Here is a 144,179-nt window from a genome sequence, read left to right on the forward strand (position 1 = left end):
GGAACTCAATATTTTTTCTCCAAACTGTTTGCTCTTTTTAATTTTTTTTATTACTATTGAGGGTACCATCATCCATCCAGTCACATCACCAACTTGTGTTCCCTTCTCTCTTCCGATACTGGTGCAAGCCCTTATTGCATCATGTCTAAATTATTGCAGAAGTCTGCTGGTTTGTCTGCCTACCCCAAGTCTCTCTCTCTCCAATCCAGTACAAACAGAATCCTGTGTTTGGTATTCAAAGCCCTTCATAATGTGACTTCTCATGTTTTAGTCTTCTTATACTTTATGTCTCCATCCCACCACATACTCTGTGATCCATTGACACTGACTGCCTTGTTACAAGCTCAAAACACTCCATCTCCCAGATCCATACGTTTTCACTGACTGTCCTTTATTCATTGAAAGATCTCCCTCCTCTGCCTCCTGGTTTCCTTCCTTAAATTCCCAGCTAAAATTTTACCTTCTAGAGGAAACCTTTTTTGATCCCCCTTAATCCATTAATTTATTGATTATTTCAAATTTATTGGGTATTTAGCTTGTTATATAGTTGCTTGCATATTATTTCCCCGTTAGACTCTAACCTTCTTGCACACTCATGAGACACTCTACCTCTAATTACTTCATAAATTCTTTGTTTTTACTTTCTGTGTGCACATGTGAATATTGTATCTCCTAGTATAAGATCCTTGAGGGCAGGGTTTATTTTGCATTAATCTTTATATTCCAATAACTACCAGGCCATAGGAGACATATTAGTAGCATAATATAATTTTTTTTTAAGTGAGGCAATTGGGGTTAAGTGACTTGCCCAGGGTCACACAGCTAGTAAGTCTTAAGTGTCTGAGGCGGGATTTGAACTCATGTACTCCTGACTCCAGGGCCGGTGCTCTATCCACTGTGCCACCTAGCTGCCCCAGCCTAATATAATTTTAATCCAAGTCTATTTATTGAACTGTCATATGGCTTCCCCGGGGGCGGAGCCAAGATGGTGGAGGAAAGACATTCAAGGCACAAAGCTCCTGATACAATTATTCCAAAAACAGCAATAAAAGAACCCCTGGAGCAATAAAACACACAAAAATATAGACTGAGATTATTCTCTAGCTACAGATAGATTACAGGGGGCCATGAGTAAAGTCCAACCCCAGAATCACACATTCAGAGGAATTTACCCCAGAGCCTCTGAATCAGCTACAGCACCAGTGTCTTCTAGAACTGAATGTGCAGTCAGGTGAGAGGTCTGAATGGCTGGCCAGAGGGAAAGTGCCGGGGTACCAGTGGGCCATAGGGAGGAATTCAGCTGTCCCACCCCAGCAGGGAACCAGGAAGAAATCCTGAGCGGCAGAGGCCCAGGTGGGTGAAGGGCACAGGCTCCTTGAACCACACTACAGAAAGCTTTGCTGGTTGTTTGTTTAGTAAGTAGACTTGAGGCTGTCTTCCTACCAGAGAACAGGCCAGGCAAGAGTAAAACCTGCCCTCCCTAAAAGCAAAACACCTGGGACCCTTTGAATCTGGGAAAAGTAGTAGAACCGAAAAACAGGGCCCCCTAGTGAAGAGTTTAAAATCAAGTAAAAGATGAGCAAGCAAAGAAAGTTCAGAATTATAGAAAGCTTCTTCAGCAACAAGGAAGATCAAGGGGCACCATCAGGTGAGGAGGCATTTGTGATAAAAAGACCTAAACTGAATAGAAAATTTGACTTTTAAATACAAGACCCTGGAGAATCATAAAAAGCTAAACAGGGAAAAGAAATAGGGACATTAAAAGGTTAAACTGTTTACAGTCATACATGAGAAAATAATACTTGCTTTTACATGTAAATTGTTTTTTTGTTTTTTTAAGTGAGGCAATTGGGGTTAAGTGACTTGCCCAGCCACACAGCTAGTAAGTGTTAAGTGTCTGAGGCCGGATTTGAACTCAGGTACTCCTGACTCCAGGGCCAGTGCTCTATCCACTGCACCACCTAGCTGTCCCTTACATGTAATTTGGAAAATTAAAGTTTAATTAAAAACTAAATTTTAAAAAATTGTCATATGGAGAAACTGACAATATCCATAAGATCATAAGTTTACATCTGGAAGGGGACTAAAATCATATCTTGTCTAACCCCCTTATTTTAGAGTTAAGGAAGGTGAAATCCTGGGAATGCCTTGGTCAAGGTTACATGGCCAGTCAGCTTTTCACAGAGGGGTTTGCATCCACTTTTTCTTACTCTAGTCAATGCTCTTTCCATTTTATGGCCCTATTTACCTGCCATTCCTAGTGCTGAGATTCGATTTTACCTGCCCAATTTCCATAAGCCACTTGCATCCAGAACACACACATTTACATATGTATTGATCCTCTAGAAATTACTTTTATTTTTATTGTCATTTGGGAAAATTGTGTCCTTGAGTTTTACTCTTTCATTTACATAGCCACTAGCATCTCAATTCTTGTCCAGGGACAGCAAACACAGGTTCTGAATACACATTCTAAGAACAAAGTTATTCAACCCCCACCCCCAGCAAAAGTTAAAAATCCCTTGTTTGGAAGAATTAGTACCATGGGATAGAAACCCAGTCTCTTTAATTATAATCTCAAAATGATGAGAAAAAAATAATAATGATAATGATCTTTATATAGTGCTTTAAGTTTTTCAAAGTGCTTTTTACACATCATTCTATTTGATCCATACAACAACACTGTGGAGTTGGCAAATGTTCCTTTTATAGATGAGGAAGGGGAGATTCAACAATCTTCAGTAGCTCACCCATGCTCACACAGCATGTGTTAGGTAGCAGTTTTAGATCTAAATCTTCTTGCCTGACTTTATGGTAAGCCTAGCAAACGTTGTGTAAGATATTTACTGATTCCCTGCAAGTTCCCCACCTTCCCTACCCCAGTAACTCTCAAAACAGTCAGGAGGCCAATTTCCTCAGTCTCAAATTGCTTATGCAGGCAACTCAGCTGGGATATAAGGAAGATCTCACTGTTTCCTTGCTCCTTACTTGGACCATTAATGAAGCCTTATCACGGCATAGTCTTCCTTAATCATAAATGTCCTTGCCCCCTCCTCTCAGAGGAATCATCAATGTTCTCTACAGGATAACAGTTAATATGATGAAAGATAATATGTAACAATGGAAGAAAGTTGGGAAATAACCATGGTCTTCTGATTACCCAGTCTGTAACAATGGAAGGAGACTGGGAAAACACTCATGACTTTTCTTTATTGTCTTGAACTTCTAGGAATATTAATCTTAACCTGCAGATAGATTATCTCCTTATCATCTTATTCATTGGTAACTAGAATGGTGGGACTTTTAGGCCAGATTGTAGAATTCATAATTTGGCAAATCATGGCTAAATATGTTTCTCAGGCGCATGATTCGAGTTTCAAGAGAACAAGAGATTCCAGTTGAGAAATAATGGGTGCAAATCCTACCTCTTCTATTAATAACCTTTCTGAACCCTAGCAAGCAGTATTGCCTCTGATTCTCTGTTTTCCTCTCTATATATGTAAAGTGTTTAAACTTGGTGATTTCTAGGACCTCTAAAAACCAGTGTGTCTGTGTCTGTCTGTCTTTCTGGCTGTATGCATGTATCTAAGTATGTATTTCTTTAAAATCAATCAGCCTACAAAAACAAATTAAATTTTTCCTAGGAGTAGACACTGTTAATTTCTGGGAATAAAAACACAAAAGTGAAACGGTCCCTACTCTCAAAGAAATTACATTCTAATATTTGGAAAGGCCACATGTTGCCCTGCAATCCACAAGATATTAAAGGATCCATAGGACGGCCTCTGGCACATTGGAGAGGGAGCTCACTTATGGAAAAGAATAGGCAAGAATCAAGAATTACAAATATTCAGAAGGGGAGTGCAGGTATTGGTTGGTGTCATTGTTCTAAGAACCCTCATTGGAGAGATTGCAGCCATTAAAATAATGAAGTAAATGTAGAAGGCTCAGGCTTTAACAACTTTTAAAATATTCATTATTGCTGGCATGATAATTAATTGCTTGTTCTATTTTTTCAAAAACACCAGGACATTTTTTTTGAGGGGGGTGGTGTTACCATTTTGACTAGTTAACATTAAATAAATGATCATATACATTAACCAGATAAAGGTAGAATGATATTGCAAAAAGCATGGTACATTTGGAGTAAAAATCACATATCTGCTACTTTACAATCCCTGAGAACTTGAGTAAATATCTTTTCTTCTCTCGGCTTCAGTTTCTCCCACTGTAAAATGAGGCATTGTCCTAAATGATCTTTAAGGTGCCCTTCATCTCTCATCCCGTTGAAAAGGGATACTCGAAAATCAAGACCTTACATTTAGAGAGTTAATATAAAGTTGGATATGATTGTATAGGCCTACAGTCTTTACTGCTGGTGAAGCAGAGATTGTGTATAGTTGGTGGTCTGGAGTTCTAAGCCTAAATTCGATTGAAAAGCTACACTAAGTCCACCAACAATATAATGAGCCCATGGATATTGGGGGAGGGCAACTGACTGTGTGAGGAGGGGAAAAGCATCCAGATAAAAATAAAAACAGAGCAATTCAAAGTTTCTGTGCCAATCAACAGTAGGATACCGTTAAACCCTGGAGAGAGCACTATTCTTCCATCCTAGGCAAGATAGAAAGGTGCAGTCTTAAAAAGAATTATTTTTTAAAAGTTCTCATAAGGGGCAGCTAGATGGTGCAGTAGATAGAGCACCGGCCCTGGAGTCAGGAGTACCTGAGTTCAAATCTGGCCTCAGACACTCAATACTTAGTAGCTGTGTGATCCTGGGCAAGTCACTTACCCCCAATTACCTCACTAAAAAAAATATAATAATAAAATAAAATAAAATCAGTGCTTTTCAGTATAGTGGAAAATTTATGTCAAAATTTATGCTTAAAATGCTTCTGGGTAGAGGAATTTTAAATAGCCAAAGGTTGAAATTTGCCCATAAATTCATGGTCAAACTCTAATATGTGCATTTTAGTTTGGCCTGTCAAATGGATTGTTTCCTGAAATGAAAGGTAAAATACAAAGAGAAAATGTGAGGAATCAATATCGTCCTCTTGGCATTTGGATTCAGCTATAGAACAGCTTCCTTTGGAGGCTCTCAAGTGAGCTACCAGCCCATTTGCCTTGATCCACAGGAGCAGGAACATTCCTGAAAGGCCATGCCTATTAATTAGGGACCTGGACAGCTCTCTTTCCTGCTTGTGTAATCATTAAATTGATTTCTCCAGTCCATCATATAGCTGTTCCAGCGACGGAAACTTGCTTTCCATTCACGCTCAGCTTCATCAATATTTCCTGTAAAACATGAAATGGGTTGGATTAATCTACATTTGAATTGAGAGTTACACTAATTGAAAAAATAATTTGGATTACAGATGCTATTTTCTCTAGGTACACTGCAGGACAGGTTTTTGTTTTGTTTACTTAGGGTAATTTATTTCTTCTTCCTTTTAAGTTGTCAGTAATTCAACTTTTAAGATGAGCTTTTTGCCTGAGAGCTTCTTTCAAAAGAAATGATCATCTTCAATAAGACAAGTTTTACCTTTTAAAAAATTTAAAGGAAACAAAAAGGGTTGGGTTGGGTTTTTTTTTTGCATTTTTGCTTTAAAAATTAAAGATAGTGTTTAGAAATCAATCTTTCTTTTTTTAAAAAAAGAAATGGCATTATTCCCTTCCCTACTACCTACTCTTTCATTATATTTGGATGCTTTAGGAAAAAAATACATAAATATTGCAACTCTCTTCATTGGGGCAGGTATATAATTATATTCCTATATGATCAATGTACAGATAAAGTTAAAAGGAACAAAACATTTTCAAGGATGGCCCCTTTTCTTATTGGGAGTGCATATTTATATGTCCAGAACCTGAAGTCTAATTAAAATTTTTTATATTGGAACATTGTTAACCATCCAAAGAGATTCCCTGTTAATTGGCCCATGCACATATAAAGATCCATATCAAGTTGATCTTTATATTCTTTCCTCCAGTTCCTCTAGCAAGCATTTAATTACTACCTACTAGGTACAGGACACTATTCTATATGCTGGGGATACAAGGACAAAAGAAAACAGTCCTGGTCCTCAAACCATTTATGGTTTATATTAATGACATTCTATGTTGGGTTTTTGTTCTGTCTCAAGTGATCCAAAATTTATAAAACAAAACTGTGGTTCTGTTTAATGACTCAATCAAGTAAGACGCCATAATAAATCCAGTACCTATAATGCATGCTATTTCTGGTTTTATTCTTATAAATGATTTTATAAATATATTGTTATTAGACATCTGAAACAATTCTTATTTATTGAGTCACTGAAGATATTTGAAGATATTGAAGAATTTGCTGAATTATAGAAGGCTTTGAAGAATTCACATTTCTGGAACCCTGAGTCTGAACGTAATGCATATGTTCATTAACAGTTAGGGTTCCAGAAATGTGAATTCTTCAGTCTTCGATAATTCAACAAATACTTCAATATCTTCAAGTATCTTCAATGAGATTTTAAATATCTCTAACAATATTTCAAATATATTCAATGATATATTTGTAAACACATACCATACACACATACATGCATGTATGCAAGTATTCAAGATGCTCTCTGCTCTCATCCAGGAAGTCTTTCCTTTTGTTTCCCCTACTTTTGTTCATCCATCATTTTATCTATCCAAATATCTATCAAGAGAACCCTTTTTGAAAGCTGATGAAGCCTATGTACCATTTATCATAAGGATGCTTATAGACGGCAAAATAAATTTTGTAGGATTATAATGGAAATCAATTATATTGTAATACAGTGAGCAAAATATTACCAAAATAATTCACAGACCCCAAGTGAAGAACTGTTGCTCTATTCCAATTCTTCCTTAGATGAGGAAACTCCTATCTAGTGAATTTCAATGGCTTGGCAAAAGGCACAAATGTCATAGAAAGTATTCAAGTCCAGGATCTCAGATTCCCTTTCTGGCTAATTTTTTTTTTTTTCCCCTTTGTGATGCTGTAGTATCTAACTTGTTTTTTCATTCATCCTTGAAGATATTGTCCTTACAAAAGATTGTTTAGAGCATCATGATGATGCTTTTGATTCATTTCAAAAGGCATTTTAAAGCACCTACTATGCACCAGGCCCTGTGCTTTATGCTAGTGATAGAAAATGTAGGGGATTCAGGAACAACAACCAACCAGCACAAAAACACCTCATGCAAAAGGTGGCTCTTAATCCAAACCTTAAAGGAAACTTCGGTTTCTGATATATATATATATGTGTGTGTGTGTGTGTGTGTGTGTGTGTGTGTGTGTGTGTGTGTGTGTGTGTGTGTGTGTATATATGTGTGTATATGAATATGAATGTGAATATGTATATGTATATGCATATATGTATATATGTATGGGGAGAGAGAGAGAGAGAGAGAGAGAGAGATATGGATGGTATCAAGTTATCAAGGACCAAACTTGGCAAAATCATCAAGCCAAGAAATGTAATATCATATATAGAAAATGTCAGGCTGTACTATAAAGTATGTGAGCAGAAGTCACGTGAAATCTGTCTGGGAAGACAGGCTTCAGAGAGATAATAAATGCTGTTAAATGCCCAAAGGGTCAGGATTGAATCTCACAGTGAACCATAAAAGCTTCAGGAAGAAGAGAATGACCTTGTCTATCCTATGCTTTAAGAATATGAATTTGGCACCTATTCTGAGAGGAAATTAAAGAGAATAAACTTAGAGTTAGGGAAACCAATTAGCAGGCCATCATAATTGTGCTTGTTACTGTTGTTTGTCCTTCAGTCTTGAAGAGGACCATGACACTGATGTGATGCCGTGACTGGCTGTGAATTGGATTTAAATATAAGGTCACAAACCTCACTCTCTCTTCCAGAGCTATGGGTACAGTGGTAAAATGTAGATCAGATAACTGGACATGGCCCCGGATATTTATTGGGGCTATATTGGGCTTAAGTGAGTTGCCCAGGGTCACACAGCTACTAAGTTTCTGAGGTGAGACTTGAATACAAGCCCTCTCAACTTCAGGGCTATTGCTCTATCCACTGTGCTGCCTAGCAGCCCCAACATAATGGTAAAGATAATAGATGATTGGGGGCAGCTAGGTGGCACAGTGCATAAAGCACGAGCCCTGGATTCAGGAGGACCTGAATTCAAAGCTGGTCTTAGATACTTGACACTTATCAATTTTTTTTTTTTTTTTTAGTGAGGCAATTGGGGTTAAGTGACTTGCCCAGGGTCACACAGCTAGTAAGTGTTAAGTGTCTGAGGCCGGATTTGAACTCAGGTACTCCTGACTCCAAGGCCGGTGCTCTATCCACTGCGCCACCTAGCTGCCCTGATACTTGACACTTATTAGCTGTGTAACCCTGGGCAAGTCATTTAAGCCTCATTGCCCTGGAAAGAAAAAAAACCCAAAACAAAACCAACAAAAATTTAATAGATGATGAGGTCCTTAAATTTCCAAATAAAACCCCATCTCTCAGAACTTTTTCCCAATCCCAATGAATTCTGCTTTCCTTCTTTTAATAATTTCTTATCTAACTAGTATATAGCTTTTTTGTACATAATTGTTGGCTTTGTTTCCCCCTATTTGCTTGTGAGCACCTTGAGGACAAGGACTATGTTTTGCCTCTTTTTGTGCATACTTATGTGTGTGTGTGTGTGCATGTGTGTGTATACAGATGTATGTATTGTAGATATATGCACATATACATGCATATTCATGTACATCTATACAGTATATGAGAGGCAATGTGGTGTAATAGAGAGGCAACTTCAGAAACAGGAAAACTTGGGACACATACTTATTTCGTGATCCTGGGTGAGTCACTTTTAGTATTCTACTCAAATTTGAGACTGCATATTAATGGAATTCAGTAAAGGATTTTTTTTTCTTTTCTAGGAGGAACCTATACCAATACTAATGGAGTTAAAGGTCAAGGCCTTATCAACTTGCCATCTATCTATCTGTCTGTCTAACTATCTAGCTATCTGTCTGTCTCTGTCTATCCATCCATCCATCCATCCACCTATAGATAGAAACTTTCTTGGTTGGTTTGTTGTCCTACATTTTCAAAGAGGACTAAAATGACTTCATTATGTTAGAGTCAAATTACAGTGTGTCTGACTATGACAGAGAAAAATAGATCCAGATATTGATGCTAAGGTTCCTTTTTTTTTTCTTTTTTGGTGAGGCAATTGGGGTTAAGTGTCTTGCTTAGGGTCACACAGCTAGTAATTGTTAAGTGTCTGAGGCCGCATTTGAACTCAGGTCCACCTGACTCCAGGGCTGGTGCTCTATCCACTGGGCCACCTAGCTGCCCCCTAAGGTCACCTTTTTAAAGTGGTCTCTATATAAGATTTATAGGTAGGAAGAGAGAAACACAGACAGAAACACAGAGAGATAGAGACATAGAAACAGAAACAGAGGGACATTGACAGAGATAGAGAGAGCAATATACTAATGTATTAAAATTTCAAATAAATCTTAGCTTATTAAGCACCTAATTGAAATGTGATTGGGCATGAATGAATGTATAAAAGAAATTTTTTTTTAAATCTTCAGTATGTACTATGTATTGTGCTAAGCACTGGGGATACAAATCAGTATCCAAAGTGAGACAGTTACTGTCTTCCAGCACATTACATTCTAGTAGAGGGAAGTAACATATTAAGAGCAGAAGAGATGGGAACTTTGGTTTGGGGAGTCACAGTGATGCTGAAGTTTAAAAATGTGTATAGAAGATAAATGTCACGACTACTGGGAATTCTAAATAACATTCCTGGCACAGTTCTTCATATAGTTATTAATGATCAGTTAGATGTAGCTGGTTATCTCTGTGTCATAAGTATTGAAGTCCCTGAATTACATATCCTAATACTTACTCACTCCGTCCAGTGGGGGAAAAACAAAACAAAACAAAACGTCCTTTTGGACATGGACTGTTTTTAGGGGGAGGGAGGGAAAGGGGAGAAAAATGGAATAAGCAGTTATGTAGTACCTACTATGTGCAAGTCAATATGCTAAATGTTTTAAAAACATTGTCTGATTTGATCCTCACAACATCCCTGTGAGGCATGTTCTGTTATTATCCCTATTTTTCAGTTGAGAAAACCGAGGCAAGCAGAGGATAATTGAATTGCCCAAGGTTTTTCAGCTAGGGTTTGAGGTCACATTTGAACTCAGGTCATCCTGACTACAGACCAAGAGCTCTATTCACTGTGCTATATAGCTACATCTAGCTTTGTCTTTGTATCTCCAGCACTAAGCACAACGTCTTGTTTGTAGTAAGCGCTTAATAAAAAGTGATTTGATTATGTTGAGTGGAATGGAAATGCTCATGAAAAGTATGGACACTTCTAAACATTTTTGCAGGCCTAGACATTCCCCTTCCTCTGCCATCAAATTATAAGGCTAGATTAGAATTACTAAATTTTATATATATGTATATATATATACATATACATATATATATACATACATATACATACACATACATATATATGTATATGTATATGTATATATATATATATACATATATATATATATATATATATATGTATATATATTCCTGCCATATTTGCATACTCCTGAGATTAGTAGTTAAGGATTTTCTTCAAATGTCATTCTTTGGAAAATCTTTTTGATGAATCAGAAATGTCAGAGGGATTTATTTGTTGGTTTGACTGTAATTAAACTATACTCAAATTAGAATAGATTGTTTTAAAGCTGGTATGGTTTAAATTAGAAATCATTTTTATATTTAATAAGGCTTCGATTTTTAGGGTTTTTTTTTTAAACAGAAGTATTCAGTGTTTGTCGAACTGTGTATAAATATTTGAAGGTGTTATATGACAAAGACTTTCAAAAGAAGAAATTAGTTTGTATTTTATTAGGTATTCTGTTCTTTTGGAATGATAAAAAAAAAAGTATATGTTCATCCAGAATGAATAAACATCTGGCTTCCCGTTGCACTTTGACTATCTTACTTGTGATACTTGAGTTTTAAATATCCCTTTAAGCAAAGTCTGAAATTAAAGCCTTGAAGAGAATAAAGTCACTCGCCTCTGTCAAATGAGAGACAATTCAAGGGTTTGGACCATAACTACTATTATTTAGAGAGAAGACACCTGGTTATGAATTATTTTCCTTGACTTGATTATAGTTTAGCAATCCCAGTTGCTAATGCAATGATGCCTGATTAGCAGTTCAGGCAAGTGTTACATTTCCTCCTGGATGGCTCATATTCAGATGTTTATGAGTTCTAGTGCTGTGAAAGTAGGTCTGCCCAAATGTTTTATCAACCTGAGTTCTTCCTTTATCTACAAACCTCCACTCAAGAAGCCATTGATCCTGTACAATGAATTATAAAGCATTGAAATGCTAGCCAATAAAGAAGCCAAAGGAAGAAAACATGCAAGAGGACAATCAGAAGTTTCAAAGTCATAATAAATGACAACAGAAAAATAAGGGAGTGAGTATTGAGGAGTGAATTTCTATTCATCTAAATATAATATAATGTATCACAATAAAACATATTGTATGGATGTGTATATGTGTATATGCTAATATATGTGCTATATATTATATATATGCTCTCTCTGCACATATATAAATATATATGTGACATAACATATACACATATTTACATACACATATCTATCTCTCTATTGATCTTTCTATCTAAACATATCAAGTGATTCAAAGGAGGTGTGGGGTAATAGATAGAGAAACAGGAAAAAAATCTCAATTCCAGTCCTGCTTCTGATATATACAATCAGGATATATACTATATTACTATATACTATCAGGAGTCCCATGCCATGACCACCCCTCTTATTTACTCCTTTTTTTACTCTAAGGAGACTGCCAGATTTCCAGAGCAAAGTCCCAGCAAGCGAGCTGTGTCCTGAGCTTGGTGTAACAACAATCTTTTGAGCTCATCCTCGGGATGAACTCAGTCACAGCAAAATCCCCAAACTGTTTCACAGATACACCAGGTGGTCTCAGCTCAGACAAGTACCTGCAGTACCTATGTTCTGATCATGAAGTCCTGTTAACAATCAAACTTTACTCATAGTTGCTGTTGCCCCTTATTGTCAGGGCTCCAGCTCACTGTATATGTATTGAGTATGTTGAATACATTGAGATTTGCCAAGACTAAAACAGGTCCTAATAGAGGGGGCTCCAGCACACGTAGCTAGTTTCCCTCCTCCAGTGGAATAAAGAAAGATGTTTACTTATGAGCAGTTATTTCTTTGGTGTTTATATATATATATATATATATATATATATATATATATATATATAGAGAGAGAGAGAGAGAGAGAGAGAGAGAGAGAGAGAGACAGTGAGAAAAATTTTATTTTTCAGAATTAACTATGGTTGTGGTTACCTGTGTGAGCTCTTTGGTATTTTTAGCTTTAACCATAGTTTCAAAACTTTTGTGATTCTGGTCATTTGCTTTTAGGGTTGACAATGCTTAACGATGTAACTCTAAGTTACTTAAAATGTATTGCTATAAGGCAACATTCTAAGACCAAACATTGCAGAAAAGAAGAGAATTTGCTTTGGTAGAGGTAGTTTCATTTTGTTTTGTCCAAAAATACCTTAAAGATATATCTCATGAAATATGTCAGAGGTGTAAAGCACGTGGCCCAATGGCCTGCAAAATCCCTGAGTGGCCCAGAACTAGATTAAAATGAAATTAGGAAATATTTAAATAAAAAAATAAAATCTGATACAACATAGATTGTATTAACATGTAGTTTTCCAATCTAATATGAGGGTGGAGGTTATTACCTCAAATTAGTAACTCAGGTTCTATTTGAGTTTGACACCACTAATCTAGGGCAGATATGTTTAACTTTTTCCTTAGAAGCAGTTTTTGATTGAAGAAAGTGTAGAGAGATTATTCAGTTATTGCAGTCCTAAGAGAGGTTAAAGGGGTGGTTCCAGTAGAGACAGAGGATGATAATCATATGCTTTGCCTCATAGTTTTGCCCTCACTGGCTGTGACCATTACAATGAATTCCCCTTGGATTTTTCAATGTTTTCTTTTTTTTTTTTTTTTTTTTGGTGGGGCAATGAGGGTTAAGTGACTTGCACAGAGTCACACAGCTAGTAAGTGTCAAGTGTTTGAGGCCAGATTTGAACTCAGGTCCTCCTGGATCCAGGGCCTTTGCTCTATCCATTGGGCCACCTAGCTACTGCCAGATCTTTCCTATTTTTAAGAAGGTTTGGGGATAGGGGTATGGGGAAGTGATAACTGTATTATTTAGAAATGTTTGTTTTAATGTCCTCGTATGAGTTGTTAATGTTATATAATAATAATGTTAAAAATTGCTAATGTTGAAAATGCTAAACCATAGGTGTACTTTCCCCATATAAGAATTACAACAGATCATAATTCAGGCCAATTGACTCAGAAATGTGAATCCCCAGAAGTATTTATCACATTCTTTCAAAGAACTCAACATCTTGCTTGAAGAGTCACAGAAAAGAGGAGTATTACTCCAGCCCATTAACCATATTCTCTGGTAGGAGGCATGGCATGAATGCTGTGCACAGATAATTGTTACTTTGCATTGGCAAAAATGTAATCATAGCGCCATGTCTTCTGGTCACTGGAACAATTTCCCAAGCATACATACCGGAAGGAATTGAAATCATCAGCTGAAAGAGGCTTAAAATTGAATATTGGGAAGATTTGCCTTTTTTTCTGATATTTCTTCATCTTCTATTACCTGGTCCTATTTGATCAGGTTAGTTGCCATCCTGAAAAGGTCCCCATCTTATAAGTAAATCAGTTTCAGCACCTAACTCATGGCTGTTAAGAAGATTCAAGGAGATGAAATGAGATAATATCTCTGAAGTACTTTGCTCCATGTCTGGTATGTAGTTTGTGCTGTATAAATGCTTATTTTTACCCACCCTACTTCCCCTTCCTTTATTGCATGCAAAGTCATCTGGAGAAATTGAAATTCCAACTATTTTTCTGATCTTTCTTTTCTGTACTCTAAGAGATGTTAAAGGATCAGGACCTTTTTATTTTTACCACTTCACTGTCTTTTATGCTAAACACTCCATAGGAAAAGCTCTCTAAAGATCATTGCTGATTTCTCAATTGGCAGATCCAACTATCTTTTTTTCAGGCTCCATCTCTCATAGCTCTAATGATTCCCTGTCTTTATCTTTAACCCAAACCTCTGTTCCTGATTCCAATCCCATGTCCTCTCTTCAGTCCCTCACTTCAGATACTTTCCTCTACACAAAAACATCAGAGAATACAAACTACTCAGTATATCCCAAACCATATACATTGGTTTCCCCCCGAAAAAAAAGTCCCTGCTGCCACTCTATACCTCCCTAATTTTTTTGATCTCTATCAATTGTTTGGGATCAAAATTTATATTCATTCTTGGATGAAGTACTTGAATAAAGAAGTAGAACTAGAGTCAGGGAGATGGGTTGGAATCCTATCTTCTACACAAATTTAGCAGTGGGACCCTGGGCTAGTCACCGAACTATTCTGCGTTTCAATTTCCTCATTTCTAAAATGGTGATGATAATGACTGTGGTACCTGCTTTACAGAACTCTAATAAGAATAAGGCTAAATTGAAGTAACATCTATAAAGCACTTTGCTAGCCAGAAAATTCTTTATAAAATACTAGACATATCTGCTGATGCTTGCCTCATTGCTAGGAAAGGGGATAAAAGGGGAAGTAATGGGCATATAATGAGTGCTACATATCCACTAGCCCGTTGATCAAAAGTAAAAACAAAGGTCAGAGAGCAGTTATGGCATATAAGAAGGAGAGGAAAATATTAGATGAGAATCCTGAGAGTGTTCCTAAAGGACTCAGATTTTTATATTTGGAATCAGATTCCCACAGTGTGAATCAAATTCCTTTACTGGAAATCAACCAATGATCAGGATTTGGGAATAAAGGCTTTGGTGGATAATGATTAGAAAATGATTCTGTCAATGAATATGATTCCATTATATCAAAAAAATAATAGTTTAAAAATGTGTTTTTTATCAAGTGTCAAATACTTCAACTATTTACAAAAATTATAAACATACACACCAGACAATTTATACATAATAGTCATTTAATTAATTTTTTTTTACATTAACATCTCTTTCAGGAAGAAAAAAAATTGGGTAAACTTTTTTGAATGGATTGGTGATCAAAAAATATATTAAGGTTGAATTAAGTGAAGTTTAAATAATATAAGCTTATCTAATCAAAACAAATTCTGTCATCCCTTGACAGCTGGATGCATATAATTGAGTTTTAAACTGCAGAAATATCTCAGATGGATGAATAAATCACTTCCTGACTCTAAAGTTTCTTAAACATTGAAAGGAGATTCTATTTCAGAATAGATTGGATAGTTGAGAAAGTTGAGACACATAGTACCTTTAACCATTTGGCTTGTAGATCATCTTTCTTTCCTTTGACAGATGTGAATCTAAGAGTATTAATATCTATTTACAGCTGACTCAATTATCCAACAGTAGATTTATTGGCTTTCTAGATTATCTCTGGTGATTTGGAGCTTCTAGCTTGCCATTTTACTAGGACCAGTGGAACCAGCAACATAAGCTTTGAAAGGGGGTCATTGGGGGCAGCTAGGTGGCACAGTGTATAAAGCACTGGCCCTAGATTCAGGAGGACCTGAGTTCAAATCTGACCTCAGAGACTCGACATTGATTAGCTGTGTGACCCTAGACAAGTCACTTAACCTTCACTGCCCCACCAAAAAAAAAAAAAAAAGACAGCAACAAAATAGGGGTCATTTAGGCCAAAGAGGTGTCAAATTTATATTTGACTATTGTAAAGGGCTAAAATTCTAGCTATACTGTCTGAAATATCTAATGAGTGGTCACCAATAAATTATAAGCTTTAACAAGAGTTAGACTTTTAAGTATTTATTAAGGAGAATAAGAATTTGGTAGAGAGAAAGGCCTAGATTTATCTATCTGTTAAAGGGAGAGAACATTGCTAGCTCTGCTCTCCGCCAGAGTCCACATGAAAGAGAGTGAGTCAGCGCGCCAGCCTCCCCTTTCCTCCTCCCACAAGCCTATGTCACTTCCTGACACCAAAGCAAGCTGCATGGTCCTGCCCTCAGAGGCCCTCTCCTCATGGCCGAGCTTTTCTAGAGTAAGTCTCCAGCAGGTGGCGTCATTCCAATTGTTACATTATCTTATTGAGATAATTTTATATTCCTACTGTGTGATCATAGATAAAGATATGGAAGGGACCTGAAAAGTCCACTACTTCCACCCCCTCATCCTTTAGCTTAGGAACCTGAATCCTAGAGAGCTAAAGTGATATGGCCAAGTCAGGGTCAGGCATTGAATCCAATATCCTCTGGTTTCCAAACACACCTTCCTCTCCTGTTATGCTATGCATTACCCAACCAAACCACAATTTATACCACTGATACGTAAGAGCAATTGATGCCAATTCACACGGGGCTAGGCAGATGGAGGGCTCATGAGTTATAGGGCCTAAAGTGTTTGAGAATGAAGTAAAGGATAAGTGCAGAGATAGAAGAGACATGAAAGTCTCCAGAAAATCCTGAATTTATCTATTTCAGATAAATCACCACTCTTTCAACCCTCAAATCCTCTTCCCTCTAGAAGTAATAAAAATTTAGAATTGGAAGAAAAAATAGAAGGTCCCTAATCCTTTCCATCAAATTCACAAAAACCTTTTACAAAATTCTCAGAGTCACAGAATCTCAAAACCACAGGGTTTGAAGGGAACTCAGAGGCCATATAAACCTGACCAAAACTCTATTGTACAAATAAATACACATGCACACTCATGCACATATGCATGTACCTTTTTTATTAAAATAATTTTCTCATACTGTGGGAGAGGTGGTAGTAACCTACTTGTTTACCTGCTATAAACCTCTTGTTTACTGTTCAGTTGTTGTAACTTTTACAGGATAAAGATTAAATTAAAAAAATATGGTATAAATGTCTGTGTATCTCTGAGACTCCATATATTTTGAAGACATAGTATACAAATGCACCTTTACTTTTCAACTTTACTACCTTTTTGTGACAGCTGAAAGACATGGCCCTTGACAGAAATGTTTTATACTAAATTAGATGAATTGCATTATTTTTTGTTTCCTAACTATCCCAAGTAAGTGAAGAAAAATCAATATTTTTATTATATAAAGGCATATATTTACTAAGATTTCATAAAAGATAATTATATATCTAAGAAAGGGGAGTATTTTTATGTTATAATTAACTACCTGGCATTCATTTACATTTATTCTCTCTATATTTGTTTAAAGATATACATGAACTCATTATCATCTCCTGATGGATTGTAAGCACCTTAGGAGTAAAGACTTTTTTCATTCATTGTATTTGTGTTTCCAGCATGTAGCACAATGTCTGGAACATAGTAGGCATTTAATAAAATACTTGTTGATTGATTGATATATTTCTGTCTACATATCTGTCTGTACATATCATCTATTAATCACTATCTCTCTATCACGTGTCTATCTTTGCATCTTTCTAATAGAAAGTTTGATTCAGAATAAGTGGTTAGTGATGCAATAAATGTCTCTACATCTCTTGGCAAGTCCAATGCGTTGTCTCATTGTCATTCACGCCCAGAGGACACACCAGGCAGGCGTGTTCTGCCAAGAGATGCGGCAGCCCGTCTATTGATATCTATTATGTCACAGAACATTTGGTAACACTCAGTACACTTGTATATCAGAGACATTGCCCCAACAGATGGAGTACACAAATATAATTTTCATGAGTAATGCATGATGATCAAAAAGCATATTAAACAATAGCAGGTTGTTCTGAAATGTCCACATTTTGCCTGAGACTGACCCAAATTTATTTATTTTTTTAAAAATAATCTGCGACGTTTGTGAAATCATCCACAGAGTCAGGACGTGACAATAGATCGTGAGAAAAAGGATGATGAAAACAAAGGTTGAAATTGAGGGAGCACTTGATTATAGGAAAGAAATAGATTCTGGCAATGTCATTTGTTTTTTTGTGGGAATGTTCATGAGAGGAGACTCGCATGGTGCAAACAGTTGGGTGATTTTAAAATCAGATGATCATCTTAATGGAAAACTCATAATTCTCAAAGAATAGCAAAGCAAAATTTTATTAGTTTGATAATGAAAATAGAATGGGGGAAGCACTTTCTCATTGATGATAGACATGTACCCAACAAGAAAAACAACAAGAAAAACCGACAACGAAACAAAAAGTCCTGTTGTATTAATCACCATGATATTGGGTTCGTTACTTAATTAAACACTAGATATTTCACAAGGTAGGAAAAAAGCCCTCCACTAAAAACTCCTTGTGATCTCTTCTTGCGTCATGAGGTGCTACTGTGTTCCCCAAAGCTAAGACTGTGAAGATTACATCTCAGTATACATGTGGCAAAAGGCATACCATAAAAGGATGAAACAAATAGATCTGAAATTAAATTGATAGTCCATTAATCTTGAACCCCTCATTTATTCCCTGGTAGGTTAACTGAATTTCTTAAGGGGAAACTAGAAGCTTCTATCAAACTGGAAGGGTTTTGAGTACAGGCCTGGAGCTAAAATGAATATCTTTTTTGTTTTAGGACCAGACTAGGAAATTTTAAGAGGTTCGAAAACAGGCTAATAGCAATATGACACTTATTTTTTGGACACAGAATGTTTTAGACTCCTTGAGTGATCAGAACTGGTAGAGGGAAAACCAACACTAGGAAAATCACACATACTTGAAGTATTCATGTATGTGTTGATAGATTTAATGTATTTTTTTTTTGGTGAAGCAATTGGAGTTAAGTGACTTACCCAGGGTCACACAGCTAGTAAGTGTCAAGGGTCTGAGGCCAGATTTGAACTCAGGTCCTCCTGAATCCAGGGCCAGTGCTCTATCATCCACTGTGTCACCTAGCTGCCCTACAATGTATCTTTACTATAAAAGAAATCTGTGGATTCATTTATATCTTGGGACTCACATTCCAGGATTTCAGGAAGGTCATATAGCATTTCTCATTAGATTTTTATGGAGGCTAGATTTGTAAAATTCTGGAAGAACAATGCTATGTGCAACAGCATGGCCATTAAAATCAATTCTGAAAATAAAGTCACATAAAAATGTATATTACAATTGAATATCACATAACCCAATGGTTGTTTTAGTAATATATTTCATGAATTGAAAATAAAATATTCTATTAGTAGCAAGAAGTTGAATTTAATCATACATTTATTAGCAACTAAACATGATTTCTCACCTGACAATTCCAAGACTTTGGGAAAAAACGTTTTCCAGAATCGGCATTGCTGGGCACGCAATTTTGCATGTGTTTTTGGTGATTCCGTGTTTAGGGTAACATATTTTTGTTCTGTGCTATCAAAGACTGGCCATCTAGTTCCATTGTTCTGAGTCCCATTTGGATTTCTAAATAATAAAAGAGATATAATTGTTTTAACAAAAAATATTTTTAGCAAGAACAATACCATTTCTATAACACATCAGAAAAAATAGTTGCAAGGGAAAATATATTATTTTAGTTCTTTTGTCTACATTCTCCAACAAAGAATTTCACAGATGCTTTTACTCAATGAACATGGTGGGTCAGCTTGGGACATTAGCAATGTAATCTTAGTGGACTGCCATTCAAGTTATTCAGAAAATGTCAAATAAAATATCAACCATAGTTTAACTAAAATCTTTTATTTTTCTAATTTTTTTCATTTCTATCTCTGTCAATATCTCTGTTTATTACCTAGCTATCATTTATCTAATCTAATCTAATTTACATATAAAATATGCATGAATCTTCCTTTCCATCCAACCATCTATCTCCTCCTCCTCTTGCTCCCCCTTCTCTTCCCATTCCTCTTCTTCTTCTTCCATCATCATTATCATCCATCTACTTGTAGCTCTGTATGTGAAAATCACTGAATCAAATTATTCAGTAGCATCTCTCCTCCCACAACTATTAACCATTAGTGTGATATTCATTTACTTCCACAATTTGACTTGGTACTACTTTTGTAGGTTCATCTCTTTCTACTCTCCTTCATTAACTCAATGTGACCCCCCACACACACTATGCAGCTTATCCTATTCTTGCCCTGATTTTTCCTCTTTCTAGACCTTTATACATGACAAGTTTGATGGTAAGAATGAGCTTCTCATCTATTCTGCCTCTCATCCCTGACTCTTGAAATCCTTTTCTCCTTGATGTCTCAGATCACCTACCAACTTTTCCATAAATCTTTTCTTATTTCCTTTACTTCCACCTCCTGCATCTCTACAAGAGCCCCAATCCAAAATTGAAGTCATCTCTTCATCCTTCTCTTAAAACTTTCTCTTTTTTCTTTGCACATCCCATAATTCAATTCATATGATGGTTATTTAAGAGACAGCATGGCATTATATATTGCTAAGTAGGCTAAAAACCAAGAAGACCTGGGATACAGTCCTTCCCCTCTCATGTACTTGATTTTATATGCCTAGATATGTCTTTTAACCTCCCAATAATCTAAGACTCTATGTTATAAAGTACTGTACTGCATAGAGTTTTCTAACCTGGTTTTCAAAATTCAGTGTTTTCAGCATTCCAACTATAGGAACAGTACAAACGCTCATAATATTCATAACTGTTCTGGTACAATGTAGATAAAAATCACCATGGACTATTTAAAAAAAAACCAACAACTTGGATTTCAACCCTTTAAACATAAACACTTTTAAATTCATTGACTGGCTGATCTCAGGCAAATTGTTTCATATATTTGGGTCTCAGTTAACTTATCTGGAAATTAAGACATTAGAATAGAAAACATTTAGGGTCCCTTATTTTTTTGAAGATTTAGGGTCCTTTCTTGTTCTAAAATTTGGCTCCACTGACAATCCGTAAATCTTTATGAAGTACCTACTATGTGCTGGAATCATCATCACTGCCATCATCCCCTTCCTCATCCTCATCATCATAACCAGGTTATTGTGAGTCTACAATGAGGTTTTATTGGTTCCATGAATATTAAATAGGATAATAAAGATTTAGAAATTTTAAAATGGAAAAGTCCTGAACCAGAGATTTTGCTGTCATAGAGAAATCCTGGAGAGGAAATTCCCTCGACCAGTGCAGTTGAGTATCTCCTCTGTACAGCAAGGGTTCTTAATTCTAATTTTTTATGTGCCATGGACACCTTTGGCAGACTGTGATAACTATGGACCTCTATTCAGAATGATACATTTAAATGTATAAAATTAAATTTGTAGGATTATAAAGAAAACTAATTATATTTGAATTCATTTGTATTTTTAGAAATATTTTAAAATATTAAAAAAATTGTGAAAAATATGATTTTAAAAAATCAAACTCATGGATTATAGATTTAGAACATCTATCTTAAAGACCTGCCCAGAACAGTGAGAGGTAAAGGGATTTATTCAGGCTCAGTTAGCTGGTAAAAGAGGTGCAACATGAACTCAGGTCTCCCTGGCTATGAGGTCAGCTGTTAATCTACTTTAACCTGTTCACTCTAGATTACAATAAACTTTAGATAGCTAAAGATATGACATTTTCCCCCACATAGTCCATAGCAACAACAATGTTATTGAGAGCCTGCTTTGTGCTATCCTCTGAATTAGGTGTTAGAGAGAGCAAAAAACAAAAACAGAAACCCAAAACAAAACAAAAAGTATTTTCTGTCTTCAATTCATCTGTAATCTTGCTAGTGTGTAATTTAAAATTCTAAATGTGGGTTCTAATCTGTTCCCCCAGTTTTGGGGGAAACTGACTCAAATCACTGATAAAATGAGTTTAGGTTTTTAAGGGTTTATTGAAAGATAGAAAGAGAAAGACTGAGAACAGAATTCCTACATCCTGGCAATCCTATCGTTCCTCAATTCCCCTGTGAAGTCCTCTGGGGTCTCTCTCCCCTCCAACACAGTGAAGTCAGGAACCTAAAAAGACTGAGCTCCCTGGCAGGCTCTCCTTCCCCCTTCCTGCCCCCTTCCAGAAATGGGAGGTTCTTCAAGCTGGTTGGTTGACTGGACCGGAAGTTCAAAGTTTTTTAGCTTCTGAGGACCATGCTTTCTTAAGTACTCTCAAGTACCATCCAGATGTGCTTAGAATCTAGTCAACTACTAATGCAGTCAAATCAGCCAGTAATCCACTCAGGTGGGCTCCTGAGTATCTGCCAAATCTCATCTATCACATTCCATTATCTTGACACTAGTTAGATAGGCGTCTTTACTATATAAAGTAATGTGTGGTGAATGCCAAAAAAGTTGAATACAACGTGTATTGAATTTGGGGAGGATCTGATGCCAAGTAGATTGTATGCCCTTTGAGTATAGAGGTCAGTTTTTCCTAGTTTTTCCTTATGATTTTTAGACATCTAATAAATCTATAGCAATTAAATACAAAAAAAAATTAATGTATTGATTTTACCTGTTTAGTGAAATAAATAGAGAAAAATCTGGCAACAGTTTGAGAGATGGATCAACCAACAATGTCAATGTTGCAACAAAGACCCAAACAACAAAAAGAACTGTGTCCAACTTAACCTCCTTCTTACCTGAATAGAAGCTTTATTCGAGAACACACACATCAGCAAATAATTTAAAAAAAAAAAACCTCCCATGTGTAGTATATACTGTGATAAACACAAACTTTAGGTAGAGGCAGTCTGACAAAGTAAAGAAAATATTACATTTAGATTTAGAGAGAACTGGATCACAGTTTTCTTTCAGAAATTCATTTAAGTTCTCTGAATTTCTGTTCCCTCATCTTTAAATGGGAACATTAATAGTCCCCCTCAGAGGATTGTCATGAGAATCCAATGGGATACATAAAAGTATTATCCAAATATAAAAATTATTATCAATTTTTTACTATTAGATATATGGTATCTCCTGCCCTCAAGGAGCTTCCCCTTGGTGGTTCTGTTTATAATGATATCCTTCCCCCTTCTTTAATTGGATTTCTTCTAGTAGATTATAAGTTATTGGGCAGGGCTGATATGAATGTATGTATTATGCATGTGCATGGAAGACTCATATATATGTATATAGATATACATGCATATAAAAAGTTATACTATTTGGTGGGGGAGCATCGATAAGGTATCTGCTGAGAGTACCTCGGCAGAGAAGATAGTATGAAGAAAACAACAATTTTAAATATTTGGAGCTAGAAGGAATTTGGATGTCAATTAACTTGGTCTCCTTATTTTACAAGGAAGGAAGGGGCTAAGTAATCAAAGAGGTAATAAGTGACAGGTCTGGGATTCAAACTCAGACCCTTTGATTCTGATCGTCCTTAGCTCATACCAGCCAGTATCTAACCCTAAATGCACGCGGCCTGATTCTCTCAATACAGAATTTTGTTACCAATCTTGAAAACCAGTCAGTTTGAGTTTCCACTTAGTGTGCAGTGTTTTCATACTCAAATTCAGGAGACTCAAGAGAGAAATAGCCCCTTGAAGGCCTAGTTGCCTTATCATTGGAATGAACTAATTTAGTAGAAATTAACTAGTTCTAATGGCAGAATGTTCCAGGAAACACAATATCATTCCAGGATAGAAACCTTATTCTTTAGGGTATGACCTGATGACTAGATGAGGTCAGAAAGAAAGTTCCTCTTACCTGTCACAGATGACACCCTTGTCTAGGTGAATTATATCCTCTTGTGCTTTCCTTTATAAAGGCTCAGAAACCATTGAGTGCAGCTGCTGGAAGCTGAGTATTAAGCTGGAAGAACCGTGGATCAGATACACTACAATAATTCTTATTTTCCTAAATTGCCTACTTTCATCCTAATTCCTCTCTAATTAACGTATGGCACTACTTTCCCATAACATTTGTTCATGGCTTCTGATAATGGTAACTTAAGCAGAGTTGACTTGTGCTTCAGTTTAAGATCGGAGTGCTAATGGTGCTGTCAGTTTTCATTTCAGAAATGTTGGGCTATGCAATAACTCATGACATTCCAAATTGTGGCCCTGAGATAAGAGAATACCTCTTTCTATAGAAGCAAATATAGTTTTCTAATAAAAGGGGGGAGAGATTGAAGACAAATTCAGAGTGATTCAGTATTTTGATTGACAATTTAAAGAAGCCTCCAGAGAATTGAATAGCATACCCAGGAAAAAAAAAATACTCTCCTTATGAGAATCAATTAAAACTTATTGGCATATAATTCAGTCCCCAGATAGCTAATCCTAAAAGCCTGCTTGTATTCTTAGAAATATATTGAGAAAAGCTTACACTCGCTGAAATATTTTATTTTCCTGAATTATTTGCTGTTCTTGTTATCGGATGTGACTTCAGAAAGATAATCCTTGAAACACTCTGTTTTGACCACTGAGTTCGATTTTCAACTCCATGGGATTCTAAAGAAACTAGAAGCTAGAACATTCAAACGTTGTTTTTAGACGGTTCTGAAAACTTTTGGGATACAACCAATCTAAATGCAATCTCACCAAAATGGGCATTTTCATATATGTGTTTTAGAAAATCACCCCCTCATTATGGTAGTCTTGCTATCACACTTTCTTGTAAAATGAAGAAAAACTTTTCTTGTGTTTGGCAATGAGGATCATCCTGAAGTTAAGGAAACAGGGCCTTTCATTTTATGCATCAAAAACTAAGTTGGTGTCAAATCTTGGGAATGTGGCCAGCAAATCCTGATTTGACACAAAAGTTCCTAGGCTTGAGTGTTGGGGGTTTATCCCTTCTAGGGCATCATGGGAATTCCTGGCTAGGCTTAAAAATATTCAATTTGTCTCAAAATTGGGACAGGGGAAAGGATATAGATAATTTTGAAGTAGCAGTCAGGCTATAAATATTCCATGGTAATTTACCTCATTTTTTAGAACCTCTGTGGTTTTATTTGTAATATGGGATAATTCCCCTTAAAATTCTTAATTTTGTTCAGTTTTTATCAAATTTAAATTAGACAATGAAAAAGTGGTACACATTGAGCTTTAATATCCTTTTTAAACAAATCAAGTAAATGCAGTAACCATTTATTAAGTGCCTACCATGTATTAATCACTGTGTTAAATGCTACAGATGCAAAGGAAGGCAAAAAACAAAACAAAACAAAAAATCCGTCCATATTATCAAGAGGCTTGGGGCATAATGGGGGAGACAGCATACTAACCCTTCTGTATGTGATATGTACAGGATAAATTGGAGGTGATCAACAGAGGGAAAGTATTGACATTAAGGGGAACCAGAAAATGCTCCTTGTAGAAAACTGATACTTGATGGAAGCAGCAAATCTAGGAGATATAGATGAAGAGGTAGAACATTCCAGGGATAATGGACAAGTGAAAATGCATGCAGTCCCATAATGGAGTATTTCATATCAACCAGAAGGCTTTTACAGTAGCCCAGGTGTGAGTTGAAGGTGTTTCAGGCTACTGGCAGTGTCAGAGGCTAAAGGGGCTTGTGTGAAAGATGTTCTGAAGGTAGAATCTACAAGACTTGGCAACTGATTATTTATGGAAAGGGGGATTGGCAAAAGTGAATGAGTAGTTAAGGATGATACCAAAGTTTTGAGCATGAGTGACTGGGATAATGGCTGTGCCCTCAAAAGTAATGGGAGAATTAGGAAGGAGGGATTTGGGAAGAGGATAAAAAGCATGTTTGAGACATGCTGAGTTTAGGATGGATATGGGATATCCAGTTTGGGATGTCCAATAGGGAGTTGGAAATAGGAGACTGAAGAGAAGAAGAGAAATTAGAGTTAGTTATGTATATCTGAGAATCAGCAGCTTAGATATAACAACAAAATTAATGGAATCAGATAAAATGACCAAGTTAAAGATTTTAGAGATAGAAGAAAACATGTTCCAGGATAGAATTTGGGGGGATAATTATGAGGACCAAGGAGAGATAAGAAGACATTAAGAAAAGAACTAGTAGTAGTGACATGACAAACTAGAAAGAAGAGAGTATCAAGGAAGAAAGGATTACTGACAAGGTCTAAAGCTGCAGAGCAAGTTAAGATGGCCAAGAACAAAGAAAAGCCCATTAGATTTTAGAGTTAGGGGATCATAAACAACCTAGGAGAGAAAAATTTCAGTTGGATGAGAAGGTCAGAAGCCAAAATGGAGAGAATTAAGGAAAGAATGAGAAGAAAAGAAGTCTTTGTAGACAGCACTCTCAAGAAGTTTAGCCCTGAAAGACAGAAGAGATAGAGGAAAAAAGCTAGCAGGGATGGATGAAACGAGTGATGATTTTTCTTTCTTTTTCTTTCTTTCTCTCTTTTGATGATGGGAGAGACAGTGTGTTTTTAGGCATGAGGGGAGAAAGTCATCAGACAAGAAGAGATTTAAGATTAATGAAATGGGAAGAATGATAGATAGAGGAGGACATTTTCTGGAGAAGATCAGATAGAATGGGATAATTTGTATATGTAGAAGAAGAATAACAGCAGTAGATATAGTTTTTCCCACGTTATTATGACACTACTGTAACATACTGTTAAAATAGTCTGTTTAGTCCTTTAACATAGAGTAAAAACTCTGTCATTCAAGAAATAGACAAGAGCAAATTTCAGGCTTTCAAAGAGAGTGATTTCCCAGCTCTTTGTTAGAAAGTTAGTTCTCTCCTCTGAGTATTAGGTCATTCATCAGCAAATAGTTTTATCACAAAGCTAATAAGTATCTGTGGCTGGATTTGATTTTAGGTCTTCCTGACTCCAGAGCCCAATCCTTTAACCACTGAACCAGCTAGCTGCCTCTAATTAGTCAGTCAACATATTTTCAGGGCTTCCTAGATGCCAGGGACTGTGATAAGAGCTAGAGATGTAAAGAATGAAAAAGAAAACCAACAACCAAGCAACCAAAACAGTTTCTAATTAGGCAAATACTTATGGAGGGAGATTACATATTCTCAAATTTCCTGGGATCTTTGGGACATTGGCCTACAGGGAGCTTGCTTAATTTCATTAATGATTACTGCCATTTAGATTGTCATTTAAGGATTGTAACATACTTATAGTTGTTAACTCATTTGACTATCACCACAATTGTGTGAGGTAACATATGCAACTATTATCCTCAATTTGCAAATGAGGAAACTGAGACTCAGATACTTTGAGTGACCTGTTCATAGTCATACTGGTTTAAAAAACAAACAAAAAAACCCCCTAAGATGCAGTATTTGAACCAATTTTTTCTTTATTCCAAGGCCAGTACTATACCCAGGATATAACGCTACTCTAAGATGAATTCTCTGACACCTGTCATTTTACTTATGCAGTAAGAAAAGATGAGAATAATGTTTTTAATTAAAATAGAAGGGATGATTCATGAAAATGTCTTTGTGTGTGTGTGTGTGTGTGTGTGTGTACACGCACATGTGTAAAGGGGGAGGAACTGAAATCACTTTGTAAGTTTGTTTTTGTTTTTGTTTCTTTTTTTGTTTTTGGTGAGACAATTAGGGTTAAGTGACTTGCCCAGGGTCACACAGCTAGTAAGTATCAAGTTCCTGAAGCCGCATTTGAACTCAGGTCCTCCTGAGTCCAGGGCTGGCGCTCTATCCACTGTGCCACCTCGCTGCCCCGACTTTCTAAATTTGGAAATTCACTGCAGTGTACATGTGTTCTGTAATTTATAATAGTATTAGAAAAGTTAAAGTTAATGGCCCAAGTTGCACAGTCATTATGAGGAAATACTTGTACTCAGGTCTTATCTTCCAAGGCATTCCTTTTACCACTACCTAATCAATTTCCTATGTCTCTCACCATGTGGCATATGCCATCTGAGAAGATTTTCCAAACATTTTATCCGTGCTCAAAGTTCCAATAACTTCCTATCTCTTCACCATCTCAGCTGAGCACCTTACACATATTTCACTATAAAAATTAAGGCTATTCATGGAGTGCTGTCTCTTCTCACTTGCACATGCTCTCACATCATTCAGATTGCTACCCTATGTCTCGCTTCATTCCTGACTCACTAGAATATTCTTTCTCCTTGCCAAAGCAAAGCCCTCTACAGGCACAAATGATCCCATGCCATCCAGTCTTCTCTAGCATATTGCCCCTCTTTCATCCCCCTCTCTCACAAAGAAATCAAACTCTCCTTATTACTACATGTTCCCTGATGTCTACAATATGCCCATGCCTTGCCTTATTCTTCTAGCAAAAAAGCAACACAAATGAAAACCCACCACAAAAAAACCCTCACTTGATCATTCTGGCTAGGCATTGTTCTATCTCTCTCCTTCCTTTTGTGAATAAAGTCTTTGAGAAAACCATCCACAATTGGTGCCTCCAATTCCTTTCTTCTCACTCACTTCTTAAATATTTACAATTTGGCCATTGACCTTTGTCTTTCTACTGAAAATACTTTTTCCCTCAAAGTTGTCAATGATATCTTAATCACTATATCCACTGGCTTCTTCCAAATCCCCATCCTTTTAGGCTACTCTTCCACTTACAACACTGTTAAATTATCCTCTTCCCTCTAGGTTTTCAAGGACATTGCTCTCTCCTGGTTCTCCAACGATCTCTCTAAACTACTCCTCAGTCTTCTTTGCTGGATATTCATCTTGGACACAATCTTTAATTAAGGATTCCCTCAAATGTTTGACCTAGGACCACTTTTGTTCTCCATTTTTTACCATCTCAGTTAACGATCCCATCAAATCTGATAGATTAAATTATCATCTCTATTCTTGGATCTATTTACTCATCCCTAATTATTATAATCTCGTTTTAAATCACCAACTGCCTATTAGACATCTCAAACTCATCATTCCAAAGATATCTAGACCTCATCAGTTCAGAACTAAGCTCTTTATCTTTTCCCAAAAAACTTCCCCTCTCCCCACCTTTTGAATTATTCTTGTTTTTCTTTTGTTTTTTTCTGAAGCAATTGGGGTTAAGTGACTTTCCCAGGGTCACACAGCTAGTAAGTGTCAAATGTCTGAGGCTGGATTTGAACTCAGGTCCTCCTGAATACAGGGCCAATACTCTATCCACTGTACCACCTCGCTGCCCCTGAATTATTCTTGAAATTACCACCATCATTGGGCAGCGAGGTGGCACAGTGAATAAAGCACCAGCCCTTGATTCAGAAGTCCTTGAGTTCAAATGCAGCCTCAGACACTTGAAACTTACTAGCTGTGTGACCCTGGGCAAGTCACTTAAGCCTCATTGCCCCACAAAAAAAAAAAAAAAAGAAAAATATTACCATCATCATCCCAGTCACCCAGGTGCTGAACATTGGTGTTATCCTTGACTACTCATTCTCTCTAACTGCCCCATCCATATTAAATATGTTGCCAAATACTGTCAATTATACTTTTGTAATATCACTTGTAAATATTAACATTTCTTTTCTTTGGCATTGTTAGCACCAAAGGACAGCGTCCCCTAATTTCATGCCTGGACTATTGCAATAGACTTCTGGCTGGTCCCCCAACTGAAGAGTCTCCCAACTTCAAAATATCTTCTATTCTTTGTCAAATGTATCTTCCTAAACTGCAAATTTCACCAAGTCAATTCCCACTCCACTTAATGAACTCAAGTGCTTCCCTGTTACCTTTAGGATAAAAGATAAAATCTCTTCATTATTTAAAGCCCTCAATAACCTGTCCCCTTCTGTTTCCCATCATCTTAAACCTTATTCTACATTGAGTATTTTATGATATTTTTTTTTCTGTTTCTAGCACAAGATACTCCATCTCTTGATGTCCCCTATACCTGGCTGTCCCCTCTACCTGGACAAGGCATCTCTATCCTCATCTGTGCCTACTAGCTTCCCCAGCTTTCTTCAATTCTCATATAGTATCTCACATTTCCTGGACTGCCTCAATGCTAGTATCTTCCTTCTGATATTACCTCTAATTTGCCTTGTATGTCATTGCTTGCATGCTGTTTCTTTCCTTAGAATATGAACTCCAAGGGATATTTTTATTTTTATTTTTGAAATCCATCCTAACCCTAGCACTTAGCACAGTGTCTGGCACATGGCATGTGCTTCATAAAGGTTTTTGGATTGACTCACTGATTCTTTATTCCCAGAGAAGCCATCTTTCTACTCTGCCCTGCAGTCTCCCTAGAGAAGTGTAGCACAGAGATATTGACTCTGGTTTTATTTTCAAATCACTGTCTAAAGTTTGATTGATTACTTTTCTAAAACTTTTCAGTATGAGAAGTTTCATATTATTACTGAAATTTCATATTTTTTCACTAGCTTCAGAGATGAATCTTCAGAGATGTATGAAATGACTTTTTCTTTTCTGAAATAATTGAATATATGGCTCTCCCCCAACTCTCTTTTCCCAGATCCTTTTATGAGATATAAATATCCATGTGACATAATTTGCTCAGGATCTTGAGTGTTTGTATTCCCCAAATCATTGGGATCCAATATTATTTACATCAGGCTTTCATTTATCTCAAAAGAGCAATCCTCTAAATCTCACTGTAAAAGTGGTGTGTTGGATGGATATCTTTCAATATTACACTTATTTCAAATCATCTCAATGTGTGTTGTGCTGTACGAGGTTTTACTGCATTAGAACAGAGGGAATTAATGTTTGGGGTTTTATTTCCCCTTCTTCTTTTTAAGATGCAAAACACAGCATGAAAATGCTTCACTGCCAAAGTTTCCAAACTCTGAATGTATGAGTTACTTACATGAAGTGAGTTAGGAAGAGAAAAAGGAATAAGCATTTATATAGCACCTCCACTGTGCCAAGAACTGGAAGTATGTAGCTAAGGAATGCAGGAAAAAGATAAATATGATTCTACAAGGAATCCCTCTCTTGTAAGTTACTTATTCACAATCTTGCTCTGACTTGATACAAGGCCCTTAACACCAAATGTTCACCTCTGTGCCTTGATCTTCTCTTGACATTTATGCCATTTGCAGGAAGGAAAGGAAACTAGTATAGAGAGAGAGAAAAAGGGAGTGAGAGGAATAAGGAGACAACATTATTATTACAGATCATTTTCTTTTATTCCTCAATGCTTAAACATACTCTCCAGGACATATTTTACTTAATCAACATTTTTTTTTCTAGGCAATAATCCAGTGTCACTGATGAGCAGGAGCTATAAGATTGCACTGGCCACACCATCCTGTCATTCAAAAAAAATCAATGGAGATGACTTTATTGGATTCAAGAAAAAAAAATACTGTGTGAGCCAGGTCCTTAATGGAGTAAGGCAACAAGTTTTCATGATTTCATATCTCCTAGATGATGTCAGTATATGTGGAAAAAATCCCTGACTTCCTAAGGGAATATATATTTATCCAAAATTCCATTTTGAATCATAGTGAATGGAGAACAGGACTTATCAGTAAGTTTTATAGGGAAATGAATAGTTTGAAATCAGAAGAATCATAACCTCTTTTCTCTTCTGACCTTCTTTTGATTAATAAAAACACAATCGGGGCGGGGGGGGGAGGGCAGTAGATAGAGCACCGGCCCTGGAGTCAGGAGGACCTGAGTTCAAATCCAACCTCAGACACTTGACTCTTACTAGCTGTGCGACCCTGGGCAAATCACTTAACCCCAATTACCTCAGCAAAAACAAATAAAAATAAAAATAAAAACACAATGGGGCATCAGTGCCTAAAGCCTAGAAGAGGAAAATAAAAATGAATAGCAATGAAATGGAACATTTTTGCTCAATAAGGACAAACAGATTATTTTTTAGTTAAATCCCACAGAAAGATGGGACAGATTTCCATGCCAACTATTATCTACCCTTAAAAAAGTCTGGAAACCATACTTAGAGGAAGCATGAGGACCATGGAGTGACATAACAGGACGAGCACTCAGAAAAGGCCATTGATAATAAGTTATAATTAGAAACGCCACTCTGGAAGACCTAAGCCCAGCAAATGACAAACACATGACTGGTCTAAGACATAACACAAATATCTCAGATTTCCACAATGTTACCTGAAACCTGTAAAGCAGTATGTGCACCATACTCACAGAAAGAGGCATTTGAAGAAGGAAATGATAAAAAGAATGAAATATAAGTTTATATTCCCTAGCAAACGCTAAAACTTTCAATGTGTTTTCTCCTTTCTGAGTTCCTCACCGGATGCAAGTTCAACACATTCCTCAAATATTTATCAAGCACACAATGTATTCAAGGCATTTTACCAAACACCAGAGATTCTAAAATAATCGCATGGATCTGTAATCTCATTAATGTGCTTATTTCTTGTAATAATGCTGATTCCTTCCCACCTGCCTATCCTATTCAACTCTAATCCACGTCTTCCTCTAAGTTCATTACAAAATATCAACTCATTATGTTAGAGTCACTGGTATGACTGGACAGTGGCATTTGAGTCACGAATCACGTTCTCATCAGGAATGAATCTTTTCTGGTCTGTTAAAATATAACGTATTAAATTGAGTGTGCGGGTGTGTTTATTTGTGTCTTTTTATACTTAGTGTTATTTAGTGATCATTGCATTCAGCATGTTATTCTTTTCTCAATAAGATTTCCATATATACATGCATACATTGATACACACATACATATGTATATATATATATACATATATATATATACATGCACACGTAGGGTGGGCCAAAAGTCATAAAGGGGTTTCAGTATTTAGAATTTCATTATTTTATTGTTAATTTATAATACCATAACTTCATACATATTATATATAGGAAATGAATTTACATTATGTGTGAAAAATCAAACTTGTAAAAAGAAAACAAAATTTTCAAAAAGTCACTAAAAAAGCATGCCTTTTGCCCAATTCCGTGTGTATGCACGTCTGTATATGAAATACATGTATATATGTATGTGCACATATATATATACATGCTTATACATGTGCATATATGCCTGTGCATTTGTATATATACATGTACCTGTATATGGATATATGCATATGTGTATGGCAATATGCCTGATGTGTGTATATGTGTATATATACACAATACACATACACACATATACATGTACAGATACACAAACACAAAAACACATATGAGTATATTCCTGAGGGTTCTTTAGAGTCTTTCTGCAATTTAATTCCTTATTATTGATTCTTATTCACTGTCATATCCTCACCTTTTCCCACCTTAGCATTGAAATCATGGAGTATAAGTTGATTTTATTTCAATAGGTTTTTTTCAAAGGTGTTTTTCAATTTTTTAAAAACTTTTTAATATGGACCTCTTTGTTCTCTGTAGCATATGCTGGTGAATGAATGAGCATGACATTTTTTGTAAATATTTTGCAAAAAATGAGGGATGATCAAAACCTCCAATGTGTTTTATTCTTTTCCTTATTTGAAACACATGAAAAACAAACAAACAAACAAAAAACAAAGCATTTTCTCTAGTTCCTTTGTTTTTCTCTTCCAAGAAAATATACATTTTATTCATCAATTTAACTGCAATATTTTTATTCTGGTTCAAAATATGGTTTCTGATATTGATTTAAAGTCTCTTTATCAAATAATAAATTTGGTACAGGACATCCTTGCTCTATGCCTGATCTTACTGGAAAAGACTCTAGTTTACTTGTATACATATAATTATGACTTTTGGTTTTAGATATAAATACTTTATCATGCTGATGAAACTTCTATGTATTCACATCTTTCCTAGTGTTTTTTAACAAAGATGGGTGATTTGTTTTATCAAAAGTTTGTTTTTTTTTTCCCCCTGAAGCTATATGGTCAAATGACTTGTTATTCTGATTATTAATATGGTCAATCATATACATATATTTTTATAATTTTCTTAAATTAAATTAACTTTGCATTCTGGGCAAAAGGAAATAAACATTTATTGTGGACCTACTATGCGCCAAACATTGTGCTAAATGCTTTTTATGAATATTATCTCATTTGATAATCATCTTAATTTAATAGTCATACTCATTTGATACTCATGTCAAACATGTCCACTGAATGTTCTGTGTACAGCCCACACTCAAAACATTCACAACTGAATTTGCTCCCTTCCCAAAGCCGTTCCCTCTCTGAATTTTTCTATTACTGCTAGGATACCACAATCCTTCAAGTTCCTTAGGTTTCAACCTTGGGATCATCCTCACCTCCTCACTCTTACTCACTATGCATATTACACTATCCATATTATAACCCTGCAAAATTGAAGTTGTTATGTCACCATTATATATTTAAAGAAACGGAGGCAAAAAAGGCTGATTTGTCTAGGTCATACAAATAGTCAATATCTGAGGCCAGATTTCGGTTCATCTTCCTGACTGCAGGTCTAGTACTCTATCCACTATTCTACCTAGTTGCCTCAAACTAAGGAAATCATATTATTGTGAAATGTTGCTATAGCCCTGTTATTAATAATTTATTATAAAAGTTTGCATCGTGGTTCATTATGGATATTAAATAATAGTTTTCTTTCATTTAGATGTTCCTTTTTTAGATAACAAGACTATATCTTTATCATAGAAATCATTTGGTACAATCTGATATTTTCCAATTTTGGCAAACCATTTGCACACTATTGGAATGAATTATTCTGTGAAAGTTTGATAGAATTCACTTGCAAATCTATCTGATCCCAGGGCTTTATTCTGTGGGAATTAATGCATAGCTTATTCGATTTCTTTTTTTTTTTTTTTCTTATGAGAATGGCAGGTTCAATTTGCTATTTCTGATTCTGTTAATCTTGATATTTGGAGTTTGTAAGTATTCACTTCATATAATTTGAATGAACTATTTGTTGGTTGCTAAATAGTATGGTATTTTTTCTCTCAGTTTTATGCTCTGACTCTATGCATATTAGAAAATTTTGACCAGCTACTCCTCCTGAATCTTTTCTGATACTTTTCTTTCTTGATTCTCTTACAACTTATATAACCATGCTTGAATCTCCTTCACATGATCATAATCCATATCATTTCCTCTAAATGTGTTTCCCAAGGCTTCTTTGTTTTAGTTCTGTCATACACACTCACACACATATGGATTCTGGTACTTTCTCATAAACAAACACATGCACAAATATAAATATAAATATGTATGTTTGCATGTATGTGTGTATGCAAACATATACTCGCCCAAATTTTCTTGTTGACTTTGTCCATTCGCATAGACTCATTATTTTTATGCAGATGTCTGTCAGATCTGTATTTCCAACTTTAGTCTCTCTTTTGAGCTCTGCATTTAACCAAGTGTCAGACATATTCAACTGAATGTCAAAACATCCACAACTGAATTTACTCTCCTTCCCAAAGTCCTTCCCTTTCTAAACTTTTTTTTTTAATTATTATTACTGTTAAGGTACCACAATCCTTCAAGTTACTCAGGTTTCAATATTGGAATTATCCTTAACTCCTCACTCCCTCTCACTATGCATATGTAATTATTTATCAAATCCTCGTATTTCTACCTCCGTAGCATTTTTTGCTTTGGTCTCCTTCTGTGTACTTACCCAGCCAATATTTTAGTTCAGACACCTCTTTTTTTCTTTTTTTGGTGGGGCAATGAAGGATACATGACTTGCCCAGTGTCACCAAGTGTCTGAGGCCGGACTTGAACTCAGGTACTCCTGACTCCAGAGCCAGTGCTCTATTCACTGTGCCACCTAGCTTCCCCAGCCATTACCTCTTTTTTTTTTCTTTTCTTTTTTCTTTTTTTAGTGAGGCAATTGGGGTTAAGTGACTTGCCCAGGGTCACCCAGCTAGTAAGTTTTAAGTGTCTGAGGCCTGAATTTGAACTCAGGTACTCCTGACTCCAGGGCCAGTGCTCTATCCACTGTACCACTTAGCTTCCCCAGCCATTACCTCTTAATAGGACAAGTGAAATAGGCCTCTAATTGATCTTTATGCCTCAAATCTTTCCCCACTCCAATCTATCTTTCATATAGCTACCAGAGTGATTTTTTTCAAAATGTGAGTCATTCCCTACACATCATACCCCCAAATCTCCCTATTATTTCATGTACAAAAAACACCCTCATTTTCCATTTAAAAAATAAAAAATTACACTTCCCCATACCAACTGTTCAGCCTTATTGCACATTACTACTTCATGTACTCTACAATGCTGCCAGACTGACATATTAATGTTCTCTGCTGCTTGTCTCTCTCTGTATTATTACACTGGGTATCCCAAATCCCTGGAACTCACTCCTACTTAAATCCTTTTATTAGATTCATTAGTTTCTTTCAAGATTAAGCTTAACTTCTACCTTCTTCATGAGGCCTTTCTTGACTCTCACTTGTAACCACTAGTGCCTTTGCACCATCCAAATTATATAGATATAGGTATATATCTATATATGTACATTTCACTTTACCTAATTAACTTATTAACCTTCAACACAGTGATTTTCTTTGTTTTTTTTTTCTGTTGTTCTTGTTAGTCTTTGAATCCCTAAGACAGAAAAAAGTGACTATTTGTAAGGTGAAAACGATTGGTTTTCTTTATAGAAAGCATATCACAATTGGTATGATTCAATGTCTCTACTTGTATGGCCTCTGTTTTTTTACAAGAACCTCTGAATTCGAGAATCAACAATAAATTAATTCTGGAGATCTAAACATTTTTGAGGCTGTCATTAAAATATTTTTGCAGTCTATTGAAACCTAAGAACCTCTTCTCACAGTTTTATTTTTCTATCTATAGGATATATCAGAATACAAAGGAGACCAATTGAAATATAGTTATGAAAATATATTTCTCAAAGTTATGGGTACCCAAAAATCTATCCAGGAAGAGGTCTATTTCAGATAAAGAAAGCCAGTGATAGATGTTTTAAAAACTGCATGAATTTTAGCACACTTTGATCCATTTTCTACCTCTCTGTTACCATCACAAAAAAGTGGAAGGAAGCCATATAGGAATAAGGAACATTTTGTATTTTACTTTGTTTCATAAATTGTCCTGGAACACTGGTGTTCAGTAATGAGCCTTTCCAAACCCAGCTATGTTCATCCTTGGAAAGCCAACATAATATGTAGCTGGCCCAATACTAGAGTCATTTCCAAAATGTTATGATCTAGTAGAGAGATTGTCCTCTAAAATAATCACCTTTAATAACTCAGGAGCAGCATCATGCTAGTATGAAAAATCATTGCAGGATATTATGGATGATACAAAGTCAAAAAACAAAGATTGCATGCTTCCCTGGGGCTAACATAATATTGATTTTTTTTTCCCTAAAGAAAGTCCTTTTCCTTCTTAATAAGCCAATTCATTCTTGTAAGAATGTTTAATGATTCATTAGTGTTTGGATTTATTTTTTTCTTTAAAAAATTGTATTATATACCACAGCAGAAAGTTGAATCTAAGCACAATAACAGATTATTTCTCTATCAGCAATTGCATTTTAGTAATTAGATTAACCTAGGACATCATCCCTTGTCCATCATGCTGAAAGGATATAGATATGCCAGACAAAGGTTCTTTTATGTGCAAGAGAAACAAAAAATGATATCTTGTTTCATTAAGTGGCACCTACCATGCTTTTCTCTGTTCTTTTTTGAATGAGAGACCTTAATTAACCAGAGAGTGAAAGTGTAGCACCTAGCATTTTTATCATATTCAAAAAATACCAAATTGGGTTAGACACTAAATCACTTCAGCGTATGGCATGAAATATTTTGGTGTTTTTGCATTAGTCAGGCAAACACATCCAGATGTCTCCCATAATTTCTAAAGGCCACGATGCATTATGTGTATACCTATTTTAATTTTTCTAGTCACAGCACAGTAACTGCCAGCAATTGGATACAAGTGTGTGATTCCCAGAGGGCCTCCCACCTCACAGTGAATAGAAAGATAGAAATGAAACCATGCCATGATGCTACTGGGGCACTGATTTTAATATGTAGAAGATTTGCCATTAACTATTGATTAAGGAAAGTTTTCCCAACCTAAAACCATTGGGCTCTTTTCCAACTTCTTCCAAACTCTAGTAGTTTTATACTTTTTTTTCTTGTAAAACCCTCTGGTTGATGCCATAAGGTTGATGGCAGGAAGCCCTTAGCTTCAGGAATGAGATGATTGAGTGCCAAGGAAAACAGTTCTGGAAACTGTTGTATGGCAGCAGGCAAAACAACTAAAAATAGATTCATTTTTTCGTGTATGCTTTGCAATGGGGGAAGAATTGGGAAATCACATTTAAAGAGAGAATAGAAACTTACACAAAGGATTGTCTAGGTATCTCAAGGGTGCATATGGATAGCTAATTTGTTTATATTTCTTTGCTACCATGGAGAGTATGAACTAAATTATAAAAAATAGTTTATATCAATTTTCTGAGTACTATCTTCAGCCAATGCTTTTGTAAATTGTAATACAGCATAAGAATTTAAATCAGATTTTTGACATAAGCTGATAATAAGTGACGACTCCTATCTTCTAATAGTGGAAGCATTTAAGCATCAATGAGAGACATTTAAGCAGCTCACATTCTTCATGCCACAGAGCCATTGAGTGATGATGGAATGTACTAACTCAGCAGATAGTGGGTTCTCCCTCATTAGAGCTTGACTACCATTTATTAGGAATGCTAAAAATTAGATTGGTGGTCATGTATAGGTTATACTATAGGGAACTCCTCTGTAAAGAAACTCACTTTGTCAATGAAGGTAGGCATTAAACATACAGTCTTAGAGAGTTGGCTAGAATTCTTAAAAATTAAATGATTGCCTAGAGTCACATACCAAGACATTTTAGCTCAAAGATTGGGGGAAGGGGAGGGAAGATTTAGTCAAAGTTTTCTTGGCTTTGAGGGTGGCTTTCTATCTAATTTTTCATGGTGCCACCTACATAGATGCTTAATAAATGCTAATTGAGTTGATTTGACAGTAACACCAGAAGGTATTGTACATGAAAACACTATTATATAACATTAGCTGCAAAATTTAGGGGACAGAGTCTAAATATTGCAGTTTTCCATAGTAATCCTTCATTCTTTAATGGTGGATCATTCATGATTTTTTCCAAACCTTCGTTATACCTTATTATATTTTTGATCTCATAACACTGTAAAGGTGGGACAAGTAATGTTAATAAACTGTCCAATGTATAAAATTTGAGGATTACTATCTAATCCGTAAAAGCTACACTTTTCCTTTTCTTCAAACAAATTGAAAAAATAAGGGTGGGGGGGGGTTCGTGGTGTCCTTAATTCTAATTTTACTTTTAGAAGATATGGTAACTACATTCACCCTCTGAATATCTTCCATTTCAATCACATCTCCATTCAAGTTTCATCTTTCTATATTTAAAAATGCTATTGTTGGGGGCAGCTAGGTGTTGCAGTGGATAGAGCACTGGCCCTGGATTCAGGAGAACCTGAGTTCAAATCCGGCCTCAGACACTCGATACTTACTAGTTGTGTTGACCCTGGGCAAGTCACTTAACCCTCATTGCCCCACCAAAAAAAAACAAAAACAAAAAATGCTACTGTTTAATGATGTTCCCAGAAGGAAACTTCTCTTTCCCTTTAACCAATGGGATTGAGTCTTTTTCCTTTGTGCTATATTCTTCATATAACATCTAAATTATGAGTAGACCACCAGTGTATATAAGAACATGATTTATATGCTTCCTATTTATTTATTTATTTATTTATTTATTTATTTATTTACTTACTTACTTACTTACTTACTTACTTACTTACTTACTTACTTACTTACTTACTTACTTATTTTTGGTGAGGCAATTGGGGTTAAGTGACTTGCCCAGGGTCACACAGCTAGTATCAAGTGTCTGAGGCTGGATTTGAACTCAGGTCCTCTTGAATTCAGGGCCAGTGCTCTAACCATTGCACCACCTAGCTGCCCCTATTTAATTTTTCATACATTTATGATAATGTCCATCAATGTGTTGGCCATATTTGGTCACTGTCTTTAGAGAATACAAACTCTCACATAACTTTTAATAGAAAAATTAATATCCTACAGTAATTCAGAAATTGTTGTTTACTTTTGATTTAAAAAAATAGCAGTGAACCTTTGGGATACTAAAAGGAAACCTTTCTACTGTTTCTTAGATCAAGTCTTGCTAACTTTTAACACCTTGACAGAAACCCAAGAAGAGCCAACTGATTGATCTGCATAGTATTCACAGAAGCCAAATCCAGTCCAGGTAGCTTCTTTCAGATTCCTTTTTCTTGACAATACTGAAGTTTATAGCATCTAAATGAGAGGGTAATTATAGTTAAGTAAGTTATTAGATTCTACTTGATGCATTTAATGTTAGGTTTACCAAAGTGAAACTAGCGGATAACTGATTGGATGCTGAGAAGGAAAGGGAAAAGACATGCATATTTATGTTGGTTTTTCTGTCAAAATACAGTGCTCCTATGGTTCATAATATTAGTCTTGAGAAGGAAAAATGGATATTCAGAGAGATTTGTGAACTAGATGTGGAGAGTCATATATAATAGAATAATATGATTCTAGTTATGATTTTCTATTTTAATTATATACATATGATACTTAGCCCAATAATCCCTCCTGAAGATAGTAGGGTGAAGAACTGTCAATCCATAGTCATCAATATTAACAAAGCTGTAAATTCAACTTCTTCATAGGCATTGGGTAAGCAATCTACATATGTTTATATATCAGCTGTCTGGTCTTTATTATACAGAGAAGGATTCAATATACATGCTGAATAACACTTTCCTTCAGAAATAACTCCTTTTATCACTAACTTTAAACCTTCCAAAGAGGCTAGGTTTGGAGAGAGAAGAAAGGATTTCAAACAATTCCAGAATCTTACAAAGAGAAAGTTCTTGAGAGTCCCTGGAGTCAAACTGACCTCTGAGAGAATCTTCTACACCACATAACATTCAATATCTTTGTTTTGAGACCCTCTTTGCAGGGGGAGTGGAGGAAAGCTACTATATCCATAGGTACCCCATTTCAATTGTGAATATTTCCCATAAATGAAGAAATTTTGCATTATGTGATGATAAATTTACCTCTTTGGAACTTCTTTTGGGATTAGTTCTGACCTGTGAGGTCAAGAAGAACATATCCAAATAATTCAATGTGACTGCCTTTCAAATACTTCATTGACTATATGCCAGGTACTGTGCTAAGTGATTTATATTTATTATTTCATTTGATGCTTACAGCAACCATGGGGAGTAGGTGCTATTATTATTATTATTTTATTGATAAGAGAATTGGGACAAAACAAGGTTAAGTTACTTTAATCAGGGTCATACAGTTAGGAATATGTACACATGCACAAATGTATATATATGCAAACACCCATGTGTATGCAATGTATGCACACACATGTATGAACATATAACACAATGCATAGATATACATGTAGGCATATATACACATGTGCATATAAATATATGCCTCTGTTCTTATGTAGATAGATATAGATGATAGAGATAGAGATATGTTTATAGATTAACTTTTATTTTTTTATAGCTCATCACAGTATTTGGTATTTATTAGTTTTCTGATTAGGTGATAATCTCTCAATATTTTTGGTGCCTTACACAGCTATCTAACATACTATCTATTTCTCCCTGATTCTGTATCATTGACAGATTTAACAAGCATATTAAACATGGCTTCATCAAAGTCACTGATTTAAAAACAACAAGAATATCAGCTTTAAAAAAAAAAAATAAGCAAAGGGGCAGCTAGGTGGCGCAGTGGATAGAGCACCGGCCCTGGATTCAGGAGTACCTGAGTTCAAATCCAGCCTCAGACACTTAACACTTACTAGTTGTGTGACCCTGGGCAAGTCACTTATCCCCAATTGCCCCACAAAAACAAAAACAAACAAACAAAAAAACAACAACAATAAGCCAAGCACAGATCTCTAATACACTCCACCAGACACTCCCATTTAAGGTGAAAAGAACCAAACAATCTTTGCTTCTAATAATTCAACCAGTTCAGAATCCATATAATGATTTGATCCCTTAGTACAATATCTTTTCCAAAGTAGACTAAAGGACTTTTTTCAATATCTGTCCTGATCTACCACTCTAGTAATCCTGCTTTTTTTAAAGAAAGAAACAAATGAAATTATTTTGATATTATCAATTCCTCATGAGGCTGTTCCAGTCATTATATCTTGCTTTACTAGATATTTGCTTAAAACATATGTTCTAGAATTTTACCAGAAATGAATTTAGAGTTTGTAGTACCAGAGAATGAGAAAATAAAGAAAAAAAGAAAAACAAAATAAAACAAAACAAAACCTCTGCAAACCTGAGAATATTATTTGCCTTAACTGTCACTGTTATCACCATCACCACCACCACTACCACCATCATCTGTGAAAATCAAGGCAACAGCAGGTCATGGAATTGTGATTAGAAAGGAACCCAGAGTATATCTATCCAATCAATCCCTCAAATGGATTGTTCTAAGTCATAAAAGTAAATGGTAAAAGTGGGTGTTGATCTCAATTCCCCCAATGCCATCTCAGAAGTATGATGTCATTTTTTTCTTGTCTATTTTGCTGATTTTCAGAGTTGAAATGTTGCAAGTCATTTGGGGTTATGGAAAATTTCAAGACTGTTTTATGGCAAAGGATCCTCTTATCTCACTACCTACTTTCCACAAAAATGGGTCCTGAGCAATACCAGAATCTGAGACATTTAAAAATTTTGGTGATAATTATTTACTTTAGTCAAATAAAGGGACTATCATTGCAATTTTTATTAAAAAATATTGGCAATTATGTATAATGAAGAAATCACTGTATTAAGTGAAAGGAAACCTATGCTCTATATGAGTGCTGCCCCTGTTTCTTACTTTGGACCAGACTTTCTCATGCTGTTTTTCATTTCCTTCCCCTGAAATAGGCTATGTCTAAAGTTCCTATTACTCTAGAATTTTATGGTTTTTTTTGAAGTTAGAAGTAAAATTGATTAATAATATTCTTGGTTGCATAATGTGGGAGACAATATAAAGTAACCATTATGTAGAACTTCCGGTAAATGAATTAATTTTTTTAAAAAGTTGTGAAATAATAACTAAGAAGGTAAGTAGCTCACTGTCACAAAACTTCACGGAGAATTTCCTTCCTATCCTGAAGTTAAGCAAACAAACAACAACCAAAAAAAAGTTATTCCTTGATCTAGGGGATATTGGATAGAAACATCTTTTTTTTTCAAATTTTAAATACACATTTGAATTGTAACTTTGATAAGTGAAGGTTACACTTATGAACTGATTAATAACCCAACAAATGCAAGTGATAGTGCTCAAAACCTTCTCCTTTTTTAAAACATCAGGACATTTATTTTTTTTCTAATCCTCTGGTACCTCTTCTGTTTTTGTTGCCTTTTAAAAGACACTGAGAATGGCCCAATAGTAGCATGGGCTACATGTAAAAACTAGAACTAGTAAATAAAGGGTTGAATGTGTATGCAAGAAAACCTGGTTTCAAATCTGGATTAGATACAACCCTTGTGACCAAGTATATTTCATTTAAGCTTTCTCAGGCTAATTTTATCACTGATAAAAAGAAGATAACAATACTAGTAGAAGTGTAATCTTCTATATGTATGTATAAAATACATGATATGGATATACACAAATGTAAGCAAATATATGCATGCAAACATATGTTTGCATATGGGTACATATCCATCTCTACCTAGAAACACATTTTACAAATATATGCATGTAACACATATATGTATGTGTGTATGCATACTTCTTTGAAGAGTCTAGTGTTAGAAAAACGTTATTGTTATTATTTCCCAAGCATGTAGTTTAAACAACTTTTATCTTAAGATGAAGAGAATCAAAGCATAATGAAATGTGATGAAGCCCCGGGTCATCATGAAAGTGATTTTATATTAATAACTATTTTAAATAATAATTGTTGACATTTATATAAAGCTTTAATAATTATGGAGCACTCATATATTATTACAGGAGGCTTAGCATACAGAGGAGTGGGTTTACATTCCGGGAGACCTCATTCCATATCCTGAATCACTTACTGGTTGTGTTGTCCTTGTCAAGTCACTTAACCTCTCTCAGACTCAGTTTCCTAACCTGAAAATGTGGACAATAATAACATCTATTTTATAAGTTTATAATGAGGATCGGGGGCAGCTAGGTTGTGGAGTGGATAAAGCACTGGCTCGGGATTCAGGAAGACCTGAGTTCAGATCCGGCCTCAGACACTTGACTTACTAGCTGTGTGACCCTGGGCAAGTCACTTAAACCCCATTGCGCCACCAAAAAAAAAAAGTTTATAATTAGGATCAAATGATTTCTTTGACAACCTCAAAGTGGTACATAAAGGCTAGCTATTATTATCTTTTGACCATTTTATAGAAAGGCGTGAAAATATTCAAAAATAAGCAGGGGCACACCAAAATTCATCTACTTGAGCCTTGGAGATACCAAATACATTTTTGTGATAGAATCCAAAAAAGAGGAAATCAATTCAGACCAAAGATGCGTGTAATGAATAATCACTTTTATGGTGTGGGAGGAAGTTTGGTAAGTGGAAGTGAAAGAAAGTACATTGGAGAAAATGACCTATGAGTCATATTCATTCCCCACCCCTTCCCCCTCTCTCTCCTGTCCTCCTTCCCTCCCTTCCCTCCCTCCCCTCCCTCCCCTTACTGTAGAGTTGAGATATATTTTCTTAGTCCTTTCTTTCACATGTCCCCATTACTGTGACTCTTACTTTTCTTTGGCCAATATGCTCTTTCCTCCTTGTCAGGATTGAGAGGATGATAATAGAACTTTTTAATTTACTGCATGGGGAAGAAAATTAAGGGGAAAAATTGTGTGAGAGTACCTCCCTGTTAGGACAATCCTCTACTCCTTACCAAGCCTCTTTTCTTTTTCTTTCTTTCTTTTTTTTTTTTTTTTGTGAGGCAATGAGGGTTAAGTGACTTGCCCAGGGTCACACAGCTAGTAAGTGTCAAGTGTCTGAGGTCAGATTTGAACTTAGGTCCTTCTGAATCTAGGGCTGGTGCTTTATCCACTGAGCCACCTAGTTGCCCCGCGCAACACGGTTCAGACTTTATTTAGGGTCATGGATCTTGATTTGCTTATTATTTTCTTAGCTTTAGGGGAACTAGGAAATGAGCATCCAAAAAAACAAACAAACAAACAAAAAAAGCAGGGGCAGCTAGGTGGCCCAGTAGATAAAACACCAGCCCTGGATTCAGGAGTACCTGAGTTCAAATCTGGCCTCAGACACTTGACACTTACTAGCTGTGTGACCCTAGGCAAGTCACTTAACCCCCATTGCCCTGCAAAAAAAAAAAAAAAAGCAAACAAAACAAAAACAAAAACAAAAAAACATATACCACTGCTACAAGAATCTATTTCTATCCTTTATCTAACAACTCTATTTTATTCCCCTCCCAAAGAGTGTACACACACACACACACACACACACACACACACACACACACACACACACGATATAGATACAAGAAGTTCAAGTTGAGAGAATAGCAACGTAGGAGACAGAAGGAATAAGTTGCCTTTCTCCAGTAAACAGGGACAACTAAATCTTTTCATAGAGCATTACTCTCAACCAGGCAGTAGCAGTTGCAGCAATAGGGCATAGATGGACCCCAGTAGCTCTCCTCATTTCTCTCTCCGTCATGTCTTGTAGAAGCTAAAGATTATTCACCCTCTGGTTGCCCAGGTGATAGAAGCCACTTGGGTTTCAAGGCATTGGCAGAAGAGGCTGTGGCTCCCCAGAGAGGAAATGTCCTCTTTTGCCCTTTGTTTGTCATCCCTTCTTCTCTCCTCTTAGGATAGGGGAAGTTGAACTTTCTATTACAGGCTCTCTAACGTTCAGTTAGTTAAATATTGATGTATCACTATTACAGCAGTGAAAGACAATACAGGAAAAAATGGGAATCAAAACTGAGAAGCAGTCATATCAAAACTAAAAAGGGCTAAAATAAAAAGCAACAGATTCATATAATTTAATGGTTAGAATTAACCTCAGAAAAAAATTATTCTCTAAATACCCCCCTCTAAATATTCTAAACATACATGCCTTTCATTGGGAGGAAACTGATGAGAACAGTTGGAATAAGTAATGAGCATTTGAGATTGATGAGAAAATATTTACCCACCCTGGATTTTACCTTGTGAATTTTTTCTAATTCACACATTTTTTTCATGTATGCTCTTTTATTCCACAGTTTTTCTCTGCTCTTGTAAGCAAAGGAAATTAGCAGTCCTTCAGGGAGTAGAGTTGCACAAAGTGTTAGGTATTTCTAGCATCTGATTTTAGGTAGTTGTAAGGGGTAGAAGGAAAAGTAATTAGTTTAGGATTTACATTCACACTTTGCTATTTTTTTCCATTTATTTGAATTTCATCAGATGCTATCTTCAACAAGAAATTCATGACTATCTAAAACAACTATAGTTGTGCATATAGTGCCTGCAAATGAATGTCTCCTATTGAGAAATCACTTCTATATCTTAATACTTGATATATATATTTTATATGTTTAAAATACACACTGATAGATTTTAGTAGGGGGTATCTCCAAGGCATTGAAGTGGGATCTGCTTATCTAAAGCCTTCCTGGCACACAAGGAGAACTTAACAACTACTTATTGACTAACCATCATAAAAGCCTCTCTTAAATTCCATTTCCTGTACTTATTTTGTACTTCAGTTCTGAAAAAGGATTTGGAGACCGTGCAGACCTGCCTCTGATTGAGCAAGCATGAGACATTTGTACAGCATTTTTATATATTATATAAATAAGAAGAATGATGAACTCGAATGCTCTTTCCTGCTCCAAATCTGTAATCTAAAGCCCCAAGCCAGTGTCACATGATCAAGTGAAGCAAGTGTTACAGATAACATCATTATCTCTTTTTTTCAAAAAACAAACGAAAAAACATAGACTTAAAGTCATAAAGTGACTTGCTCATGATGATACTCAGCAAATATCAGAAACAGGATTTGAACCTATTTCTTCTTCACTCCAACTTTCGAATTCCACTCGTGCACATGAGGCCTTCTTCATCCATACTACCATTGGTGACTTTTCTCTCTCTCGAACTCTGCTACTATTTAATACCTTGGCTGCTTATTTGGAACTTATATGATGTTATTTTATACTGTTGGTGGTCATTATATTGTCAATGTCCCAATAAAATGTAAAGTCCTTGACAGAAAGAATTGTCTTTGAATCTCCAATACCAGTCTATGTTCTCTTCTACCTGGGATAGGAACTAGATGTGTAATTTCATTGATATAAGGAAGTTCTCGAAGAGGAAAGACTTCTCTGAATGCAGATAGTCACTTTCTCTGACATGTATCATCTTATAGAGTTGTGTAAACCACTAAGAGTTTAAATCACTTGCCTACCATCTTCATATAGCCAAGGTAAGATTGAACCCAGTTGTTCTTGTATACAAGGGAAGCATTTTGTACATTTTCTTATCTTACCCCTTTCTACCTGATAATCCTACAAATATTTGTAGTTATCATATTATCTCTAACCATTTTCATTTCTTGGCTTCACATTCCCAGTTCCTTCTAATGGCACCTTTATGGAATGATCTGGAGTCCTTTCCCAGGATCTGCCTCAGTTATTAGTGTTCCTATAATATTAAAATTACCATGTGTTGATTTTGTATATACTGAGTTTGTATTTATCTTTGAATATGTTGTTTCCCTCTAGCAGTATGTAAGCACCTGGAAGACAGGGGTTATTTTGTTTGTGTCTTTCTATCTCCAGTCCCCAACTCAGTGCCTGGTCCTTAGTAGACAGGGAGAGACAAATCGTATGAGGCTAATTGTATGAAATGGAACATAATGACAGAAATGTGTATGGTGTCACAGCCCTGGTCTCCTCATCCCCATGGTGAAGCAAGCCCATCACAAATAATGTCATTACTTTGGGGGAAGCTATTAAAAAAACACATTAGATGATCTATGTGTATTTGTCATTTTAAAGTGTCATTTTTTTAGATGTCACAAAGTAGAGAGGACTTTCCATAAGCATTCATATCATTGTATTGGAGAGATCAACATAATCATTGAATCAGAAACTCAAATAATGAGGTAATTGATTGTGTTTATTTCATGATAATTGCAGTTTATTCTCATTTATGTCTGAAGACAAGTTGAAAGAATGGCTGATTCATTATTTTCATCTGTTTCAATGATTAATTTGTATCCTTTTCATGCCTATCTTGATTGATTATGAAAACACATCGTCATTAAGATGGGCAATCAAACCAGAAGCCCAAAACAATTTGTCTGAAATAATGTCAATTTATATAAAATCATCCATAGAATATGAAGCAAAATCCTAGAGAAAAAAGTGGTAGAAAACAAAACATTTATTCCTTTAAGAAAAACACCACCACCAAGCATCCTAGGGAGTTGATGAGAGAAGTGTCTGAACTCAGTTGGATGGCTGTCCCAACTAATCTGATGAAGTCCCATGTGAGCCTCACATAACCAAGAATGAAATTAAGGACCATGAATTTGGAGAAATATTGAGTTCCACTCCCCCTGGAGGTGTGTATGCCCACTGACACCATGCTTAGAGGACACAGAAAACTCTGGCAACTGGAAGTGTCTTGAAAGACACTGATTGCTTGGGACTTGGGGAGGAGGTAATCTAGCTCAAAGAAAATCCCTCTTGATAGTCCTTAAAAGGATATTATTAGCCCACTTTGTCTCCTGCTCTTTCTCCTTGTTCAGAGGCCAGATCTGTGTATAGTTGAATGGACTTGCATTTAGAATTGAGATGGGAAAGTAAATTTAGACCCATTAATAGTTTCCTCCCCTAAGGAACGGTTGATGTTCCTTATGCTTAGGGTAAAAGCATGTGGCACTTAGATGTTCTTGACAAAAGACATGTGCAATGTTTTGTGAAGCCCAAATCCCATATGTGTGATCCTTGAGTTCTGTCTCTAGTCATAGAAGGGCGATTTCCTATGCTGTTCTAGCTTTGCCTTGCAAAGTCACTTCAAGATTGGGTTCTCAAATTGAAAAGTTTGGGGACCAGACCTCAGAGAGTGAGAGATAAGAAGAGTTCTGCTACAGTGTCCTCTTGAAGGAAAAAAAAAGGAACATTTTCCTCCATGGAGAAAATAGCCAACTCCAAATGTTACTTGGAGATGAAAACACTAATCAGATGGTCCTCACTTGTTCAGTAGCCCCCGAAATATATTCATATTTCAGCCATCTAGGTGGTGCACTGGATAGAACATTTTACTTGAATTTAGGAGGATCTGAGCTCAAATCCAGTCTCTGATAAATACTCGCTTAAGGACTCTGGGCAGGTTATATAACATCTCTCACCCTTAGTCTCCTCATATATAAAATAAGGGAAATGATTTTCTCTTGAGGTTTTTGTGAGGATCAAATGAAATAACTTATTTATAGTGTTTTGCAAAGCATAAAGCACTCTATAAATGCTATTTTCCTCCTCCTCTTCATCCTCTTTATTATATGACAGGGTGGTACAAGAAGTTTAAAGAACAGTGTATAGGACTCTATGAGGAAGAAAGTCAGACCTGGTCCATAAGCACAAATTCACTTCCCTCTTGCAAGCAGCTGGTGGGCAAATTGAGTGTTTTATTGAGTCATGGAGCCCATTCAACTCACCTGGAGCTATCTAGATATGAAATATAAAAAATGCAACAGAAAGTACTTCTGGAGGAAATCTCAGAGGAGGCAATGGACCAGAGAGAAAATTAAAATTACCCTCTTGGAGTCACCACAGTGTATGTCAATATCTCAATATCAGGCCTAGTGAGCCCCCAAATTAGGAACACGGTATACAATGGATTACATATATCAAATCTTTTTACATAGAGTGAGAGGAATTAACAAACTTAGAGTACACTATTAAATCTGTTTTCTTTTTAGTGAAATGATTAGAAAACTATAAATTATGCATTATTTCCAAATTTAAATCCCTAAGTAATGGGTCTGACTGTACTACCCCCCTGTTCAAACAGCTCTTGTGTCTGCTTACTGCTTTTAGGATAAAATATGTATGGGCACCGCCCCCCTCCCTCCCCCCCCCCCCCCCCGCCTCACCCCATGCTGCAGGATTACTTTCGAAGTCCAACTCACATTGGTGGTTCCAATCCCCAGCACACACACACACACACACACACACACACACACACACACACACACACACTGTTTTCAGTCATGTTCAACTCTTTGTGACACCTTTGGGATTTTCACACAAAATATACTGGAGTGGTTTGCCATTTCCTTCTCCAGCTCATTTTCCAAATAAGGAAACTGAGGCAAACAGGGTAAGTGACTTGCCCAGCATCACACATCTAATAAATTTCTGAGGCTGTATTTGAACTCAGGAGGAGTAGTCTTCCTTATTCCTTGCCCAGCACTCTATCCACTGTCTCACACACACACACACACACACACATACACACACAGGTTTCTTTCAATAAATCCTAACAATTTTAATATATAATTCCATCCAATTTCAATCCTTCACGCCATAATTGAGCTTGTTGTCATCTACTTTATGCTTTTGATTAAGAGATTCAATAGAGAAAGGAAACAACTGTTCACATACACTTTATACCTTTGATTGGTTGAGTATGTACTTAAATCAAAGACATATTCTCACCTAATACATGTATTAGGTCATAAAGTATATAGTTAATTAGATTAGCTGGAAATTGTATGTATTTATGCATGTATGCATGTTTTATATGTGTATGTATATGTATGTGCATGCATGTGTGTACATATATATATGTGTGTGTCATTTCTCCTATATAAAACCTCAACTCTTTAACATTTAAATTACTTCACAATCTAGAACCAGTTCCTCCTCATTCAATCATTCCAGTTAAATCTCCCCAGAGTTTCATCTTATTTGACATCATACCTCATTTTCCCATGCCTTTGTCCTGACTGTCTGCCATGCATCAACTTCTCCCTTCTTTTTGTTTTTTGTTTTTTGGTGAGGCAATTGAGCTTAAGTGACTTGCCCAGGGTCACACAGCTAGTGTCAAGTGTCGGAGGCTGGATTTGAACTGAGGTCCTTCTGAATCCAGGGCTGATGCTCTATCCACTGCGCCACCTAGCTGCCCCAACTTCTCCCTTCTAACCCTGACTTTGACTGCTCAACTTCCATCTAGGCAAACATTGACCACATATTCTATGGGCAGCTAGGTGGAACAGTGCATAGATCACCAGGCTGACTACTAGTCATGAAGATGAGTTCAAATATGGTCTCAGACACATACTAGCTGGGTGACCCTGGGAAACTCCCTTAACCCTGTTTGCCTCAGTTTCCTTATCTGTAAAATGAGCTGGAGGAGGAAATGGAAAACCACTCTAGTTTCTTTGCTAAGTAATCCCTAAATGGAATCACCAAGAGTCAAACATGACTAAAAATGACTTAACAATGACTATTTATCCTATACAAATGACTGAAGGTCACAGTGGAAAGAATGCTGGATTTGCAGTCATAGGACCTGCATTCAAATCTTGCCTCTATCATTTGTTCTGTGAACCTGTTAGAGTCTTAGTTTCCTAAGTTGGAAACTTGATGGGCCAAATGAAGTCCTTCTAGACATAAACATGTGATCCAATTCTCTATCCAGCCATGCCTATGCTGGTGCCTTCCACTTATGAATAAAACGTACTTTGCTTTACTTTCTCTTTATCTTGTTTACTTATTTTTATATGTGCTCTTGTTCTTCAAGAGAATCTGAGATCCTTGAGAGTAGGAACCATTCATTTTTGTTTTGTTTTTCCTTTGTCGTCCCAGCACAATGTCAGAAATATAGTAATTTAATAAATCCTTGTTGACTAAATTAATAAAAACTTGTATTATATATTGTTATATTATTTTATATTTTAAAAATAATCTATTGAATTTTGGAGGATATTTAGGTGCCTCTCACCATAAAGGAAATTAATAGGGATGTTGTTGTTGCTTGTCCTTAGTTCTCAAAGAGGACCATGACATTGATGTGTTGTCATGACTTGCAGTGAATTGGATTTAAGTGAGGGAGTACTGTGCAACCTTGCTTTCTCCTCCAAAAACATCTCTGTCCAGTGGCAAGATGATCCCAGATGTTTAAAGCAATGGGGATTAAGTGACTTGTTCAGTGTCACACAGTAAGCATCTCAGGTGATATTTGAAATCAGGTCCTCCCAACTTCAGAGCTAGTACTCAATCCACTGTACCACCTAGCTGCCCCAAATAGGGAAGTAAATGGAGGTCAGTGACCAATAAAAGACCTCTCCTAATACTAAGCAAATGTTTTTGTTTCCCATTCAATTGCTCCTATCACTCTCAATACATGTACTTTGGTTTTGCCAACTCAAATAGATTCTTGTTATTATACTCAGGGAAAATAGATTGATCTAGATCTAGATATGCATCTATCATCTATCTATTTATCATCTATCTATATGAAACTGGGTTCAATTTCAGCTTAACTAGAGCATACAGTAGTGTTTGTATATATTTAAAAATGGATGCTGATTTTCACCCAGAAAGCATCAGGTGCTTCAAAGTTTAAGAGAGTTGTTCCAGTATACTATGGATTCTAGTTGGGTTTTAAATGAAGTCATTTTGTTGCATGATCTTTTGTCCAAAATGCAACAATGCTGTTATCATCATTGAGTTTTATGGTTCCCCTGCACCTGGGGTTAAGTGACATTACTCACTGCCAAGCACTGAAAGTTGGAAGCCATTAAAGATTAAGACATGGGCTAATGAAAAAAAAATGTTGATTTAGAAGTTGAACAGATGATGAATTCTGATGGCTAAACTGATTTTGTTTCAACTTTTCTAAATTAGCAGGTGAATTCCTGCTCTTTGACTATTGATAAAAAATTAGACAAATTTTGCTTCATTGTTAAAAAAAATAAAACAATAGAGACTTTTTCTCAAGAAATATAAAATCTGTATTCTGCTATGGGATTTGGTTACCTTTAGGGAATTTTGTGGCTTTTATTTTTTTATTTGTTACAATCAGCCTCCTTTTAAAATAAACTAGAGCCTTGCCTCCAGTTTTGATGTATATTGTAAAATATTTACTTAAAATTTTTCAGGATTAGGAGAGCTAGCAGCATATCTTTTTTTTGCTATATTTTTTCTAGCATTTGAGAAAATAGATAATGAGCCACACCAAGGCAATTACTGCATCTATTTCTATAACATCATTCAAATGTGATATAAACACGCCAAACACATCAGAGTATGGAAGGGTTATCAGTGCCATTTTAAAGGACTGTTTAACAATAGGTCAAAGATTACTAAGGGAAACAAAATATGATATTTTCCCCTCATGCTAAGGTTAGTAAAAGGAAGCAAATGCATTCTAAAAAAAATAAAAATCTTCCTAAATTAAACTGACCTCTTGTAAGGGAGACAGGTAACTGAATTTAGCTCAAGAACAAAGGACAAACGTTGCCATTTCTAATTTTACCCCTTTAATGTTGTTAATTGCCTCCTTGAGGCTTGCTGAACCTCTGAGGTATTTTACATGATGTTGGTGCTAGCTGCCAAGGATATGACGGGAGTTGAAATGACTTCCTCAGAACTCCCATGACATTACTAGAGCTTAACACTAGGGGCATGAAATTATACAACTCCCATCAGGCCTATGTCATGGGGTATGCAAGATCCATATTTGAATTACCATGATATTTTACTAAACGTCAAAAGGGTATTAACCAACTCTGCCGGGTTTCTGGTCAACATACCCCCTTTGTTTTATATTTATACTCATTAGTCCTGTAGTTTTTGGTATAATGGTTGAACTCAACAGTTAAGAATAATCTAATGACTTATTCTCTGGGTTCAACAAATATGCTATTTCCAATATGAAGAGAAGAAAAAAGAATAGATGAATAAATAAGAAAGATTTAAAATGTATTTCTTTCCCCATTAGACTTGTGCTTTCATTGGTACAGAGAAATTCAAGTGAAAAAACTCCAAATAACAATCAGCAAAAGCTCTGTAACTTGTAGTCTTCAATGAGTAATTTAGGGCACTGACTCAGGATTCCAGAGCCCCTAAGTTTCAGAGGCAGTATGTGAACCATGTCTGTCCACAGAGAGAAATATATTTAACTAATTGCAAGTATCCAGCAATCTGAGAGTTGGCAAAGGGAAGGGCCCCTTCTACAATCAATTTATATAGGTTTAGACAATTCAATCGATGCCTCTACAAAAGACAAAACTTCTATAGTCTTCTGTTTTTTCTCCAATGAAAAATCATTGTCACTTTTTACCCCTATGACATTAAGCCAATATAAACAATCATGCATTGGTTGCCAGTACAAGAAAAGTAGCCAAACCAAATCTCTGCACACGTTCCATTTAAAGTCTCTCTGACAGCTTTTCAGTTTGTGAGCCAAGGCCTCAAACATGTGTCTGGTGTGTGCATTCAGATACCAGCCTCTTATGTAATATACTGGTTGTAAGCTAAAAATGTCTACTGGATACTTATCATTATTTGACTATATAACAACTTTGAGTGATTGCTGATCTTTTTCTTTACTATAATCACTAAAATGATTAAATATCATTTTATATAGACATGTAGGGCAGCTTGGTAGCTCAATGGGGGCTACAATAATTAGAGTGATGGCCCTAGAGTCAGGAAGACTCATCTTCCTGAGTTCAAATCTCACCTGAGACACTCATTAGCTATTTGCTCTATGGCAAGTCACTTAACCCTGTTTGCCTGTTTCATCACATGTTGGTAAACAACTCTAGTATCTTTGCCAAGAAAACCCCAAATGGGGACAGGAAGAGTCAGACACAATTGAAACAACTGAACAACAACAGGCTATCACTCATCTTTCTCTGTCTCTATCTATCTCTATCTCTATATCTATATCTATGTGTGTTGATTTTGGTGAAGAGCCCTATCCCAGTCATCACTGTAACTGCTCACCATCTGCCACAAAAAGCACAGGTGCTCTCAGAGTAGTAGGACCTACCCAATGACCAGTTTGACTTCCAGGCGCTGTTTATGCATCAGTGTGAGTTGGAAAGTGGCGGTCAACCCCATGGCAATGGATTTATTTTCCTGGGGTGTACTGTCTGTCATCTCTTCCTCAGGGTGCCTTGCTGCATTGGCTAGATTGGCTGACTTGCCTAAAAGGAGAAAGTGGTTGCCAGTTGAGGGGGACCTCTGGACCAATCTCCATGGGAGTTGCTTTCCAGGTTGATGACTTAAAGATGGGGATAAACCAGTGGTCAAGGGCTGGACTTCGTAAGCTTTTTCCACTCACAAGCCCTTTTCACCAAAGAAATTGTTTATGCATCCCGGAATATGTAGGTATATAAAATTGGTATATGTAACCTTTTACTGTTGCCAAATTTTTCACCACCCTCACATTCAGTTATACAACCCCATATGGCGTAGTTTAAGAATCTAGCATCTAGGGTAAACCACTATTCCCAGTACTTTAGGAACTACCTGCCTATTTGGTGAAACTTAGTCAACAGTTGTTATAGTTGTAGGGAAAGTCGACTCATTCTACATAGTTATTGCTCCCCTCAATGATGTTTGTTGGGCTCTGGCTTGGAATTGGACAATGTGTGCTCACTTTCTCTCTCTGTCTCTGTTTCTGTCTCTGTCTCTGTCTCTCTGTCTCTGTCTCTGTCTCTCTCTGTTTCTGTCTCTCTCTCTCCCCCCCACACACATACATACAAACACATACTACATGTGTCTAACTATGTCACCCCCTCTGTTTGGCATTCAAAACAATTCATATCCTAGGCCTTTCCTACCTTTTCAATCTTCTTACATCTTACTACCCAATATATACTCTTCAATCCATGACATTGACTTCTTGGCTATATCTTGTAAACAAGGCAGTCCAACTCTTGGCTATGGGCATTTTATCTGGCTGCCATTCATGCCTGAATGCTTTCTTCCTCTGCTCTAACTACTAATCACCCTGGATTCTTTTAAGTTCCAACTAAAATCCTACCTTCTATGGGAAGCCTTCCCCAACTCCTCTTAATTCCAGTGCTCTCCCTCTTTTAATTATTTCCTATTTACCCTGTATATAGTGTGCTTTGTATATTTGTTTACATGTCTTTTCCATTAGACTATAATTTCCTTGAGGGCAGACTGTCTTTTGCCTCTTTTTTGTATTCTTAGAGCTTGTCACAGGACCTGGCACTTAGTATACACTTAATAAATATTTAATGAATTTAAGTGAATTAAAAAAGATAACATAGGTGCATATTAGATATTTATATATAAATTGCTGTATATGATACCTAAACTAACATGTCTGCCTTTGCTCAGACCTGTGGTTTCATTTTTATAGGTAAGTGCTAGTAAGGAAATTTCTACACTGTTCATCAATAATGATTGAACACATTTCTAATATTAATGGAGAACTATCTCAGGCAATTGAGGTTAAGTGATTTGCCCACACTTATACAACCAGAAAAAGAGGATAGATTTAAACTCAGGGCATTCTGACTCTTAGATAATTTTTTTTTTATCCATTATCCTATATTGACTCTCAACTAAACTCTGTTTACATACAAACAAATGTATACATGCATATATTTATATACACACACATATTAAATTTGGGAGGGAGCATGCAAACCATTTTCCAACTGTGATATCATTAGAGTTTTATGTAATCAAGGACAATATTGAACTCTCTATTCTCCATGAGTGTCAAGATTCTAGCCAGAATCCTTCTACATTAAGTCTGTAACCATGCCAACTAGATAATCACAAAATTGCGATATATCTTGACATCATAAAATAGTGCAGGTGTTATTTGTCATGTAAGATAAATAAAATGTAAGATAACATTGAGATTTGTTCACTGATTGAAAAGAAGTAAAACATCCATAAGATATCTGCCCATACTTAGTCATTAATGATGTGCAGCCACAGCTTAAAACAATTTTCTTGTTTAGGATATGTTTTATTTTTGTTAATCTTGCCCCTTCTGATCTATCAGCTATGGAGGAAATAACATTAAAAGGAAACCAACTGTTCTTCTGTATTCAAAATCTGATGAAAAGTCCATCTACTCTGCACACACTTAGCATTTGAAGGACATGACTCCCACATTCTGAAGAGATGTTTCTGTTTTTGTTTAATATTTGATATTTTGGGAGGCAGCTAGATGGCACAGTGCATTCAGGAGGACATGAATTCAAATCCAACCACAGACACTTGACACTTACCAGCTGTGTGACCCTGGGCAAGTTACTTAAGCCCAATTGACTCACCCCCCAAAAAAATTTATATTATATTTGATATTTTTAAAGTTTGAAAATATCTTTCTTGTTTCAAATATTTGTTGTGAAAATTCATTTAATTGTTCCCACTTCCTAGTTGGTCTCAAAATGAACTATGGGAAAATAACTAGACTGAAGTCTAGATTTGGTCTAATAATAGATTTGATTGCTCAGAGAGAACATCATGCATCTGAGATCCCTAGAACTCTCCTCATTTATCTCTATAAGGGGGGTAAAAGTCTAGCTTAGCATGCCTTATGGAGTCTGAATCCAAAATGCTAATGCCCTTTCAGGAAAGAATGCACTATGTTTGAATCACAGTTTTTGTTTTGTTTTGTTTTGTTTATTGATGCATCAAAGTACCTTGTTTTTTATTGATAGATGCACCTGCATTCAATTTAAAAGCATAGGCAAAAGCTCCAACTCCAATAGGTGATGACAATAATGTGGTCATTCCCTTTAGTGATGCAGAAACAGATATTAAAACTTTTATTCTCCCCATGTCCTATTTTAGGACAAAGCAAATCAGTGAAGCCTCCAGGACACTAAACATTAAGTAGCTGTGTCAAAAGAGGAAGTTTTAAATATTTAATATATGGAATAATAACTATTCAACATGATGGATATTTTCTCTTGACTTCCCTGGATGTCTCAAGTATACTAATCAGTCTAACAAAACAAAACAAGACAGCAACCCCAAGACTACACCCTAAAAGGTATAGTAAAAATAGAACCAGAAATCAAACTGTCCATGAGAATGAATTCAAATTCCAGAGAGATGGATCTAGTGATTCAGTTCTTGGCCCTGTCCTCATTGTATTTGCAATATTATTATAAGTAAGCCATAATTAGATAGGTTAGTTTATTCTCGAATGGGAGAACTTGATATAGGCAATGCATTTCAAAGTTTGAAACAGGAGAATGAGGAAAATAGGTAGGACAAGACCAGAGCTGGAGCAAAATGAGTTTGATGGCGGTACAATTCTGATTGAAACACATGGCACAAGTGAACCTTCCTATTCTTTTTTTCCTAGTTTTTGTTCTTTTTTTGCATCTCAATGGAGATTGCTAAATTAAATAAACACACTGAAACATTGCACTGAGATAATAAAAATAGAGCTGCAGAGCATGATTGATATTTCAAATGGAGACAATAAACATTTACTTATTTAATCTGTAATGAAAATAGTAATTTTGCTACATTTTAATTAGTAGATTATCATGAACCTTAGAGGTAGAGCCCTTTATTTCTAAAACAAAAGTCATAAATCTCAAATCCCATCTGCTTGATAATTTTGATAATTTCAGACCTCTTAAGTTGGGGGGGCAGCAATTAAGGGGGACACAGTTTATTTTTTGAGGAATTCTGCATTTTAAGCAAGGGCCCTAACTTGTCTCTCCTCCAGTGTTTCAGTTCATATAAATTGTGTAAATCACCACCAGAAGGGTGAGTGAAGTTCGAGATACCCAGTCACCAAAGTTTAATGCTTCAGGGGCAGCTAGTTGGCGCAGTGGATAGAACACCAGCCCTGGATTCAGGGGGACCTGAGTTCAGATCTGGCCTCAGACACTTGACACTTACTAGCTGTGTGACCCTGGGCAAGTCACTTGACCCCAATTGCCCCGCTTAAAAAAAAAAAAAAAAGTTTAATGCTTCAAATCTGACATATTCATTTTTTTTGTTTGTTGTTTTTTTTTGTTTTGGGGGGATTTTGTGGGGCAATGGGGGTTAAGTGACTTGCTCAGAGTCACACAGCTATTAAGTGTCAAGTGTCTCAGGCCGAATTTGAACTCGGGTCCTCCTGAATCCAGGGCTGGTGCTTTATCCACTGCGCCACCAGGCTGCCCCCATGACATATTGATTTTAAAAAATTTCTTTTTCCTTTGAAAACTCATTTCTTACCTCTTTCTGTCACTCTGTCTTTGTCTCTATTTCTCTCTCACTCTGTCTGTCTCTATGTCTCTGTCTTTCTTTCTCCCTCCGTCTCTCCTTCCCTTCCTCCCTCTCCCTCCCTCCCTCCCTCCCTCCCTCTCTCTCTCTCTCTCTCTCTCTCTCTCTCTCTCTCTCTCTCTCTCTCTCTCTCTCTCTCGCCCCTCTTCATATTCAAATGGAAATTAGAATTATTTACTTTGTTAATCCTGAGTTACTGATGTGAAATCAACCATGTCAGACCTCTACAATGGATTTCAAAAGGCCCCAACATCAAGGCTTTTGCAGCCTTTCCTCCTGGTTCACACATGCAATTCAAAACCAGAGCATCAGCCTTCCTGATGTCTGAGAATTTTGACAACTTTGTTGGGACCAGCTGTTGTTACCTACTGAGAAAAGTTTAACAACCTTCTTAATCTCCTCTTCTTACTCTCAGCAAAATAACAAAGATTGAGAGGCTGATCTGGATAAACCCCCTTCCCCTGCAACCACTCCCCACTCCATCATCCCTATTCAAATCATTCCTATCTCCTCTCCAAATTTCCTATCCTGTTCAATATTCCCTATATATTACACTTTTTTATGAATCTCATTGGTTCCAATGGCTTCAGCTATTATTTCCATGCAAATAACTCCGGGATCTATGTGTTCTGCACGTATTCTTTCCTGAGCTCTATTCCCCCTTTACCTGCTAGAAATAGACTTCTGAATAACTCATAGGATTCTCAAATTTAACGCATTAAAAACAAATTATTTTCTCTTCCAAATACACTTCTCTTAACCTGCCTGTTTCTGTTAAAAGCATCAACAAATCGAAGGTTTTTGTTATTGAGTCATTTAGATCAAATTTGACAGATGAGGAAACTGAGACAAACAGGGTTACGCGACTTGTCCAGAGTCACAGAATTAGTGTCTGAGGTCAGATTTGAATATAGGAAGACAAGTCTTCCTGACTTCAGACTGGTTACTGTCTCTCTACTGAACCACCTAGCTGCCCAAATCCAAGGTAGCAACATTGAAACTAGCCTCTATTCTTTTCTTTCATCTCAATATCCAAACACTTGCCAACATAACTCCACAGCATCTTTTGCATCATTCCTCTTTTTCTTTTCACCTATCCATATTACTATAGTTCAGCCCCTTGCCAAATAGGTCCAGAAATATTGCATCAGTCTCCTAATTTATTTCTGTCTTAAACCTCTTCTCTCTATAATCCATTCTCCAATCAGATCCAAAGTGTACTAATGAAGCAAAAGTCTGACTCTTTCACTCTCCTACTCAAGAATATTCAGTACCTCTTTATTGCCCTTTACATAAAATATAAATTTCATTCTTTTTATTGAAAGGCTTTCAAAACAAAGCCTGTCTTTGAATACTAATTACATAGTACTGTATTCCCTCCTCATTATACAACTCAGATACTGCCTCTTACCTGAGGTCTTTCCTGATGTCTCCAGTTGTCAGTGTTCCAGTTTAAATGCCTCCAGACTTGTACTGCACTGGCTTATTTTTGTTCAAATTGCTCCCTCCAACCCAGCTGAATGAATGCTATTAATATCCAGTGACTGATTTCATCTTTGTATCTCAGACCCTAACACAAAAATTTATAGACTAAATGACTGTCCAATAGGCATAGCTGGAGGAATTTCTTTTTTTTTAGTGAGGCAATTGGGGTTAAGTGACTTGCCCAGGATCACACAGCTAGTAAGTATTAAGTGTCTGAGGCTGGATTTGAACTCAGGTACTCCTGACTCCAGGGCCGGAGCTCTATCCACTGCGTCACCTAGCTGCACCTCTGGAGGAATTTCTTGACAAAAAAGGCTACAGGTGAGCGATGTAATCTCTAGGTTCTGTAGCCATCTTACATACATGAAATGCTCTCTGATTTATTCTGCACAAACCCTTGTCCTCCTTCAAGGCCAAACTCAGGTATCATTCCTTCCACAAGACTTACTAATCTCCAAAATATATTTTCCCCATTTTTGGAGAATGAATTGGCTATGATAAAACTTTAATGGAACATATTTAGTTTTATACTTGTCCTAGTCACTCTATTGGATTAGCTAATCTTAATGTCAGGGACAGATTTATCACACTACTTCGCTTTTTGTAGATTGGGGTTATGCCATTTTAAAATTTTATATTCCTAGTACCTAGCACAATGACTGGTCTAGTGGTGCTTAGTGAATATGTTAAGATGCAATGTCTTTCCTCTTTTAGTTCCTGGAGGATAACTTAAGTATAAGAACTACAATTTAATGGGTTAGCATGAGAAAAGGAATAGAAGAGGGGAAAGAAAGCATTGTCACATAAGGTCAAGTATGAAATCAGTTTTTTTCAGAATATTCCACCAGATTATTGAGCTTTTCAGTAAAGGCATTTCTGGCAGGTTCTCCAAAAGCCAACTAACTGACCATCTAGCTGAGGTTAAGGAATTAAGGAGATGAATAGCATTTTAGAAAAGTCAGATATGATGAATCTTAGGGAATACTGAAATGGAATAGGAAAAAAAAAGTATTCTCAAATGTACATAGCACCTTTATTAAAAAAAACGGATCATATATTGGTGCATAAAAATCTCACAAAAATTAGAAAAGCAGAAATATTAAAGGGATCCTTTTCAGACTGCATTGTAATAAAATTACATTTAATAAAGGGCATTGGAAGCATAAACAAAATTGTTTGAAAACTAATATAATCACAAAGAATAAATGTATCAAAGAACAAATCATAGAAATAATCAATAATTTCCCTGAAAAAAATAATAAATCCCATCAAGATAACATTACAAAATTTGTGGGATGCAGAAATATTTAGGAGAAAATTTATATCTCTAAGAATTTAAAACAATAAAAAAGAGAAAGAAAAGATCAATTAATTGGACTTGCAACTAAAAAAAGTTGAAAAAGAACAAATTAAAAATCCCCAATTAAGCACCAAAATAGAAATCTTGATAATCAAAGGGGAGATTAATAAAATTGAAATAAAAAAACCTACTGAAGCTGGTAGATAATATAAGAACTAGTTTAATGAAAATAAATAATAAAACATATAAAACACTGGTTATTTTAAGATTAAAAAAGAAAGATGAAAACCAAATTATCAATATAAAAATGAAAAGGGTGAATACATCACTAAATATGAAGAAATTAAAGCAATTTGAGGAGCTATTTTGTCCTCTTAAATGCCTATAAAACTGACAACCTGAGTGAACTACATGAATATTTACCAAATTATGAGTTTTTCAGATCAACAGAACAGGAAATAAAACACTTAAATAACTTAGAAAAAGAAATTGAATGAGCCATAAGATCCTCAAGAAAAATAAATGAATTTATGAATGAATTCTACAGAATAGTTAATAAAATAATTTCCAATTCTATATAAACTATTTGAAAAAATAGTTAAAGGAGTCGACCAAATTACTTCTGTGACACAAATATGGTTTTGATACCCAAACCAGGGAAAGCAAAAACAGAGAAAGAAAACTAGAACAAAAATTTCCCTAATACTGATGCAATATTTTTAGATAAAATACTAGCCAGATTATCCAATATACAGTAATGAATTCCAAAAGACAACTATTGTTTCATAAACCCAAATATCCAAACTTTAGGGATAAGCACTCACTTTTTGAGAAATATTGCAGGGAAAACCTGAAAACTATTTGAAAAAAAATGGACATAGACCAACATCATGAGTGGTCTTCAAAGATAAGGTAAAATATTTACATGATTCATACATAAAGGGTAATATCATAAGCATATAAAGGGAGAATGGGGGGGACATTACTTGTGTCTAGGGATAAGGGAAGATTCTGTGACTAAACATAATATAGAGAGGATCAAATGAGGTAAAATTGATCATTTTTATTTCATGTACTTAACAAGCTTTTGCACAAACAAAATCTATGAAGCCAAAATTAAAAGGAACACAACAAATTGGTGGATATTTTAAAAGTTCTTTGATAAAGGCCTCATTTCTCAAAGGTAGGTACCTGGGTCTTGGGTTTTTGTTTTTGTTTTTGAGTTTTGTTTTGTTCTTCTTGTTGCTATTGTGTTAAGGAGTCATTCCCAAACTGATAAATGGTCAAAAGATAGGAACAGTTTTCAGGAGAAGAAATCAAAACTATGAATAGGCATATAAAAATACTCTAAATGCAAATTAGAACAACTCTGAGATACCACCTCACTCCTATCAGACTGACCAACATAATAGAAAAAAAAAATGACAAATGATGCAGAGGATGTAGAAAAATTGGGATTAACATACTCTTGGAGAAGTTGTTAACTTGTTCTGGAGAACAATTTGGAAATATTCTCAAGCTGGAAAACTGCATACCCATTGACTCAGCAATAGACCACTATTATCTATGTATCCCAAAGAGATCAAAGAGAAAAGAATAAGATCTATATGTATAAAAATATTTATGGCATTTCTTTTTGTGGTGCCAAAGAATTGTAAATAGAGGGGATGCCCATCAGTTCTGCAATGGGTGAACGAGTTATAGATTGTGATGGAATACTGCTGTGTTTAAGAAATGCAGAAGATGGTTTTAGAAAACCAGGGGGGGTGGGGCAGCTATGTGGCACAGTGGATAGAGCACCATCCCTGGAGTCAGGAGGACCTGAGTTCAAATCTGGCCTCAGACACTTACACTTACTAGCTGTGTGACCCTGGCCAAGTCACTTAATCCCAATTGTTCCACCAAAAAAAAAAAAAAAGAAAAGAAAAAGAAAACTATGGGAAAATTTATATGAATGGATGCAAAGTGATATGAGCAGAACCAGGAGTCCATTGTACACAGTAATAGCAATTTCGTATTGATTATCAACTATAAAAAACTTAGCTACTCTGATCAACACAGTGATCAATGACAATTCCAGAGAACTAATGATGGAAAATGCTATCTACTTCTAGGCATAGAAATAAGGAATTCTTAGTGAACATTGAAGTATTTTTAATTTTTTTTGAATGTAGCTAATATGGAAATATATATTATAAGACTTCACATTTATAATCAGTATAATATTGGTCACCTTCCCAGTGAATGGGAAAGGACTGGAGAAAAGACCTCCTAGTCTCATGAATAAATAAAACTTAATCCAGTTACAGGAGAGTATGCACAAATTTTCAAAGCTGACAACTTTATTTTTATTCTTCTAATCATTATTAATTTTTTCTCAGTATTAAATGTAAACTTGCATCTTTTCGGCCTATACCCTTTGATCTTAATTCTTCCCTCTGGGGATAAACATAAGAAACTTTATTTCTTTTTCTGCATCACATGTTTGTAATTTTTGAAGCTGTTCTATTTTGATAAATTTAACTAGTTGGCCAAGTCTGTATAAGAATAACAAAATATCCCAGTTTGGAAATGTAGAAGAAACAGAGTGGTCTAAGGGAATGCATACTAGAATTGGAGACCAGAGAGGGATAGATTTGAATCCAGCTTCCAACACTAACTGTGTGACCTGGACAAGTCTCATAATCTCTCTAAGTTTCAGTTTCCTCATAAAGCAATCAATAAATATTTATTGGGCCCTTATATTTGAGATACTATGCTAGTTACTTAGGGATGTAAGTACAATGAATGAGATGATCTCTGTTCTTAAGGAGTTTATGTTTTAATGCGGGAGATAATAAGTAAAAATCTAAATATCACCAAATAAATATAAGAATACAAATAAGTTGTTAAATATGTTCATTTGAAAGGGAGGGTATGAGGGTTTTTTTGGGGGGGAGGGGGGAATGAGGGTTTAGTGACTTGCCCAGGGTAACATAGCTAGTAAATGTCAAGTATCTGAGGCAGATTTGAAGTCAGGTCCTCCTGAATCCAGGACCAGTGCTTTATCTACTATGTTATATAGCTGCCCAAGGGTATGATGTTTTGAAGTGATTAGTAAATTATTCTTATCATGAAGGCAATGAATTCTGATTCATGTAATGAAGACTGCATCTTAAAGGGGGAAAAAGGGATTTTTCAAGAGGTAGAGGTAAAGACGAAATGAATTTCAAGCACAGAGTAAGCCAGCATAAAGACACAAGGATCCAAGAAAGTGTGAATAAGATAGAATATTCAGGCTTATTGTCTCTCTAGTTTTAGAGTTTATTCATTGGGATAATGTTTCTGGAATTGTTTCAAGGATTTCATTCCTATGGAATAGAATGGTGATGAATTTTTATTTTACCTGTCCTCACATCAATGTTTGTTGGAGCAGAACGTCGAGCAATGAAAATAGCTAGCTACAAGGGTATGATGATAACAGTTTCCATATTTGTTCACTATTATCAGTAAAGCTCCTCTGATTATTGATTTACCATGCTGCTCTTTAAAATAGGATTTCAACATGTTGAAAATATACATTCTAGCTTGGTTAGAACAACCTTCAATATGTCAAGGACTGTTCATTTCAAAGATGCACATATTCCCACCAAAGATGTAGAAGGTCTTTCAGAATTGTTATATCAGAAAAATGCCCCTCTCCCTACACTCCCAACAACCAACATGTTAATTGGTATCTTTGCCCTTAGCTAGACTAATACTTGGATGATATAGATGTCAGAAATGCCTTAGGAAACCCTCTCATTTTGATAGATTGGCTATAGTGTGCAAGGCATCTAGGGACAACACTAGTCCAACCATTCTGAAGAACAATGTGTTTCTATGTCCAAAGGGCTTTGACCCAGGAAAAGAACTGCTAGGTCTTTATCTCAAAGAGGTCAAAGGATAATAATCCATATGCACAAAACTATTTGTAGCTGCTCTTTTGTGGTGGCAAAGAATAGGGAACCGAGCAAATTTCCATCAATTATGGAATGGCTGCATAAATTATGGTATATGTTTGTGATTGAATTTTATTATGGTATGAAAAATGAAAAAGAGAATGGTTTCAGAGAAACCTGGCAAGACATATGAAATGATTCCAAGTGAAGTGAGCAGAACCAAGAGAACAATGTACCCACTAATAAAAAATTATATAATAGTATTCAAATGTGAAAGACTTAGCAGCTCTGGTTAATACAATGATCCACAACAATTCCAAAAGACTCATGATTTGCTATCTACGTCCAGAAAGAGAAATGATGAATTCAATGTAGAATGAAATATATTTTTTCTCTTCCTTTTTTTTCTTGTATCTTTTTTTCACAACACAGATAATGTGGAAATATGTTTTATATGACTTCATATGTAAAATGGGTATCATATTTCTTGCTTTGTCAATGGGGTGAAGGAAAACAGAAAATTTGGAACAGAAAGTTAAAAAAATACATTTTTTTAATTCAAAAGAATCTATGATCTCTTTAACATTAGAAAGAAGCAACAGGTTATATTTTTGTTGTATTATAAAATTTCTTGTATTATAAATTTGGTTTTATCTTGGATAAAGTTAGAATTTAAGATGTACCTTTTGTAATTTTCCATGCAACTTGATTTTTTTTTAATTTTTTAATCATGGGGTATCCATTTCTATATACCAAGCTGCTTTAGTTATCAAAATCACACAGACATAATATGGTTTGATTCATTTATGGATTTCTTATGCAATCTCTTTTATATATCAAAGAATCTCATTGACAATACCCTATTGTATTCAGTAGTTATATTAAAATTAAATAATGCCATGATGAGACACATAAAGCATTTATCTAACAATAAAACATTCTCTTCTTTTTGGATTTTGTGTAGATAATTCTCTATGACAACTGTGAATTAATTTGGGGAGCATTTGTCTACATCTTTTCTGCTTTATGGGTTATCACTATAGACAGAGAATTGTTGAGAAAATATAAATTTGTTGATGTATCTACCAAAGAATCTATCAAAAACTTAACATACTTTGCCATTGTGATGGCATTTGGACCTACTTAAGCCACTTAAAGACTATTACCAATGTGAAAGATAAAAATAAAGACATCAATACTTACTGTCATTTCTTAGAAAGCCTTTACTGATATAAAACAATTACCACAAGGAAACCAAAAGCACCCAAAGATCATTTAAATTATTCAAAGTTTGATTCTAATGACAAACATCAAGATATAGCAGCCAAGATCAATATGGTAGAATGCAACTTCCTTTGCAAAATGAAATGGAGAATATATATATATATAAAAAAAAACACTTCACAAAATGACAAAAGGCATCAGAAGGGAAAATAAGCCTTGTGACCCATCTAAATTAGATAATCTTGAAAGTATTTGTAGATTAAACTGGAAGGAGGATTTGGATTGGGGTATCATTACATTATAGAATACCAAATGTAGGGTGTCAGGATAACTATTTTCAAGTATGTGAAGGTCAGTGTTCCAAAATAGATGGATGCTGGCCCAAGAGAGTACAGCTAAGATCACATAGTAACAGTTGAAAAGAGACAAATCTAGTCTTAATAGAGCTAGAGTGGAAAGGTATGCCTTTGAAGTTAGCTATTTCTCCTTAATTGGAGCTCCTCAATCCAAAACTTGATGACAATTTTGAGGTTGAGGTATAGAGTTATTTTTGTCTTTTGTGGCATGTTTTGACTAGCTGCCTACTGAAGCCTCTTCCAACTCTATGATTCTACAATTCAGTGATTTCAAATGAACCTGAAATAAGAGATCTTAACATTTTGTTTTAAATAAACTAATTCTGTTACTTATGACAATGGAATTAGCACTTACAGATGTTATTCCTTTTTTGTTTGTTTTGTTTATTTGTTTTTTTAGATGTTATTCTGTAGGAAATGGAAATGATGCTCAGACCAATGAGTTTGTAGAGTGGCTGGGTATGACTAAACACTGACAGATAAATCCATGTTTTAGGCAATTTGATTTCCATGGTACCCAGGAAACCTAATTTCAAGATATCTCAAAGGGAAAATTTGAAAAAAAAAAAAGAAAAATATGATGAATAGTATTAATATCCTAACATGATCATGAATATATTAGTAGATGCTGACTCGTGATCCTCTGTGTAACTTTGTGTGTCTTTGAGTATCCATGTGGGCATGCATTTCTTATCTCTGTACAAGAGTATGGTAAAGAGAGAACTGGATTTGTAATAAGAAGGCATGAGTTCAAACACTTCCTCTGGAACTGCCAATCTTTGTAACTTTGGGAGGAAAACTGTAAATTTCCTCTATGTCAGTTTCCTAATATGTTATATTAGATAGCACTGTGTCATAGGGAGTAAGGAGGAAGAACTAGATTTAAGTCTACCCTCTCACACATACTGGCAGTGGGACCATGGAAAAGTCATTTGACCTATCAGTACCCCAGTGCCCTGGTATAATTTGACCTGAATTAGAAAAGGAGGTCCTTCATTAGTAATTCCATAAACCAGTGAAATCACACACACATACATCTCGTGTGTGTGTGTGTGTGTGTATAAAAGATAGAGATGATAATGCATTTGGGGGGTACAATGGTATAGTAGAAAGTGTTGGAGTCAGAACAGATACCTAAATCAAATCTGGTCTTTTTTTTTACTTACTCCTTAAATTATTGATCTTCAAAAAGTAATGGTAGTGAACATGCTGCAGAATTTGGGGGACATTGAGATGTCTGAAAGGAAAGGAAGATTCTCCCTATTAGTTTCCATTTTCTGCTTTGCATTTGCTCTAGATAATCATGAGGATGGTCTACTAAATGGATCAGAGTATGCTAATGCCCTGGGATTTATTTTATTCTATTATTTTATTTTATCCTTTTTCTGCATTTGAAAAAAAAAGTGTAAATAAGTGAGCCCACATAGTACTATCCATCAAAATGGCAGAATATGCTTCCTACTCTTTAAGAAGAACAAATAGATAATGAATTGTTTGCAATGACATATTATTATTTAATGAGATAATGTACACAGTTTTTTTTTTTTTTTTAATCATCATAGTAAAAGTTGCTCTGGATTAAAAGATCTCTAAATTCTTTTCCAATTCTCAGGATGGCAATATATTCATTCATTCAAATTGCCACGTAAATGTCAGCTATCATAATGTATAAAACCTAACTCATATTTCAACACCATTTTTGAGTATGCAACACACTTTCCTCATACCAAATTTGTGACTTCAATGGGGTTAGTGAACAGACCTGAGATTTCATTGATATGAGATGCTCCCTGATGAGGAAATTCCATTTTCCAATGCTGCTTGGCACCTTCTTTCTACCTTAGATACTTAGACAGGTGCTGAGAGCACAGTTAATTGCCCAGGGTCCCTCAACCAGTTTATATCAGAAGACTTTGAATCTAGAACATCCTTTTCCAAAAGCCTTTTCCCCCCACTACTTCTTACTGTATGAGAATATTTCCAGGTGGGAAAATCAAGGCTCAGAGAAGTTCTGTGATTTGCTCATGCTCACATAGCCAATAAGTATGAGAGTTAGGATTTGTATCAAAGATTCTCAAACAAGAACAATAAATAAAATAAAATCAGATATTATTGAGTACAGAATACACTCCATATACAGATCTAGCTGCTGGCATACAAAGAAAAGAATGAAACCAACATTACTTTCCATTAAACTGCTTCATGTCCCCATTATAGTTACAAACACTGCTCTGAAGAAATAAATAAAATGAGGTTGATGACAATATTTCAGTGTTCTGCAGATACCAAGATCCCATCTTATAAATTTATACTTTATATATTTCCAGTGTAATAAACAACATCCAAAGCCAAAGTATCAGCTTGGCACTGAGGGCATTTCATGACCTTGAAGTTATTGACATTTTCATAATCCTTGTCTTGCTCTACTGATTAGTAAATGGTATCTCTGAACTAAATATGTGTGACACTTCTGATGTGGTTCAAGGGACTGAGATTCTTTCTTTTTAAATAATCTCTATCAGAAGGGATGATGGAATCAGAAAACCCTAACATTATAGAGTCAGGCACAGAAGGGGCCAACAAAGCCAGGTGATTCAAACCTTTTATTTTCCCAGTTGAGCAAACTGTGGGCCAGAAAGGTTGTAACTTGTCAAAAATTTACAAGTGAGAACGAAACAGGATTTAGTCTCTATTTCTCTGACTCTAGATCCAGGACCCTAGGGTTCTAAGGTGAGTTGGTAGAGAGAGTATAATTGTAAAGCATCATTTTAAGTTATAAGTCCCTTGAAAGTAATACAATTTTTGATGACAAACAAGAAAATGGAAACATAACATTCATTTGAGGATTTATGTAAATAAAACTTTTTCTAGCTATGATTGCTTTAAGAACATAAAGTCCCCTCCACCTTTTCCTTGAAGTATAGTCTTTAATCTCATACACAAGTCTGTATTCCATAGCTAAAATTTTCTAATATTTTCAATTCTCAGAGGTTTCCTTTAAAAGGAAACTAAACTCCCAATTCATAAACAAAGAGATCTTGCCAAAGAAGGAGGAAGCCTCTGGCACATAAAAACAGTATTGAAGTTGCCAGTATTTAAGTCTGGGAAAGTCCCTTGGAATACTTCAGGGAATTGACACTGTGCTTCCTACTTTTAAAATATTTTTCAACATCCACTATATATTATATTTTCAGGACAACCCTATTATTCCAATAGTTTTGAACCTGTAGCTAATTTGAAGAAACTTAGGTCCCCTGAAATATTCTCTTTATATAAATTCCATTAATTTATTTCTACTAAGGAAACACATGAAGGAAACAACTCTGAGAATTCAAAAGATTATGAAAAGGAGATGGGTATTTTTAGACTGAAATTCAGAAAAGACCTTTTGGTGTTTTATAGGAAAAATCCAACAAGAAGATACGTCTACATGACATGCTATAAGGACATTGGCTCTGGAGTCAGAGGACCTGGATTCAAATTTCACCTCTGCTATGTACTACGTTTGTGACCTTGAAGAAGTCACTGGACCTGTCTAGGCTTTAGCTTCTTCATCTTTAAAATAATGGGGTTAGAGTAAATAGTTAATGAGAACCTCTCCAGTAGAAGGCCAAGAAGTGATCCTAATCACTTATAATCTGGGAAATCAGAAAAATAAGGATATTAGAAATGTGTATAAATTATAATCAATAGGCTCCATATATATCGAGATGCTTTCCTGTCACTCACAAGGAGAATTGTATTTCAGCTACTCAAAGAACTTTTCTGTTTATTTGTGTATTCCTATAGATCCAAAGACAGTTAGAAAGGGTATAGCATGGTATATAGTCAAACTCCTTCATTTTGCATATTGGTAAAATAAAGCACAGGGCCAGCAAGGTGGCATAGCAGATAGAATGTCAGACCTGGAATCATAAAGATGTATCTTCCTGAGCTCATATTTGGCTTCAGAAATTCTACTTATGTGACTCTGGGAAAGTTACTTAACCCTGTTTGCCTAAGTTTCCTCTTTTGTAAAATAAGCTGGAGAAGGAAATGGTGAACTACTCCAGTATCATTGCAAAGAAAACCCTAACTGGGGTCACAGAGTCAGACATGACTGAAATGACTGAACAACAACAACACAAAATAATGACCCAAATTGAGAAGTGAAAGCTCTATAATGTCTCAAAGTGAGTTAGAGATTGGAACTAGGTCTCTTAGTTTCCAAAGTGATTGAAAGTCAAGATCTCTCTACTATATTTTACTGTCTTTCATAGACAAGATCAATCTCTCAGGGACCAATCAATCAACATACATTTATTTAAAAGCAACTGTGTTCCAGGCTCTGTGGATTTGTGCATTTGGGATATAATATAAAAGGTGAAAAAATGTCTCCTTGCAAGGAAGTCTATATTCTATCAGGGGAGACAATGTAGATAAATAGAAGAGACAGACAGACTTAGAGAGTGAGAAGGAGAAGAGGAAAGACAGAGAGAAGTATGGAGATTGAGAGGAGGGATAAGGGAAAGAAGGGAGGGAGGGGAAGAGACAGAAAGAAGAGAGAGGAAAACACAGAGTGAGTCAGAGTGAGAAAGAGAAAGAGAAAGAGAGAAAAGAGACAAGAAATGGAGAAATAAGAGATGACGATAAGCATAGTTGACATAGACATGATATGTATCTCTAATATATTTATATGTATCTCTAATATATATGTAAATAATAGTTATATATAACATATGAAACATATATATTCCCATTTGACTGGCACTTTCATAATCCAACTCTCTATCCACTTCCTAACTTTAGCTTGTATTACATCATAAGTATCAGTAAAATCAGGTTGATTTGATTATTTCTCTTTTCTAAATAGCATTATATACGAGTCACACACATTTACATTGGACTTTGAAGCCGTCTAAATCTTGCCTATTTATTACTTGTTTTGTTTTGTTTTTTGCCCAACACATACTTGCCTCTATTCTTGGAGCAAAGACAATTACAGATATAACTCTTTACTGACTAGTTATCTAAATAAAACTTTAAAATCTGAAAATAATTTAAATTCCCAGGATAGGAAATGAATTCATTATTCTTTACTTGGTAGACATATTTGTCTATGGGTAAACTAATAATACTAGTAGATCTACAGTAAATCTGCAAAGAGATTGTGACAGGTTTATCATCTCTATCTTGATAAAGTGGAAGGATTGGCCAAAGGTGGTGGTGTTCAGAAAAAGAAAGTGGACACTTTTCTGAATTTTCTATTTCATAGAACTTAAGTTTGTTTTTGTTTTTGTTTTTTTTTTTTAACAGTAGTTACTTGGAGAGATATGACTCCAGAATAATACTTAATTAAGAAATTTGGACAAGCAAATATTTCTTTCAACCCTGATAATGTAATGATACATACAATTTGATTTAAAATATTTTGATTCTCAAATCCATCACGGAAGGGAATATGACATTTGATTACAGAACATCTTATTGGTGGCTCATAACTTGAAGAATTCTTAAAGAGCATCTAACCAACAGTTGTTTTTTAATCAGATGATGAAATGAAAACTCAAAAAGAAGGAAGGGACTAGTCTAAGATTATTCAAGAAGGAGGTTTAAGAGCTGCCGGCTCTTATGACATTCCATGGCTCAGTGCATCCTGTGGCTTTTGCAGTATTGATTCCAACGTGAATAGTTTTTCTTTTAGGATTCAAAATTAATATTTAATGCAATGGATGGACAGCTTATGGGGTGAGTGTAAAGAAACAAAGAGGGAAGTATCAGTCCACAGAATAGAGAAATCTGTTGTGGAAGAGCTGAGCAGAGAAATCCACAAATGATCTTCAAATAAATACCAAATCCTATTAATGCACTTCCTCTGAGCTGCCCTGGTGTGCTCCTCATCTCTCAAGGCCTTATTTTATTTATTCCTGTTTTATGATAATGGACATTAGAATTTAAGGTCAATTACATACCGGGGTATTTTATCTTCCTCAAGGGAGACAGTATCATTTAGTGAAGAGTGTAGAATATTTGACATCACTAAGGCCTAACTCTTCCTATCAGAATGACCATGGGTCACTTCCTAACCTTGGTTTCCTTGTCTTTAAAATGGAGCGAATGTGTCTCATAACTATCTAAAAATACTGTTGTGATGCTCAAATGAGATGATAGGTAGGTAGATATTTAGAGAGAAAGGTAGGTAGATAGATAATCTATATCTATACCTGATCTTTATCTGTGTGTATATATATCACTTTGTAAACTTTAAGCGTTAAATATCTCTGTCTCTGATTCTGCAGCCTTGGACAAGTTTGTTGAACTGTTTCAGGTTTCACATTCCTCATCTCTAAAGGGAGGGGGTCTGAACTACATAACCTCCAGGAACTTGTCTGGCTCTGAATCTGTGATGTTATCATCATAGGGTGAAATGCTGATTCTTATTATTCTTCCTTATTTTCATCTTTGAGGGCTTTTATTTTCCCATCTCTTTCTATAGTGATTTAGGTAGAAAATCAGCATTGCTCCAGCACCATTAAATGTCATTATATATAAAGAAATATGTTTTCAGTGTTTACTCCCCTAAAAGAACTAGACTTATTACTTCGTATCAGTCATAAATTACCCTCTGATGTTATTCTAACTTTCAGTCCAATATTTTAACAGACAGCCATTGTCTTCCTTCTCTTTTTGGCTTTGTTCATGTTAAATTAGGAAAAAAAGGATACTGATTTCATTATGGTCATTGAATTAATTCCAAAGGGTATTTTTCCACACTTGACCCTCATCCAAAGGAATCAAATTTTCAAGTTAAGTTAATAACCATGAGGCATAGAATCAGAGAGTAAGAGATTTTTTTCCCCTTCACTATGGAAACTACTTGAAATATTATCTGACAGATAATCTAATTATAGTACTGATAATAATTAGTCTTGACCAGATGACAATCTTTCACAAACTCCAACTTGTCCATAGACTTCTCATTTTCTAATTTTAGCATGACTGTACTTTGCTCTTTGTAGCCTCTGCACATAGGATTTCAAGCATTCTAAAATTACCAGCATGGAAGTCAATCTATTTGCTAAGCATCAAGTTTAAATATTGCTGTGTAAATACTGCATAAAAATATCATGTCCTTATGAACTAGAGTTATCATAGGGTTGATGCCTCATTGTATCTGAAACCATCTTAAAGATTTTCCATTGAATGAAATGAAGCAATGATTCAGGATTTGCTGAATGTGCTAGACACTGAGCCTACAAATTCAAAAGTGAGACAGTTTCTACCTTCAAGGAACTTTCATTCTAAAGTAGGACACAATAGATATTTATGGAAATGGTGCTCAGGGAATTTAGTTTTGATCTAGAGAGTCATTAAGAAGGTGAATGGAACCATGGACTTATTTTATTTTTATGCTGTAAGTGCAAGAGATGGAGATGGGAGAGATAGTTATGCATGTAGCAGAACCAAAGATGGTAATATGCTGAAGGAGAGTATAGTTTCTGGGTAGATGGTAAGATGTTCCGTGAGAGGAGGGGTGGGCAAGATGAAAAGGGTTAGGTGAATTTTACACTTAACCACTAATCAGGCAAGTTCAGCACCAGCAGCTGAATTGCTTTGTAAATAGTTCTCCTAAAAGTATTTCTAAAACACATTCTTTATTTCACAGAGGAAAATGCTGAAGAAAGTGGAGACAGTCTAGTGGTCTTAAGTAGACTTTCTAATAACACAGAATGAAGGTCTGAACCAAAGTGTTAGTGATTGCAAGAGAGAGATGTATGCGATTCAGCTTCAAGGGTAGAAACAAAAATTTGTCAGTGAGTGATACATAAGAATGAGTTAAAAATAAAAAGGCAACATTAAGATTTCAAAGGATCAGTTTTAGAGCTATAATGAAATTCTGCTGACATCGAGACCAAACCCTTTGGTTTACATGTGTGAAATTAAAGAGTAATTGCTACTAACCTATAGGCAACCACAAGAGAAATTAAAGAGCCCAGATTGGAAAACCTAGTCCTCTCACTCTGAACTCAGCATTAACAAAGGGGGAGAGGGACAAAAATGACTATGTGGATAACAGTACCAATGACAGAAATAATCAAATAGAAAATGTGGGTTTTGATAGAAAAATAAGAAGTGACCCTTTGGATCTATTAACATTAAGCTATCATTTGGCCTAATATATAGAGAAGGCCGTGAGATAGTTGGAGATGTTAGTGTTCAGCTCAGCAGAGTGTTCAGAACTCAAGATCTAGGCTCTAGAATATGAGTTCTTGCTCTTTTTTGGGATCATGGAGTCCATTGGTAGTCTGGTGAAATTAAAGATCCCCTTCTCAGAATAAGATTTTTAAATGCATAAAATAAAATACATAGGATATATATATATATATATATATATACACACACACACACATATATATGTATGTATATATATGTATATATATATTATATTTACACACACACATATATATGTGTGTGTGTGTTATATTGTTATGTAAGGGAAAACAATTACACAGAAAAATAGTTATCAAATATATTTTTTAAAAAATAAAAGTTCACACCCTGAGTGAAGAAGCCCTGGTATAGATCAATGGAGAGATATTGTTTGAAATTACAAAGTTGAATACCTTTTGTAAATAGAGGTGAGTATACAGAGAGAAGAAGAAGAAGAAGAAGAAGAAGAAGAAGAAGAAGAAGAAGAAGAAGAAGGCTAGAGTCATGAAGAATATCATCTGTAAGAAAAAAAAATGGAAAGAAGAGAGACTGTAAACATTTTGGGAAGGACAAGGAAGCAGAGTCAGCAGAGATTAGTGTTTCAGAAGCCAGTGGAGAAGACAGTACTGAGGGGAAGGGGTTATACCAGGGTGAATGCTTCTAAAGATAAACAATTATTTTATTCAGTAGCAATTATGTTTCAGGCATGGAACACAAAGACAATAATGTAACTGTCCTTGTCCTTTGAGCAATAGACACTTGGTATAGGGAGGTATGTTTAGCCTTGATATCTAGAGAAAGAAAAATTAAAAAACAAAAACACCAAAAAGAATACCTACTAACAAGAGACTAAAGATAGCCACAAAGGAAGGGAAAAGAAAAAAATAAGAAGATTATAGCCCTTCTGACATAGAGGGCATGTACTAAATATACAGAAAACATACCTTTTTGGACAATGGCAATATGGGAATGTGTCCTCCTAAGTGTGCACATTAGTTGCAAGTGCTTTATTTGTTTGGTTTCTGGGTTCCCACCCCCCCCTCAGGGGCAGGGGAGAGCTTATGAAAGGAAGATATAATAAATGCATGCTAATAGAAACATTTTTTAAAATGATTTAAAAAATTGAACCAGTGGTTTCACCCTCACTAGAGTACTTCAAGAATATATGACTGAACTATTTCTTTTGTTTTGGGTGCTGTTGTTTTTCTTTTTTGAGGTTTTTCCTTTTTGCTCTGTTTCTTCTCTTATAACATGACTAATGCAGAAATATGTTTAATTTTATTGTACATATATAACCTATATCAGATTACGTTCTGCCTTGGGGAGGGAGGGAGAAAAATGTGAAAATAGAAATCTTATAAAAACAAATGTTGAAAAATAGCTCTACATGTAACTTCAAAATAATAAAATACTTTTACAATTTAAAAAATAAACTACCATCTGAAAACACACACACAAAAGAATGTATGACTGAGGTGGGATTGCTTCCTGTGTATAGGTTGCATTTGGAGCCACCAAGTTTCCTTCTAGCTCAGAAATTTGATGATTTTGAGGAAAGGCCAGTATATTTGGCAATTAGAAAGTCACTAGTGAGCTTTAGGAAACCAGTTATAGCAGGATGGTGGGGGAGAAATCAGGATTCAGTGATCTCTGCCATCCCATCCATCTCCAGATCTATGCTGTCATGAGACTAAGATCAAAGATGGATGTTGGACCTGGGACTTGGTTGGTATATAGGAGTACCATAGAGAAAGGGGGGGGGGGAATAAACAAACAAAAAAACCCAAAAAAACAACTCCTTTGACTAGTGCAGGTTGTTGCCTTCCCTGTTACTTATTGTCTTAGTGAATGACTTAGAATATTGAGAGTTTCAGGGATTTGCCAAGAATGACAAAACTTGTAAGAGGTAGGACTTGAATCCAGGTCTTCCTGGCTCTGAGGTTGGATCTCTAGCCATTGTATCATACTGCCTTTAAGATCCATGGCCACTTATTAGTTTTCCTAATGGTTTTGATAGGAGAATAGGTAATGAGAATTAGAATCATCCTTTTTAGTTTTTCTTGAGAGGAAAAGGGGATGCTATAAACAGCATGGGAATTGGAATCAAAAGACAAACTATGTGATATAGGGACAGTCAAGTCATGTCCTTGAGCCTTAGATTTCTAATCTACTACAAAGAACAGATGAGTTATAAGATTTCTGAGTTTCTACTGTGCTCTGAATGGCTAACTTTTGAAAGAAAAAAAAACATACACACACATACATATATACATACCTACATATAAATACATGTACATACAGACACATACATATACACATACACATACATATATGCACACACATATATGTATGTGTATATATACATACACATACATATACATGTGTGTGTGTGTGTGTGTGTGTGTGTGTGTGTGTGTGTATAAAAGTCAGCATACCATAATGGGAAGAAAGCGGGCCTTTGAGTCTAAGTCTCATCTATGATACACGCTGACTACCTGACCCTGGGCAAGTCCCTTATAACCTCAGAGTTCTGACTGCTCTCAATGACCTGAATTAGTACAAAAAGTTTCTTTTTTCTATTCCAGTGGAATCCAAGGTCCAGGCTCTACTCCTAAATTCTACAACTTGGGCAGCACTATTTTGGGCATTGGTACAATTAAAATAAGAAAGGCCTTCTTGCTCAAAGGCTTAGAATAAAACCTTTCAAACAACTGCTAATGTTAGGAAACCATCTCAGTGCTAAGACTTCCATGTCAGAGTTCCATTGATATTTTCTATCTTTTCTGCTACTTAAGAAAACTATTTGATGTTAAATTACTTTTTAGAGACCTCTTGAAAAAGAAAAGAAAATATGGTGAATGAATGCTTTCTGATTTCAGGGACTTAAAAATATACATAAAATCAGGTGATGAATTTGCTGGAGGTGGAAAACAGACCTATTTAAATACAATATCTTATTTCCATTTATATATGCCAATGTATTTATCAATTTTTGGCATGTTTATTTATACATTTATAAATACCAACTCTAGTATTTCCATTGGAACATTTTGGGAAAATTAAGTGTTGCCCTTTTGTGTCATGATAGCTGTCATAGGAATTCAAGGTATTGCTATCTCTTTGGAAAAGTTCTAAGAAACTTTATATACAGATTTTTCAAGGTTATAAATTATCACCTGCAAAGAAGGTCAGAACTTTAGACATCAGTATTCCATATTTCTGGCTCCTGGAAATAATATAATGAATGAATGTGATCATTTTATACATAGCATAGATTCCTAAAGTTCCCATCTTTCTCTGCTTCAGAGAATTTTGGAGAAAGAAGTCATGGTAATAGAAGCTGTCAAGCCTAATCAAATCTGAAGAAAAATAAATCTTTTGCAACAGCCTCAATAAACAGTCATCTGGCCTTTTTCTGATGATCTCCAAGGAAGAGGAAGTCTTTTTTCCCAAGGCACCAAGGCAGTACATTCCACTTTGGGGTAAAATTGTTAGAAACATATGGCTTACATCAACCTGAAATGTGTCTGTTTGCAACTTCTATTGGTTGTTCCTAGATATCTTTCCTGGAGCCAAACACAATTAGTCAAATTCCTCTTTCCCATGATACCTGGTTGTTCTTTTCTGGTCCCTCTCCATCTCAACATTTCTACCACTCAGTGTCACTTAACTTCCATGACTCTCGGTTTCTGCATATGGAGACTGGGGATAATAACCCCTCTTTATCTCCTGGAGTTGTTGTGAGCATCAAATGAAAATACAAGTGAAAAGGAGTCAAGACAAGATCTTGGCAACTTGGGAGAGAGGAATAAGCTGAGGACTTCAAATTAGAAGGTCCATGATTAAGGTTCCTCTTTCATTAAATAAAGACAACATTTCATTCTCTGCTGCACTTGGATGATGTGAGGAAGATGCCATGTAAAAACCCTATATAAATTGTAATTATTATTATCATCATGTTCGCACTTAATGCCTTTGTAAATAACAAAGAGACAGATCAACATTATGGACAGTTTAACAATAAGAGTAATCACTGGTCCTCAGACAGTGGTGATAAAAATTATTATTATTAATTGACTGGACTTATTACTTTACACCTAGTGTCTGAAATATAAATTACAATTTCCAACCTGTTTAGAAAGCACCTAAGTATAGCTTCAACTAAAAAGAAATAAATATATGATTGCAAAAGAAAACCATGGGACAGAACAATCCAGTGGAAACAGCAGGTATCTTATTTCTGGCAATATCTTTTTTTCATCCCAACAAGAAAAGGGGAGGAACCAAAATCTCCTATATCCCTTCTAGTCACAGCTCTCTCTTCTGAACAGCCACACCTCCTCAGGTTAGGAGCTAAGACTCACTGCTTTCTGGTTGTACTTTGGACTCTCCCTTCTGCTTCTCTCCACTTTTCTCCTGAGTAGTAAGAGATTAAAGATGTTATCAGCCACACCCAAGCACCAAACTCAGTAGAATCCTTGAGGCCCACAAACCTTTTGCTCCCACTAGACACACCCATAATTACTACAGCACACAAACACTGGTTTATTTACTCAGAGGGGTACGATGACAAGTGCCTAGGTAAGCCAAGAATCCTTCCTGTGATCTTTAGAGGAAGGGATGAGATTTTTAAATACCATACTGGGTCACTTAATTTAGACCATATGGTTAGGTAAATTTCTCTCCTCTACTTGTTGGAAAGAGCCTGGGATATTCGAAGGAAACACAGGTATTTCAAGTCAGTGTAGTTTCCATCACTACCTGCCCTTTATGGGGCTGTAGTCCTTGGAATCCAGGATGGTGAAAATGAAACCCAGAGAGGTCAGATGCCCTCAATAGGCACTGCCATGCAGCTTCTACCCCCACCAATCATAAAGACTTCCACATTAACCACATGGTGATTAGTAGCCCTTTGGTAATAACATCACATTTTGTCATTGTTGCAATTTGTCAGTCCTCCCAAACAGAGTATTCACAATGATAGTATAAATTTGGACTGTGTGCGCAACCAAAATGGATATACCCCTCAGCTACCAGTGGATTAAATAGCCCCTTCCCTCAATCTTTATCTTTATCACTGTCTCTATAGTTTTAACTTTTGGGTTTATAAATGTGAGGAATTTAGTTGTGAAAACTCCCTTCTCACAGGTAGATCAGAGATTCTTCTGTGATTTATATTTGTAGAGAGTTGTCTGGGGGCAAAGAAGGTTGAGCGATTTGTCCAAAGCAAGTGTCAAAAGCAAAATTAGAACCTGGCCTTTGTGATTTCAACTCAATCAAATAGGAAAATATTTATAAAGCATTTAGCACAGTTTTTGGCACATAGTAGACACTATACGCATTTATTTCCTTTTTCTTCCCTTCCTTTCCATACTTTACGGTGAAGTTTCTTCCAATCATTTAATAGCCGATGAAATGCCACATTCTCTGTGAAGACTTAGGCAATCCTAAACCCCCTAAAGGGAGGCTTGTCTACTAATAGGCCAAGGAGAGCTATACATAATCTTATATCATCAAGCCCACTCCATACCACCATTCAAAAGCTCATATGGTGCAGTGGAAAGAAGACTAGTTATGGTACAGGGCATATGGTTTTGAATCCCAGTTCTTCCAGATACTCATTCACTGTCTAGGTGACCAAGTCAGAAGACTTGAGCTCTCTTGACTTTAGTCACATCATCTTGCACTTAATGTGAATGAAAAAAAAGATTTTAATAATGAATTCAGGATACTAATATTAACCAAACTTGGCTCATGGGTCGAGAAAATATATCACGGGGTAGAGGGGTATAAGTATGGAATATGCTAACACTCTCATTTTCAGGTCATACATTAGTTGGTTTTACTTCAGTGTTTGATTTTTTATCTACATCTATATACACACATTTACATATATGTATATATATATATATCTGTGTATGCCTTTGCACATGTGTATATGCATGCACATGTACACATGCATACATGCATGTACATGCATGTGTGTATATGCATTGGTGCAGACACAAATGCATGCATGCGTGAATACATGCTTTATATATTAATTATCTGTGTACATGTTATCTCCCTGCACCTATAGAATGCAAATTCCTTGAGGAAAATAGTGATGGGTGGGTATGTATGTATGTGTATATATACATACGTATGTATGTATACACATGTGTGTATGTGTATATACACCTACATCTATATGTGTATATATACAACAGATATGTATGTGTATATACACCTACATCTATATGTGTATATATACAACAGATATGTATGTGTATATACACCTACATCTATATGTGTATATATACAACAGATATGTATGTGTATATACACCTACATCTATATGTGTATATATACAACAGATATGTATGTTTATACATATATATGTATTCATACAAATGTACACAATTTATGTATGCACCCCATGTCTTGCACATAATAATAGCTGATTTTTATATAACATTTTAAGGTTAACAAAATGCAACCCTTATCTTATTTCATGCATACAACAACCCTGTAAGAATAATATTGGTATTATTCATATTTTGCAGATGTACAAAATGAAGCTTGAGAGGTCTAAGGAAGGAGGATTTGATAGCGCCAGTGTATTCTGCCTTTGGCAGAGCTCATCTACAGCATGATTTTATGCTCTGTGCATCATACCTTAAGAAAAATATTGGTAAACTAGGGAGTATCTAGAGGAAGGTAACCAGTCTGTTGAATCATGCTATATGTAGATTGCTTTGAAGACTTAGTGAAGAAGACTCAGGGGAGGAGGTGCGGGCATCATAGCTGTCTCCATGTATTGGAAGCCATCTCTTTTTTGAAAAAATTAAATGAGGGAAAGGGGGTAAAAGTTACAAAGAAGCTACTTTAGTCTTGATGCCAAGAAAAAACGTTCTACCAACAGGGACTCTCTAAAAGTGGAATGGCTTGTTCCTCTCCCTTGGTTGGTTGACTTCGAGTACAGGCTAGCTGAACACTTGACACATATGTTAGAGCAGGGATTCCTTTTGTACATGGTTGAACTAGGTGGAGGCTAAGGGCCCTTGTACCTCTCAAAAACTGACTCTGACAGTGCTTGACATATAATAAGAACAAAATAATTTTTTTTGGATTCAATTAAATTTCTTTTTTTTTCTTTTTTTTGGTGGGGCAATGAGGGTAAAGTGACTTGCCCAGGATCACACAGCTAGTAAGTTTCAACTTTCTGAGGCGGGATTTGAAATCAGGTCCTCCTGAATCCAGGGCCAGTGCTTTACCACTGCATCAACTAGCTGCCCCCAGATTCAATTAAATTTCCATATGACTGAATAGATTGGCCTGATAGATAAGGTGACTTCCAGTTCTAAAAGCTATACTGTTTCAAAGGTGGTTTAACTTTCTTAGACACAGTGAAGATCACACTGGTTCCTAATTGGATTGAAGGGGGAGGGAGGAGAGGAGGGAAGAAGAGAAGAAGAGAGGAAGAGAGGGATAGAGGGAGAGAGAAAGAGAGAGACACAGAGAAAAAGAGACAGACAGAAAGAGAGTGAGAGACAGAGACACAGAGAGAGGCAGAAAGAAAGGCAGAGAGAGAAAGAGAGAGAGAGGAGACAGAGACAGAGAGACAGAGACAGAGAGACTGTACTTGGGTGCCAGGAACAGGGATAGTGATCATGAGATTCTCATTCTCTTAGTTGGGTAATAACTCTGGCTGAAACAAAGACTTTGCAATGAACCTTGGGAACTCTGCACAGAAATGTTCAAGTTCAGATTCCATTTAACATTTTCCAAAAATGACTCCTCTTCTAAGGGAAAGCATCTTAAAAAAGCTGAGAAGGCTTCTTGGACATGGACCAGTTCTTACAAAAGCAACAGTCAGTGTAAATGAATGAGAAACACAATGATTAAGATTCCTCCCAAAATACATGAATTTAAAGCTTAAAGAGAACAAAAACCAAAGTAAAAAATGGTGCTTTCAACAGTGTTTAAAAATTCTGGATATTTTCCTAAAGAAAGAAGACTAGTTTTTTTTGTTTGTTTGTTTCTTTGGGGTTTTTTGTTTGTTTTTTGTTGTTGGTGTTGTTTCTTTTCCTATTACTATTTGCTGACTATGAGGCCATTTCAGATTTTGGGATGTAGTTAGTGTTATCAAAACTCACTTAACTGGGAAAGCTTCATTACTGTGTCATGGCTTAAAAGCCTTTGTCATGTCACAAGAAGCTCTGGGTCACAATGCATTGAGAGGTGACCTCCATGTCAGGAAGACATGGTTGAAATCTCACTTTCAGACACATCTCATTTAACTCTGGGAACATTTCTTAAGCTCTCAGTATTCTAGGCTACTCTCTAAGACCATAAATTGCAAAAAGGGGGGAAAAAGGTCAAACTCAAGACTCTGTGTGCATCTTCCTGAGGGATTTACAACAATACTATTATTATTGATATAGAATTTTATCAAAACTACTTCTTGTATATTTTGCATATTAAACATTTTGTTGAAAAAGTATATTTCACAATGTTAATTGTTTTTCCTTTTCAAACTATGACAACTAATTGTAATGAAAAGTACAGTAGATTAGGAATCAGACAACAAGAGTCCAGGCCTGATTCTGCTAATCAGTGTCACTTAACTTTCATGATTCTCAGTTTCTGCATATGAACAATGAAATAATAAACCCAGTCTCCAGGGATTGTTGTGAGCATCAAATGAAAATAGAAATGAAAATGAGTTGAGATCTTGGCAACTTGGGAGAGAGGAATAAACTGAGGACTTCAAATCAGGGGACCCAAGTTTCAGGTTCCTCATTCATAAAATGTAGATAACATTTCATTCTCTGCTTCACTGGGATGATATGAGGAGGGTGCCATGCAAAACCCTATATAAATTGTGACTATTATTATCATCATTTTCCTATTTATTTCCTTTGTAACTTACAAAGAGACAGATCAACATTATGACAGTTTAACAATATGAATTGAGTGAGTACTGGTCCCTAGTGTGTAATTTAAGATTCTAAATGTGGATTCTAATCTGTTCCCCCAGTTTTGGGGAAACTGACTAAAATCACTGATAAAACGAGTTTAGGCTTTTAAGGGTTTATTGGAAAATAGAAAGAAAAAGATTGAGAAACAGAATTCCAACAGCCTGGCATTCCTATCTTTTCTCAAATTTCCTGTGAAGTCCTCTGCCGCCACCACCACCAAGTCAGGAACCCAAAAGCCCAAGAGCTCTCCGCACAGGCTCCCTTTCCTCCTTCCTGTCTCCTCCCAGAAAATAGGAGGCTCCTCAAGTTGATTGGCTGGTAGCCTTGATAGACAGCACCCATGAGCAAATGTCATTTCCTGACACCAAGGAAAAGCCACAATGTCTCTGAGGCATTTTCCTCATGGTGGAGCTTTCCCACAGCAAGTCTCCAGTAGGTGGCATCATTCCAATCATTACACTAGTCAGTGGGGATATAAATTATTATTATTATTAATTGACTGGACTTATGACTTTACCCTTATGCCTGAACTATAAATAATATTTTCCAACCTGCTTAGAAAGCAGATAAGTTGGTTTAGCAGTACCAGATCTCAAACTGTCTTATAAAGTAGTAATTATCAAAACGGTTTGGTACTGGCTAAGGAATAGAGAGGTAGATCACTAGAACAGAATAGGCAAAAATTACACTATAGTGAGTGACTATAGCAATCTAGGATATGATAAAACTAAAGATTCAAGTATTTGGAACAAAAACTAATTATTTGTCAAAAACTGCTGGGAAAAGTAGAAAACACGGTGGCAGAACCTAGGTATAGACCAACATTTCATACCCTAACAAAAGATGCCAGTTTGAGCAGCTGGTGATGCAGTGGATAAAGCATTGGCTCTAGATTCAGGGGGACCTGAGTTCAAATCTGACCTCAGACACTTGACACTAGCTATGTGACCCTGGGTGAGTCACTTAATCCTCATTGCCCCTCAAAAGAAAAAAAAGAGAGATGCCAGTTTACCAACTGGCAAATGTAAGGCGGAGATATAGAAAGAAGCCTTTTCCAAGAGAAATAGTCAGAATTCTTTGTTAGCAAAATCACCAGAGGTGGATGACTACAAGCCTTTTGGTTTAGTCCAAAGGCCAGTTGGCCATCTTAATTTTGTCAACTGCCTTGGACTCTTGGCACTCTCTCCCAGTTCCATCCCCATCTTTGGGATCAAGAAACACCCAGCTATCTATGGTAAAATAATGAAATTTGTCAGATGCCCAGGGGTCCACCTTGATTGACTTAATAGTGTTTGAATTGGGTGTGAATGAGAAACTACTAATTACCCACTTAAAGATGATTAGATTTGAGCCACACCTGGCCTGCCCTGAATAGGGTGTTGTTCTCAGAAGTGGAACCTAGTGAAGGTTGATTAAATTGATACCACAGGTGGCCAACCCTGAGTAGGGTTTCACTACTAAGTCAATCAAGTCAGACCCGTAGGCATCTGCCAAATTCCATTATTTTATCACATATCTATCCAGGTGTTGCTCAGCATTTTCCTTTAAGATTTTTAAAATATTCTGTAATCTTGCTTAGCCTAGTCCCCAAATGGCTATACATTACTTGCATCTATTGTGGACTTATAAAACAAACCACAGTGAAGATATGGAACACTATCTCTGGGCATGCAGAGACAGAATATGTTCCAAAGGGATGTTATAGTACAATGAAAAAACAAGGCTGAGGGGGACACTTTAGAGGTCTACTTGTAGGTAGGAGACAGTCTAAAAGTTTCCAATGCTGCAAATCAGAAACTAGAATTCATTTAGATCCATAATGTATTCCAAAGAACATTGGGAAAGGTTATCAACAGGAACACACCACTGAATTAATTAATCAAAAGATTGTACTTGGTCAAAAATCACATGAATTCAACCAACATTTTTTGGATAAAAGAAAAAAAAAAGGAAAAAAAAATTATCCTTGTCATGCAAATACGTGCTTAGAAGCAGAGCAGTCTTCAGTTGTTATTCAGCATCAGGTCAATGCTACCAGGAATTTTTTAAAGTTTTTTTTTTTTTTAGAAGCACAGTTTTAATGACCTTTGAGACTGTACAACATATCACTGAAGGTAGTAAACATTCACCACCTACCAGAAACCCAGTACTACACTATGCTTCCTAAGCAAAGAGAAGACAAATCCCTATATTTAAATAAAGAACACAAAACATCTTTGAGAATTTAATAGGAAGAAAATTGTACTTGAATCAAGTCATTATCACAGGGAGAACTGATGCCCACAATTGTCTGTCCATAATGCTGATTCATAAAAAGATGGCAAACAAAATTCTTTGTAGAGGTTATCATTCTAAATATGTATTATCTCAAGTGAAATAGAATGAAGGGCTTTCAAAATACAGAGTTCAAGAGGAAGAAGTAAAAGTCAGGTGAAAACAGACAGGTATTTTATCTATCTATCACTATTTAAACTAGATAAAAATAAGATAGATGGATAAGATAGATAGGAAAGAGGGAAGATAGAGAGTTTAGAGAGATATACTCTTCCCACTGCATCAACTGATAACTGGAGTTTTACTAAAGATGTCATGAAAATCAGTGAAAATAAGTTGATATCCCAACTTTTTTATTCATTTACATAATGTGGTTATTGGATACACCTGTGCAATAGTCAAGTCAGAAGAATATTGCATAAAAAATAAAACAACAGGGGCAGCTAGGTGGTGCAGTGGATAGAGCACCAGCTCTGGCATCAGAAGTACTTGAGTTCAAATCAGGCCTCAGACACTTAACACTTACTAGCTGTGTGACCCTGGGCAAGTCACTTAACCCCAATTGCCTCACCAAAAAAATAAAATAAAATAATACACCAGTAGGATACTAATTCTCCTAGCACTATTTCTATAAGAATACAATAAAAAATATGAGAAAAGTGAGATGAGTGACTATAAGAATAATTTGTTACTACCAGATTAGGAAGTGTCAGTGTAGACAGATAACAATTTATTTGAACCCCTCTCCCCTCCCTTTCCTCTCTCTTAGTCTAGAGTCTGTGCTGCATTTCAGGTTCCTTCCAATTCTTAGACACTGTTCCTCTCTGGTTTTCCTTTTATGTTCATGGTGCCCATGACTTTGATCTGTGGTGCCATATTATCATACATAGTGTAAAAGCTAAATATTTATGCAAGTACCTTGGCAGGTACTTAGAATAAGACCTGGAATCATGAAATAGCTTCCTGAATGATTCCTTTGATTACAGATCACACAATCTTTCTATTACATTATAAAGCCTCTCTTTGCAGGGTGAAACATCACAATTCAAAGAATGGAAGTAGGAAAATCCTTGGAAGATAGTAAGAAAAATGGAGAGCTCTCCTTGGGTAAGAGTGGGCTGAAAGTTCAAATGGCTATATTGGGGATATTTTGTGGATGGCTTTGGATGCCAGGCTGTGGAATCTGTAGCATAATCTTTAGGCTCTGGGCAATTGCTAATGATGACTTATGCTTTCCAAAGTCATGGAAGGAAAATAGGACAGAATCACAGAACCTTAGAGATATTTGGAATATTAGAATCCTTCTAGTAAAACCATATCAAAACAAAAACTCCTTTAATCTATCAAAGTTCTTTCTGGTTTTAATATATGGTCCTGTGCCCTACACCCTAATCAAGTGACCATTCAGTGAAGAGCTTCCATGAAGTGGTAACTCAAGACTTCTTGTACAGGAAGTTTTCTATTGGTAAGAAATGTTTTTTGATGTGGCATCTAAATTTTCAACTTTTAACCATACTCCTTATTCTGACATCTAGGACCGACCAGACCAAGAGTGATCCTTCTTCTTTAATACAGCCTTTAAAATATTTAAGACAAATATGAGTCTCCCTCTCCCTACCCCCCACAAATTTACTTTTCCAAGCTAAACATCACTAGTTTTACCAACTGATACTTTTATTGGCAAGACTTATTTTCTTTTCTTTATCTATATCATTCTCCTCATGACACTTTCCAGGTAATCCATATAATTTTAAAATGTAACACTGAGTGGCACCTAGGTGTCAGTGGATAAAGCACTGGCCCTGGATTCAGGAGGACCTGAGTTCAAATCTGGCCTCAAACACTTGACACTTACTAGCTGTGTGACCCTGGGCAAGTCACTTAACCCTAATTGCCCTGCAAAATAATAATAATAATAATAATAATAATAATAATAATAATAATAATAATAATGCAACACTGAGTTTAGAACACAGTTCTCCAGATTGATCTGTGGGTCATCCCTCTAGTCCTAGACTCTATTCTATACGTCTCTTAATGAAGCCTAAGCATTTTTAGCTTTTTTGACTTTTATATTACTCCATCAATTTATTTTGAGCTTCCTTCTTTTTACACATTTTTTTTGTTTGTTTGTTTGGTTTTGGTTTTTTTGCAGGCAATGGAGGTTAAGTGATTTGCTCAGGATCACACAGCTACCAAGTGGCAAGTGTTTGAGGCCAAATTTGAACTCAGGTACTCCTGAATCCAGGTCCGGTGCTTTAACCATTCTGCCATCTAGCTTCCCCCTTTACACATTTCTAATTTCTCTGCTCCAATCCTTCATAAGTCTGTGTCAAGATGAAAATTACAACTATTTCAGATGTAGATCCTCATAATTATTGGTTAATGAGAGTTTCCAAATGCACAAAAATCCTATTTCAATTTATAAGTATGGGGTGGCAATGGCAGGATCCATGTGGCCTGAAAAAAATAAGGTAAGGAATCCCACCCTTACCCATTCCATTGCTTGGCATGCCCCCAAACAGATCTGTGGCTACTCTTTGGTGGAAAAAGAAGAGGAGGAAAAGGGGAAGAAGAAGAAAGGAGAAGAAGGAGATGGAGAAAAAGAAGAAGATAGGAGGGAGGACAGGAGCAATAGTGACAGTGACAGTGACAGAATGAGAGAGAGAGACAGAGAGAGACAGAGAGAGAGACAGAGAGAGACAAAGAGAGAGAGAGAGAGAAACACAAGAACTTACCCATATTTTGCAAAACTGGCCCAGGTCTTCATAATGGAGCGGCTCAGAATTTCCTCTGCTTTGGTGTAATTAACTCTTCTTTCCAGAGGTAAACCAAAGACAAATTCAATTTCATAACCATGCATGACTCCCATCCATTCAGGCCAAGGAGTTTTGGATGACCGATGCTCAAAGAAGTAGAAAAATGCATTATTCCCTAGTTCAGAGAATTTGTGGGTAAACTCCAAAGCAGGGCATATAAAATTATAATCTCCAACAACATCATCCAATGCATCACGAAAATTTTCAGGAATCTTGTCATCTGACCAGCCAGTGTAGTGAAACTGTATGGATTCCACTCCCAGTTCACTCACTCCTGGGAAAAACTGTTTTATCCCCTCTTGGAATTCCTTTTGACTTATCATACTGTTGTTATCTTTGCTGAAACCTGGAGCCCCATAGACCAAAAAATATGTCCCCTCATCTTTGTTAACTCCCACTAATATCTGTGTTTGTTTAAAATGCCCCTGCTGGATAAGGCTGTCTGGCATGTCTGTGAGAAAGTCCCCATCCACAGTTGGACAAAAGTCGATTTTTAAGGGAGAAACAGAGGAGAGAATGGGATTTACATGTTGAAGTATTTCCTGAGGATTTTTATTGCGCAGACATTTAATTAGCTCAGTTTCATTTCCTCTAGAACAACTCAGGGATTTTGCTAAATCCAGTGTTCGGTTTCTGGCCTCCAAAGGAGACATTACTGCCCACGGGGCATTGGCCGACCCACTTTGGAGAATAGCTTTTGTAAATAATGGGTGACTTTTAGGAGAAAGAATATGAAAGTGGACTGAAGCAGCCCCTGCACTCTCTCCAAACAGAGTTATACTTTTAGAATTCCCACCAAAAGCTGCTATATTATCTTGGACCCACTGAAGAGCTAATTGTTGATCAAATAATCCCATGTTTCCTGGGGCCTCAGCATTCCCTGGAAAGGCCAAAAATCCAAGGGCACCCACCCTATAGTTCATTGAAACCACAATTACTCTTTCAACACGAGCCAGAAATTTCCCATCATAAAGAGGTAAAGATGATGTCCCAGACTGAAAAGAGCCCCCATAGATCCAAACCATGACTGTAGCATTTTTGGGTTTAGGAAATGGAACCCAAACATTAAGATACAAACAGTCTTCACTAAGTTCAGTGTTTGGATTCCACATCTCAGATCCTGGAAACCCAGGAAAACTATCATCAAAGTTCTGATAGCAAGAGTTGGAATATTTGGTGGCATCCCAAACATCAGACCACTTGTTTCGGGGGCGTGGCTTTCGAAAACGAAGTCGACCAATGGGAGGCTCCCCATAGGGAATACCGAGGAATGCTGTCACCATGCCTCCAAGAACTGGGAGTTGCAGACCTTTGATTTTTCCTTTCTTGGTTGTGACAATAAGGTCTTCTTCAGTCTGGGACTTTCTGATAAGTGTGCAGAGTAGAAGAAAACAAAAAAGGAACAGGATAGGAACACTAGGTCCATTGCTGTTCATCCCGATGTCTGAAATACAATAAATAAAACATTGAACCAAGGTGCATTTCATACTCACATTAAATTAGAAAAGATAAAAATTTGCTGATTAAAATATTTAACCAGAATAGGATATGAACTTGATGCTTGTGATCCAACTAAAAATCCAACCTGTTAAATTAGTTGGCCAGTAAGAAAAATCTTCCTCCCTACGGTTTTAACCCTCTGAACGGCGACAGCTGACCAAAAGTGGAATGGGCCATGTAGGAATTGAGTTTAAAATTAAACTACATATTATTGTAGATTTAAACTGAATGTCAGCAATTAGCAGTTTAATGACCACTTATTACAGAGGGAATCATGGGAGACTACACGGTGCCTATAGTCTATTTCAAATTGGGATTCTGATTCAATCTTCTGTGCTGTGGTAGTAGAAAATTATATGTGTATGTGTATGTATGTGTTCATGTGTATTTCCTAAATTGACAAGTTTTAGGGGGAAGGGGAATGTTTTCCCCCCCTACCCTTTTCTGAAAATAACCAATGCACAGAATTACCAAATCCCATGAGAAATAGGGTGGGAGGTTAGGGAAGTGGTTACTGGGAACCCAGTGAGATAAACTAAAATAAGAAGTTATCCCTTTCAATGTGTTAGCTTAAACTGGGACTGTGCTACTGCTAATTGTGTAGGCTCAGCAAGAGGCAAAATTGTGAAATGAGGAGGAGGATGAGGAAGATGAGGAGGAAGACAAGGAGAAGGATGAAACCTGTCATGCAAATGGTACCTTCAGGTTTACAAAATTTTTACATTTCATTGGAACCTCACAAAAAAGCAACGAAATAGTTACTGCAAGTATTATCACTCCCATTTTATAGATGCAGAAACTGAGACGGAAAAATTAAATGATGAACATGGTCACAGAGCTAGGAAATGTAAGCAAATGACTACCTTGAACTGCCTGCAAGCTTCCTTTTCTCTCTGTTTCTCTCTACACACCCTACTTAAGCACTCAATGTCTTGCCCCACTTTGTTCCACAAAAGGCCTGCTGTTAAGGACTGAATAAACTAAATCACATCAGGACCACCCCAGTGCATAGCACTATGCTTCCTCAAGGCTTAAATTGTTACTCCAGGTGCTAAATTAACTCATGTTATTGGTTTATTTATCAAGGAATAAGCGATTGAGATAGACTATTACTCTAAAGGGCATTGGGATTTTCATTAAAGATAATAAACCTTAAGCCAGGGAAACACAGTTGTGAATTTTTCTAGTACCAGGGCCCAAAGAAAGGAGTTTTGAGGGGGCCAGTTGAACTCCAGAAGTTGCTGAAAGTTCACTATGATAGGTAGGCACAAAGTCCCTACCATTCATATCAACATATAATGCTAGAAATCTTCACTCAGAATTATTTTCAAAGATCATTAGAGGGGTAGGATGCCTGGGTGAAACAGTGTTTTGTATGAAAATCAAAGGAGCACTTTAGGTGGTTCAGTTCATAGAGCCCTGGGCTTGGAATCATGAAGATTCATTTTCTAGCGGTTAAATCTGGCCTCAGACACTTCATACCTATAAGACCCTGTGCAAGTCACTTTACCTTGTTTGCTTTGGTTTCCTCATTTGTTAAATGAGCTATAGAAGGAAATGACAAACCACTCCAGTACCATTGCCAAGAAAACCCCCAAAGAATTCACAAAGAGTCAGACAACAACAATATAGAGATCACAACCTAATTTATAAGTCAAGGAAAAGTCTTGCTGAAAATGTTTAGAAGAGCCTTAATTTTTCAGTCCAAAAAAAAAAAAAAATTACAAAGGAAGGCACAAAAAGTCAACAATAGAAGTTGCAAATAAGAAAGAAGCAAAAACCACCTACCCAAAGGCACATATTTTAAATCACTCCCCCTAAATTCTCAAGGTGAGGAGAAAAAAATAGCAATTTATAAAGTCTATAAATCTCTTAGAACCAATATGGCATAGTGAATAAAGTTCCAGACTTTCAATCAGGAAGCCCTGGGTTCAAGCTTGACTCCACCACATAGTAACTGTGTGACCAACATCAAGGAACTTAAATTCACCAGGACCTAGGCAATGTTCTAAGAGTTAAAAAGGGGAGCTGCTTTGGACTAAGAGAACAAATAAAAATCACCCCAAGATAACTTAGGCCTAAAGGAAGGGAAAAAACAAAAATAAGTTTATAGCCATTTATTTATACCAAATGCTTGAGGAGACTGAAAAAAAAACAAGTAACAATTATTGAGAAAAAAAAATTAGTAATATAAAAATAATCTATTTCACTACAAAATAAACTGATGGAAAACTTGCCTTGATTTAAAATTTCTTAACTCAACTCTAGAAATATGTATCAAGTGATCTGGCCTAGATTTAGTAAGTAAATAATACATTTCCCCCAATCAAAAAAAAAAAAAAGGAAAGAAAATTTAAAGGTGTCTGTATGTAATAAATCAGGCTAGTTTCATTTTATTGTTAAAATATATTTAAAATTTATATTTTTGACTGGCATTTTTCTTCTTTTTCTATCATATACATTTCCATTCCCCTCTTATTCAGAGCTATGACTTTCATAATATGGTCATTTAATAATTTGACTGACAAAATGATATGTGATTGCTACCCTCTAAATGGTAACAATTAATATTACTGTGATCCCTAGTACCACAGCCAGGCATATATTCTGTCTGTGTTAGATTGTGAGCAAGGCCTCAGGCAATGTCTTCATTACCATAAATTCATGAAATGAGCCCTGTTCAGATTCAATGGTGTGATTCTCTTCCATTCTCTAAGAGAATATGGGGAGGGGGATGAATAATAGAAGTCCATCCTCTTGAGCCAACCATTTATGTTGACTAATGTAGATTTCACTAACTTTTGGGGGGGAGGTATCACATTTTATTATATCATAGAAACTAAGTTTAATGTTGCAAGGGACTTTCTGGATGAAAAAAAAAAATTAAGGCTGCAAAGATTAAGTGAGTTGCGCAACACTGCACAGATAGTTGCTTCATATGGTGTCTTACATACGTAAATATTTTAAGGATCTTTGTCTTTGGAAAACCCTTTTCTAAAGCATCAACATATTTCTAAATTAGTAAAGCAATATTTTTATATGCTTCTTTTTTTAAAGTTATATCTCAAAAGTTTTTATATACCTAGCTTAGGAACTCAATGCTATATTCATTTCTGCATGCATTTCATAACACTCCATTATGTCTCAGAATATATGCAAGTGATTTCAAAGATTTTAGTCTCATTGTTCACAGTTTTTGGTTTCTCCCCAATTTTTTGTGTGTGCTACATTATCCAGAATCATATTCTGGGAAATTATTTCTATACACGCACACTAAGCTTTTGCCATTTTTTGATTATATAACATGTCTATGACCTTTAGTCTCATAACTAATATTGTTGTTAGTCTATATTCAAATTACTGATGCTATATTTGCTAATTACCAGTTCAGCAAATAGTTTCACTCCTCTGTCATACTACCCACTGAGAAGAGATCTAGTGTATATAACAAATCTATATACAGAACCACAATATAAGCAGTGACTGGTGCTTCATTCCAAAGCAAGAAAAGTTAAAGAGCACCTCCCACATCATATGAAAAGTGATTCTTTCCCTGTCCAAATCCTGCCCCAACCCCAATCCACATCCTATCCAAAGGACCCTTTATTTCCCTCAAAGAGTCTCTCCCTTTAGTACATGAACTCTGTCTGATGTAAAACCTGAGATGCCATGGGGACCCATTCCCAGCTTTCTCTAGCCTACCCTTCCTCCTAAGGTCCTTGCAAAAGCTGAGACCAGTTTCCATGATCAGCAGATTTAGAAATCTTGCTGTTTCCACTTGTCTGGCCTCCTTCTACTGCAGCCATACTGTAGTAGACCTTGTTCCATCTCCCAAACACACAGAAACACACCCACATTTGCCTCAGGTGCTGAATTTGTTAGATGAATATGCTATATATGCTGCATATGCTGTGTATGGAAATATGCATATACAAATATACTACAGTTTTCAGGCTTTGGTCTTAATTACAAACATATCTATATTGCCATCATCAGTATCCAATTAAACCTAGGAATTTGTTTGAAGAACATAATACAAAGACACAATAATTTGATTTTCTTCCTCAGAATTTTATTGGTAGCTTTGTTCTTCAGGACAATTTCAATGATTGTTTTTAGTACAAGGGAAGAAAAATGTCTACACTTGTAATCCTGAAAAAAAATATTGAAAGGACATTAGATAACAATCATTTTAAATTATTAAAATGATTAACAAATAACCAATCTCTAATTCGAATGATTGGAAAATATTCAATTGTTCAAGCCAGCTCTATTTTCACCACTGAGATTTGGGTTCAGGCAGTGTATGCTTACTTTAAATAAACTATTCTTTGGAAAAGAACACTTATTTCCTAAGAAGGAGATAAGCTGATGCTCTTGGCAAGTACAGTTGCAAGTTTAAACTGAGGCAATTGAGCTTGTTTATTTCATTGTCATACACATGAGAAAAAAGGAAGAAAATGAGGGAAGGTGCATAGCAAACTTGAAAGAAGAGCAGAAGAAAAGGAGAGGAGGTAGGGGGGAATGTGCAGCATTCTCTTTCTAGCAAGGCCTTGGGAAGATTAAAAAAAAAATTATAATTACAATTAAATTGGGAAATCAGGAAAAATTGAAAAGTGATCTAACTCACAAGAAAGGAAAGTAGTAACAGAAATTTTCCTTTATTGTGTTTTCAGACTCAAATCTGGTAATAGGCATAAAAGAGTCTAGCCTAGATTTGGTGGAAAAATTAATGTATACTCCGTCATAAAAATATGCCTAGAAAGAGTATATATACACAATGTACATATATACATATATGTGCATATATATACATTGTGTAGTTACACGTATATATGTATGTTTACTCTATCTACATTCCCTTCCTCATTCACCTATACAGAGAGCCTTTCCTTTTAACAAAGGAAAAAGGGGGTATAAAACAATCATTCAACAAAGTAATCAACGTATTGAAAAATGGCATGCCTGCCTCGCCTCTTACTAATTTCTTTAAACCATGGAAAGTAGGGAAGCAGCTATGTATAAGCCCGGTTGAAGTGATGTCAATATGACCTAAGGCAACTAGGAGAAAACAACCTTCAGAGAAACAGAGCAAGAAGTGACATCAGAGGTCTTTAAGTCCTACCCTCTTCATTTACCAGGTGAGGAAACAGCCCTACTCAGGTTAAGTAACTTATCCAAGGTCACTCCCTTAATAAGTACAAGAGAAAAGAGTTGAACCCAGGCCTCCTTTCTCCAAAACTTCACACTGCAGATCAGTGCACTTTCTACTCTCTCTAACAACCTGCATGGTTGCACCTGAAATTGAAAACTTAAGAATCAGAAGCCTGCTCCTGGGCTAAAACCTCAGATCTTTGACATGATTTAATCGGTGACCTTAGGCAAGTTATGCAACTTCTCTGGGTCTCAAAAAAGTTCTTATCTCTAGTGACAGGTGGCAGGTTAGATAGAGCACTGGTTCTGGATTCAGGAGGACCTGAGTTCAAATCATGATTCTGACTCCAGGACCAGTGCTCTATCTAACGTGCCACCTGTCACTAGAGATAAAATTTTTTTTGAGACCCAGAGAAATTGCATAACTTGCTGTGTGGTCCTAGAGAAGTCACTTGTACTCTCTAATCCTCAGTTTCCTCTTGGAAAACAGGGATAATAATTCTACCTATTACTATAAAGGTTTTTATGAGGATTAAATTAAATTGTATTTATAAAGACCTTTGCAAACCTAAAAGCACTATGCATATACAAACTGTTATCATTACTACCACAATCCCTGGAATACAGTAGGTATTTAATAAATACTTATTGGATTGGACATGACAGCCTAAATGTTTGAAATATTTTAGTACATGTGAAATTGAACAAAATGGAACAGGTCTGATGTTGGGTCAGTGAGAGGTGTTGTCCTGACCTTTGATATCAGGAATTGGCCCTCAGCTGTTTTAAATGCAAATAAAATGCTGACCCAGCTTCAGGAGCAGTTCACAGTTGTAATGAATAAATGTTCACTTTTTAAAAAGGGTTTAGGTTTGAAATCTTTGAAACAAAGAAAATCTCTAGTTTAAAAGTCTTCTGTGGTATTTGCTTTTAGTGGCTAGCCATCTAACTAAAGATAATCAATAGTATTCAAGTGTATTTCAGATGAAGAAGTGAAGGATTAAAAAAAGTTAGTGGTACTACTACAGGACCCAAAGCAATCGTGCAAGTCGAGAGAACTCTGTGACTCCAATTAGGAAATTTGTTACAGTCTCTACTCGTTGGTCATTCAGAAATATTCCATTATGTTTCTCAAAATCTCTCTGACAGTCATATACTTATGCCTGAATTAAATAATGGTTAGTATGTATGTCAGGTATAGTTCAAACTCAACCCACATGAGCTTGTCAAGGTAATAGCAGGCATTGCCAAAATAAAAGTCATTGATTTCTGTTAAAGGAAAGGAATCAATAAAACCTCTGTACTGTTTCAGAAGCAATCATCCATTAAGTGTAACTTCAACCCATTCTCCCTTTTCATTCAAACTTCAAGCTCATTTCTAAGAAAAGCCATAAGATGTAAAATCCTTAGCTTTCACTAAATTTGAGTTGGCAATATGGATTAATTTCAAAATGCTAAAGCTAAGTCAATAGGTAAATAAATTAAAAAAAAATAGGTAGATACACACATAAGAAAAGTGAATGATCACCAGTGTTAAACTTTACAAAGTGGAGAATCAGCATTTAATTAATTTAGAATATAAGCTTGTTACACTGAAAGTACACTATACAAAGGGGTGAAAATTACACATAAGCAAAAGCATTCCTTTTTCAAGTAGAAAACAAAGTTTTCATCAGCACTTCCCCAGCCCCCAGTGCAAACTGATGTCCACTGAAATCCCTGAATGCTAACAAGGATTCATCCACCGTCACTCCAGCCCCATTTGTCCCCCTCCAGCATCAGAAACATACCAGTAGATCATACTCCCCAGACAAACAGCCTCCTTGCCACTTCCCTGCAGTCCTGCTCCACACATACAAAATGACTTACCCTGTTCCCCAGCCACAGAGATGATAAAGTTTGTAAGGACTCCGGATCACTTACTATTTCAGTGAAATGCAGCCTGCAGCTGCTGCTCCTAGCTTGGGAATTGGACAGCCCTGACATTATAATCAACTGTTACTGACACAAAGCTCGCGAGACTTGGCAGCAGCAACCTGATCTGGAGGCAGCCCGTCCTTAGTTTCTGACATCTGTTCCAAGGCTAATGGTATGGTGTGAGCAATGATTCAGTTACAAGAGCTTTCCAGGGTTCCTGTGGGCCTATCTGAAAGGGAAAATACAAAGACTTCTTAGAAAAAAGCTACAATTTGGCAACAATGGAAGTCTTTCATGGAGCTAAGAAACTAATTTTTTTAACCCTTTAATAGCTGGGGTAAACTTATTTCACTATTTTTTGCCCTAGCTTTAAAACATTACAGGATGTTGGAAGGAAACAGGTATTACAAGTCAATGTAGTTTCAGTCACTCCCTGCCCCTTATAAGGGATGTAGTGCTTGGAATCCAGGATGGTGAAAATGTAACCAGGAAAGGACAGATGCCCTCAGTAGGCACTGCCCAGAAGCTCCTACCCCCACCAATCATAAAGGCTTCCCCATTAGCCACATGGTGATTAAAAGCCCTTTGGTAATAACATAACATTTTGCCATTGTTGCAATTTGTCAACCCTGCTAAACAAAGAATAGTATTCACAATGACAGTGTAAATTTGGATTGTGTGCACATCCAAACTGACTATATTCCCTGAGCTACCTGTTGGATTCAATAGCTCCTGCCCTCAATCTCTATTTTTGTCTCTATCTCTAGAGTTAGAACTTTTTGTTTTGTAAGTGTGAGGAATATAGTTGTGAAAACTCCCTTCTCAGAGGTAGATCAGAGATTTCTCTGGGATTTATATTTGTAGGGAGTTGTCTGGGGGCAAGGGAAGGTTGAGAAATTTGCCCCAAAATATGTGTTAAAAGCAAAAATAGAGCCTGATCTTTGTGCTTTCAAATCAATGCTATACAATATGCCATGCAATGTGTCTATGATGTGTGTGTGTGTGTGTGTGTGTGTGTGTGTGTGTGTGTGTGTGAGAGAGAGAGAGAGAGAGAGAGAGAGAGACAGAGACAGAGACAGAGACAGAGACAGACAGAGACAGAGACAGGCAGAGAGACAGAGAAACAGAGAGAGAGACTGACTAGTAGAGTGTGGCCGTGTGTGTATAGTGTATTTTGGGGATTAATCCCAGAGAGAATCAACTGAAAAAGGGAAATAAAAACAACCACAAAAAGAACTATCCATTTATTGTTATAGGAGAATTATTTTAAACTGCACAAAAAAACCTCAAACCAAAGAGGTGACCTAATTTTTTAACAATTGTGGAATGATTAAAGAAATTGTGATACATCAATGCCATGGGTGACTCTAAGGCAATTAAGACTGACAAGTGTAATAATTCAAATTGAAAAAGTAGAACCAGGAAAATGGAATACAGGCCCGCTCTTGATAGGCTGCATCTAATCCTTACAAGAGGGAACAATGGATGAAAAGGAAATGCCTGAGAAATTTGTTGAAGACATTTCAACAAAACAAACTGAAAAGCTCCAAACTTTCTGGAATATTTGGCTACATTTAGCAAAGAACATGACCTAGGTCAAGGGAGGGAGATGCCCAGGAGTCCTTCCTGCTGCACACTGGTCAGACATCATCTGCAGTGCTATGGGCAATTTTGAATGCCAATTTTTAAGGAGGATATTGATAAATTGGAGGACTTGTACATAAGGATGAGAAAGGTGGAAAGGGTCTCCAGATCAGTGAATATGTCTGGGGATGTCAATGGAGAAGAAAATCCTAAAGGGAGAGTATTAAAAATTATGAGAAATGATGAGCTGGTTGATTTTAGAAAAACAGATGGAAAGACTTGGACCTATGAAGGAAGATGCTATTCCCTTCCAGATAAAGAAGTGACAAATAGAAATATGTACAGGATGGTTTTACATACATGTATACATATATATGTGTATATATGTATATATATGGTTATGTGTATATGTGTATGTGTATTTTTTCTTACATGAGAGAAAAAATGCACAGCAGAGAACAAAAGAAAATTAAGAAGGAAGAACAGAAAATCTGGGTAGCTTTGAAAACAATGTGTAGTATTTATTACATAGTGTGTTTTTTTTAAGAGCTTACAGCCCAAATGGAAATTTATGGTTTTATTTTGAATCCTCTCTTTATATTCTATGGTATACATGGAAATGTTCTTTATTTTTCTTGTTTTCTCTTTAAGTAAATCAATATATACTCATACATACACACATATATACACAAACACATATGTATATGTGTATATGTATGTATATATCTTTATCTATCTATCTATCTATCTGGGACTGTCACATGACATGTTCTTCTTGGTTCAAGAGGACAGAATGAGAAGAATGAAATAATTTTATTTATGAATAGATGCCTCTAGGATTGATATATAAGGGAAACACACACACACTTCCTAATGATTGCAGCTGTTCAAAAGTGGAATGCACTGACTTAAAAGACCTCATTAACTTATTTCAAGCAAAGACTGAATGACCAGTTACTGTGAATATTTGATAAGAAATACAGTTCATAATATGGATTTGTTAAGCAACCAGAAATTTCTCTTCTAAATGCAAGGGTCAGAGATATGTGTGTGTGTGTGTGTGTGTGTGTGTGTGTGATCACTGACTTTAATATGTGCTTACAAAGGTACAGGGCATTAATGCTTGGCTAAATATGACACTTTGTAGGGTCCTTCCTCCATCCCCTTCATCCAATCCAAACTGGCATTTGATCAGCCACGGTGACTAGTTGACAATCCTATGGCTTATGTTTCTATCAGGCACCTTTTTCTCTAATCTAATGGTAACCAGTGGCTCCAAGAAGTTGTATCATGCATAGCTGCCACATCCCATTAAAGCAACCTTGGGATATGGGCTAAACCATTTTGAGGGTACCTGACAGGGCTCAAATCCACTAGTGAGTCGGCGGTGGGGGGAGGGTGTCCATCTGAAGCATGTGAAGACTTCCCCCAGTGGAATGGGAGGATGAAAACAATTTGTTCCAGTGGCCACGAAGGTGGCTGAACCACGTGTTGTGGATCACTTAGAGCTTGGTTAAACATAGAAGACACCAAGGGCATTCGCTGCATCCTGGGGCAATGCTAATCATCCTAACTTTTGTCTTACCACTGGACTTTGATGACTCTTGAAGAAATAGTGAGACTGATGACTTCATGCAATTCTAGCTCACTTAAAACCAATTTATGTACAAGTAAAAAAATAAAAGATATCATTTTGCCAGTTTACATTTTACTATTTCATTATCTTATTATTTTATGTTTCCCTCAAAGTCCTGTGGTAACTGACAAATGAAAATGCAACAGGTGCAGATACACTGCAAGCTATGGTCACAACCCTGCACATGGGCAGCCCAAGCCATATGATCATCTTTTCACTGGACTGAAGCAACAGTGGGATTTGGCTGTTCCACAGAGTATCTGAGTAGCCTATTTTTCTTTTTTCAGGGCAATGAGTGTTAAGTGATTTGCCCAAGGTCACACAGCTAGTAAGTGTCAAATGTCTGAAGCCAGATTTGAACTCAGGTCCTCATGAATCCAGGGCTGGTGCTTTATACACTGCACGACCTAGCTGCCCCTGAGTAGTCTTTTTTTAAAGACTGCACTGCTCACTTCCTTGCATGACAAAGGGGGTAGAAAAAGTGCCTTAAAAAAACTTCTTTTCCACCTAACTTAAGCCTGGCCTGCTGATTATGGCAGGGGGAGATCCCACCCTTTGGTTGAAAAACAAAAATTTTACAAAAACTTTTGTGAAGATGGATCCACTCATCATCGGTATGTGGGATATGTGCACTTACGGACAACAAAAAATCTAGTAGACGCAAAAGACAAATACCTCTCTTAGAAAACTGAACAGGTATCACAACCAAATAGCAACCCCGGGTTGCTGGCAAAGGAAAGCCATCTCACCAGAGCTGGATCTGGATACATGTTTTTCTGGAGTGGGCTCAGGGATGGGGAGGGCGGTGAAGAGGGCGTAAGTTTTGCAATCAAATCTAATCTGGTCCACAAGCTCATATGTCACCCAAAAGGAATGAATGATAGGCTCATGACAAGGGGATAGCCACTCATAAGAAAGTGCCATGCCACCATCATCAGGGTGTATACTCCCACCATGATGAATCTTATTTAGGGAAAGGACAATTTTTATGAATACCTGGAGACCTTCATCATCAATCCACTGAAAGAGGGCAAGCTTTATAATTCTGAATTTCTTTAATGCTAGAGTGGGCACAGACTATCAGGCATGGCAGGGAGTCCTTTGGAGGAATAGAGTAAGAAATGGCAACAGTAATGGTCACTTACTAATGAAGACTTGTGCATCTCATAACCTTTTCATCACCAACCCCACTTCTGTTTACTTAAATGCAATAAAATTTCATGGATGCATCCTCACCACAAAAACTGACATTTAACAGGATATTCCATTGTAAGGAAAAGAGATACAAAGTGACAAAAGGCAATATGTAGCACATATTACTGGACCAATCATAGACTTATCCTAGGTTAAACATTTTCACTCAACAAAAACTGCAGCCTCATGGCAAGATGACTACCAGAAGACTTAAGGTCAACAGATTGGAGCAGTTCTCCATGCATGAACAGTTTGTGGTTAACTTGGAGGGAAAGCTGGGCCAACACACATTTGGCAACAGTGGAACAGAAAAGGCTTTGGAAGCTTTCAGAGATTTGATATAGAACACCACTTGTACTCATCTGGGCCAGAACACTGGCAAACACCAATATCTGTTTGACAAAAGTGATGTGAAAATTCAAAACCTGCTGAAGAAACAAAACAAACAAATGAACAAACAAAAATGAGAACTCCACAAGGTTTACCAGCAGTATAGTACTTCCATCTCTAAGAATGCAGTGCTTAAGTCAATCAAAAGTAAAGTGCAAGTGAAGCCTAGAGAAATTCAGGATTCTCAGCTTAGTAAGAAGACAGATGAAAGTCTTACGATAACAATCTAAAGATTTCTATGATGCTCTGAAGGCTATTTATGGGCCAAAGACCTATGGTGCTACTCAACTATTCAGTGCTGAAGGAGCCACAGTGATCAGTGATTGGGACATAATCCTTGAGTGATGGATGAACACTTCCATGTTGTTTTCAACAGACTGTCATCAACCAATACTGAAGCCATTGACTATTTACCTCAGGTTAAAGTCAATCCCTGTCTAGCTAAACTTCCAAATAAAGAAGAGGTTTTGAATACTATTAGGCTCCTCTTGTTTGGAAAAGCACCTGGTTCTGATTCTTTTCCAGCTGAGATTTATGAAGCAGGAGGTTCATTGCTAATACAAAAGCTTACTGAAATATGCCAGTTTATATGGCAAAGGGAGGTTTTCGCCCAGGATTTCAAGGATATCCCTGTTGTCCATCTCTATACAGTTAAAGGAAATTGATTGTCCTGTGACAATCACAGAGAGTTTTTTCTCTTATTTGCTGGCAAGATTCTTCCCAGGGTCTTCCTTAATAGGGTGATCCTTCACTGAGAATATGGTCATCTACCTGACACCCAGTATGGCTTCAGAAAGGACCAAGGAAGAGTCAATATGATGTTTGCTGGCCAATAAGTCCAAGAGAAATTCCAGGAAAGGAACAGATATCTATATACAACATTCATCAATCTGACCAAGGCCTTAGATATTGTCAGTCATGAGGGCTTGTGGAAAATAATGACAAAATTTTGTTGTCTGGAGAAGTTCATCACTATTATATATCAGTTTGATGATGGAATACTTGCAGGAGCTCTGGATAATGGATGCTGCTTTCACTCTTTCCTGGCCACTAATGGAGTGTGTGCTTGTCCCCATGCTTTTTACTATAATGTTTTTTTCAGTGGTGTTATCAGATGCCTTCAATGAGGATAAACATGGCATTAAAGTCAGCTGTGGAACTAATGGTAAATTATTAACTTGAAAAGGCTACAAACCAAGATTAAAATGGAGGAAGAGTTGGTGCATGATTTTTTTGTTTGCAGATGATTATGAACTCAATAACGTCTCTGAGTCTGAGAAGCAACGATATATGGATCAATTATCTGTTGCTTTTGCTACTTTTGGCCTTATAATTAATACCAAGAAAAGAGAAGTGCTCCCCCAGTTAGTGCTGCACCATTCATATGTGGAAACATCGGTTACAACAAATGGAGAAATTTTGAATACTATAGATAAGTTTACTTACTGTGGCAGCATACTTTTCAGGGATGTTCACATAGATTATGAGGTTAATGCACACATTGGCAGAGATATCTCAATGTTTGGGAGAGTCTGAAGGAAATTATGGGAGAGAAGAGGTATTAGGCTGCCTACTGAAATGATTATTAATAACTTATTATGGGGGAGATTCAGGCTTTTTCCCTGTTCTATTTCCTTGTTCAAAGCCCAGCCTTGAAGGATACTACTGATCTCTGCCACCTATACTATCTTACCTAAGCTAGGGAAACCCACTATATAGATTGTGGTGTGGATAAATTCTTTAAATAGTCTGGCCAAGGCTGGACAATTTAGACATAAGGTATAATCAAAGTTCATTAGAATAGGTCCAGTCCCTTGTTGTAATATCCATTCTCTCATTAATTGTTAACCAATCAGAGTTGATGGCCACTCTCAGGAGCCCACTTTTCCAAGGGCGTATAAACCATGAATCCACTTCTACGAGGGGTCCATGGCATTAAAGAGTCCCACTGACTTCTTTTATTAATAATGTGCTCATCTTATTAATAGAATGATTAAATTACCCAGAAGCCATGTTTCATGAATTTTTTAAATGTCATTCTACCTAACTGAACATCTACAGAGCCATTATGCCGACCTCACTATTGTATGCCTGTGAAATCTGGATAGTCTATCAGCACAGTTCCAGGAAACTGAATCTTTTCCATTTGAATTATCTTAGGAAGAGTCCGAAAATCACCCGACAAGATAAAATACCAGACACTGAGGTCCTTTCTTGAGTTAAATTGCCAAGCATTTCAAACCCTACTGTAGTGAGCACAAATCTGATGGCCTGGACTTGTTGTTCAAAGTACGACAAAAGCATGTTTGCCTAAAATGACTATTTTATGGAGAAACCATAGAAAGCAAGTACTTATGTCGAGGTCAGAAAAAGCTATAAAAGGACACTGTCAGATTCTCTCTGAAGAACTTTAAAATCAATTGTGAACATGGGGGACATTAGTATGGGCCTGTCCAGCTTGGCATGCTTGCAATAAAGAAGGTGCTATACTACTTGATGAGCTAAGCAGAATTGCTAAAGCTCCAAAGAAATGTGAGATGCACAAATTTAGAGACATCTACACTCCAAATGTTCATATGGGCTATTTGTGTGTAAGGTCTATCTAATGAGTGATTGCCTTCAATTAGAAGCTTTAGCACCAGTCTTTGGGCATTAACCATTTATTAGAGAAAAAAGAACACATGGAGTTGAGAAAAGGCCTATCCAGCCTAGAGTTCCAGTCTGGTCTGGTTCTTCCTCAAGTCCCTTGCCATAAGCCTGCTTCAACCATGAACTTCTCTCACGCTGAGTGTGGAAGCTTTTTATAGGTCTGGAGCAGAGGCGGTCCTTATATACTGCTTCAAGGTGATTGGTGGGTGTCATCCAAATCCATTGGTTCACTGGACTTGAAGGTGGTCTCCTGTTGAGTTCAAAGTCCTTAGCTTCTGAGAACAATACCTTCTTAAGGGCCAGCCAGGTGTGGTTACAATCTAATTACCTTGAAGTAGGCTAATCAGCAAAGTCAATCACTCTCACTTAGTTCAGTCAGTTTAGATTAATCTCCAGGTAAGCCTTTGAGCATCTGCCAAATACCATTATTTTCTCACATGTGTCTGACCATGGTAGAGCCTTCCCAGCCTATATTGGTCAGATCGGCTACAGCCATATACAGTATACCTTGACCCCATTATAGTGATGTTCTCTTTGAGAACAAAGGACAACAATCATAGGTAAATGTGTGTATGGTGTGTATGTATGTATGTATGTGTGCATGCATGTATTTATATGTGTATACATATGTGTATATATAGAAATGTGAGAGCTGGAATAACACCACATGCTGGGAGGAACATTGTGAGCTCCGGCCTGAGGGGAGACCAGGTGGCTTTAGTATCCAGAAGTGACATTTTCTGGGCCTTTGAAGGTCAGTTCTTCGGCATCAAGAAGTGATGTTTGCACCTGGGTCCTGTTGATCAAAGTTGCCGGCCAATTAGCTTGGAGCTGTGTGTGTGTGTGGACAGCCCTGTTTCCTGTTGGAGAGGAGGCTTCTGGGAGGAGGAATGAAACATTGGGGCTGTCAAGTTCCTGAGCTTGGTTTGGGGAGGTCAGATGATGGGGTCTCTTAGAAATAGTTAGATTGGGGCAGCTAGGTGGTGCAGTGGATAAGGCACCAGCCTTGGATTCAGGAGGACCTGAGTTCAAACCCAGCCTCAAACACTTACTAGCTGTGTGACCCTGGGCAAGTCACTTAACCCCCATTGCACTGAAAAAAAAAAGAAATAGATTTTTACCTATCTCTCTCTCCTCACCTAATCCTTATTGCTCTTTAATAAATTCTTAAAAGTTTAAACTCTTGCTATAGCTTCTAATTTGGGGCAACCACTCATTAGATTTTAAACAGTTTAGCTAGAATTTTAGGCCCTTACAAAACATACATACAGGTATATAGATATGTGCAAATATACAATCATCACTGGCTTCAATATGTAGCTACAAAGATAGAGAGCACTGATACTTAGTTAAATATGATTATCTAGAGATCTTTCCCCATTCTACTTATCCAATTCAAATTGGCATTTGGTCATCCATGGTGACTCATTGATAATACTGTGGCTTATGTTTCTATCAGGCACCATTTCTCTGGTTCATTAATAACCTATTAGGGAAGCTAGGTAACACAGTAGATAGAGCACTGGCCCTGAAGTTGAGTGAACCTGATGTGGGCTGGAATTTGGGGTCAAATTGATCGTGAGTCATCCCAAAAGAATTTCAAGACTCAGTGACTCAGTTTACCGAGGTTTATTGCAATACTGTGAGTAATCACAGGGAGAGAACCAGAATAGGGGAAAGGTATCTCTCCAATAGTGAAAGAAAAGACAGTTATTTTTATAGTATAGATAAATTGATTAGCAGTCTCATTATAATAATATCCACCTGAGGGAGGTATGGGGGGGGGGTGTCCTCATAATAATTTCCACCTTTGGGAGATACAAGGGAGGGCCTATCCTAATCTGGAGTTCCTGGGATCCTAAGACAACCCCTGAGGCAGGTATCCTTTTCAGTGGAGGTGTATTTTTGGGGTTTACACATCATAAGGTGAATGTGGGGACAAATTTGGCCTTTTCTGTGCATATCTCTTTCTAATTCCCACAGCTAGTTTCAAAACATCTTCATTTATCACTTATTCCTAGTTTGAGTTTCTATAGACTGTCATTTTATTTAAGATCTTCATGGCCTAGCTTTCTCTGTTCCCATTATGTGTACTGATTACTGTGGGTACGAGAACCTAGCATCCTGACTTGTAAGTTATCTGTTAACTGGGTCTGACTCCCTTTTGGAGCTAATATCTGAATTAGAACTTTGGCCTTAGGTTTTTCTATTAACCCCTTTTTGCCTCCTATATCAAACGTAAATTCAAATGTCACCTCAGACACTTACTAGCTATGAGACCCTGAGCAAGTCACCTAACCCCAATTGACTTAAACATCTGGGGCCATCTCCAGTCATCCTGATACATATCTTGCCACTTGACCCATATGGTGCTGGAGGAGAGAGTGAGGTTAGTGACTTTCTACAGTCCTCCCTCACTTAAATCCAATTCACTGCAAATTTTGACATATTCTCCTGATGTCATGGTCCTCTTCAAGAAAGGACAAACAACAAAAAGTAACCTATTACTGTTCCTCAAACTAGTCTATTTTTCATCTCAATCTGCTGACAAACCATTCAGCATTGATATCAGCTGGCCCTTACATTAAGAAACATACCTTCCATGTGTCTGTGTGTGGTTTTACAGTTGCTATTTTAAGGAAGACAAAGGGATTTTATGAATTTTTTTAAAAATGCTAATGGAACTAGATACAATGTGATCATTTTTGTTTTGTTTTGTTTTAATTCCATGACTAAAGGGACAATATTAATCCTCTGCAAATCATAGACATGGGAGAATACTCTTTAAGTTTTGAAATGATGGAAAATTTAATCCATAATAGACTGACAGTTAACTAAGCATTCATTTTATCTGTGCTATGGTAGTATTGAATATAATCAGATAAATAATTATTAATCAAGTCATGCCTCAGTTAGATTCAAGACTAGTACATTTGGTAGACAGTAGACACTTCATAAATCATCAAATTTTAGGATAGAATTGTGAGAAAATAATTATTAATAATGGATTTCTTGGAGGACCCAGATCAGTTTCTCAGTGCTTTTTCTACCTCTACCACTCCACTCCCACTCTAGTTCTTGTGGAACTTCAGCAAATCTTGTTTGGGTTAAACCCAAAGGAACAAAATAAATGAAGATAGATTCTTTTGTCTAGCTCAGGGAAAGACTAATGGGATCAAACCACACCTACATAAGGAACTTTGCCTTAAGTGACTTTAGTGAGGGTTTTTAAATACCTTTTCCTGATGTCAACTGTAGAGTTCATTTTAATGTGGACCCCCTTCAAATTATGTCAACCAATGGAATTGAGTGATACTAGCCAATTAACTTTGATCAATGTATAATGACTGGCCTCTATCGATAGAGGACATAAACCCTCCGGAGATGCCTTTAGAGATCTTTGGGGTTTTAGAGACTCTCTTGGCTTTCTTGCTTGTAGGTCTTCTGAACTCTATCCAACCTCCTTGAGCCCATGTGTTGGGAGACAGCATGGGTCTGCTGGGGCTTTTCTCCTGCTTGTGATAACTGCCATGCCAAAGCATGGCCTGAGACCATGAGAAGTTAGGGAGGTTTGTGCTCAATTCTTTACTGGCATAAAATATTAATAAATAATATTATGCTTACTCATAACATATATAGTAATAGTAATTAATTTCCCAAAACACAAAATGTTAGATTCAGTCAAATGGGACCTTAGAAGCCATGTATTCCAATACCCATCCATGATTGAAAAAGCAAAATTGAAACTAAGAGAATGTTAAGTGAGTTACCCCCGGTACCACCACATCTAAATATCTAATACATTATTCAAACTTATGTCTTCCTGACTTGTTTGTTGAATGACTAACTGACTATGATCCTTCCTAAATAGTATTTTTTAAATGGCCTCCTGATGGCCATAGCCTATATTTAATTTGGATTTTGTTGTTGTTGTTGTTGTTGTTTTTGTTGTTGTTGTTGTGTTGACTTGTAACCTTCATACTGACTACATTTCTTTATGTCCAGATTTATGTCATTCTTTTGACTTTAAGAAAATATCATAGAAGGGGGGGAGGGAAAAAATTATTAAGCACCTTCTCTGCACTAATCACTTTTTGAAATATTATCTCAGTTGTTCCTAACACAACTTTGCGAATTGGGGAAACTGAGGCAAAGAGAGGTTAAGTGATTTGACAACTGGTCATAAGTATCTGAAGCTTGATTTGAACTTTGGTCTGCCTGACTCCAAATCAGTCTTCTATGTCCTGTGTCACCTACTTGTCTTAAGAAAGGGAATGTTTTATAATCTGTGTCAACTTTGCTTTTGGTTATCTCTAAGTACATTCAGATGATATGGTTATGCCATTCCATTCCATGTTTGTTCTAGAACAACAATATAATCCAATGCTAGGCATGCTGAAAGGAACAGCATGTACAAGTACACTTCTAGAGGGCCAGTGATCAGTTCGTATAATCTTTTGGAAACACAATATGGCCTTAGGCAGCAAAGCTAAGAAGAATATTCTTACCTTTTGAACTGATCATCCAAATGACTAGTATGTATCCTAAGAATGATACTGACAGAAAAAAAAAAAAAGGAATAACAGTACAAAAACAGCCTTAGTGGGTCATAATTTAAAAGAACTCAGATTATTTGGTAAAGAAATTTGCAAATTGCTGCCATGATACCCCATTTAAGTCCAGAATGCTTGGAGAATGGCTAAACATGTAGAATCTGAACATAATAGAATAATAATATATCATAATAAATGTGGAAGGAGATAGTATGATATAATAGATAATTTGTCATCAGGAATTTAGGTTCAAATCTCTCCTCTGACAGGTATTGATTATGGGACTCTGGGCAAGTAACATAACCCTGTTTACCTGTTTTCTCACTTATAAAATAGGCTGGAGAAGGAAGTGGTGAACTATTTCAGTATCTTTGCCAAGAAAAACCCATTTGGAGTCACAGAGATTTGGACATGACTGAAACAACTCAATAGCAACAATTTGTAGGAACATCCTTGCATTGAGCTCCTTATAAGTCTAATAACACAAACATAGACATATACATACAAATATATACATACATACATATATATGAGTATTATGTATACATGCATTCATATATATATATATATATATATATATATATATATAGTGTGCTTTTGAAATTATTTGTTCTAAGCTGTTTTCTAAAATTATTGATTGATACTCATATATTAATGGCTATTAAACCCTAATTTTGGAAGTAGGCATTTATCATTAATTAATTAATATCACATATACCAGTAAAATAATTGAACACCTGATAGCACAGGCAGAAGGAAAGCCCCAGACCCATTTTGTCTCTCAGAGAGGCAACATGTGGTCTCAAGGAGAGTTCAGAAGCACTACAATACTTACATTGTCCTAAGAGAGAGAGTACCACCAAGTGATAACATTCCGAGCCAAGAAAGGGGCAAAGCATGAGCCAAGATGGAGACAAGATGGCTACCTTCCTGTGGTCAAGGCTTTTTATCCTCTTTTGATAGAGGAAGGTCATTATCATAAATTGGTCAAAGCTAATTGGTTAGCATCATTCAATTCCATTGGTTGACATGATAGGAGAATGGTACAAATTAAAATGAGCTCTACAGATGACATAAGGGTGAAATGTGCAAAAGACTCTCTCCAAGGGCAAAGGGCAAAGTCCAGTCATGGTATAATACATAAATTCACTTAGATAAACAAAAAAATCAATCTCCATCTGTATTGTACCCTTAGGCTGCTCCCAAACAAGATTATATAATTGAACTTTCTGAAGTAGGGAAGCGGGGGGAGAGAAAGTGACTAAAACTGGGTCTCTGGGTCCCCAAGAAATTCATTATTAATAATTGTTTTCTCACAATAGAGGGAGAGAGGATAAAACTCTCATCACATAAGATCACATTGCCTTTACAAAAGATGAAAGTAACTGATCACTGGTGGATTAGAAGTTTTCTTTCCAGTAAAGCCAAGTTCTAATAGCAGTGATTGAATGAATCCAGATTCAGGTTTTAATTAAGATGTTTGTACAGATACATATGTACATGTATGCAGACATGCATGCAGGCATACATTCATAATTCTCTGTTGCAGTGTAAACAAAGCAGAGTCAGAATAAATATAAATACACACACACACACACACATATATATATATATATATATATATATATATATATATATATATATACATGTCAAAAATTATTTTAAAAAGACAAATTTCTAATCTCTTTGATGTAGGTCCACCTCCAACAATGGGGATCTAACTCATTCATGCCTGTTAGGACTGTAGGAGGTTTCCTCATGACCTTCTAAGGATATCACAAGAAATCCATCCCTCGTTTCAGGGTCCTTGCTTGTGGCTACAATTCATGGTTTATTTAGTTGGCACAGTGGATAGAATATGGGGCCTGGAGTCAAGAAGACCCAATTTCAAATCTAGCCTCAGACACTTACTAGCTATGTTAATATGGGCAAGTCAATTCACCACTCTATGTCTCGGTTTCTCCAAATGTAAAAAGGGGATAAGAATAGCGCCTCCCCCCCAGGATTGTTTTATGGATCAAATGAGGTAATATTTCTAAACCTGCTTTTCACAGTGTCTGGAACACAGTAGATAACAAGGACTTATGCCCTTTCCCTAATTTTAATGATGAAGATGATGATAATTAAATTTAATAAGCATTTAACAAACAAATAATTTATTTAATTATTAAAACATTAAATAAGAAATAAAATAAGAAACATAAAATAAAGGACCTGTTATATGCTAAGAACTAGGTACACATATAAGAAAAAGACATACTTCCTGGCCTCAAAGAATTTAAAATCTAGCAGAGGAAGATAACATACAAAAAGAAGCTGAAAAGAGACGAAAAGTGAGGTTAGGCAACCAAGAGCTAACCTTCATGTGGGCATGTTTTTCCATGGAGTGGAAGCCAAGCATAACAACTGATGGGAAATGATGATGATGCCGGTGGTGGTGATAGTGATGATGCCCACAACGATGAGGCTGCTGGTGGTGGTGGGGTAGTGATAGTGATCATGATGATCTCAACCACATCTACAAGAAAAACAGAGAAGAAAAGTAGTGAAGGCAACAGAGAAACAAACTTGATATGTTGTTAGTAATTTCTTAAAGTTAATATATGTTAAATATTGTAATGGAATTTTTCACCTTGTTAATTATTTTTCAATTATTGTTTGAATACTTAAATATTTGGTTTTGTTGCGGGGATTAGAATAAAATAAATGTAAAGCTCTTTATTTTTAGGCTATTTCAATGGTCTTTCCCCTAAATTATCACCCATCACACCACTTAAAAATGAAGAACAGACTATTTTTTTTTATAAGATGTTTTTTTGTTTGTTTGTTTTGTTTTGTTTTTGCGGGGCAATGGGGGTTAAGTGACTTGCCCAGGGTCACACAGCTAGTAAGTGTCAAGTGTCTGAGGCCGGATTTGAACTCAGGTACTCCTGAATCCAGGGCCAGTGCTTTATCCACTTTGCTATCTAGCCGCCCCCCATACTATTATTTTTAATGTTTCCTCTTTTAACTTTAGATACAAATTAAATATTATTATTTTATTTTTACAGTAGCAGCTTGTATTTCATTGAGTTGTATAAGATCTCACCTTCTTTCTAATAAAACATGTTTTTCATAAATACTTATCCTCCAAAAAAATAATCGTTGTCTGCATGGGAATCAAGCCTTTGAGGTTAAAGAGGGCTTAGAAGAGTTTGAGAGATAAGGAAATGAACTCAGTGAATGTGGACAGCTCTCTCAAGGAGTTGAGTTCTAGCAGAAATGGTATGGGAAAGGGAGTTTTATTTATATAGACTTAGCAAGTTTGCAGAAAAGAAAAAAAAAACAAGTAGCATTTGGTCTTGAAGATCAGTGAAAGATTGTGGTTGAGAGAAGAGGTAATCTGCTAGAGAAGATATGATTAGATGGCATTAATATTACATTTAGGTATTTTTTTTTCCTTGCAGGGAACAGTTACCTTTTTTATTTGTGATGGGGATAAAGGAGAAAGTAGAGTCGGGGAATTGCCTGAGTGCTGGGAGATGAAGATAAGGGAACAAGAGGGATTTCACAGAGAAGTGTCTCATTTTTTGCAATGAAATATGATGCAAGGTTCTCAGCCAAGAGGATGGAGTAGGAGGTGCTTTGGGAGGCTTGAAGAGGGATGAGAATGTTTGAAAATGCCACTGTGGTGAGGAAAAGGGCAGATGAATCAATTATGAAAATGCAAGTATATACATACACATAACATATACTTATGCACACCTACAAAGACATACACACATGTGTGTATATGTGCATACATGTATATATGTATTCATGTAAATGAAAGGAAGTTTACTTGGCCATAGCAATGGGTATTCAGCAAGTATACGACAGTGAATTGATTGTATGAAACTTCTTTGCCACCACCCAACATGGTGACTCACTGCTCAGAAAGACATGGCAAGTCTGAAGGAGGAACTCTGGACTCCTCAGGTCCTATCTTTTGGACTTAAGCCAGTAGGGAGCTGCATTAAAGTTTCAAGCATTAAGTTTCAAGGACTGTTTCAATGCCTTTTAAAGAAAAACTGAGCCCTTATGGGGAAGAAACTCAGGAAAAGTTATGTCAGATTATGGGGCAGGGACCATATAGATCCTACTACTACCACAAATAAATGTATCATAACCTAAGACTCCTTTTTCCATATCAGCCTATAAGAATTTATAAAATGACTACTATGCACCTAGCACTATGCTGAGGAATGGGGATACAAAGAAAGGCACAAGACAGTCCCTGTCCTCAAACAGGTTACAATTTAATGGAGAAGACAACATACACAAGGAAACACATAAAAGGGAGTTACAGAAGGTACCTGGATTGTGGATATGATGGAGAAATCCAGAGGAGTGGAAGTGGGTGGGAAGTGAAGAGCTGACCAACCTGGGTTCCTTCCTTAAATGGAGACTCTGAAAGGAAAGCCCATGACCCTCAATAATCAGAGGGAAGGAGGAGCATCAGGGATAGAAGGTATTGATGAGGTGAGAGTTCCAGGGTTGAGCTGATCTTGTAGGATGAAAAGGTTTCTGGGGCTTGATGGAAGAGTCTAGAAGAGGGCAGTCAAGTGAGAAATGGAAGGAATTGAACCATAATTGAACAGGTTAACTATGGGAAAAATGCCAATAATAAAATAAAATAAATTTGAAAAATTATTAATATAACATCATACATAGACTCAAAAAAATCAACTGCATGGTTATATGTGAGAGGTGTGGCTAGATATTTGTTCATATGTAAATGGTTTTGGGTTTTTAATGGTCTGAGTCATCAGTATAATGTGGCTGCCAAAAAATAAATGTTAATACAATCTTAGGCTGATTTCTAGCACAAGATTGTTATTTTGGGGAGAAAATAATGGAGGTGGAAACTATGTTTCAGTAGGGGGTGAGTGGAGTATGGATTTACCAAAAGAAGGGATTGAGAAGCATTAACAACAGAAAGGAAGTGGGAGTTGTTCACCAGGTGAGCTGAGTAAAAGGAAATACATTGTCAAATCATGGGAAATGAAAGCAACAACATGCCAGGAAGGCTGATCTCAGTCAGAGTCACTTCAGAAATTGGGGTGCATATACTAGGTTTTCGTGATTGTCATTCCTGCGCATGGCAGACATGCAGCACCTGAACTTAAATTTCTCTGCTGCTCTCATAGTTGATGTATTAAAGTCTGGCCCAGTGTTCTTAAGCTTGATTATTTCATGAACCCCTTCGGCAGCCTAGTTAAACCTATGGACTTTGAGGTCGGCCAATAATAGTGGCTGGGGACAGGAATACAGAAATTGTATGTGATCTAGCAGTAGGTTCATAACTATAGTAATTTCAGAGCCGTTGTTTAGACTATTACCTATATCCAACTCTTCCTGACACCATTTGGGGTTCTCTTGGAAAAATAGCTAGTATCTGAGGTCATATTGGAACTCAGTTCCTCTTGACTCCAGGGGCTTCCTGCACTCTATCCACTGCACTGCCTAGCCGCTCCAATTTTTTCTTTCTTTCTTTCTTTCTTTCTTTCTTTCTTTCTTTCTTTCTTTCTTTCTTTCTTTCTTTCTTTCTTTCTTTCTTTCTTCTTCCTTCCTTCCTTCCTTCCTTCCTTCCTTCCTTCCTTCCTTCCTTCCTTCCTTCCTTCCTTCCTTCCTTCCTTCCTTCCTTCCTTCCTTCCTTCCTTCCTTTCTTCATTGATGTTTCTGTAGCACTTTAAGGATTTTTCTCCAATCTTGACAGTATTTTATTCAGTTAGTTGTAAAGATAGTTTTCAACATTAGTTTTTATGAGATTTTGAGTTCTAAATGTTTCTCCTTCTTTCTCTTCTCTCCCCCCAAGACAAATCAATCTGATATAGTTTACATATGTAAAATTATTTTGAATATATTTCTGCTTTAGTTGTATTGTGAAAGAAGAATCAGAAGAAAAGGAATAACCTCCAAAAAGAAAAAAAAAAAGGGGGGGGGGGTAGAAATAGTATGTTTCAATCTGCATTCAGATTCCACAGTTCTTTTTCTGATTGTGGAGAGCATTTTCCATCATGAGTCATGTGTCTTGGTTCATTGTAATGCTGAGAAGACCTAAGTCTATCACTGTTGATCATCACACAATGTTGCTCTTAGTGTGTACAGTGTTCTCCTGGTTATGTTCACTTCACTCAGCATCAGCCCACTTAAGTTATTCAAGGTTTTTCTGAAATCTGCCTGCTCATCATTTCTTACAGCACAATAGTATTCCATTAATGTGGGTATACACCAAGATGTTCAGTCATTCCCCAAATTGATGGGCATCCCCTCAAAGCTGCCCCAATTTCACAGTAGTTGTGAGCAAAAGGAAGGAAAGACTTATTCCTCTCTTAAACATGTACCAGGACCTTTCTAAGTCCAAGAGATGATAATTTTAAAATGTGGCCCTTCTTGCCCTCAAGGAGCTTATATTCACATATTGGGGAAGTTGAACTATTATTGGAAGTGGTAGCCAGAGATATGAGTGACTGGGGTGTCTCAGGAATGGAGAGTTTGTCCATAGTTCCCACCCTTTCTAGGAATAACAATGTCATTCATCACCATCACCATCACCATAATTATTATCAATGACAAAAAGAACATTTACTATATACTTATTAAGTGCCAGATATTATCTGAAGAATGAGAATTGTGGATTAATTTGATTACTGAGTCCAGAGCAAAATGTAGAAAGCTGATGTAGAGGACTATCCATATTCCTGGCTGTGGGGCAAGTGGGAATAGGTCCATAGTGGTAAAGTGAATGGGATATGAAGTGGTCTGGTTATATCCTGGAAAGCACTAGAATTGAGTTTGAATTTTAGTTTAAGTGAGATTTGTACTTTTTCTAATTCTCATTTTCATTATCTATGACACAGAATACTCCTTGTCTATTAAATAGAAAGTGTATGTCCCATACACATCTTCAACTCAACATGGTCAAAATTGAAATCATTGTAGTTCTTTTCAAACTCTTACCTCTTCTAACTTCCCTAATGTTTGCTTGTTGTCCTTTATTCTTGAAGAGGATCAAAATGACAATAATATGTTGAGGTCAAGGTATAATGTGTTTATGTAAGATCAGAACAATATGAGCTCATAAGGCTCTACCACAAGTTGGGCACGAATAGTTTATATGAACATTTGAGGTGGAGATGTCTCTAAGTTTGTGAATCTTAATTTCTTTTAAGCTACTACAAGTCTGCTTTGCTCATACAGTACATTACATTCTTCATGTGGGCATGCCATGCCGAGTAGTCCTATGGCATTGTCTCCCATGTCTTATAATCTTTTCTAAAGGTCAACCATAAAATGATATGGGTGATATCTTTGTACCCACACATCAATTGGGTTTAAAAGAGACACAGTTACCTTACTCATCAGCCTCCCTTTTATCCAGAGTTATTGGAGACCATGGAAAGACAAAAATTAAGATGATTGGCAATGGCTAAGGATGTGGTGGGTGACCTTGGCATCTTCTACACCTTACAAATCTCTAAGCACTGCACAGAACCCACTTGAGCTATATTTACCCATTCCTTTGGGGGATATCTTCACATGCTTGAGGTAACTCACCCACTGGTTTGAGATCCCTTAGTTATACTCAACCTGCTTTAGCCCATCTGCCAAAATGATTTACTGGGGTGTGGCCACTGTGCATGCTACAGCTTCATGGAGCTGCAGGTGATAGTGGAGTGAATCATCTGGACACCAAAGGTGCAAAGCAACCTTGAAAAAGGCTCAGCAGTCCTCACACTGTGTGTGTGTGTGTGTGTGTGTGTGTGTGTGTGTGTGTGTGTGTGTGTGTGTATGGAGGGAGATTGTGCTTATTTCGCCAAACACCACTTCATCCATAATACTTCCCTATTACTGTTGAGGGCAACACCATGTTCCTAGGCATTAAGGGTGACAACTGAGGCATTATCCCTAATTCTCTCACACACTCTCTTTCTCCCCAAGTCCTATCAATTCTACCTTCACAACATCTCTTGCAAATGCTCCCTATCCCTTCTCTTATACTTTTCATCACTATTGCAAACTCTCATCACCTCATCTCTGGACTATTGCAATTGTCCCTATGGTCATTCACCTTGCCTTGTCTTTCTCTACACTAGTCCCTTCCCTCATTAGCTATTATTGAATAATCTCCACTGACTCACTATTACCCTGATGTTTAAATCTAAAATATTCTTTTAACCTTTTAAAACCCTTCACAATCTGGACCATTTGCATTTTCTGGTCTTCTTATATACTACTCTTCTCTATTGACTTTGATGTCCATGCTACACAAGAAAGTTTACCTTCTGAATCCCTACATTTTTGATCCCTATTCCCCATGCCTGGAAATATCTCTGTCCTTTTTTCTATTTACTTGCTTTCTTCAAGTCTCCCCCCAAATCTACTTTGTTTAGGAAGCCTTTCCTATCCGTCCTTAATGCTAGCTCCTTTCCTTTGAGATTGCCTCTCATTTTCTCTTTATATTTGGCTTTTATATAATTGTTTGTTGTCTCCCCCATTAGATTGAGAGTTCCTTGAAAGCCGGGATTGTTTTTGCTTATTAATGTTATCTTCAGAGCACATCACAACATCTGGCACCTACTACACACTAAAAAAAAAATCATTGTTAACTTCACTTGAAATATATTTATGCTATCTCACACAGTTACACAGAGGAAAGAATTTTTCAGATCATTAGGCATTTAGAAATGTTACCTTCTATTCTTGGTATTGAATTTTTGAAATGGATTATAGATTTAGTTCTGTTGGTAACCTCAGAGTTCTCAAGTATCATCTTTTGTTTGTTTGTTTGTTTTTGGTTTTTGCAGGGCAATGGGGGTTAAGTGATTTGCCCAGTGTCACACAGCTAGTAAGTGTCAAGTGTTTGAGGTTGGATTTGAACTCAGGTACTCCTGAATCCAGGGCCAGTGCTTTATCCACTGTACCACCTAGCTGCCCCCAAGTATCATCTTAAAATTCAGAAACCTGAGGTTTGGTTAAACCAACTGACCTTTGCAATGTCACATAGGTAGCAAGTATCAAACCCAGGAACTCTGACTCTAAATCCCATATTCTTGGGTTCCTTTTGGATATTTCCATTGATAGTAAGTGTACTCAAATAATTTAATATAAGGGATGACTGAGCAATTTAAATTCTTTGTCCTGGAAAAAAGGATTTAGGGATGTAGTAGAAATCTGTATTTTTTTTAAATACTTGAAATATATCCTGTGAAAGAAGAATTGGATTTTTACTATCAACTAAAGAGGTTAGAATTAGGACCATGGAGCAAAGTTTTAAGTGAACAGATGTTGGCTTCATTATGATTATGAAACTTATTTTTAAATGGCCAAATGATAATACTTCTTCATAACGTAATGAGTTCCCTAAAATTGGAGGGATTGAAGTAGAGGGTGGATGACTATCTGTAAGAAATGTTGTAGAAGGGCTAATGCTTTGGTAGGAAAGTTAGTTGGGCTAGGTGATTTCTGTGGTTTCTTTCATCTCTAAGATGCCACAATTATGTGTTTCACTCTATATTCAGACAGAGGAATAAGACAATGACACTAGAGGATTTAGGTGAGGAAGTCTTTATATGTCCATACTTCACTGAATCAATGGTCTCATTTGTGTGGCTGCTCCCTTTACCAGTTTAGATTGAACCCCATCCAAAACTAAGTTCCTGTATATTATTTTTTCTTATAAGTGCCTCTTAGGAGATCCATCCAAGGGACTGGAACCCTTTCCATACATGTTTAACTATTTCATGGGGATCAGTGCAATATTTGGAGTCTTCCCATTGATTAGATAAGGGCTAGTTCCCCAACCCACAAAAAATTATACATTGCAAAGTTTCTATAAATCTTTGGCTCCTCATTTTTATTTTCATATTCCATATAATGGGTTTCCCAATTCCCAAGCTGAATTGTCTCTGTTATGCTATAAGAAAGGGAGTATCTATGAAAAACAAAAGGCAAAGGCACCCTCGTGATGACTAAGATAAATAAAATGACTTCCTCTGAATGAAGAAAAAAGTTTTAAAAATGATTATTAAACTCATTTTGGTTGATACATTTTTTTTTATATCATCCTCATTTTCAGATATATCTCACCCCAATTTTACTACTTAGAATGTAATATCTTGAAAAACAAACAAACAAAATTTTGTTTGACAAAACCAAAAAACTTATTATCAGTGTATGGATGTTAATGCAAAATATTACACAGGCATTGACTGTCATTTCTGCAAAGGGTAGAAGAGGTGCATTTTCCCAACTCATTGTTGGGACCACACTACATCATTAGAGTTAAACAACCTTCAATTTTGTTAAAAATCCATTTTTATGATAATTGTCTATGTTTCATCTACTAATTTTGCATAATTATTTTTAGCACTAATCTATATTTGATTTCCTTTCAAAGATATATTTTAGACAGTACAGCATGGATTTTGACAAATAAGATATCTGAAAGAAGAGTCCAGTAGAAATGCTGGTGAGTTTGTGTCCAGAAGTCAGCTACTACTTTCAGCCCTGGTACAATCCAACAAGATATTTCCCTTCTCTAGTACATTACTCACTTTCTCTATTTCTAAATTCAAGAGGTTATATTAGTTGACCTCTAAGTCATCCTTTCAGCTTTAAATCTATTATCATTTTAAATTTAACAGCAATATTGTTGAAGTGTTAAAGAGAGAAAATGCATGGGAAATGAACTTATAAATAATGAGATGTCTCAATAAATGTCTCCATGGTATCAGTAAATCGCACCAGATTCTGAAAATGCCCTTTAATTTAAGGACTATTTAAAAATAGTCCTTAATTTGTGTTTTGTTATCAATTCATTTTGCTCTTCAAGCCACCAATATCAAATGGTCCCTTATGATCTAAGTTTTATATTCTGTCCAGGAATTTATTTGGAAAAAAGCAAATCCTATGTGGCATATTTTTTTTAGGGCTTATTAACATATTCTTCAAGGGAAGAACTTGTGTGTATGCATGTGCAAATAAACGTGTACATAGGTTTAGGTATAAGAGACACATAATATACATATACATGCACATGCACAAACATATACACATGAACATGTACATACATACATACATAGATCCCTTAGTTCTTATTGAATATGATTTAATATTGGTATCTCTTTTGGTGGTTTTCTATATTCAGGAAATGTTTTTATACTTTCAATCTGTTACCCTTTTAAAAAATTGCTATATAGTAAATAAAATTAATATATTCCAGAGTCATGGAAGCTCAGAGCTAGAAGGGATTCCAAAAGCCAAGTAATTCAACCTATCTCTAGGATGTAATCCACGTTTTTATAAGTTAAGATTTGCATATCTGAAATGTATCTGTCAGCAAACTAAAAGTTAACATTTATTTCCATTACACTATTTTAGTCATTTCACTGAACATTAAGTGGATGCTGATAGACTTTCTAATTCGGGCTCTGATATGAACAACTGTGTCATTCACTGTTTGAAGTTTCTAGTATCTTTTCACAAATACTGTGGATTTTTTCATGTTTATTCCTCCCTTAGGTTATAGTTACTGGATTAAAAAGAAACACTTTCTATTTGGGGTAGGAAAATGGTCTTGATCTTTGGAGCCATCATGTGGTGAGCTGTAGTTTTTGAAATACTCTATACAAACTGACTTGGGGTTTTGGTAAGGGTAGGGGATGGTGTAGGAAGTACTTCAAAATTTAAGGGAAAGTTCAATTGCCTTGATTTAAAAACAAACAAACAAACTGATACATGATTCAGTGACTGGACTGGGAGGCAAGAAGACTTAGATTAGAAGATCACCTCTGCCACTTAGTAGCCATTTGACCCTGGGAAAATCACTTCTCTGTTTGGGAGTCAGATTGCTGTTTGCCCTTTGTTCTCAGACCATGACACTGGGGTAATAACCATGCAGTAAACTGGTTTTAATGAGGAAGGGCTGTGCAAAGTCACCAGCCTCACTCTCTCCTCCAGAGACAACTGGGTCCAGTGGAAAGATATAGGTCAGGAGGACTGGAGATAGGTTGGGATGTGCTGGGAGACCTTGGCCTTTTAAGCTAAGGTCTGATAAAATATTAGGAGTCCCCCCCGCCTGACCCCCACACCCCATGTTTTTCAGAGCTAAGGCTCAGCAATCAAGCTGTGCTGTGAGCTTGGCAGAACAATCCTTTGCACTTATTCTTGATGATTTCACTCTGACAAAATAGCATAATTCACCAGGTGTTCTCTGAGTACTAGACAAACAGAGAGTCCTGCAATGAATCAAACTTGTCACATTCTTGCTGTTACCCATCATTGTCAGGGCTACAACTTAACTCACTAGTCTAAGTGTTGAGATTTCCCCATATTGCCTCAGGCCTTCCCACTAGGGGCAGGGCCTGAGCACATGTGTCCTTGCTTGCAAGCTGTTTTCCTCACTTTGAAAATCAAACTTCTCTTTATTTCCTGACTCACTTGTCTCTAGCCTACTCTGTTCTAGTGATGATTTCATATTGATAATGACTATTATGAATTAGACATTATTGAGGTTTCTCTTCCTAAAAGAACTAAGAATGAGAAAGTACCCTAGACTCATGATCTCAAGATGGTGTCTAGTTTCAGCTTTGAGAAGTACAAGTTGCAAGACCTTAGACAAATTAATACCTCTGAGTCTCATTTTTTCTATTTATAAAATGAAATGTGAATTTCTCCCAGGTCCCTCCCAGAATTATCACAGAAATTGTATGAGCAGTTTCATATATATTGAAAATAATCAGGGGAAGGATTGTTGATATATTCTGGCTAGTACCAAGCCCATGGAGTGTACATGACACAAACCCCTTGAGGGCCAAACCTTGAAACAAACTTGGAGCAGAGAGCTCAGTTTCCCTGTTTATTTCCAGCAATATGTATGCATTTTAGCACTGAAGGATGTAAAATCTGGGATGATAGAACTGATATGGGGTTGGGACATATCAAGGAATTTGGGACTATTAAAGTTTAAACTGGACAGCTAAGATATCAGCACAAAAAAAAATCTAAGAAGTAAGGGAGATAAGCCCATTAGGTGTGGCTGCTACCTGATCAGAGCCAGGGGACAGAGATAATACCTGAAGTCAGGACCACCACCTCTCATTCAAGCCTTTCCCCACCAGCAAAGGGAAATTTCCATAGTCAGGTGGTCACCCCATCTGTCTCTCCACCACTGGTCCTCCATAAAGGCTTTGGCCTCCCTCCAGGTCAGGAAGAAAGGGATCTCAGAGAATCATGTCTCTGTACCACCTCCCCTTGAAATGAAGTCTCTGATATCCCTCTTGCTTTCTTTCTCTAAGCTCCCAAATAAAAGACTATTTTATTCTAATTGGATCATGTGTAAGAGGGTGTAATTCTTTAAAGAGGAATACATAAGGAGCCCTACTACATATTTCCCCCATGACAGAATGATCCCCTCAATGGTTTCCCCATGATAGAGGCTGTGATGTTGGTGATGGAGGTGAAGGAAGAGGTAGCTAAGTAAAGAGGTTTGTTCTCTGAGCAAGAAGAGTTTTACGTGGAAAAAGAAAACAAAACAGACCTTTTGTTGTCACTCTCTTCTCTTCTTAATATATGATATAGGACTCAGACAACTTATCCTTTTGTCTTTCTCCTCTTACTTCCAGGCTAAGTATGAGCAGCCAGAACAGTTGCCAGGATTGGGGAGACTCCACCCAAAGGATCAAAGAAAGACAACTATCTTCTTAGTTCCACACACCCACCTGTTTCCAAGCCAGGCACATGGCAGAGTTTCAGTAAATGCTTCTTGAAATGAAAAATGTATGTATCTTGTCAGTTTTGGCAGCATGAGGTGCTTGAACATTTATTAATTATTTGCAAAATTTGTCAATTCTTGCTTGAATATTTATTGCCTTGCATTATAACTCAGCAATGTCTCTGGTAACATTCCTCTTTTTAGAATAGGTCACAGTCGTGATGTACAATTCTCTTCTCCTGAATTCAACATTTTCCATTTTCTTGACACCTATCAAATAGGCCCAGAAACAAAACTTTCAGACATGTGAAATTATAATCAAGGTGGCTCATGGTGTGACTTAGAAAATAATTCACTTTCAGGATCTAGTTGAAGAAGGAAATAGGTACCACTACAAGATGAATGTACTTTCATGGAATCCCCTTTATCCCTTCTCTCAATTCTTTCCCCTCTGAGTTTCTCACTGGCCTTGGTCTATTAATTATCTTACCTAAATCATGAATTGTCACACTCTCCCTTTTAAATCTTCTTTTCATTTAAGGATTTAAACATTTCTTTCAGTTTTCAAAAAAACTTAAAACAATTCTCTTGGCAATCATATCTCTTCAAGATATCTCCTTAGCACTGACCCAGAACCCATTCACTACTCAGACTCTTCCTATCTGCCTCCCAATTCTCACCCCCCAAACCCCAGTACATCATATTAGCTATCAAGTCAGTTAGGTCATCCAGCATGCATCACATGCCTACTATCCATCAAGTACTGGGGACACAAAGAGAGGAAAAAACAAACAAACAAACAAACAAACAATCAAAAAACCCCAAACCAAACAAAAAGTCTATCCCTGCTCATGTTTAAGGAGATAAACATGTACACAACTATGTAAAATAAAAAGAGATTTATACAAGATAAATTGTGAATAACTCAGAGGAAAGTAAACAAGTTTAAGGAGAATTTGGGGAAAGTCTCTTTGCAGAAGGTGCAACTAGCTGAGACTTGAAAGAAAGCCAGGAGGCAGAACTCCTAATCATTAAATACTTATTATTTTTTCTCATCCTCAATCAGTCAACTGGTACTTTTTAAACACAATGTGCCAGGAAATATTCTAGAATGTGGAAATAGAAGCACAAGGAATGATATCCTTGTAACCCAATCCTAATGAATTTACATTTTGATGGCAGCATTCTTATGGTTATTTTATAGCTTCCAGTTTTGCAAACCATCTCACATGCTACCTCATGAGATTCTCATAATTACCATGACAGGTAGATGATATTAGATTCTCCATTTTAAAAATGAGACTAAGGCTGAAAGAGATTAAGTAATTTGGACATGGCCACAAGGCTTGGAAGTGTCTGAAGCTCCACTTGAAATTAGGTTTTCCTTGATCGAAATTCAACCCTCTATCCACTATACCATGTACCTGTCTACTAAACCAGCTATAAATATAAACCACATAAATATAAATGTGTACAAATAGTTACAACACAGGGTAGTTTGGGAAAGAGGTCTCTAGCTGTCGGGGAGATCATGTAAAGGTTCATGAAGAAGATATTGTTGGGGCAGCTAGGTGGCACAGTGGATAGAGCACCGGGCCTGGAGTCAGGAGTACCTGAGTTCAAATTTGTCCTCAGACACTTAACACTTACTAGCTGTGTGACCCTAGGCAAGTCACTTAAACCCAATTGCCTCACTAAAAAAAAAAAAAAGATACTGTTTTTTATGCATCTTAAAAGAAGAGAGGGACTTCCTAAAACAGAGGTAAGGAGGGTGTGCATTCCAAGAATGAGGGGAGTGTCCTACAAAGGCTCAGAGAAGAGAGGTGAATCATCTTGGGTAATGAACAGAGAGAAGGCCAGTTTGACTGGATTGCAGTTTGAGAGAGAGAATAACATGCAGATGAGAAAGCAGGTCTGGACCAACTTGTAAAGGACTTTAAAAATGAGACAGAGCATCTTGTATTTAATCCTAGAATTAATAGAAAGCCATGAAAGTTGGTTGAGTAGGGGACTCACATGGTCAGATATACACTTAAGGAAAATTACTTTGTCAGAGTTTTTAGAATGTATAAGAGTGGTGAGAAACTTCAGGGAGGTACACCAGTAAGAGGCCATTGTGCTAATCTATGCAAATGTTGATAAGCACTCACTCCAGATGGTAATTCTGTTAGTAGAAAGAAGGGATTAGATGTAAGAGATATTGTGATGATAGAAAGAGAAAGATTTTAAAATTGGTTGGCTATGATAAGGGAGAGTGAGGAGTTAAGTATAATTCCCAGATCATGAATCTGATCAACTGGAAGAATGATATTGCCTTTAACAAAAATAATGTTTTTTTGGAAAATGGGAGGGCTTAAGGTGGAATACTAATGAGGTTAGTTTTAGACATGCCGAGTTTGAGATATCTCTGTAAAATTCACTTTGAAGAACTCGGGAGAAATGGGGGCTAGATACAAACATGTAGGCGTCATCGATTAGAGATTACTAAATCAGCTAATAAGGTTATCCAGAAATTATATAGACATATGGATTGTGTAGTCAAAAAGAAAATACTTTGGGGGACACACAGGGAGTGTGATATGAATGAGGAGGGTGCAGACAGAGAAGGAATAATCGAATAGATAGGACAAACAAGGAAGAGAATTGTCAGGAAAAATGAAGAAAAGGATTTAGGAGAAAGTGGTCATTGATGTCAAGTGTAGTTAACCTGGTTGAGAATGAGATCATCAGGCCTTTTTGGGAGATCAGTTTTAGTTGAGTCTTTAGATCAGTAGCCAGATTGAAAAGGTTGAGGAGTGAATGAGAAGAGAGATAGTGAAAACAGAGAGTATAGGTAGCTTTTGAAAGTAGAATTATTTTGAAGGGGAAAAGAAAATGAGATAATAGCTTGAGGTCCAGGCAGAGGCTAGAGATAATTTTTTGGGTGGGGGGAGAAAGGGGCATGTAGGCATATTTGATAGTAGTAGGGATGAAAATAGTAGATAAAAAGATCTATGAGAGGGGAAACCATTGAGGATGCAATCTGCTGGAGAGGGTCAGATGAAATGGGACCAAGTCCATATGTAATAGAGGTTGGGCTTGATAAGGAGAGAGCCCCAAAGGATGGGATATTATTTCAAGGTTTTTTTCTTTTCTTTTCTTTTCTTTTCTTTTTTTAGATGAAAGGGAGAAGGGGTGCTCATGTTTAATAGCTTTAATTTTCTCTGTAAAGTCAAAGTTGAGATGGGGCAAGGGTGTCTGTGATGGAGGCTTCATTTGATAGGGCAGACATCCTATTCCACCTGATGACCTCTCCTCTAACTTTTAATGAACGGGCCTACTGGTCATTCTCATCCGCTCTCTCTCTGAAGGCTCCTTTATTAGCTCTTCTTCACTTGGAGATTAGTGAAGAAATTGAAAAGCAAATACTAGTTTGAGAAAGGAGAGAATGCTAGCAATGGTTATTATTATTATTACTCTGAATGATAATTTTGATCTTTTTAACTAATATGAATAAAAGGAGTTTTACAGTTTGCAAAACATTTTTCATGTATTAATTACTTCTGATCCTCCCAACTACCATCTGTAATATGAATTATTATTGTCACCATTTGACGGATGGGAAACTGAGGTTGAAAGAAATCAGATGAATTGCACAGGGTTACAGAGCTAATAATGTGTCTGAGTGTGGGGTTCCAATTCAGATCTTCCTGACTCCCAGTTTTATGATCTACATTCTGTAATACTGATAAGTCTCCAAATTAAATTGAAACAAATTGAATGATTACACCTTAGAATTATGTCTACATACTTAATTATAGTCTCCAATATATTTTTATTTAATAATTCTTATACTCCTATATTTATATATTGTCTCCCTAATAGAATACAAGCTCATTGAGGACAAGGAGCTATTTAATTTTTGTGTTTGTTTCCTCAATATATTTTATGTAATAGATACTTAATAAACATTTTTCACTTATCCACAACAGGGGTTCCATTTTTTTTTTTGTAATGAACCCTTTCATAATCTGATGAACCTCTGGATTTCTCAGAATAACATTTTAAAATGCATAGAATTAAAAAGGAAACCAATTTTATTGAAATAACAAAAGAATAATATTCCATCTAATTTCACTATTCATGAAGGGATTAAGCATCCTTGATCTAAAGTTATTTAATTGGGAATACTGTTAAGACAATTATACATGTAGCATTGTATCATTTTCCATGATTAGACTATTTTAGTGTTTATAGCTTTCTTCAATATCTATGTGAAAAAATATCTAGCTGCACTTTTTACACTATTGATTGAAAATGTTTCTCTGACTGGATAGTATAATAGATAGAATAGTAAAACTGGAGTCATCCTGACCTGAATTCAAATCCCAGCTCAGGCCCTACCTAGCTGTGACCCTAGGTAAGTCACATAACAGTCTTAGTTTCCTCATCTATAAAATCAGGATAATAATAACACCTACCTTGAGAAGTGTGATAAGGTAAAATCAGAGGAGAAAATATATCTAAAATGGTTTATAAATCATAAGGTGCTATATAAATGTTAGCTGCTTTTTATTTTTCCCCTTTCTATGTATAGGCAATCTGGAAAATAGAATCTTAATAATATGAGCTTAAAAAAAACTTTGCAAAGGTATACGTAAATTCTTTTTTTATTAAAAAAAATTGAGATAATCTGGGAGGGGTCTAAGGTAATGTAATTCTAATTGGAGATCAAAAGATCACTGCACTAACTGCTAGGAAGTTACATATGCTACTTCCCTTCTCTGCCCCCAAGAGAGCAGGTCACATCCTTCCCTCTTCAGAGAAAGTGATCTACTTTCTCCTTTTTCCTTCTTACTTACTATAGCCCCACCAGTGTCTACAGGTTATCTATAATTTACTGCTTTCCCTGGGAAAAGATAAGAGGGTGTAACTGTAATAAAGATCAGTTGCTTTTAGCAATACTCTGGGATGAGATAAAAAATAATGCATATTGGTCATTTTCTGTGCTTCTTCTAGGAAAGTTATTCCATACACATTATTTTAAATGACTTCTCTGATGTCACTGGGGAGACTTACTTAATGTCTCAGGTGATGGACTATGATTGGAGTCAATTTCCCAGGCTTCCCCTAGTCTAGTTGATTATCATTATTGCTTTACTGTGAGTACCTTTTATTTTTTCCTAGGAGGCAGATTTGATTCTCTCTACTCTTCAGTATCCTTTAGAGCTCTAAGAAAATTGTCCACTAATACCTTCATACTTGTTAATATAAAAAAAGTTTTTTTCTTCATAATAAAATAAAACTATCATCACAATTAGCCTGAAAACCTTAATCTTTCATGATGGGGGTGGGAAATGTGAACATTGGTAAAATTTTCAAGTCTGTAATATTTCATAATATAATAGATTTAGAACTAGAATAAATAAATGGATAAAACACTTATTATAAGTGTTTATTAAATTCAAATCACTGTGAAAAGAGAAAAGCAAGAGAGTCCCTGCTCTTAATTAGTTCAAATTCTAACAAGAGAGATAGTACATATATGAGATTTTGGCAGTAAGTTGCATGGAAAGGTATTAGAGTGCAGAATCAAAGCAAATGGTATTGACTTTCTTTAATGTAATTTCTTGTAGGTTGTTGTCCTTCATTAATGAAAGGGACCAAAATGCCATTACCATGTTAGAGTTAAGTTACAGTGGGTCTGACTGTGGCTGATCAGACCAATATGAGTTCAGATGCTCTATCACAGGTCAGACAAAAATAGTCCCTCTGAATATTTGGGGTAGAGTCTCTAAATTTGTGCATCTTGTGTTTCTTTTGAGCTCCTTCAATTCTTCTTTTCTCTTAGAGCACAGCATCTTTTCCATTGAGGGTATGCCATGCTTGGTGGTCCTGTGACAGTGTCTCCCATGTCATGAAATTGATTCCAAAGTTCTTCATAGAAACTTTGAGAGTGTCCTTGTATCACTTTTTCTGGCCATCGTGTAAGCACTTGCCTTGTGTGAGTTCTCCATAAAATAATCTTTTAAGGAAGCATAAGTATGGAATTTAAACAATGTGGCCAGCCCATTTGGAGTTGCACTCTCTGCAGTAGAGTTTGAATGCTTGGCAGTTTAGCTCGAGGCTGGACCTTGGTGTCTAGTACCTTATCATACCAGGTGATTTTTAGAATCTTCCTAAGACAATTCAAATGGAAATGATTCAGTTTCCTGGAGTGTTACTGGTAGACTGTCCATGTTTCACAGGCATATAACAAGGTCAGCACAATGACTTTGTAGACCTTCAGTTTGGTAATCACTTTAATACCTCTTCTTTCTTTCACTTTCCTTCAGAGCCTCCCAAATGCTGAGCTAGTTCTGCCAATGTATGCATCAACTACATTATTAATGTGTACATCTCTGGAAAGTATACTGCCAAGGTAAGGGGACTTGTCAACAGTATTCAAAACTTTTCCATTTGCTGTAATAAATGGTTCCATGTATGGATATGTGATGCTGGTTGGAGGACCTCTATTTTCTTAGTGTTCATTGTTAGGCCAAAATTATCATATGCAGCAAAGACTAGATCCATACTTTGCTGTTTCTCAGCTTCAGAGGCTGCACTGAGTGCATGATCATTTGTGAACCAAAAGTCATGCATCAACTCTCCCTCCATTTTAGTCTTGGCTTGTAACCTTCTCAAGTTAAACAATTTACCATCCGTGTGGTAGCTGACCTTGATGCCATGTTTCTCCTCATTGAAGGCATCTGACAACATTTCTGTAAACAATGTGATTTTTACTAGTAAAATTATGTCAGTTTCTGATGTTGAAACCTTAATAGTGCCAAATATTTTGGAGGCACTAATTTCCTCTCTGGATTATTAGTAGTTATAATTGTAGTACTTTTAGAAAGAGTTTCCAGCTATATCTCTAATGCCATTTTACATAAGAATTGCTGAGTACAGTGGGCTAAGAGCAATGCTATTCCAAAGGTTCTTGGGTTCAGGATTCTAGGCTTTCTCCATCAGGATCTGAGAGGAGATGATGCGAACAGCCATTGACATGCCTGGCACATGTTGCCTCCTATCTTTCCCTTAGAATGCCTTCATTATTAACAAGCATGACTTAGCTAGTATATGTGGGGCAGCTGGTTGGTCGTTACTAAGACTTTAACACTCTACTGAAACCCATGGACATTTTCTCAAATATTTTTATATGCATGCAAATTACAAAGGCAATTAATTATGTTGAAATAGAATTATCAAAGTATATTTAAGAAAATCATAGGCCCTAGGTTAAGATCCAATTCTTTCATTTTACATTTGAGGAAACTGAGGGTAAAGAAGCTTATGACCTGTGATTACATACCTAATAAATATCAGAAACAATATTCAAATGCAGAGATTCCTGATTCCACAACCAGCATAGTGATCACTTACCACAGAACCACTGTTTGGGCTAAAACCTTTTGAAAAGTAAATTTGAACATTACCACAAGGTTAACCTTTTCCAGTAAGGTGAGTAGTATCATTGTATTTGACCTTTACTGTTGTATTTTCCATTTCCTACTGATATGACCTGGGGCAAGTCACCTATTCCTTTCTATGTTAGTTTTCCCACCATGTCAAAAATGACAGCATCTGGGAGAAGATGATGCCTAAGGTCCCTCTGAACTTTAAATACATCATCTTATTAGCATTAAAGACAGATTACTTTCCAGATCTGAAAATATTAAATACAGCACCTATAAACAAGAAAGTCATTGACCTTAGCTGCAGTGACATATGTGGATATTGGCATGAAAACAACTTCACCTTAAAATGTTTTTTTTTCTTCTTCACAAAAGGCACTGCCATTCTATGACTGTATACAAGTGGTGTGTGATCATGACCATCTCATTACTGGCATCTGTGCAAATTTCCCAGACTTGTACCACAGTTCCTCCATATTGAGCAATTTATCAAACTGCCATCTGTTTGAAAAATGCATTTGCCAACATGGGTGGATTATCAGAAAAATAAATTTGTTTATGTCATTATGCAAATGATTTGATGCTGTTGAAGATATATGCATATGTATTTTGCATAGGCCATTAAATTTTAAGGCAGGAATCACACTACAAAGATGGGATGGACATTGAAAATAAATAAAATGTGAACTAAGGCAATTATTCTCAATTGAGGTGCTACCCAAACAACTACTTGATTTGGTTAATTCAGTCCAAAATTGTGATGATGATAATGAGGGGAAGAGAAATAAAGGAGTATAGCTAAAGTCTATTTAGCATCACTTACACCATAAATACTCTGTTGTTTGACTGGATTTTCCCATTTAAACTAGTTTTATTAATGCTATCAAGATATAAGCTTCATTTCTTATTTACATAGAGTTCCTCTGATTCCAATGCTTTCTCTTGACCTATTATCACATGAGATAATTGTTTTGCTCTTATTTTAACAATTGAATATGAGGCAGAGACAGGTTAAGTATTCCCTGAAAACCACATAATAGATGAGACAATGGTGGACAAAAAACCTAAATCACCTAGACTCTGAATTACCTTATTTCATATTCATTTATGAAAAAAGGTCATTCATAACTATGGATATGCAAAATGCAAGGGCTAAGGGAGGACCTGAGAACTCATCTAGTCCATTCATAGTTTATTTTTCATATACCAATGCTATGGCCAAGAGAAATAAAATGATTTGTCCATGGTCATTGAGGTACATGTTATTACAGCCTGTATCTCCATTATTCTATTATATTCAGATTTGTTTCATAAATTATTGTGGCCTTGTCATATTTTTTCACATTTACTAACCATGCAGAATGGAGTTTATGATTTAAAATGCCTAACTATTTAAAAGATAGGCCAGCATATAATTTATATTGACTATCTGCATGCATACATCCTTATGAAATATTATTCTGATGCCTCATTATATATTTGGAAGTGACCTTTGTTTCTTAAAGGCCATAGAAGCAAAACAAAACTTTAGCACTATTTTCTATGCTAACAAAGGCTTCAGGTAATGTCTTCATGATAAACTGAGTCTGCTTCCTGATGGCAACTTAGCTTAGAATGGAGTAACTTGTCCATAAGAAGTTGGCCTCTGCCAACCCAAAACTAAAAAGAAAAACCCTAAAAACACAGAATCTCAATGCAATTTAATTTTACTTGCATTCAGAGAAGTAGAATGACAAAAGGAGGAAAGAATTAAGAATTAGACAGATCTTCCACTATCTGCAAACATTAACTTACCTATTGGCTCTCTGAATTCACATTTCATCTTATTTTTGTGTGTGCCCTGGGTCCCTTGGGCAATCTTGTGGAGCCTATGGACTCCTCCTTAGAATATTTTTAATATAAAAAGAAAATTGATAGAGTAACAAAAGAAACCAATTATATATTATTTTATTATATATTATTTTTATGTAATATAAATATGCATACCTTCACATACACATATGTGTACATATATTTATATAACACATGGCATATAATATATACATGTATATGTTGTAAATTATATATTATACACTATAACATGTTCCATATTATATAAATATATACATATGTGTATATATGTGTGTGGTATATGTATAATATATAGAGAGGTTATATATATAATATAAAGAGAGAGGTTATAGACTCAAAGTTACTTGAGCTACAGTACAAGATACAAGTTACACTATAACTTACAAGGTTATTCTACTCTAAGTTTTTCACCTACTCAGCTCTTAGGAACAACAACAAACTATTGGAAAACCAAACTAAAATATTTGCATTCTTCAATAAATGGAAGCTTAATGTGAATGTGGGTTGTAACTTCATGGGTAGATGGTCAAAGAATCTCCATGGATAGACCAAGAAACAAGAAGGTAAGGAAAACAAATGCTATGAAGATAATTATAGCTTCCGTGCCAACATTAGAAAGATGAAGAGGTGGAGAAATCTGATGAATATCTTGCCAAGATCCAGCACGTAAAAAAGACATAGACTTCAATACTCAAGTATTTCAAAATGAAAGTGGGTATAGGAGAAGAAGATGAAATATATGTTGGAATATATGGAAAAGGTCTGAGAAACAAAAGATTCATCGCAAAAAAGAGGTCAAAATAGCCCAGAAGCCACTAGTACCTCCAAATATTTGATCTTTTTGTCAAGCAGAGGAAGGTGATAGCAAAAAATCAAGATTAGTTTATAAAATAAACCTCTTTATAAAACATTATGGAAAAGCATACTGGAAGCTTTTAAACAGCATCACTTTATAAAACAGGAAGAAAAACAGTAGAAACAACATCATAGCTAATGGGTATTTAGTATGTTACTCAAGTGACCCACTTCTATACAAGAGCCTTCCTTGAAGAAGTTTACATAAATATTAAAAAGAGATATAAAATGGAAGAAATTGGTCAATATTTTGTTAACAGTATATTTTAGTTTACCAGTGATGATACATTAGAGTTCCTATTTGAAGATATAGAAATGAAACAATAAATAAATTGATATGACCAGTTGGTTAAACTAAGTATACACGAAGAAAATAAGGTTAGATTATATTCCTGAACATGAAATATACTGAAGAAATTACATGAATAATATCATTGAGAAAATGTATGATCAGAACAGGAGAAGGTTCACTTATGTGGAATACCTTAGATATAATACATAGATGCCCCGAATGTTCTATGAATGCACCAGAATGTTAAATTTCTAGAGAGTTTCCAATCTCTTGTATATATCCTTTATGGGAGATTTATTGAAGATCCTGGATAAAATTCTCACTAGCTGAAAAGACATACATGTATTTAACTTTCATCAGCTGATGAATTCTATTGAAGTATTGATGTAAGGTTTCTACACAAATAACACACACACATAGACACAGACACACACAAAACCCTCGTGTACAAGAATTCAATCTTGAACCATTTTTAATTCAATACAATGACCAGATTATTTTTTCCCACTAACCAATTAATAGTTTTTGCTAGATTAAAAATATCGGTTCACTTATTTGGTATCATAACACCTGGGAACTGAAATATAATTTAAATTCTAGAATTATTTGGGATGCAAAGAACAGAATAAGTTTTGAGAGATGTTAGCCACTGGCAATTTAGACAATAGGCCATGGGGGAAAAAAGGACTTTCTCTAAAGGAATTGCTTATGGAAGCTTGACCATATTAGTATTTAACTTTTGATATTGTCATATTTTCCATTTATGAGAATTAAAAAAAGAATCTATCAGTTAATTCATATACCCTGTGATACAAGGAGAATATTTATTGAGTGCTTTTAAGTGCTGCAAGATAGATTACTCCACTGCATAGAATGAAAGTTACTTATTTTTAGTGATGCTTTTAGGTACATTAAATTACTGCATTATATATTCAAATTTCTTTGAAACTAATCCTGTGTGACACATAGCATGTTATTGTCTTAATCACTCACTTGAGTTTGGACACTGGATAATGAGCTCAGGAAGCAACAAAAGTCTGACCTCTATGATTTACTGTGTAAGGAGGTTACCCCAGATTTATCTCATACTTCTTTATTCTTTGTACTCCAAACTCCAACAAAACTGCTTTCTTGTGTAGCTTCATAATTGCCTCCATCCACTTCCTCACATTCTTCCTTATTTTTGCAATATTTTTCTTTCTATATAGAGAAGGGTAGAGAATGTTATACTCAGAGTCTAAAAGATCTGAGGTCAAACTGTCATTTTGGACACTAGCTGGCTGACTCTGGGAAAGTTATCTCATATATATCTCTTCCTCAGATTCTCACCTCTGAAAATTGATAAAATATATAATATTACCTATCCCACTTGGTTAATATGGGGATTAAATAAGATTACCTATGTAAATCACTCCAAAAATAAAATTATTATCTATATGCTATCTATTTTCATTGCTAGCCATTGATTTCTGATATATGATATATGTACAATTGCTAGGAAATCTTTTTTGTTTTTTAATTTTAAATGATTCCTTTGGTTGAAGAAGACAATGCTAGAGTATAAAGAGAAGCGATTCTGCACTTAGAGGGCCTGGGTTCAAATTCTACCTTTTATAGGTTTTACTTGTGTGACTCTGGTCATCTCTTAAAATCCTGGGATCCTTGTATTCTCGTCTATAAAATGAGCACCCCAAATTACATGGCCTCCGAATCCCCTTTCTAGCAGTCTCTAATCCTATGATCTGGAACAATATGAATGACCTTTCCCTCCTTGAACCTTACTTAGCCACTTGAATGAGTTCCAGATTTATGCTCCAGATGGATATTTATCTATCTACAAGCCAATAAATCAATGTTTGTTGAGCACTTAATATATACAGATTGAAGAGGATCATCTAACACTCCTCAGCCTCAATTTCTGTGAGCAATAGTTATTCTTTGTCCCAATACTTTGACTGGGCAATAAGTTCCATCAATGAACCAAAGGTATAAATTAAATGTGAACAATCCCTAGACATACTATTGAATTAATCCATTAAAATTGTGAACTAGATGAGAATAATTCCTAGATACCACAACTGAATCAGGCAATAGATTAAATACTTATATCAAACAGTCAATTTTGGGACAAGATATAGAGCTTCATAAAGTGATATGGAACTCTAGGATGATGATCACAGAATAAATTCCGTTCAAAATATTGTTATATATTGTTAAATGGCCACCCAACACAGAAGCTCAGTAAGACAAATTTCCACTTGCCCATGAGGGCAGATCCATGTTTAAATGTCTTCTTATTCTTTTTGTATCACACTAATATATCACAATCTTACTCTTCTTTACCCTCAAATATTTCTAATTATATAATATCAATGAGAATTGTATATTATCTTGGCAAAAATTCTTTCTTCATGTAATTTGGTGGAACTGGAAGCAGTATCACCCACGATTACTAATTTTAATATTTTGTTGTTTTCAAAGCTAAAAAAACCCTTGAAGATTGTAAGCATTTTGGCTATTTGTGTACACAATTTCACTCTGTGAATCAAATCTGATTTTTACACCTTTATAAGTATAAAAATTTTATACCTTTGTAGGTATAAAAATGTCATAAAATAACCAAAAGACCAGTTTGTTTTCTCTGCTTTCACTACCGTTTGGGCAAGATAGTTTAATTTAAGTATATGACAGAGGGGGAGAGAGCTACCAGCATGACATGGAATAGAATATGTTTCATAGTGAAGTCAATAGTTAAGAAAAAAGGTGTTGTAATCTATTGTAAATGATGACATAGTATAATTAAATTAATGTTATTTATATAAAAGAAATGAATGTAATAAATTTACAGATTATGGCACAGCAGCATTCATTCTTGTTATTTTGATGATGAAGAACAATTCTCATTTTTCCGTAGACTGGCAGCTGTCCCCAAATTAGGATGTCAGATGTTTTCTGAGTTATTCATTCTGAATGACCCAAGTGGATCTGGATAGGGATTTGTCCTGTAAGTGATAATGATCTTTTCAATCTCCAAGAAGTAAAAGAAAGCTCTGTTTATGAAGACTGATTCTGTCATGAGGATTTGGGACTGGTTTTCCCAAAGCAAGTTACAATATACTGCCTAGTTCTTTCTTCAAATCTCAGAGTGGGAGAAAATGTGGAAGGACATTTAGTTTGTCAATCAATCAATAAACAAGCATGAATTAAGTGACTACAGCATGCTAGACACTCTGTTAGGCAATACAATGCCTGAAATATAAAGACAAACCTGAATAAGTCTTTGCACTGCAGCAATTTCCAGGGCCAAGGACAGAGCATTGGGGTTCACTCCCAATTCAACCTGTACCTGAAAAATAATTTTCACTACAACTAACCCAACTAATGATCATGTATTTTCATTTGAAGGAAAGGGAACCCATAAATACATGAGAGGTCCCATTTTGTATAGTTATAAGTATCAGGATTAACAATTAAAAGTAAAACAACTAAGCTCTTAGCTACTGGTCTCATCACTTCCTGTTCAAATAGAGGAAGAAAGAATGGAAGCAGTGTGAGATTTTATATTGTTTGGCTCAAAGATCATTGCAGACAGTAGCTACAGTCACAAATTGAAAGATACTTGGTCCTTGTAATGAAAGTTATGACAAATCTGGACCACATACTAAAAAGGAAAGAAATCAGCTTGTTGACAAATGCCCATATTGTCAGATATACTCCTTCCAGCAGCAATGTAGGTCTGTGAGAATTAACTATATGAAAAGCTTAGAATTGCAGAATCAGGGCTTTTGAATTAGGGTTCTGGAGACTTTTGAAAGTCCCTTGGACAGCAAAGATATCAACTTAGTCAATACTTACAGAAATTAATTCAAATTATTCACAGGAGTACTGTGACAAACTACTTAAGTGTAGCTGAAGCATAAATACATTGTCCTTTTAATAAGGACTCATTGGAAAAGACCCTTCTGTTGAGAAAGATTGAAAGCAAAAGAAGGGCATGGCAGAGGATGGAATGAGATAGTGTCATGGAAACAACAAACACGAACTTGGACAGACTTTGAGAGATGTGGAAGATAGAAGGGCCTATTGTGGTATGATCCATGGGGTCATGAAGAATTGGACCAACTCAACTGAGCAACTTGACACTGAACTATGATTTTAACCCAGGTTCTTTTATGTCAAAATCCAATGCTATATCCATTTTACCATCTTCTCAGTACCTAAAATAGATTTTTAGAGTGCTTGTGCAAACCTGTAGAATATTGCTATATATTTTTAAATTTATTTGATCTATTCCATATTTCATCTATCAATTAATCAGAAAAAATGATATCCACTAGATCCAATAGACATGACAGCAGCTAAGAATTCATCATTCTATTTCCTGTAGAAACTAAAGGGCCATTTTTGTTAATGCATATTCGGTATAACTCAATCATTCAACCAACCAGCCAGCAAAATTTAAGTGCCTACCATGTACTAGGAATTATGTTAAGCTATGAATATGCAAAGGCAAACAGGAAACTGTCCCTGCCTTCAAGTAGTTTCCATTCTAATGGGGAACCAACATACACATTTACAGTTTTATACAGAATGTAAACAACATGTTCAAAATGTAGTGTGGTAAATAGTCACACGGTCACAGCTACACTTAAGTAGTTTGTCAGGTTCAGCTCTGAGAAATAAAGTCATCCAGGAATTCTTGATTCTTGAAACTTAGAAAGTCACGTTAGGGGCCTGGGCTCAGGCCCTTTTAAAAATGAATTTATTCATTTAATTATTTTTTAGCACGGTGACTGTGTCATTAATGTGAGTCAGGATGCAGGGCAAAGTCAGGTACTTTAAGTGAAACCAAGCAAAGAAAACATTCAAGAGTCTATGACATGTTGCTTCGAGAGGGATGGAAATGCAGAGGGGGAATCATGTATAAAAATGCAAGTTAGCCAGAAATCCTGAAGGTGAGAGGATGGATTCTGGGCTAGAGTCAGGGCTGACAGTGGGGAGGGATAGTAGAGAAATCAACAGAGTTAATAATCACAACATAAAGAAATATCAAAGGATCTAGATTTGGAATGGGAAGGACCTCAAAGGTGATCTGGTTCAACTTGTTTATTTTACCTATGAGGAAAGTGAGATCAAAAGCAGTTAAGTAAAAGCAATCATATTAATAGCTAGCACTTACATAACACTCTAAAGTTTTCAAAGTAATTTAAATATGATTAAATCATTTCATTGTTAACAGCAATCCTGTGGGATAGGTTCTATTATTATCCACTTTTTACAGAAATGGAAATTGAGGCAGAAAGCGGTTAAGTCACTTGCCCAACTTCTCTTTTCCTCCTATTTCAGAGGGAAAAAATGGCATTATTTAGTGCAGAAGATAACTTCTCCAACCCATTTATACAAACTACCCTCTCCTCCTGCATATGTTCTATTGATGATATCTTTTTCATGTCTTTTGTGTCTTGCTTTCAATTGTCTTTGTTCAATGAGTTTATTAATATATTGAATTGTCCCCCTATCTTAAACAATCTATCAGCTTATCCATTTAGTTGAAATGATGTCTTAATAGCTTTTTTGCTGCAAAATTTCTTGGGAAACTAGTTTATTCCATATGCCATTTCCCTACATCTCATATATATATATATATATATATATATATATATATATATATATATATATATATATATATATATATATATATATACACACACACACACACACACACACATATATATGTGTATATATATGTATATGTATATATATATTTAAATTCCTGTTCACTGTATAGAAACTACAATCTCAGAAGTTTTCAATAACTTCATTATTGCCAAGTATATCATCGTTTCTTAGTCCCCATATGCTATGACTTCTTCATAGCATTCAGGTTTGTTGACTAACTACTCATTCTTTATCTCCTCTTCTCCTTTAGTTTCCATGAACTCATGGTCTCGTGCTATTAATACTACAATTCTACAATTCTTTTTTCTCATTTCTTTGCTGGATTTTCTTCTCTAAGTAGAAAATTTAAATGGGCATTAACAACAAATCGTATTTATATAGTGTAAATTTTATAATCTGCCATATATACGTTGTTTTAATGGAGTCTCCTACCAGTTGAGTACTAACAAATTTTCTGTCTGTATTTTAATTTTTAGGAGTGAGTTGCCCATAGTCACAGAGCTTTTAAATGTAAAAAGTGAATGTAACTTTTCTTTTTGAATCTGAATCCATAGTCTGTGCTACCATTTCTCTTTAAATTACCTCCTTTGGTGAGATCATTCACTCTCTTCATTTCATTTGTCACTTTAATGTAGACTTCCAATGTCTTCCAATACTGATCTATCTGCTGAATGCTGTCATCATATTTACCCCAATGATTGAGTGAAAATTCAATTATGTTAAATTGATATATTAAAATATAAAAGTTCACACTTTAGAAAGATGTTCAACAATTTTTGAAGCAGCAAATCCTTTCTAGTCAATGAAGCAAAATGCCTCATCTTCAGTTTCCTTATTATAATAATTAAGCACAGGATGATGTTGCATGTTGGTATGCCTGTCACTTGATTCCTCATCTAGGGCTAAGTTCACTGTGTTATTATCCACATAGGAAACATTTGTCTTTGGAGGAGCTGTGGGAAGACAGGAAAAAGAATGTACTGTTGGCAGATTTGTGGAATGGTCCAATGATTCTGGAAGCTAATTTGGAATTGTGTTAAATAGACTGACTAAATTGTCCATACCTCCAACCCCAAAATTCCTCTGTCAGTCATAGAACCCAAGTATGTAAAACAGAGCAAAATCAGTTCCATATGCACCAAAACATTCATTCTAGAATGTTTATAAATTAAGCAGATGCCCATTCTTTTGAGAAATGGTTTAAGAATTGTGGTATGTAGATCTAATGTGTGATGAAATAATGGGATTTAGCAGATACTCAAAAACCCACCTGGAGATTAATCTAGACTGATTGAATCAAGTGAGAGTGATTGACTGCTGATTAGCCTACTTCAAGTTAACTGGATTGTAATCACACCTGGCTAGTCCTTAAGAAGGTATTGTTCTCAGACTGTGAACTCAATTTGAGAATACCTTCAAAACCAATGGATTTGGATGACACCAAGCAATCAGCTTGAAGCAGTGTGTAAGGACCGCCTCTGTTCCAGACCTATAAAAAGTGTCCACAATCAGCTTGCTGGAGAGTTCCTGATTAAAGCAGGTTTGTGGTGGAGGACTTGAGGAAGAACCCAACCAGGCTGGAACGCTAGGTTAGATAGGCCTTTTCTTAACTCTCTGAACTCCATATTAATACCTGTATGTTTTAATAAATGTTTAATGCCCAAAGACTGGTGCTAAAGCTTCTAATTTAAGGCGATCACACAACATAGATTTTAAACATCATTTTAAATCATCTTTCATGGATATTCTGGAGGCCATTTTAGCTAATGGAGAGTCACAGAATCATACAAAGAGGGCTTCAATTATGTTAAAATGACAATTTGGGGCAGCTAGGTGGTGCAGTAGATAGAGCACCAAACCTGGATTCAGGAGTACCTGAGTTCAAATCCAGCCTCAGACACTTGACACTTACTAGCTGTGTGACCCTGGGATGTCACTTAACCCCCATAGCCCCACAAAAAAAAAAAAAAAAAGGACAATTTAATCAGTGCTTTTAGTGCTGAGAGTGCAGGTAGAAAAATCAGCTTTCCACTTAGTCTATACTATCCATACCAATATCCATACCCATATCTATACCCATAGCCATATCCATACCTATATCCATACCCATATCCATATCCATATCGATGTTTTTTACTTATACATACATACATACACATATTTGTATATGTGTGTATATATACAGGTACACATGGATATGCACATTTATTCATCCAATTATTTACGTACTTATTCACTATAATATTTAAGTAAAAGCCCCACATAGAACAGAGAAATAGAATGTTCCATTGACATTGATAATCATGGCAATTATCCAGTATATTGCTATTAATAATGCCACTTTCATCAGTTCCACACTTTCAAATTCATATGCTTATGGGTGTACACATATATCCATACTTCTAAATATGGACAAAAGAGTATGTTAATATAAAGATAAGAAAAAAATAAATTCTCAGGCCACCCTTTTATTCATTTAAATTATTTCTGTTGAATGTAATTTTTATTAAAGTAAATTTGATTTCATTTTCATTTTTGTGTTGTGCTTTTCCAATTTACCTGAATTTGGACACTGTCAATGATATACTTGATAGAAATATGATAAAGAAATTGGCAGTCTTTTACAAATGAATATCTTTAGAAAACAAAATGAAACATCTTCATAGACATAAAAGAAACTGAAATATATAGAATATATATGATCCCACTCTTGTAATTTCTTGTTTATGTATAAAAAGGGCACATGACTCTGTAAAGCATGTTTCAGCTCTAGAATATCTCCTCCAGAATTTTGTTCTTAGGCTTATGCAAAGATCATATAAGACTGAGTGATAGATATTCCACACAGATAACTTTTTTCAATATACTTTAAGCTAAGGAATTCTCCAACATAATGTAGGAATTCCTAGGCTGAGTCGAAATGGAAGAGGATCTTTAATAAATTATTAATTTTTCTAGATGTTTTTGCTTATAGATGACAACTGTGCTGCATTCATTAATCATCATAATACCATGTGTATTTTTCTTATGAGAACCATAATAACTCAAGAAATTTAATTAAAAATAAATCCATATTATAAAAAGAAAAATAACAGAATGGAAGTAAAGGGAAAAGAAAAGAATGAAATTGGACTTCATTGCATCAGGAAAATTACACAGTTCTTTCATATTCTTAATGCAAATAATCTTTCTCATAATTCTATATTTCCAAAAATCATGAAATAGCTTAAATTACAAGTATTCAAATTTTTAAAGGACTCAGAAATAATGTGCAAGATTATCATGGGGATGATAGGCTATAGCATATTTCTAATGATCATTTCCAACAAGAAATGGCATAAAAGAATGCATCTAAACAATATTTAGAAAGGAAATGAAAATGAAAGAAAACGCTTTGTGTTGTTCAACTGACAACTGCATGCTAAAATACCTGCAAAAAGTTTTCAGTGTTCAAAGTATATCTTCTGTAGAGGTTGTAATGACAGACAGGGACAAGACAATAGTGGTAGAAGAACGTATGGGCAGAGACAGAGACAGAGAAGCAGAGAGAGGCTTTCAACTAACTATCAAAACTAGTCGCTTGGAGAAGGAAGAAAGGATAGAAGAGAAAACTTTGGAACGCAGCATTTAATCCTCAACTTTTTTCTCTCTCCTTTCTCTTCCCCCCCCCCCCCCTCTGGACATTGAATGAGAAGCTGGTGAACTTTGGAGGCTTATATGATATCCCATATTCCCATCAGAATCCAAGCAATATTCCTCAAAGAGTTCATGGCTGTGAATATAGTCAAAGACAAATAGTATGCCTATTAAGGTTGTCTAAAGATCTTAGTAGAAAACTGTGCATTGCCTTAGGAAGACTTCATGAACATCCCAGGAAGTTGAGAAGAGAAATATAATGTGATAGACCTTGAGCTAAGAGCTACACTTTTGTCACCTGTGCTCTCTAAGCTAAAACCTTAGATAGAGAATACACACCTTCTCTATAAGTACATAATGTAAATATTGGCAAGGAAATGTATTATA

At 36.1% G+C, this 144,179-nt stretch overlaps 1 protein-coding gene across 2 annotated transcripts; it reads right to left on the minus strand.

Moving 5' to 3' along the window:
* Positions 1-4,773: 4,773 nt before the first annotated feature.
* On the minus strand, positions 4,774-98,384 carry BCHE (butyrylcholinesterase). 2 transcript variants are annotated; one of them, XM_043990979.1, is made up of 4 exons: positions 98,258-98,384; positions 89,654-91,178; positions 19,320-19,486; positions 4,774-5,295 (listed from the first exon to the last, which is right to left on the minus strand). In XM_043990979.1, the coding sequence occupies exons 2-4, from the start codon at positions 91,168-91,170 to the stop codon at positions 5,171-5,173; spliced, it is 1,809 nt and encodes a 602-aa protein (XP_043846914.1). In that variant the 5' UTR covers positions 91,171-91,178; positions 98,258-98,384; the 3' UTR covers positions 4,774-5,170. The 2 variants fall into 2 exon arrangements, with proteins under 2 accessions (XP_043846914.1, XP_043846915.1); XM_043990980.1 differs by lacking the exon at positions 98,258-98,384 and adding an exon at positions 98,179-98,219.
* Positions 98,385-144,179: the final 45,795 nt, after the last annotated feature.

This window comes from Dromiciops gliroides, chromosome 3, assembly GCF_019393635.1.
Source record: "Dromiciops gliroides isolate mDroGli1 chromosome 3, mDroGli1.pri, whole genome shotgun sequence".
NCBI classification, from domain to species: domain Eukaryota; kingdom Metazoa; phylum Chordata; class Mammalia; order Microbiotheria; family Microbiotheriidae; genus Dromiciops; species Dromiciops gliroides.

Bases quoted from the DNA above. Each gene is read 5' to 3' on its own strand.
- BCHE (XM_043990979.1), bottom strand. From the start codon at position 91,170: ATGAACAGCAATGGACCTAGTGTTCCTATCCTGTTCCTTTTTTGTTTT. The intron at 19,487-89,653 runs GTAAGTTCTTGT...TTTATTATTTAG, and splicing joins GCCAGTTTTGCAAAATATGG to AAATCCAAATGGGACTCAGA. The intron at 5,296-19,319 runs GTGAGAAATCAT...CATGTTTTACAG, and splicing joins CAAAGTCTTGGAATTGTCAG to GAAATATTGATGAAGCTGAG.